At 43.3% G+C, this 144,179-nt stretch overlaps 2 protein-coding genes across 10 annotated transcripts; one reads left to right on the plus strand and one right to left on the minus strand.

The window, feature by feature from the left end:
• The first annotated feature begins 33,622 nt into the window (after window positions 1-33,622).
• LOC121585232 (ras GTPase-activating protein 1) lies at window positions 33,623-79,182 on the plus strand. 5 transcript variants are annotated; one of them, XM_041901679.2, is made up of 28 exons: window positions 33,628-34,064; window positions 34,434-34,914; window positions 53,769-53,921; window positions 55,652-55,787; window positions 57,632-57,702; window positions 59,246-59,363; window positions 59,653-59,684; window positions 60,786-60,838; window positions 64,308-64,458; window positions 64,769-64,847; window positions 64,974-65,097; window positions 65,641-65,797; window positions 66,165-66,252; window positions 66,369-66,449; window positions 66,796-66,953; window positions 67,161-67,237; window positions 67,396-67,568; window positions 67,868-68,027; window positions 68,262-68,404; window positions 69,207-69,322; window positions 69,536-69,640; window positions 70,057-70,140; window positions 70,420-70,487; window positions 73,703-73,791; window positions 74,121-74,198; window positions 74,329-74,463; window positions 76,375-76,454; window positions 78,452-79,182. In XM_041901679.2, exons 2-28 carry the CDS (start codon window positions 34,577-34,579, stop codon window positions 78,498-78,500), a joined length of 3,096 nt encoding a protein of 1,031 aa, XP_041757613.1. In that variant the 5' UTR covers window positions 33,628-34,064; window positions 34,434-34,576; the 3' UTR covers window positions 78,501-79,182. The 5 variants fall into 5 exon arrangements, with proteins under 5 accessions (XP_041757612.1, XP_041757609.1, XP_041757613.1 ...); XM_041901675.2 differs by having other exon boundaries at window positions 33,625-34,914; XM_041901680.2 differs by lacking the exons at window positions 33,628-34,064; window positions 34,434-34,914 and adding an exon at window positions 47,157-47,601.
• Window positions 77,114-88,614, minus strand: LOC121585234 (cyclin-H). Of its 5 annotated transcripts, none has more exons than XM_041901682.1 (10): window positions 88,526-88,614; window positions 87,038-87,163; window positions 86,768-86,890; window positions 86,289-86,362; window positions 85,849-86,062; window positions 85,490-85,653; window positions 85,211-85,281; window positions 84,958-85,066; window positions 77,954-78,017; window positions 77,114-77,871 (listed from the first exon to the last, which is right to left on the minus strand). In XM_041901682.1, the coding sequence occupies exons 1-10, from the start codon at window positions 88,550-88,552 to the stop codon at window positions 77,836-77,838; spliced, it is 1,008 nt and encodes a 335-aa protein (XP_041757616.1). In that variant the 5' UTR covers window positions 88,553-88,614; the 3' UTR covers window positions 77,114-77,835. The 5 variants fall into 5 exon arrangements, with proteins under 5 accessions (XP_041757616.1, XP_041757617.1, XP_041757618.1 ...); XM_041901683.2 differs by lacking the exon at window positions 88,526-88,614 and adding an exon at window positions 87,712-87,984; XM_041901684.1 differs by lacking the exon at window positions 88,526-88,614 and adding an exon at window positions 87,917-87,956.
• Between the last annotated feature and the right edge of the window lie 55,565 nt (window positions 88,615-144,179).

Genomic DNA, 144,179 nt, shown 5'->3' on the forward strand with positions numbered 1-144,179 from the left:
GCCTAGCAAACAGTTTTTTAAATTATATGAGAAAAAAAATATTCAATTTTATTTGGAGCGGCAAGCCAGACAAAATTAAAAGAGCATATTTATATAATGAATATGAATTCGGAGGACAGAAGTTATTAAATATTAAAGCATTAGACCTATCACTAAAATCTTCAGTCATCCAAAAGTTATACTTAAATCCGAACTGGTTCTCAAGCAAATTAGTAAGATTGTCTCACCCACTGTTCAAGAAAGGCCTTTTTCCCTTTATTCAGATTACAACCTCTCACTTTCAGTTATTTGAAAAGGAAATAATCTCCCAAATGTCACTATTTCTAAAACAAGCCATAGAAAGTTGGTTGCAATTTCAATTGAATCCTCCAGAAACGACAGAACAAACAATGCAACAAATATTGTTGTCACGATCGTCTAAAACAGGAGCAGACCAATACGCAGCGCGTTGAGTGAACATGATGACTTTAATGATAAAGCACGTAAATACAAAACCAAAGACGATAGTGAAGTCCAACAGTGACTATGACTGAAACGGAACAAAAACCCACAACCCACATGAGAACACAGACAGAATAAATATGGCTCCCAATCAGAGATAACGAGCCGACAGCTGACACTCGTTACCTCCGATTGGGAGTCACACGACACCACAATTAACACACCCAAAACACAACCAACCGAATACACCCTTACAACCAACCCCACAACAAATACCCAACAAAACAAACACACCCTGGTTCATTCACAACGTCCCGGAACCAGAGCGTGACAGTACCCCCCCCTAAAGGTGCGAACCCCGGACGCACCAACATAAAGACTAGGGGAGGGTCTGGGTGGGCGTCTGTCCACGGTGGCGGCTCTGGCCCCGGTCGTGATCCCCACCCCACCACAGTCACAAACTGCTTAATAGGCAGCACCGGACTAAGGGACAGCACCTGACTAAGGGGCAGCACCGGACTAAGTGGCAGCACCGGACTAAGGGGCAGCACCGGGCTGGCTGGCTCAGGCGGATCCTGGCTGGACGGCTCTGGCGGATCCTGTCTGGCAGAAGGCTCTGGCTGATCCTGTCTGGCGGAAGGCTCTGGCTGATCCTGTCTGGCGGAAGGCTCTGGCTGATCCTGTCTGGCGGAAGGCTCTGGCTGATCCTGTCTGGCGGAAGGCTCTGGCTGATCCTGTCTGGCGGAAGGCTCTGGCTGATCCTGTCTGGCGGAAGGCTCTGGCTGCTCCTGTCTGGCGGAAGGCTCTGGCTGATCCTGTCTGGCGGAAGGCTCTGGCTGCTCCTGTCTGGCGGAGAGCTCTAGCGGCTCCCGGTCTGGCGGACGGCTCTGAAGGCTCATGGCAGACGGGCGGCTTTGCAGGCTCGGTACAGACGGGCAGTTCCTGCGGCGCTTGGCAGACGGACAGTTCAGACGGCGTTGGGCAGACGGGCAGTTCAGGCGCCGTTGGGCAGACGGGCAGTTCAGACGGGCGTTGGGCAGACGGACAGTTCAGGCCCCGTTGGGCAGACGGCAGACTCTGGCCGTCTGAGGCGCATCGTAGGCCTGGTGCGTGGTGCCGGAACAGGAGGTACCGGGCTGAGGACACGCATCTCAGGGCTAGTGCGGGAAGCAGCAACAGGGCATGCTTGGCCCTGGGGACGCACCGTAGGCCTGATGCGTGGTGCCGGAACTGGAGGTACCGGCCTGAGGACACGCATCGCAGGGCTAGTGCGGGAAGCAGCAACAGGACGCACAGGACTCTGGGGACACACAGGGAGGCTTGGTGCGTGGTGTAGGCACTGGTGGTACTGGGCTGGAGCGGGGAGGTGGCGCCGGAAATACCGGACCGTGCAGGCGTACTGGCTCCCTTGAGCACTGAGCCTGCCCAACCTTACCTGGTTGTATACTCCCCGTCGCCCGACCAGTACGGGAAGGAGGAATAACCCGCACCGGGCTATGTGGGCGAACCGGGGACACCATGCGTAAGGCAGGTGCCATGTAAGCCGGCCCGAGGAGACGCACTGGTGGCTTGATGCGTAGGACCGGCTTCATGACCTCCGGCTCAATGCTCAACCTAGCCCGGCCGATACGTGGAGCTGGAATGTACCTACCGGGCTATGCCTGCGTACAGGAGACACCATGCGCTCTACTGCGTAACACGGTGTCTGCCCGTACTCTCGCTCTCCACGGTCAGTCCAGGGAGTAGGCGCAGGTCTCCTACCTGACTTCGCCACACTCCCTTTTAGCCCCCCCCCAAGAAATTTTTGGGTAGTACTCTCGGGCTTCCAGCCTCGCCTCCGTGCTGCCTCCTCATACCACCTCCTCTCTGCTTTAGCTGCCTCCAGCTCTTCACGAGGGCGGTGATATTCCTCCGGTTGTGCCCAAGGACCCTTTCCAGCCCGTATCTCCTCCCATGTCCATGAATCCTTTGGAGGCGTCCATAAATCCTGTGTAGGCAGGTCCTGTTGTCGCTTGTTACGCTGCTTGGTCCTCTTGTGGTGGGTTTTTCTGTCACGATCGTCTAAAACAGGAGCAGACCAATACGCAGCGCGTTGAGTGAACATGATGACTTTAATGATAAAGCACGTAAATACAAAACCAAAGACGATAGTGAAGTCCAACAGTGACTATGACTGAAACGGAACAAAAACCCACAACCCACATGAGAACACAGACAGAATAAATATGGCTCCCAATCAGAGATAACGAGCCGACAGCTGACACTCGTTACCTCCGATTGGGAGTCACACGACACCACAATTAACACACCCAAAACACAACCAACCGAATACACCCTTACAACCAACCCCACAACAAATACCCAACAAAACAAACACACCCTGGTTCATTCACAACGTCCCGGAACCAGAGCGTGACAATTGTGGTTAAATTCAAATATACTAATTGACAAAAAAACTTTATTTTTTGACAGAATGTTTAAAAAAGGTATAATCTTCGTAAATGATATCATCGGTAGGACTGGTGGAGTTATGTCGCACATGCAGCTAACAAAAACATATGGAAATGTCTGCTTTACCCAAAATTACAACCAAATAATTGCAGCCTTACCGCAAAAGTGGAAGAGGAAAGTTGAAGGGGGAGAAAGTAAGGAACTTGTCTGTCGGCCTTGCATTAAAGAACATAATTGGTTAAGGAAAACTGTGATAAATAAAAAGTATATCAGTTTCACTTAAGGACCAAAGGATTGACAGCCGTCCCATATAGATTGCAAAATAGTTGGGAAGAGATCTTTGACGTACCGATCCCATGGCATAGTGTTTATGAACTGACACGCAAAACGACACCGGATTCAAAAATTAGAACCTTTCAATTTAAATTATTATATAAAATTCTTGCTACCAATAGAATGTTATTTATATGGGGGATACAATCTTCCCAGCTCTGCAGATTTTGCTGTGAAGAGACAGAATCATTAGATCATTTGTTTTGGTTCTGTCCATTTGTAGCTTGTTTTTGGACACAGGTCCAGGAATGGCTAAAGGATTGCAATATTTACTTGGAACTAACCTTGCATATAGCATTACTGGGTGATCTGAAAAGTCATAGTCAATCAATCAATAATATAATAATACTTTTAGCAAAACATTTTTTTTTTTATTCACAATCTGTAGAAGCAATGAGAATAGAAAGGTTCAGAACTTTTGTAAAACATCACAGTACGGTTGAAATATATATGGCAAATAGAAATCCTATATGGATGGTGTTAAGAGATAGATGGGAGGTATTGAATAGAGTTGAAGGATGGGACTAATAACAAATAACAACAAATAATAACAAAGATAGCTAATAATGTAAGCATACTGTGTCCATAATAAGTATATAGGTTGTATGTTGGGAGCTTTTGGGAAAGAGCACAGTTAGAAAGATATGGCATTTAGAAGCAAACCGGATGGACATCATGAAAATGATCGGAGAGGTTGAGAGTAGAAGAAGTTCAGGAGCAAAAAAAAAATATATATATATATATATATATAATAGAATTATTGTAAAATTAACTCTGTCCATAAGGTGTAGATAGTAAGTATAGACCGGAAGTAGAGGCCTGGGCGTTGTTGTTCACTAATTTACTCCAAGTAGGGAAAGGATGGTGGGGTTGAAAAGTAATAAAGGGGAATATATATATAAAAAATAAAAAAAACATGGGGGATTGGAAGTGATGCAGACAATTACATTGATAGAAGATACAATCTATCTGCAATATTAAGCTGATCCATTCCCCCCAAGAAAATGAAATGAAAAAAAATAAAAAATAAATACTTGTTCTCCCCACTGTATATATATATATATATATATATATATATATATATATACACACACACACACACATACACATACATACATATAAATACATATACATATCCTTTTTAAAAAATATATTTCCCTTTATTACAGCCAAAGAAACCTTTTGGAACCCCTTTTTCTATAAGTGTACTCTATGATATTGATGTATAGAGTTTGCAGTAGCACTACACAGCTGATTCAAAAAATTTACTCATCATCAAGCTTTGATTATTTGAATCAGCTGCATAGTGCTAGGGCAAAAATGAAAGCGTGCACCCCTTGGGGTCCCCAGGACCGAGTTTGGGAAACGCTGCCCTGGAGATTTGGATACACCCTTCCTCAGAATGTACTCAGAATGTTTTACTGTCATACTGTACTCCCTGAGCAGCAAACCCTTAGAAGAGACATACCATCCTTGGTGAACGTGTATGTGAGAGGTACGGTACATCAGGCAGGAGAGGAGAGCTACACTATATATACAGCAGTATGTGGACACCCCTTCAAATTAGTGGATTCGGCTATTTCAGCCACACCCGTCGCTGACAGGTGTATAAAATCGAGCACACCGCCATGCAATCTCCATAGACAAACATTGGCAGTAGAATGGCGTTACTGAATAGCTCAGTGACTTTCAATGTAGCACCGTCATAGGATGCCACCTTTCCAACAAGTCAGTTCCTCAAATTTCTGCCCTGCTAGAGCTGCCCCGGTCAACGTAAGTGCTGTTATTGTGAAGTGGAAATGTCTAAGAGCAACAACGACTCAGCCGCGAAGTGGTAGGCCACACAAGCTCACAGAATAGGACCACTGAGTGCTGAAGGGCTTAGTCCTTGGCTGCAACACTCACTACCGAGTTCCAAACTGCTGCTGGAAGCAACGTCAGCACAAGAACTTGGTCGGGAGCTTCATGAAATGGTTTTCCATGCCCGAGCATCCGCACTCAAGCTTAAGATCACCATTTGCAATGCCAAGTGTCAGCTGGAGTGGTGTAAAGCTCGCCGCCATTGGACTCTGGAGCAGTGGAAACGCGTTCTCTGGAGTGATGAATCACGCTTCACCATCTGTCAGTCCAACGGATTAATCTGGGTTTGGCGGATGCCAGGAGAACACTACCTGCCCGAATGCATAGTGCCAACTGTAAAGTTTGGTGGAGGAGGAATAATGGTCTAGGGCTGTTTTTTATGGTTCTAGACTATGCTGTCCTTTCAACTTTGTGGCAACAGTTTGGGGAAGGGCCTTTCCTGTTTCAGCATGACAATGCCCCCGTGCACAAAGCGAGGTCCATGCAGAAATGGTTTGTTGAGATCGGTATGGAAGAACTTGACTGGCCTGCACAGAGCCCTGACCTCAATCCCATCGAACACCTTTGGGATGAATTGGAACGCAGACTGTGAGCCAGGCCTAATCGCCCAACATCAGTGCCCAACCTCACTAATGATCTTGAGGCTGAATGGAAGCAAGTCCCCGCAGCAATGTTCCAACATCTAGTGGAAAGCTTTCCCAGAAGAGTGGAGGCTGTCATAGCAGCAAAGGGGGGACCAACTCCATATTAATGCCCATGATTTTGGAATGAGATGTTCGACGAGCAGGTGTCCACATACTTTTGGTCATCTAATATATGTGTCAGGGGGCTACAGGGAATGTGTGACCCTTGAGGCAACACACACACACACACACACACACACACACACACACACACATTTTGACAACTGCTCAGATCTGCTCTACAGGGAGTCCCATTCATTAAGATTAAGGTCCAGTTGGAGTGGGGGCTGCCATACTACAGAGCCCGTGGAGCAGTTGTTGTGGGGAGTTAAGTGCCTTGCTCATGGGCACAACGGCAGGCGATGGCATCTGGGATTTGATACCAGCAACCCTCCGGGGATTTGAGCTGGCAACCCTCTGGTTGCTGGCTCGTCCCTGTAACCACTAGGCTACCTGCCACCTACAGACACAACCATTACTCTACACAGAGACTTGAGACACTGAAAACATATACACAAAGATTGCCCACAGTCGGTATATTATAGGCCCATAATCTTCTTATATAAGGGGATTTCGTTATGTCTACACATCACAGGTTAACCTTCACTCTATATATTATTGGCTAACCCGTCTGTACATTACAGCATTAGATGCATGATGTAGTCTAAACGGTATATATCATATGTCTAGCAGGCCAGAAACTTGTCTGAGCCCCTGCAAATTGACAATGGAGGATTCTTAGAGTGAGTGATGAGGATCCTGCCCCAACCTTCTTCCATACTGGATTAGTGCCCAACACAAATATCTGGAGGCACAAAACTCATCCTCCACCAAGACCAAGGGGACTAGTTCACAATGCACTACAACCACTTCATCATCAGTTTAGTGTTTGTCTCCTGCGCCACGCTGTGGGAATGGGGGGAGGGAGGTCACATCCCTGAGAGCTTTGAGGGGTAGAAGGGGGGTCACACACACACATACACAAATGCACATGCACACAAGCACACACACACACACACACACACACACACACACTCCTCAGCCCTGGCCTGATTTCTCCCTGTGTTAGATCTATGAATTTCATTAGGTGTCTTACTGTTGGATCCTATAGACCAGGGGTGTCAAAGTCAAATGGACGGAGGGCCAAATAAAAAATTTAGCTACAAGCCGAGGGCCGGACTGTTCGAATGTTCATTGAACATTTTTTAAATGACGCATATAGTCTAGTGAACCTAATTGAACCTACTGAAAACCTAACAAATATATTCCAATATGATCAGATAAATAAAGCAATATTTTCTTATGGCTCTGTCAGTAATCTTTAATTTTCAACAGACACAAAAGACAAATTTCCTTTATATAAAAATCCCCATAACATGAACATTAAATGAAAGAAACCGGTATTCAAGGCACCATCAGTAGCCTATATTTTCTATTTTAGCAAAAGTGGGCTAAATTTACTTCAAAGAAAAAAACAATAATAGCAATTTTCTATCATCCACTCAACTGAAATATTTTAAAAATATAATTGGATTGAAATACAATAAAATAAAGTGCAAAAATCTATTAATCAAAAACAACACTTTGTTTAAGGAGAAGTAACATGTAGTGAAAACAAATATTAAACTTTAACTTTTAAACTTGAACTGAGTAAAAACTCTAAATATGTGATTGCACAGTAATGTTCACTTGTTTGAGGTTGAGGGTGATACTTGGTGGTGTCCCATCTTTTCCACAAGTTCATCAATGTTCGGGGTAAGGCTCTGAGCTGAGGAAATCCTCAGAATTGAGTGGAGGTGTTCAGCAGTAAGTCGACTTCTGTGTGATGTTTTGTTCAGGTTCATCAAAGAAAACAGTTGTTCACACAGGTATGTGCTGCCAAACATAGACAACGTTTGAGCAGCCTGGATGCGCAGCTGGGGCATTGTGTCGGGAGGAAACGTTTTTGATGAAATCCCCCTCCGTAAATGGCCGGGCTGATTTAGCGATCTCTTCTGCCAAAATAAAACTGGCCTTGACAGCAGCCTGGCCTTGTGATTTGGCTTTTTTGAACAGAGCCTGTCGAGATTTGAGGCCTCGTTTTAATTCCTCTGCCTTTTGTAGCCTTTGTTCCATGTCCATATTCTTGTTTTTGTCCGCGTGTTTCGTTTCATAATGTCGTCTCAGATTATACTCTTTCAGTACCGCCACACTTTCTCCACACAGAAGACACACAGGTTTTCCAGCTACCTCCGTGAACATATACTCCGACTCCCACCTTGTTTGAAACCCCGGTTCTCAGTGTCCACCTTCCGTTTTGCCATTTTTGATGGGTATCTGAAAGTTAATTTTACTGTGATGCTGACGACTGCTGTGCCAATAAATATTGAAATGAAGCAGCCTACTGCTCGGTGCGTCACCGTTGCATTGTGGGAAATGTAGTATTGGTGCGTGTAAAAGATCTGCGGGCTGCCGGCTTGCTGCGGTCTGCGGGCCGGTTCTAATAATAAATCAAGATCATCCCAGGGGCCGTAAAAAACCTTCTCGCGGGCCGGATGTGGCCCGCGGGCCTTGACTCTGACATATGTGCTATAGACTATCATTGATGGACTGCTCCTTCACAGCACCCCTGCCACTGATCATGTCACTAGAATGCTAAAAGGTTATCTATGTTTAAGATCCTGTTGATGGCTGGATGTTACACTAATTGGATTTATTTATGGTCATTACATCAGTTGCAGCCCAGTACAGTATCAATGGTCATGTTAAGTGGTATAGAGTGGTATAAACATGATGATACCAATTTGATTTTATTACACAATCATTTTGATTCACTGATTAAGGAAGCCAACTCAGGCATGGTCACATTTTCTGAACGGTTCCAGATAAACAAATTATCTTTAAATGTTAAAGAAAATCCTACTTTACTGTATTCACTAGTAAGAATAAGAAATATTGTAAAAAAATTAAATAAAAAAAGAACAAAATAAGAGCCAGAATCTCAATTAGTGGGAATGAAAAGGAACAAGTCACATCCACTAGATTCCTCTGAGTTTTAATTTATGAAAAGTTATCCTGGAAAGATCATATTCAATTTGTCTGCAGCAAAGTGATGAAATCTGTTGGTATCATCAGAAAGATTGGTGGTTTGGTTCATCAGGCTTGCTTCCTGACTCTATACTACATACAAAGGTACCATACTCTTGAATTCTTATCATCACATTACCAAAACATCATCATCACTCAATAACTTCAAGCCAAGACTTGGGGTCAGCCTGATGAACCAAACTAATAATAATAATAATAATATGCCATTTAGCAGACGCTTTTATCCAAAGCGACTTACAGTCACGCGTGCATACATTTTTGTGTATGGGTGGTCCCGGGGATCGAACCCACTACCTTGGCGTTACAAGCGCCGTGCTCTACCAGCTGAGCTACAGAGGACCACAAACTACCCAGTAATCGTCTCATAGCCTCTCACACAGTCACATGCACACACACGTTTAAACAAAACATGATTACTGATCAATTAATGTATACAGTACATTTATAATTAGTAGGTTTTGTTGTCTGTTTTAACAAACTTTTTTTATTTTTGTACTTATGTATTGTATATTGTTTTTTTGTGGTGTAGTTTTTTATATCAGCCTTTGGGCTTCCAACCACACCTGCACATCATTTTATTTTCTTATTTATCTGTAATGTTGTCTATCACTTGTTTTCTCTGGTGCAAAAAAAATATAAATAAATACTTAAAACTAGTATAGTGAATACATTAAGCTATGTGTGTTGACAATGATAACAATAAGCTGTTTTTGTTAGTTTATGACATGGCATTACTGTATCTAATGTATGCGAGAGATAGTGTTTTATATGCTATGTTATATTTTGCATTTTCTAATGTTTGTGGTTATGTGTGTGTATTATACACGTGACATAGATGCAGAATGTGACACGAATGGATGTGTCAGTGTGTGTGTGTGTGTCAGTGTGTGTGTGTGTGTGTGTGTGTGTGTGTGTGTGTGTGTGTGTGTGTGTGTGTGGTGTGTGAATGAGTGCATGTGTGCACACAACATGTGTATCTGATGATTTAGAATGTGACACACAGTACAGTATTATCTTATGCCGAGGAGTCTGTGTCTGTTAATCTTTTCCCATATGCAGAAGTGTGTATGAGGGAGAGAGAGAGAGAGATGTTTACTGTTCATTTTTTATTGTTTATTTCACTTTTGTTTATTTATTTCACTTGCTTTGGCAATGTAAACATATGTTTCCCATGCCAATAAAGCCCCTTAAATTGAAATTGAATTGAGAGAGAGAGAGAGAGAGTGTTGCTCCTGTCCCCCTCTACAGGAGAGTGTGCCGTGGAGCTGGGACGGCCAGCGTTGAACATGTCTTTGGGGACTCTCCATTATTTACACTCTGCCTTCCTGTGGACCTGATGTGACTTGGCAGGAGCCATACGGAGGTCATGAATAAAATACAGGGGCCTAAAAGCAGGAGGGAGAGGTGGGGGAAGGAGGTAGGGGTAGTGGGGGCAGGAGGTGGGTAGGCCGCAGATTGCAACGCACATGTCACTGTGGCCGGAGGGAAAAGGAGGGAAAAGGGAGTTGAGGGGAAGAGGGGCATCTAGAGAGAAGGGGAAGGAGCGAGGGAGAGAAAGAGAGATTGAGAAAGATGTGCACAGACAAAAGGAGAGAGAGAGAGGAAAGACTGAGGGATAGTTGCTCCCTTGACCAGCGAGAAGACATTGACTCATGCTGAGATATCTGAGCACAGGGGAGATGACATCATGACATCATCGGCCTGTTGTGGGGGATGATGTCACAATTGTTGCTCACAGAGGCTCCTAACTGGCTGGGTGGTGAAGCAGGCCGGGTCCTGTTGTCAGCTGCTCCTGATGAATGGAATAGCCTCATTGAAACTGTATCGACCACAAGTCACCGTTTGCTGCATCTCAGAGGGGGTCATCATTTTCTCTGTCATGTGTTACATTTACATTTATGTCATTTAGCAGACGCTCTTATCCAGAGCGACTTACAAATTGGATAGCTACATATAAGATTATAAATTCTTGCGGAAGAATAGATAGAGAAGACACTTCCTGTTCTCTATCTACCCGTATATCTCTATGGCCCTTCCTCAAGGTCCCCTCTGACATGTGTTTCTCAGGAACAAAGACAATGTACTAGGACAGAGGATACCGAGGGGAACATGTGGATGACAGGTAGGCATTTCCCTCTACTGAGAGGAGTGTTGCTGCTGCAGTCGAGCTCTCGGCCGAACTTCTGCAGAGTGCAAAGACCCACACTCTGGGCCAGCTCTCTCTCTCTCTCTCTCTCTCTCTCTCTCTCTCTCTCTCTCTCTCTCTCTCTCTCTCTCTCTCTCTCTCTCTCCTCTCTCTCTCTCTCTCTCTCTCTCTCTCTCTCTCTCTCTCTCTCTCCTCCTCTCTCTCTCTCTCTCTCTCTCTCTCTCTCTCTCTCTCTCTCTCTGGGAATGAATCAAAACGACAGTGTTGCTGATATTTGTGCATAGTAAACATTTTACAGGAAGTGCTTTTCATAATGACCCCTGTCATTAGCCCCCAGAGTGGTGCTCTCCAGATGGGAAGAGGAACCGCCCTGACTGGCGATGCCAGGGTGATATCATCTGATAATGCCATCAACCTCAAATATGTGTGTGTGTGTGCCTTTTTGTGTGTGTGTGTGTGTGCGGCGTGTTTCTTCCACATATTGATCCTACATGAGGAATCAAATTGGGTTGTAATACAATTCAAAGATGGAAAGCCATGCACAGTACTTAACTCTGAAAGTTTGAGGGTCAAAATCATACTCAGTACCTCGAAATAATGATAATAACATGGTGGGTGCTTATATTTCTCCTATTTCACACATGTACAATGTGTATTAATAGGCATGTGTGAATTAGAAAGTGTTTTCTGCATGTCCCAACTTCCCCTGAGACACCCTCGGAGAGTGGGGTCATGGCAAAATAGTCAAATCAGTGGCTAGCTAATCCATAAAGCTTGCATCTGACTAGTTCAGTGGCTTATTGCTTTACTCCATTAGATGGGAGAGTAGTCTGTTTGGCTATGGATTGGTATCACATATCATTCTATTCATGCTTGAGTGCTCTGACTTCCCACAAGGGTCCATCTGGACAAGAGCATATTCAAACAGGGTGGGTTATAAGACATGCAGCTATGCTCAAGATCAGACAAAATACATGTATACTGTGCATACAGTACACAGACACACACACACACTCTTACAATTATAAACACCCTCAAACGTATATACTAATCATACACTCTTCTCTACTTCAGCCATCATAACCCTAACCCTAACCTTAAGTAACCTGAAGTACAGTGTAAGTACAGGGTAATAATGAATAGTTACAATACTTGTGACACTTTAATTACAGGAATATTTACACAGTAATCTAAGTGTAACCAATCAGCCATAATGCCTATGTATTTACAAAGCAAATGTACACTTGTTTCTTCCATGCAACATTCCATTTACCATCTTACAGTAAATAATATAGCCCTACATACATTGGTGTAAAGTACTTTAAAATATTTTAAAGTACTACTTAAGTAGTTTTTTGGGGTATCTGTCCTTTACTATTTATATTTTTGACAATGTATACTTTTACTTCACTACATTCCGAAAGAAAATCATGTACTTTTTACTCAGCAGGGAAGAAAAGAAACAGACACCGCATGTTGCCATAAACAGCCAGGCAGTGCAACTCTACTTTTACAATGACCTGATTGATGATTACATGCAGGGCTGTTTTCAAGGGAAACTGAACTCCTCAACACAATGATTGATTCTGCATATACATGAAAAAAGTATTCATTTTGTGTTATTGCAGCTATAGAACAGGCCTTGTTATGCCCAGTGTGGCTCTGTCTGACTGTAAAACACCCTCTGTCTGACTGTAAAACACCCTCTGTCTGACTGTAAAACACCCCTCTGTCTGACTGTGAAACACCCTCTGTCTGACTGTAAAACACCCTCTGTCTGACTGTAAAACACCCCTCTGTCTGACTGTAAAACAGCCTCTGTCTGACTGTAAAACACCCCTCTGTCTGACTGTAAAACAGCCTCTGTCTGACTGTAAAACAGTCTCTGTCTGACTGTGAAACACCCTCTGTCTGACTGTAAAACAGCCTCTGTCTGACTGTAAATCAGCCTCTGTCTGACTGTAAAACAGCCTCTGTTGCTGTCACACTCTCTGTATGACTGTAAAACAGTGTCTGCTGCTGTAACACCCTCTCTCTCTTTGTCTTTTTGTCTTTCTCTCTGTATTTGGACAGTGTCCTCTTTCGTACCACACACTGAAGCAGATGCCTAGTGGACCTCAGCCCAGTTCCTCCAATCAGTCGTCCCTCCCATAGGGGTGACTGACTGAGGGAGCCATGTGCCTCCCCCTCTACCCGGTCCCACCACCCTGCTGCCCATATGTGCCATCGAGTGGCAGCTGCAATCCTCCAGCCAACCCCCTTCCCAAAAACAGTGAAACAGCCGTCCAGTCTGCCCAGTGAAAGTGGGTCTACTTTACAGGGAGATTCCTTCTGCTCAAACTCACTGAAGCTTACAATGTCAATGTCAGGAGAAGACAAAATGGCTGAACAGAGGTTTGCAGTGCACATCAGAAAAAGCACCATGATATTAGAGACTTTCTACCTAATCGCTTGGACTGGATTACATTCCAAAGTTTTTCGCACAACAGAAACGTCTATACATCTGATGCAAACTAGAAAGCACAGTTTGTTGAGAGGTAAAGTATTAATGTGCATTCTGTGTTGTCCACACACACACACAGCCTCCGGTGAGGCACTAATAACGCACCACAGAAGTATCCCCATCTGCTTCCCCCATCCCCTCAGGGGATTGTGGGAGCTGCGGCTCAGCAGCCTGCGCCATAAGTTCTCCGACACGTTCATATCTGTATGACACAAGGAGGGAAGGGCCTCTGTGAGAGAGCAGCAGGAAAGGGCTTCCACCGACCCAATTAGGAGAGTGGGGACCAGGCAGGCAAGCCAGCACACTCACACAGTAAAACACTCATAGATTAATGAACTTACATGTACATTAAACAATATACATTTACAGGCACATACATGTGTCAGAAACACCCTTATTTCTAATTTCTCTCTTTCACACACTTTTTTTTATTTCTCTCTCTCTCTCACACACACACACACACACACACACACACACACACACACACACACACACACACACACACACACACACACACACACACACACACACACACACACACAGGTCTTGCTGCTGAGGCATGTGAGGGACAGAAGGAACTGTTCCCACCCCCTGGTGAGAGAAGTGAGGCCCATCTAGATTTACTGCACGTACCCTGGGAAGTTGTTAGTGAAGAGAGTACCGTAGTAGAGAGTACAGTAGTAGGGTACAGTAGTAGAGAGTACAGTAGTAGAGAGTACAGTAGTAGAGAGTACAGTGGTAGAGAGTACAGTAGTAGAGTACAGTAGTACAGAGTATAGTAGTAGGGTGTAGTTGTAGAGTACAGTAGTAGTGAGTACAGTAGTAGGGTTCAGTAGTAGAGAGTACAGTAGTAGAGAGTACAGTAGTAGAGTACAGTAGTAGAGAGTACAGTAGTAGTGTGTAGTAAAGAGTACAGTACTAGAGTACATTATTCGAGTACAGTAGTAGAGTACAGTAGTGTAAAGTACAGTAGTAGAGTACAGTAGTAGTGAGTACAGTAGTAGAGAGTACAGTATTAGAGAGTACAGTATTAGAGTACAGTAGTAGTAGGTACAGTAGTAGAGAGTACAGCAGTAGGGTGTAGTAGAGAGTACAGTAGTAGAGTGCAGTAGTAGAGTACAGTAGTAGGGTGTAGTAGAGAGTACAGTAGTAGAGAGTAGAGTTGTAGAGTACAGTAGTAGAGAGTACAGTAGTAGAATACAGTAGTAGAGTACTGTAGTAGAGAGTACAGTAGTAGAGTACAGTAGTAGAGTACAGTAGTACGGTGTAGTAAAGAGTACAGTACTAGAGTACATTATTCGAGTACAGTAGTAGAGAGTACAGTAGTATAAAGTACAGTAGTATAAAGTACAGTAGAAAAGTACAGTAGTAGTGAGTACAGTAGTAGTGAGTACAGTAGTAGAGAGTACAGGAGTAGAGTAGTATAGTACAGTAGTAGAGAGTACAGTAGAAGTAGGTACAGTAGTAGAGAGTACAGTAGTAGAGAGTACAGTAGTAGAGAGTACAGTAGTAGAGTACAGTAGTAGAGAGTACAGTAGTAGAGTACATTGGTAGAGAGTACAGTAGTAGAGTACAGTAGTACAGAGTACAGTAGTAGGGTGTAGTTGTAGAGTACAGTAGTAGTGAGTACAGTAGTAGGGTTCAGTAGTAGAGAGTACAGTAGTAGAGAGTACAGTAGTAGAGAGTACAGTAGTAGGGTGTAGTAAAGAGTACAGTACTAGAGTACATTATTCGAGTACAGTAGTAGAGAGTACAGTAGTGTAAAGTACAGTAGTAGTGAGTACAGTAGTAGTGAGTACAGTAGTAGAGAGTACAGTAGTAGAGAGTACAGTATTAGGGTACAGTAGTAGAGAGTACAGTAGTAGTAGGTACAGTAGTAGAGATTACAGCAGTAGGGTGTAGTAGAGAGTACAGTAGTAGAGTGCAGTAGTAGAGTACAGTAGTAGGGTGTAGTAGAGAGTACAGTAGTAGAGAGTAGAGTTGTAGAGTACAGTAGTAGAGAGTACAGTAGTAGAATACAGTAGTAGAGTACAGTAGTAGAGTACAGTAGTAGAGTACAGTAGTAGAGTACAGTAGTAGAGAGTACAGTAGTAGAGTACAGTAGTAGAGAGTACAGTAGTAGAGAGTACAGTAGTAGAGTAAAGTAGTAGAGTACAGTAGTAGAGTACAGTTGTAGGGTGTAGTAGAGAGTACAGTAGTAGAGAGTACAGTTGTAGAGTACAGTAGTAGAGAGTACAGTAGTAGAGTACAGTAGTAGAGAGTACAGTAGTAGGGTGTAGTAGAGAGTACAGTACTAGAGTACATTATTCGAGTACAGTAGTAGAGAGTACAGTAATAGAGCGTACAGTAGTAGAAGTACAGTAGTAGGGTACAGTAGTAGTGAGTACAGTAGTAGAGAGTACAGTAGTAGAGAGTACAGTAGTAGAGTACAGTAGTATAGTACAGTAGTAGAGAGTACAGTAGAAGTAGGTACAGTAGTAGAGAGTACAACAGTAGAGAGTACAGTAGTAGAGAGTACAGTAGTAGAGAGTACAGTAGTAGAGAGTACAGTAGTAGAGTACAGTAGTATAGTACAGTAGTAGAGAGTACAGTAGAAGTAGGTACAGTAGTAGAGAGTACAACAGTAGAGAGTACAGTAGTAGAGAGTACAGTAGTAGAGTACAGTAGTAGAGAGTACAGTAGTAGAGTACATTGGTAGAGAGTACAGTAGTAGAGTACAGTAGTACAGAGTACAGTAGTAGGGTGTAGTTGTAGAGTACAGTAGTAGTGAGTACAGTAGTAGGGTTCAGTAGTAGAGAGTACAGTAGTAGAGAGTACAGTAGTAGAGTACAGTATTAGAGAGTACAGTAGTAGGGTGTAGTAAAGAGTACAGTAGTAGAGTGCATTAGTAGAGTACAGTAGTAGGGTGTAGTAGAGAGTACAGTAGTAGAGAGTAGAGTTGTAGAGTACAGTAGTAGAGAGTACAGTAGTAGAATACAGTAGTAGAGTACTGTAGTAGAGAGTACAGTAGTAGAGAGTACAGTAGTGTAAAGTACAGTAGTAGAGTACAGTAGTAGTGAGTACAGTAGTAGAGAGTACAGTAGTAGAGAGTACAGTATTAGGGTACAGTAGTAGAGAGTACAGTAGTAGTAGGTACAGTAGTAGAGAGTACAGCAGTAGGGTGTAGTAGAGAGTACAGTAGTAGAGTGCATTAGTAGAGTACAGTAGTAGGGTGTAGTAGAGAGTACAGTAGTAGAGAGTAGAGTTGTAGAGTACAGTAGTAGAGAGTACAGTAGTAGAATACAGTAGTAGAGTACTGTAGTAGAGAGTACAGTAGTAGAGAGTACAGTAGTAGAGTACAGTAGTAGAGTACAGTAGTAGAGTACATTAGTAGAGTACAGTTGTAGGGTGTAGTAGAGAGTACAGTAGTAGAGAGTACAGTTGTAGAGTACAGTAGTAGAGAGTACAGTAGTAGAGTACAGTAGTAGAGCGTACAGTAGTAGGGTAAAGTAGTAGAGTACAGTAGTAGAGAGTACAGTAGTAGGGTGTAGTAGAGAGTACAGTACTAGAGTACATTATTCGAGTACAGTAGTAGAGAGTACAGTAATAGAAAGTACAGTAGTAGAGTACAGTAGTAGAGTACAGTAGTAGAGAGTACAGTAGTAGAGTACAGTAGTAGAGTACAGTAGTAGTGAGTACAGTAGTAGTAAGTACAGCAGTAAAGTAAAAGACAGTACAGTAGTATAGTACAGTAGTAGAGAGTACAGTAGTAGAGAGTACTGTAGTAGAGAGTACAGTAGTAGAGTATACAGTAGTAGAGAGTACAGTAGTAGAGTATACAGTAGTAGAGAGTACAGTAGTAGAGTACAGTAGTAGAGTACAGTAGTAGTGAGTACAGTAGTAGTAAGTACAGCAGTAAAGTACAGTAGTAGAGAGTACAGTAGTAGTTCATACAGTAGTAGAGATTACAGTAGTAGGGGGTATAGTAGTAGAGAGTACAGTAGTAGGGTGTAGTAGAGATTGCAGTCATAGAGAGTACAGTAGTAGGGTGTAGTAGAGTGTACAGTAGTAGAGTACAGTAGTAGAGTTCAGTAGTAGAGAGTACAGTAGTAGAGTACAGTAGTAGAGAGTACAGTAGTACGGTGTAGTAAAGAGTACAGTACTAGAGTACATTATTTGAGTACAGTAGTAGAGAGTACAGTAGTATAAAGTACAGTAGTATAAAGTACAGTAGTAGAGTACAGTAGTAGTGAGTACAGTAGTAGAGAGTACAGTAGTACAGTACAGTAGTATAGTACAGTAATAGAGTGTACAGTAGAAATAGGTACAGTAGTACGGAGTACAACAGTAGAGAGTACAGTAGTAGAGATTACAGTAGTAGAGTACAGTAGTAGAGAGTACAGTAGTAGAGTACATTGGTAGAGAGTACAGTAGTAGAGTACAGTCGTACAGAGTACAGTAGTAGGTTGTAGTTGTAGAGTACAGTAGTAGTGAGTACAGTAGTAGGATTCAGTAGTAGAGAGTACAGTAGTAGAGAGTACAGTAGTAGAGTACAGTAGTAGAGAGTACAGTAGTAGGGTGTAGAAAGAGTATAATACTAGAGTACATTATTCGAGTACAGTAGTAGAGAGTACAGTAGTGTAAGTACAGTAGTAGAGTACAGTAGTAGTGAGTACAGTAGTAGAGAGTACAGTAGTAGAGAGTACAGTAGTAGAGAGTACAGTATTAGGGTACAGTAGTAGAGAGTACAGTAGTAGTAGGTACAGTAGTAGAGAGTACAGCAGTAGGGTGTAGTAGAGAGTACAGTAGTAGAGTGCAGTAGTAGAGTACAGTAGTAGGGTGTAGTAGAGAGTACAGTAGTAGAGAGTAGAGTTGTAGAGTACAGTAGTAGAGAGTACAGTAGTAGAATACAGTAGTAGAGTACTGTAGTAGAGAGTACAGTAGTAGAGAGTACAGTAGTAGAGTACAGTAGTAGAGAGTACAGTAGTAGAGAGTACAGTAGTAGAGTAAAGTAGTAGAGTACAGTAGTAGAGTACAGTTGTAGGGTGTAGTAGAGAGTACAGTAGTAGAGAGTACAGTTGTAGAGTACAGTAGTAGAGAGTACAGTAGTAGAGTACAGTAGTAGAGAGTACAGTAGTAGGGTGTAGTAGAGAGTACAGTACTAGAGTACATTATTCGAGTACAGTAGTAGAGAGTACAGTAATAGAGCGTACAGTAGTAGAAGTACAGTAGTAGGGTACAGTAGTAGTGAGAACAGTAGTAGAGAGTACAGTAGTAGAGTACAGTAGTAGAGTACAGTAGTAGAGAGTACAGTAGTAGGGTGTAGTAGAGAGTACAGTAGTAGAGAGTACAGTAGTACAGTACAGTAGTATAGTACAGTAATAGAGTGTACAGTAGAAATAGGTACAGTAGTACGGAGTACAACAGTAGAGAGTACAGTAGTAGAGATTACAGTAGTAGAGTACAGTAGTAGAGAGTACAGTAGTAGAGTACATTGGTAGAGAGTACAGTAGTAGAGTACAGTCGTACAGAGTACAGTAGTAGGTTGTAGTTGTAGAGTACAGTAGTAGTGAGTACAGTAGTAGGATTCAGTAGTAGAGAGTACAGTAGTAGAGAGTACAGTAGTAGAGTACAGTAGTAGAGAGTACAGTAGTAGGGTGTAGAAAGAGTATAATACTAGAGTACATTATTCGAGTACAGTAGTAGAGAGTACAGTAGTGTAAGTACAGTAGTAGAGTACAGTAGTAGTGAGTACAGTAGTAGAGAGTACAGTAGTAGAGAGTACAGTAGTAGAGAGTACAGTATTAGGTACAGTAGTAGAGAGTACAGTAGTAGTAGGTACAGTAGTAGAGAGTACAGCAGTAGGGTGTAGTAGAGAGTACAGTAGTAGAGTGCAGTAGTAGAGTACAGTAGTAGGGTGTAGTAGAGAGTACAGTAGTAGAGAGTAGAGTTGTAGAGTACAGTAGTAGAGAGTACAGTAGTAGAATACAGTAGTAGAGTACTGTAGTAGAGAGTACAGTAGTAGAGAGTACAGTAGTAGAGTACAGTAGTAGAGAGTACAGTAGTAGAGAGTACAGTAGTAGAGTAAAGTAGTAGAGTACAGTAGTAGAGTACAGTTGTAGGGTGTAGTAGAGAGTACAGTAGTAGAGAGTACAGTTGTAGAGTACAGTAGTAGAGAGTACAGTAGTAGAGTACAGTAGTAGAGAGTACAGTAGTAGGGTGTAGTAGAGAGTACAGTACTAGAGTACATTATTCGAGTACAGTAGTAGAGAGTACAGTAATAGAGCGTACAGTAGTAGAAGTACAGTAGTAGGGTACAGTAGTAGTGAGAACAGTAGTAGAGAGTACAGTAGTAGAGTACAGTAGTAGAGTACAGTAGTAGAGAGTACAGTAGTAGGGTGTAGTAGAGAGTACAGTAGTAGAGAGTACAGTAGTAGAGTACAGTAGTAGAGAGTACTGTAGTAGAGTGTACAGTAGTAGGGTGTAGTAGTAGAGTACAGTAGTAGAGAGTACAGTAGTAGAGTACATTATTTGAGTACAGTAGTAGAGAGTACAGTAATAGAGCGTACAGTAGTAGAAGTACAGTAGTAGAGAGTACAGTAGTAGGGTGTTGTAGAGAGTACAGTAGTAGAGAGTACAGTTGTAGAGTACAGTTGTAGAGAGTACAGTAGTAGAGAGAACAGTAGTAGAGAGTACAGTAGTAGGGTGTAGTAGTAGAGTACATTAGTAGGGTACAGTAGTAGAGAGTACAGTAGTAGAGTGTACAGTAGTAGGGTGTAGTAGTAGAGAGTACAGTAGTAGAGCATACAGTAGTAGAGCATACAGTAGTAGAGTACAGTAGTTGAGTACAGTAGTAATGAGTACAGCAGTAAAGTACAGTAGTAGAGAGTACAGTAGTAGTTCATACAGTAGTAGAGATTACAGTAGTAGGGAGTACAGTAGTAGGGTGTAGTAGAGAGTACAGTAGTAGTAGTTACAGTAGTAGAGAGTACAGCAGTAGAGAGTAACATAGTAGGGTGTAGTAGAGAGTACAGTTGTAGAGTACAGTAGTAGAGAGTACAGTAGTAGGGTGTAGTTGTAGAGTACAGTAGTAGAGAGTACAGTAGTAGAGTACAGTAGTAGAGAGTACAGTAGTAGAGAGTACATTAGTAGAGTACAGTAGTAGAGTACAGTAGTAGGGTGTAGTAGAGAGTACAGTAGTAGAGAGTAGAGTTGTAGAGTACAGTAGTAGAATACAGTAGTAGTATACAGTAGTAGAGTACTGTAGTAGAGAGTACAGTAGTAGAGAGTACAGTAGTAGGGTAAAGTAGTAGAGTACAGTAGTAGAGTACAGTAGTAGTGAGTTCAGTAGTAGTAAGTACAGCAGTAAAGTAAAAGACAGTACAGTAGTATAGTACAGTAGTAGAGAGTACAGTAGTAGAGAGTACAGTAGTAGTGTATACAGTAGTAGCGAGTACAGTAGTAGGGTGTAGTAGAGAGTACAGTACTAGAGTACATTATTTGAGTACAGTAGTAGAGAGTACAGTAATAGAGCGTAGAGTAGTAGAAAGTACAGTAGTAGAGAGTACAGTAGTAGGGTGTAATAGAGAGTACAGAAGTAGAGAGTACAGTTGTAGAGTACAGTTGTAGAGAGTACAGTAGTAGAGAGAACAGTAGTAGAGAGTACAGTAGTAGGATGTAGTAGTAGAGTACAGTAGTAGAGAGTACAGTAGTAGAGAGTACAGTAGTAGGGTGTAGTAGTAGAGTATAGTAGTAGAGAGTACAGTAGTAGAGCATACAGTAGTAGAGTACAGTAGTTGAGTACAGTAGTAGTGAGTACCGCAGTAAAGTACAGTAGTAGAGAGTACAGTAGTAGATTATACAGTTGTAGAGATTACAGTAGTAGAGAGTACAGTAGTAGTAGGTACAGTAGTAGAAAGTACAGCAGTTGAGAGTAACGTAGTAGGGTGTAGTTGAGAGTACAGTTGTAGAGTACAGTAGTAGAGAGTACAGTAGTAGAGTACAGTAGTAGAGAGTACAGTAGTAGGGTGTAGTTGTAGAGTACAGTAGTAGAGAGTACAGTAGTAGAGTACAGTAGTAGAGAATACAGTAGTAGAGAGTACATTAGTAGAGTACAGTAGTAGGGTGTAGTAGAGAGTACAGTAGTAGAGAGTAGAGTTGTAGAGTACAGTAGTAGAGTACAGTAGTAGAGAGTACAGTAGTAGGGTGTAGTATAGAGAACAGTACTAGAGTACATTATTTGAGTACAGTAGTAGAGGGTACAGTAATAGAAAGTACAGTAGTAGAGTACAGTAGTAGAGTACAGTAGTAGAGAGTACAGCAGTAGAGTACAGTAGTAGAGTACAGTAGTAGTGAGTACAGTAGTAGTAAGTACAGCAGTAAAGTAAAAGACAGTACAGTAGTATAGTACAGTAGTAGAGAGTACTGTAGTAGAGAGTACAGTAGTAGAGTATACAGTAGTAGAGAGTACAGTAGTAGAGTATACAGTAGTAGAGAGTACAGTAGTAGAGTACAGTAGTAGAGTACAGTAGTAGTGAGTACAGTAGTAAAGTATAGTAGTAGAGAGTACAGTAGTAGTTCATACAGTAGTAGTTCATACAGTAGTAGGGAGTATAGTAGTAGAGAGTACAGTAGTAGGGTGTAGTAGAGATTGCAGTCATAGAGAGTACAGTAGTAGGGTGTAGTAGAGAGTACAGTAGTAGAGAGTACAGTAGTAGTAGAGTACATTAGTGGAGTACAGTAGTAGGGTAAAGTAGTAGAGTACAGTAGTAGAGAGTACAGTAGTAGAGAGTACAGTAGTATGGTAAAGTAGTAGAGTACAGTAGTAGAGAGTACAGTAGTAGGGTGTAGTAGAGAGAACAGTACTAGAGTACATTATTTGAGTACAGTAGTAGAGGGTACAGTAATAGAAAGTACAGTAGTAGAGTACAGTAGTAGAGTACAGTAGTAGAGAGTACAGTAGTATAGTACAGTAGTAGAGTACAGTAGTAGTGAGTACAGTAGTAGTAAGTACAGCAGTAAAGTAAAAGACAGTACAGTAGTATAGTACAGTAGTAGAGAGTACTGTAGTAGAGAGTACAGTAGTAGAGTATACAGTAGTAGAGAGTACAGTAGTAGAGTACAGTAGTAGAGTACAGTAGTAGTGAGTACAATAGTAGTAAGTACAGTAGTAGAGAGTACAGTAGTAGTTCATACAGTAGTAGAGATTACAGTAGTAGGGAGTATAGTAGTAGAGAGTACAGTAGTAGGGTGTAGTAGAGATTGCAGTCATAGAGAGTACAGTAGTAGGGTGTAGTAGAGAGTACAGTAGTAGAGAGTACAGTAGTAGTAGAGTACATTAGTGGAGTACAGTAGTAGGGTAAAGTAGTAGAGTACAGTAGTAGGGTGTAGTAGAGAGTACAGCACTAGAGTACATTATTCGAGTACAGTAGTAGAGAGTACAGTAATAGAAAGTACAGTAGTAGAGTACAGTAGTAGAGAGTACAGTAGTAGGGTAAAGTAGTAGAGTACAGTAGTAGAGTGTACAGTAGTTGGGTGTAGTAGAGAGTACAGTACTAGAGTACATTATTCGAGTACAGTAGTAGAGAGTACAGTAATAGAAAGTACAGTAGTAGAGTACAGTAGTAGAGAGTACAGTTGTAGGGTGTAGTAGAGAGTACAGTAGTAGAGAGTACAGTTGTAGAGTACAGTAGTAGAGAGTACAGTAGTAGAGAGTACAGTAGTAGGGTGTAGTAGTAGAGTACAGTAGTAGAGTACAGTAGTAGAGAGTACAGTAGTAGAGTACAGTAGTAAAGTACAGTAGTAGAGATTACAGCAGTAAAGTACAGCAGTAAAGTACAGTAGTAGAGAGTACAGTAGTAGAGATTACAGTAGTAGGGAGTACAGTAGTAGGGAGTACAGTAGTAGGGTGTAGTAGAGAGTACAGTAGTAGAGAGTACAGTAGTAGTTTACATTATTAGAGTACAGTAGTAGAGTACAGTAGTAGAGAGTACAGTAGTAGGGTGTAGTAGTGAGTACAGTAGTAGAGAGTACAGTAGTGGAGTAGAGTACAGTAGTAGAGAGTACAGTAGTAGAGTACAGTAGTAGAGAGAACAGTAGTAGAGAGTACAGTAGTAGAGAGTACAGTAGTAGAGTACAGTAGTAGATAGTACAGTAGTAGGGTGTAGTAGAGAGTACAGTACTAGAGTACATTATTCGAGTACAGTAGTAGAGAGTACAGTAGTATAAAGTACAGTAGTAGAGTACAGTAGTAGAGTACAGTAGTAGAGTACAGTAGTAGAGAGTACAGTAGTAGAGAGTACAGTAGTAGGGTGTAGTTGTAGAGTACAGTAGTAGAGAGTACAGTAGTAGAGAGTACAGTAGTAGAGTACAGTAGTAGGGTGTAGTAGAGAGTACAGTTGTAGAGTACAGTAGTTGAGAGTACAGTAGTAGTGTACAGTAGTAGAGAGTACAGTAGTAGAGTACAGTAGTATAGGGTACAGTAGTAGGGTATAGTAGTAGAGTACAGTAGTTGAGAGTACAGTAGTAGTGTGTAGTAGAGTACAGTAGTAGAGAGTACAGTAGTAGAGAGTACAGTAGTAGAGTGTAGTAGAGTACAGTAGTAGAGAGTATGTACTGAGTAGACCTTTCTTATTTAGGTAGGTAACAGAAGCAGTCTTGTCAATGAACAATGAAGATACAATGTGATGGTAAGATGTAATGCTATGGGAGCCATTGTGTATGTGTGTGTGTGTGTGTTTGTTTGTTTGCATGTGCGTGCCTATATGTCCTTGCACGCCTATATATCCTTGCACAATCTTCTTCAGCACACACATCTAAGGAAGTCATTCATATGAGTTTGTCGTTGGAGGACTAGCCTACTTATTAAAGTTTCATAGCACTCCTTCATTCTGTTATCGAAAGTGCACATAGCATTCATTTTTAAGCAGGCGGTTAACATTGGACATGGCACATTTTTATAGGTCCCTGGACAGTAATGTTGAAGAACCAAGTCGTTTCCTCCCTAAAAACACTCACTCACACCAACCCTCATGCGTCACTCAGTCTCTGTTAAAGTGTTATGCTAATGTAATTAATTATTCAGAGTCCTGCTGCCAGTGGCCCTTATTCATTTGGAGAAGAAAAGGCAACTTGGGAAAGGGCAGCGGTCCAGAGGCTTGGAGACGATGTGTCAATGTGTGTATAGAAGATTCCCCTTCAGTTGTTCACCACTTACCAAGGCACTTAAAAATTTTCAAAAATGACTTAAAACAGACATGAAGGGCATCACAGACACACCAGAGAGTGTCTGATGAATGAGGTAGCTGGGGGGAAGAAGTCAGAATGTTGCCAGTCTTAACTGAGTTCTGCCATGCACAAGCTGGACCAACCCAGAGATGTTTTGCTTGGTAGTAGCTACCATTGAGACCATTCTATGGAAATCAACCTTGAATGGTGCTTTGAAGTGTCTTTGATTGAGAGGTCTGCCGAATGAAGCCTTATGATGATACAGTGTTGAATATGAATGAGAACATCTTTGCACTCAGTCACGCTATTCTCTATTCTCAAATCAGTGCCCATTCACATCTGACAACCCAGTTCCTGTGAAACAGAGCAGAACGGTGACTCTGTCTGCCCTCACGCTCCTTCACATACCCTCTGGCTGTCTGTCAGAATCCCCCCACCCTGCTCTCTCAGTCTCTCCTAACCCCTTCCAGGTTAACTCATGAGTTCCTCCATCCATCAGTGAGAATGAGTGTGGAGTTCTCCACTTCTCAGCAGGTGTTGGTCCTCTTCCACCCAGTCTGTCTTCCAGGGAAAGGCGATTAGCCAGATCCTGCCTGGAATCTAATTATCTTCAACCTGGGAGGCTCTATGGGACACAGCCACACAGGCAGAGGTACAGGGGATCCTGATCCTGCTACCCCAGATTACACCACCAAACCAGGCCAAACTACACAGGATGGCCTGGGGGCTGCCAGGTCTCACCATGCTTGCTGGAGTATTAGCCAAAGCGCTAGACACAAATACATGGGGCTTTGTCGTCCATTCAAGCATCTATTTGTTGTGCGCGTTGATGCATTGAATTTGTTTGTGTCTGTGTCTCTGTGTCTCTGTGTGTGTGTGTGCGTGCGTGTGTGTGTATGTGTCTGTGTGTCTGTGTGTACGTGTGTGTGTGTGTGTGTGTGTGTGCGTGCATCAGAAAATGGTCTGGCTTCTACATGGGGGATTGTCAAATCAAGCTGTCTGGTTTACAGTTCACTGGCCTTCTGTGTCACGGAGAGAAAACCAAACCGATGCTTTCTTTACTCATGAACACATTCAGGGCTCCCTAGTTGGCCCATGGGAGGAGAAGGTGGCCGGGGCCTCCTCCTGAGTGGTGGTTTATCTTTTCACAACGTCCTGTGAACATCTAAACCCTGTCAGTGGCCGTGTCTGGAGCCATTTCCCATCATAGCAGTCTTTCAGATGGGAGTAGAAGAATAGAAGTGGATGGTAGCAGCATTAGATCAGCAAGCAGGGAGCAGAGGGAGGCTCTCCAGAGGGTGGTGCGGTCTGCCGAACGTATTACCGGGGACAGCAGGTGGCTAGACAACAGGTGGCTAGACAGAGGGGGGCTAGACAGCAGGGGGCTAAACAGCAGGGGGCTAGACAGCGGGGGGCGAGACAGCGGGGGGCTAGACAGCAGGGGGCTAGACAGCAGGGGGCGAGACAGCAGGGGGCTAGACAGCAGGGGGCTAGACAGCAAGGGGCTAGACAGCAGGGGGCTAGACAGCAGGGGGCTAGACAGCAGGGGGCTAGACAGCGGGGGGCTAGACTGCAGGGGGCTGGACAGCAGGGGGCTGGACAGCAGGGGGCTAGACAGCAGGGGGCGAGATAGCAGGTGGGTAGACAGCGGGGGGCTAGACAGCGGGGGGCTAGACAGCGGGGGGCGAGACAGCAGGGGGTGAGACAGCAGGGGCTAGACAGCAGGGGACGAGACAGCAGGGGGCGAGACAGCAGGAGGCTAGACTGCAGGGGGCTAGACTGCAGGGGGCTAGACTGCAGGGGGCTAGACAACAGGGGGCTAGACAGCAGGGGGCTAGACAGCAGGGGGCTAGTCAGCAGGGGGCTAGACAGCGGGTGGTAGACAGCAGGGGGCTAGACAGCGGGGGGCGAGACAGCGGGGGGCTAGACAGCGGGGGGCTAGACAGTGGGGGGCTAGACAGCGGGGGGCTAGACAGCAGGTGGGTAGACAGCAGGGGGCTAGACAGCAGGGGGCTAGACAGCAGGGGGCTAGCACTGGGAGACAGTGCGTGGAAACTTAGATAGGGATCGACAGCAGATGTCACCCAGTACTCACTCTCTCTCTCTCTCTCTCTCTAAAAGGGTGAATCAGAGATGAGAGAAAGAGGGATACAGAGGAATGGAGAGTCGGTGAGAGAGAGCGAGAGAGAGAGTTGGAACTTTTAGCAATGAAAAGAGAGAGGTAGTGACACCCAGACATGCTTAATGCTGTGTGGGTGTCAGTATCTCTCAGACAGAGCAGGAACATTGTGGTGGTGGGAGGGAAGGTAATGGTAGACAGAAGCCCAGAGGGCACAACAAGAAGAGGTGGGAGGAGCACCACAGGAGGCCACCGCCCACCTCTGAAGTCTGTCACTCCAGGTAGAAGTTGCAGATAAATGAACAGCTTACCTACTCAAATCGTATTCTTAATCATTCGGGAGAAATACACAAAACTGCCCTAAGATCAATGTTTTGAGGCAACTTTCTCCAACTCAACAGGTGGCTGTCGCACAGTGTATGCCACTAGGCCAAACACATCCCGCTGAGCGGGTGAGAAAGGTATTCGATGTCACCTCACACCTGACCTTTTAGCTCCTCTCTGCTTCTACAGATCTACGGCACTTTAAAGTTAAATTGATAAAACAGCCTAGTGTCTGAGAAAGTATGGTGGACTAGCCTAGATGCTGCTGAGGGGTTATTTGAAACAAAGCATTGTCCAGATGATGACAGTGAACACAATCATGTCAGACATTGAGGACTGATAATGTGGTGTCTTAACCTCAACAGCAGGATTTGTCATATACAATTTTTAGATAGGGCATGTTTTTGACACCTACTGTACAGGCCTACGTAATTAAGTGCATGGCCATGGCCTAAACTACATGGTACTCAGACATTTAGCTATTGCGTATTGACATGGTCATTAGGAGGATGACTAGAGGGGGAGTTTGCAGTGCTATTAGATCAAAGCACGGGTGAAATGAGATGACACACAGATGCAGAGGCAGCAGCTCCCCGGTTCCCATGACTACATTAGATTTATGCTTTATTAGTCAAATCGGGAAACATCCGCTCAGGCATGGTCAAAGAGAATGGGGAAGCTCAAATTGTCAAAAACAAACAAAGAAAAACTCACTAAGATGGCTGTTTTTCTTTAGGAAAGACGAGGAACACAATTTCAATGCACAATCCAAAAATAATACGAGAGCAAAACGGATATTTATGGTCTACTATCTGTAACACCTGATCAACACCTGCCATAAAGCATGATAGCAATGTTATAGGTTTTTGTAAAGACCATCATCACTCATATCACATGAACCATACCCAGCTAGCACATAATGTTCTGAGAACCATATGTTTCTTAGAGCTTGATGAGAGTGTGGTTGTCCTATGGTTATTTTGCATACAAACGTAAAGAAACGTTCTTCTGTGGGAATTTCAGTACTTCAGCAAAACCTTTTCTACAGGTTTCCTCGTGATTCAATATAAAGTCATGCTCTCAGAACGTTCAGAGAACATTCTTCTGTGGAAATTTCAGAAAACTTTAGTAACGTTCAGAGAACATTCTAAGAATGATATTTAAAAACATATTCATTATGTTCTCAGCGTCAACAAAACTCTCTATCCTCTATCTAGTTAAAGATGCAATATGCAGAAGTCGCCCCGCTATTTCCAGGTTGCTAAAATTAGAATAGTTTGCCTAATTTCAGTTTATGTGACAAAACAAGCAGTGATTGTGTAGAGGATCATTGTACCATCTAAATATATTTTCCATAACCAAAAATATTGTATTTTCAGCTGTTTGAAGCTGGTGTACAAAACCGAAAGTAAAAAGACCCAAAAACGAAATTTAAGCTTACATAGAACAGATATCACTTCTTAGACTTGCTTTCAATGAGAATGACAGATCACACATTTCTAATACACATTTCTATGTGAATTTGGTCAGGTCGCCCAAAAGGTGATATATTGTAGCTTTAAGTGTGAACACACTTAACTTTGCCACATCTAATGGGCCACATCGGATATTAATGAGTGCTTGTTTCCTTTGAAATGGGGTCTGTTTGAATAGACTAATGAACAGCTTTCTATGCGTATGCTAGCTCCATCCTGGTGGCGCAGTGGACTAATTCCATGGATAGACAACAGAAGATCATAGCTTTGAATCTCACTGACGCTGTGTCACAATAAAAAATTAATGTGTTTGCATGATTAATGCCTAAGCAAATTAATTTCCATGTGTCTTATCTGTGCTTTGAGTTCAAAACAGTTAACCTAAAATCAGCTAGCAGTGTTATTAAAAGTCTTATTGAAACGTTCAGTAAAAGTTTTAAGGAAGTTATTCAAAAACCTCAAAATAACCTTTACATTTCTCTCAAAACATTCACGAACTCCTGTCACAAACTCGGATACCTCCTGCACCTTGACCTGTTGTTTCGGCCTGTTGTTTCCGAAGTTTTATTTTTATTTTGTTCATAAATGTTTGTGTCAACACCTGCTACCAACTAGCCAGCTAGCTAGCTAGCTAGCTAGCAAGGTTGCAATGGAGCCCGCTTCACCTGGAATAGCTAACAAACGTTTCCAGCGGTATAGAAGCTGTGTTTATTATGCTCTTGCCCGGGACAATATTGACAATCCTGAGTTCCAATGCGGCAATTGTTTGCTTGCGGAGGATTACAGGCATGAGGTGGCTATCCGTAGCAAGAAAATTTCAATTCTGCGAAAACTTATGGGGAAAACGCAAATTGGAACTTTCTCATTCTCAACTCCTGTGGCTGGTCGCCGCTCGGGCCTGATGGATGTATCCCTGCCTTGTCATCTGTCCCTATCCGAATGGCCTGTGCTACCTGGAACTTGCCTGCCAAGGAAGTTGTCTCCATCTGCTTCTCCTCCTCCATCTTGTAGTGTAGTAGATGGAGAACAGCAAGAGGATTGTTCCAATCAGCGCTGGTCCCATGTCAGAAGTCGTGAAAACCGAAGGCAGCGGCATGCTGTTAAGCGGACTGGAGTGTCTGCGAGAGGTTCGGAGCAGATTGACATAAGGAATAGCTTCGCTGCGCTGGTGCCTGATCTACTGTACCTGCGTCTTCATCGCTGGGACTGCCTGTGTCTGCGACGGCTGTGCTAATTCCAATTAAGCTGACTCCAGCAGTGGCTTCATCGTCGAGTTCGGCTCCTTTCCCTCTCTCTAGATCTGACGGGGCACTGCCTGCTGTGGGAGGTCTGTACCTATCGCCGGGAGCAGAGGGCGTATGCTATCCTGCTTCTCGTGGGCCCGTGAAAGATTCAACTAATTGTGTGAGGGGTAGGAATGGGCGGATTTATCCATCCCATTCACTGGCCGTTGTATTGGGCAGTTCAATGGTGAGAAATGTCTCAGTCCCTGAAGAAAATGTGTTGTGCTATTCAGGAGCACGAGTACAGGACATCAGTAAGCTACTCCCAAACATTTTAAACCTGCATCAGGACATTGAGTCTATCGTAGTTCATGTGGGATTCAATTACATTATGAAGGGCATTTAAAGAACTGATTGGGTCTCTGCTTGACACCAACAAACTCCCCATAATACCTGGCCCTGTGCCCTCCCTAAATCGTGGCATTGAACGTTTCAGCAGACTTTTAGCCCTCCATATCTGGCTACGAGACTGTTGCAGCTCTGAGTGTGTAACGATTGGAAACATACTGCAAATTGAGAAATCATGTGACTAAACAGAAAAAAAAGAAGAAGAAACTATACTATGAAACAAAGATAAATGACATAAAGAATGATTGTAAAAAGATTTGGAGCACCTTAAATGAAATGTTGGGCAAAAAGGCAAACTCAGCTCCATCATTCATTGAATCAGATTCATCACAAAACCCACTGATATTGCCAATTACTTTAATGATTTTTTCATTGGCAAGATTAACAAATTTAGGCATTACATGCTAGCAACAAAGGCTGACACTACACATCCAAGTATACCTGATCAAATTATGAAAGACAAGCAGTGCCATTTTTTATTCTGTAAAGTGAGTGTGGAAGAAGTGAAAACTTGGATGGAAAATTACTGAGGATAATAGCGGACGATATTGCCACTCCTATTTGCCATATCTTCAATCTAAGCCTACTAGAAAGTGTGAGCCCACAGGCCTGGAGGAAAGCAAAAGTAATTCTGCTACCCAAGAATAGTAAACACCCCCTTTACTGGCTCAAGTAGCCGACCAATCAGCCTGTTACCAACCCGTCGTAAACTTTTTTTAAAAATGTTGTTTGACCAGATACAATGCTATTTTACTGTAAACAAATTGACAACAGACTTTCAGCACGCTTGTAGGGAAGGACATTCAACAAGCATGGCACTTACACAAATGACTGATGATTGGCTGAGAGAAATTGATGATACAAAGATTGTGGGGGCTGTTTTGTTAGACTTCAGTGTGGCTTTTGACATTATCGATCATAGTCTGCTGCTGGAAAAACATATGTGTTATGGCTATATTGTGGATAAAGAGTTGCCAATCTAACAGAAATCAGAGGGTGTACTTTAATGGAAGCCTCTCCAACATAATACAGGTAGAATAAGGAATTCCCCAGGGCAGCTGTCTAGGTCCCTTACTTTTTTCAATCTTTACTAATGACATGCCACTGGCCTTGAGTAAAGCCAGTGTGTTTATGTATGCAGATGACTCAACACTATACACGTCAGCTACTACACTTAACAAAGAACTGCAGTTAGTTTCAGAATGGGTGGCAAGGAATAACTTAGTCCTAAATATATATATTTTTTAAACTAAAAGCATTGTATTTGGGACAAATCATTCAATAAACCATAAACCTCAACTAAATCTTGTAATCAATAATGTGGAAATTGAGCAAGTTGAAGTGACTAAACTGCTTGGAGTAACCCTGGATTGTAAACTGTCATGGTCAAAACATGTTGATACAACAGTAGCTAAGATGGGGAGAAGTCTGTCCATAATAAAGCGCTGCTCTGCCTTTTTAACACTATCAACAAGGCAGGTCATACAGGCTCTAGTTTTGTCACACCTGGATTCCTGTTCAGTCGTGTGGTCAGGTGCCACAAGAGGGATGGCGGGCCCTTAAATGTACACGGAAAGCTAACGTTAATAATATGCATGTAAATCTCTCATGGCTCAAAGTGGAGGAGAGATTGACTTCATCACTACTTGTTTTTGTAAGAAGTGTTGACATGTTGAATGCACCAAGATGTCTGTTTAAACTACTAGCACACAGCTCGGACACCCATGCATACCCCACAAGACATGCCACCAAAGTCTCTTCACAATCCTCCAGTCAAGAACAGACTATGGGAGGCACACAGTACTACATCAAGCCATGGCTACATTGAACTCTATTTCGCATCAGGTAACTGATGCAAGCAGTAGAATCAGATTTTAAAAACAGATAAAAATACACCTTATGGAACAGCGGGGACTGTGAAGAGACACACACACAGGCACAGACACACATACACATGATAAGACACACTCTACACACACATACACATGGATGTTGTAAATATGTGATAGTGGAGTAGTGGCCTGAGGGAACACACTAAATGTATTGGGTAAAGTGTTATGAAATGTAATGTCATGTAATAATTTAAATTGTGTATATAATTGCCTTAATGTTGCTGCACCCCAGGAAGAGTATCTGCTGCCTTGACAGCAGCTAATGGGGATAGTTAATAAATAAATAAATACAAATACAACATTTAGAGAATGTTCTCAGAATGCTATTTAATTACCTTCAAATAATCTACAGTATAAAAACAATTCTCAGAACGTTTATAAATGGTTTAGGGAACCATAGTAAAACGTTCTCAGAACCTCCCTGCAACCTAAAAATGAACGTTCCCAGAAGAGGCTACATTTTAACTTCCGTTCTCAGAACGTTTAAAAAACATTCTGTGTTATCGATCAGGAAACGTATGGCTCCGTTCCCAGAACCAATGGGAAACCAAAAACGTATGTTCCCACAACTTCCAAGGAACTAAATGTGCTAGCTGGGTTGTGTTTCAAATCAGCAGGTAATAAGAACAATAATAATAATAATAATAATAATAATAATAATAATAATATTATATATATTTATAGATTTGGAGATATTAATAATTTATAGATTTGGAGGGATACTTCAGACAAAATATGTCTTATTGAAGCTAGTACCAGTGGGCCTACATTTAATTCATAAATGTATTAGTATGAAAATGTATGCACTCGCTCTGGATAAGAGCGTCTGCTAAATGACTAAAATGTAAATGTAAATAAACTGGGTGGTTTGAGCCCTGAATGCTGATTGGCTGAAAGCCGTAGTATATCAGACCGTATACCACGTGTATGACAAAACATTTATTTTTACTGCTCTAACTACGCAGTTTATAATAGCAATAAGGCACCTCGGGGGTTTGTGGTATATCGCCAATATACTACCGCTAAGGGCTGTATCCAGGCACTCCGTGTTACAATGTGCATTAGAACAGCCCTTAGCCGTGGTCCTCTATAGCTCAATGTGGTCCTCTGTAGCTCAATTGGTAGAGCATGGCGCTTGTAACGCCAGGTTAGTGGGTTCGATTCCCTGGACCACCCATACATAAAAATGTATGCACACATGACTGTAAATCGCTTTGGATAAAAGCGTCTGCTAAATGGCATATTATATTATTATATTATATACCACACCCCCTCGGGCTTTATTGCTTAATTATAGCCTAGGCCTCTATGTTGGTTTGTTTGTTTGATATAAGCATGTGGAAAGTAATTTCCTCCATAAAACAATAATAGACTATTCTATTCTAGATGATTAAAAACGGAATATAATATAATAGAGTAGAATTGAATAGCACAACTACCTCTTTCAGATTTCTTGACCACCGATAGGAGATATTGCCAGATATCATGGATGAAGCTTGTGTCGTGGTTTTACTCGGTACTCGCTTGGCTGGGCCTGCGCTCGAGCGAGCCCAGAGAGAAGTGGGAGAGGGAGGGAGTGAACGAACAGCGGCGGCAGCAAGCCACCAGCCCCGTAATCGAGAAAGAAAAGAGAATTTACGCAATAAATAATTGCTGTAATTTTCTCACCTGCTGGACTACATTGGGTAAATTAAGTCCACCAGAGGTTCAGGTGACAGAGGAGACGGTTTGTGATGGCAACGTGAGACATTTTGGGAACTTCGTAGGAACAAAACAACATCAGCAAAAATACGGGATTTATCACAGGCAGTGACAATAAAAAACACTCCCCGACAAGTGGACTGCTGGCTGCCGAAGGAGCAGGCAGGACAAGGAAAAAAAGGAAATAAATACGTTATCTGCCTCTCCCTTAAGGTATTTAAACGTTATTTTCAAAACATAAATTCTCACTGAACTTTAAACTCATGAAACAATGAAGACTTAGCCAGAATTCATCAAGTGTCTCCGTAGTAGCTAACGTTAGTTAGCTAGCGAGTGTGCGGTGTTCGCTAGCTACTGTAGCGTTTTGCTAGCGACTAACGTTAGCTTAGCTAGCTAACTGGTTAAACGTGTTGTTTTCCAAGAAACTTTTGGTGTTGTTTTTAATAACCAGAACAGTGAGGGAGTGCTTCAAGACTAGAGGGGGAGGGCAGGTTCCCTTCTTGACATATTCCCCTCTACACAATTTCCTTAAAATGATGGCTGCGGAGGTCAGTAGTGAGGACACAGGCTCTGTCTCGACAGGGGTGGCAGGCGGCGGAGGCCTCGAGACCGCCCATTTTCCGTTTTATCCCAAGCCGACCAGAGTACGGGTCACTGATTTGGGCCAAGGAGCAGCACCAAACTTCCGCCATCAGTCGAACACCTCCCCGGACTCCATCCCTGATATGAGTATGATTTACCCCGTGGCTGGAGGAGATATTACCGGACCAGTCTTGTCCGCTACAGGGAATGGTGGTAGCGGACACTCAATTAGTCTAGGAACAAACTCAGGGACCATTGGCGGTGTGTGCTACTCTCCCACCTCAGAGGGAGCCGGCAGCCGGATGTCGCCCACCTCTGCGGGTCCGGACGGGCCCAGTGTCTTCCCCCCACTACCACCACCACCTCCACTGCCCCCAGGCTACGGGGGACTCGGCACTGTGGATGAAAGCGACATGCAGGATGGACCGGAATACGAGGAAGAGGAGGTGGTCTTCCCGCTCTCAGCGCCGCCCACTAACCAGTAAGGACTTTTTTATATTAACTCAAATTATTCTATCGTTCATTGACACGTAGCTAACTATCTAAAAGAGGGTTTTATTAAAACGTCCTGGGTATATTTCCTTCCTGCTGCCTCTATCACCAGTGCTCAAGTATCTATTCAACTTGTTGACTACTGCAGCTCAGTTGGTAGAGCATGGCGTTTGCAACGGCAGGGTTGTGGGTTCGATTCCCACGGGGGGCCAGTATGAAAATGTATGCACTCACTAAAAAACTGTAAGTCGCTCTGGATAAGAGTGTCTGCTAAATGACTAAAATGTAAAATGTATAGTATGTCCCAAATGGCAGTCAAATTGAAAGGGGGGGGGGGTGTTGTTGATCATCAATCTAGCCAAGTAATGAATAATGCATGCACCTGTTCTGAAAACAATTTCCATATCTCATAATGTAGAGATATTTGCATACCTACAGGTTAGCATATTTTCCCAACTCAGCCAATTTGTTTGTATACAATGATGAATGCAATTTAAATCTATCTAGCACCTGTCAATAAATGGATTTGCTTCAACATTCTGGCCACAAATGAGGGGTTTCTTCTTTTTAACCACATAATAATTTGGCCATATTAAACATTTCCATTGACTATGGTTTTCTAATTGGTGTACTCATGGAATAATAATTCATCTCAAGTCCCTCTCCTGAATAAGGCTAGCCAATGGCTGCTACTGCAGGCTTTTGTGTTAGTGTTGCTGCAGTAGGACTATCCATTGTGGGAGATGAAACATATTGGGTTTCCCTACACAATCATATAGGCCTATGTATCTATCTTTGTAGTGTGTGGCACTCGCGTTTGTCACAATCTCATTAGTGAAGTGCTGAGCTTTATCCTTTCTGGCCTCACGCTGTGAGATATGGAAATAACTGGGGCTGGAGTGTGTGCTACATATCTCCCTGTCAGATTGCAGATTGGGCACCAGGCATAAGCACAGATATAATGAAGGGGACTGATTCCCCCCACAATGGCTAAGTTTCCATCCAGTTGGTGACATAGTTTCATGTACATAATCTAAATTTGGCATAAAGAAAACATGCACTTTCCCACCAGTGGTGTGTTTCCACCAAACTGACTTGTTTGCGGATAAAAAGCAGTGCGCAATGATTTAGTGCACATAAAAGGTACTTTTTCGCTTAAGTTTTCAAGTTAACGTTTTTATCTACCGACTAAATATCTAAAGTTCAATGTTTTTCCATGACATTTTCAACCGATTTTAGTTTTGTCACAAACTGTTGCGTTAAATAGCAAATATGCCCACTCTGGTCTCGGCACATACGTTCTAGCCAACAGCTCTCAAATAGTGCCGGTAGGCTAGCCTACACCAGAGATTATTATGAATATAATTATTTTTATTTGTCAAATGGCAGCCAAGCATCGATCATCATGTCACCAGAATAAGTTCCTCAATATTTATTGGAAAGGAGCCTCATGCTCATCACCGTGCACTTTCACCACACTGTGAAGTTCCTCATAACTTATTTCATCTTTAGTGGGAGGACCTGACAACGCATCATCACGTGACTCCAAGTTCACTTCAATATGATGGTTATTATATCAATATTTGCGCATAAAGGCATTTCCGACGCCATTTCACGCCTAATTAATTAACAAAAAGATCCCACCATGTCGAACGAACACATTCTGTAGACATTTATGAAATTGTACTGACGTTTCCATCAGCCCGGTCTTTACTTTTTTTAATGCGTCATATATAGGGCTCTAAAGTGCGACCAATTTGCAACTAAATATTTTGCTGTGCGACCAGGAGTTTTATTTTGGGAGCACTGTGCGTCTAGGAAGAAAATCTCTCAGATTATAATTGTTGTAATGATAAGGCTTCGTGGTACCATTTGTTTCCGAGTGCACTAGAGAAAAAAGCGAGTGCAGATTCGATAGCGTCAAAAGATCTGACCCATATTACTGGTGCAACATTTTAATCTTCCTATAGCGGATCGCCGGGACCGCATTTTACATTCATAAACCATGTTGTGTGATGTTCTAAAACTACTCGCGCATCGTTAATTGTTTGTTTGTTTACACTTTGTTCAGTCATGTTACCTCATTGGCTAGCTAGCTAACAACCTGGTAACTTTACCATTATATGCAAACATTTGGGGGCACAGAAAGAAAGGAAAAGGGATAGCATCTTCTTCAGGAGATCAATGAATGAATGATGGCATGTCTTCATCACAAACCTGACGTTTTTAAAGAAACTGTGTACAATTTTCAATGTAATGCATCTGAATAGGAAAATAGTGCTTTTATATAATGTAGAAACCTAATATTCCACAAATGACTTAGTAATTTCCATGACAGGTATTCATATTGACATTTTACCTTTTTATAATAAACTAATGTATTTACAGTTACATATTAGTTTCTAGGGCACAACATGCTTCAAAAGTAACTATAATTCATATAGGCCCAATAAAGGCTTTATCTCAATCAATTAACCTCTGCGGGATCAGTGTCCCATATACGGGACGGTTGAGCTAACGAGCGCTAATGTGATTAGCATGACTGTTGTAAGTAACAGCAAACTTTCCAGGACATAGACATCTTATATGGGCTGAAAGCTTAAATTCTTGTTAATATAACTGCACTGTTCAATTTACAGTAGCAATTACAGTGAAAACATACCATGCTATTGTTTGAGGAGAGTGCACAACAACAAAAAACTGATCACGGCAACTGGTTTGATACATTCACCTCTGAAGATAAATAATGTACTTACATTCAGTAATCTTGCTCTGATTTGTCATCCTAAGGGTCCCAGAGATAAAATGTAATAATATAATATGCCATTTAGCAGACGCTTTTATCCAAAGCGACTTACAGTCATGTGTGCATACATTTTTACGTATGGGTGGTCCCGGGGATCGAACTCACTACCCTGGCGGTACAAGCGCCATGCTCTACCAATTGAGCTACAGAGGACCACATGAATGTAGCATAGTTTTGTTTGATAAAATCCATTTTTATATTCGAATGTAGGAACTGGGTTCTACAGTTTGAACTACTGCTGTTTCTGGCTCCACACCCACCCCGCCCGGCCATCTAGATGTGTGAAAGTTAGTGTATAAGCTAATGATCCATCATGTATGACATTCCTGGGAGTGTGTAAACCTACATTTTGTATTACCATATCATTTTTGTATGTTCTCTATAGTTATGTACTTGAAAATGTATCAATTGACCAATTCGGCACATTTGGGCAGACTTGATACAAAATAGTCCAGTATTGCAATGCTTCACTGGATCAATCTGAAACTTTGCACACACACTGCTATCTAAATTGCGCCTAAACTGCAATATTATATTGTGGCCTTTCTCTATAACATGTTTTTTAATTTTTTACCAGATCTAATGTGTTATTCTCCTACATTAATTTCACCTTTCCACAAACTTCAAAGTGTTTCCTTTCAAATGGTATCAATAATATGCATATCCTTGCTTCAGGTCCTGAGCTACAGGCAGTTAGATTTGTGTATGTAATTTTAGGCGAAAATTGAAAAAAAGGGTTAGATCCTTAACAGGTTAAAAAAATATTATTTTCTGGTGCTCCTAAATTTCATGTGGTGCTCCTAACTTTTTGAAGTTGGGAGCACCAGTGCTACCAATTAAAAAAAAAACATTTCTTTGGATCCCTGGTCAGGTTGGATGGAAACCTGGTTAGTGAGAGATTTTTACCAGCCACTCATCGGACCACTAAACTCACTCAATGTGAGACATTTCACACGACTGGAGTCTGCTGCAACAGAAGTTCCTCTTCTTTTCTGGTGTCATGTATTTTTATATGGTGTGTGGGTTGAGTTGCAGTGACCTGGCCACTGCAAACTAGAATGTGAGGTGCTGTGCCAGTGGTTACAAATTACCCTACCTCTTCTTGTCACGTATAACAAAGTGTGTTGCAATTCAATATCAAATCCCAGAGCAAAACAGTTTCGTATCAAGTCCTTTTGCTTCTTGAGTGATTTTATATTTATTATTTCCAATGTAGCCTAACACTACAGATCCACTACAGCGCGACAGATGGCAATGTTTCATCATCACTTATCATTGACACGTTACAGTTGAGGCCCCAACACATTTTAGCTAATGCTTTAATTCGCTAATTGAAATGCACACACCATCTACACACGAAGTCCATAGGCGACTCCTTACAATGTCACTCTCAGAGCTGCACTCCCTGGTAGCCTAATGGACCCCTCTTGAGGACAATGTAGTTGAGAGGACCCCGCCCTTGCCATGAAATGATGACCCAATTTAAGATGCGGGTCTCCTCCGCTTGTGGCAGTGATCCACTGTCGACTGGAGCTTTGGCAGGGTGACTGTCTGAAGCAGTGGTGCCGTCCCACGGATGATACATAGTATGATATAAAGGCAGTCAAGTACACGGTGCATAGCCTGCCCTGTGCAAGGTAGCCCAATAATCAGTAAGTATATGGTGCATAACCTGCCCTGTGCAAGATAGCCCAATAATCAGTTAACTAAACACTGTTTTGGTGAGGTTAAGTCAACCCGTTGTGTGATGTCTTAATAACCACATTTGCAAACTCATGTAGGCTAGGCCTAATAGCCTACATTTTTTTTTACCAGTATTGGTAGTGATAGGTAGATATAAGGCCTGGCGTACTTCATTGGAGAATGTCTTGCTACAAGGTTATCATAGAAGGCCACTTATGAGGTGACCTGGTATTTGCAGCATAGGTTAATCATCCCTCGAGACTGTCAGAAGCTATAGAGTCTCTAATTCTCTCATGTTCATTTAGAGGAGGAAATAATTGGCCTCTGTCACATTCTGGACGTGTAGGCTATTCCTCTGTGTCGTGTTAGCAGTCACCAACGTGCAGGCCGGGAGTGAGGTGGAAAACATTCTCAGAGTTGGACATGGTCCCGTACTCTTTCTTCCGGAGTGTGAGTACGGGCTAAACTTAGCACTTTGTAGAATGCCATGGAGAGGGAGAGCGACGCAGCCAGCAGCAGACTCATTCACGCCTCTGTACAACAGAGGCTCATTCATAAACAATGGCGGCAGCGGTGGGATCAGTGTTTCACACTAATGACTGCTTAACGAAGACTGCAGGGAAGACATCAGGAGGCCTAATGGAGAACGCCAGCCCAGTGCCTGAGCTAAAACAAACAGGGTACTGGGAAACAAGCCATTGATTTTGAGTTTCCACAAAGATTAGAGAGGATTTTGAGTCATTAACCCCCCCCCAGTGGCTGTGTGAATAAGTTTGCTGGATAAGCAGTTGGTCATGAAACTGTCTCTTGCTGAAGTGCTAATTGAGCGCCCACGCTCCCTAATTGCCTTTTTGAAACTTGGCACTGGTGGAATTCCTAATGGCACGAGGATCAAGTCACACCTGTCCCCTTGCTGAGATGCAGCCGCTTATCTCTAGAGCCAAATACTACAGTCCTTTTAGAACAATACACTTTTTTTATTAAAGTCTCAGTAATTACCCAGATTTGCTGACTGGTGAACCCAACAATTAGAATTAGCTTGGGCCTCGGAGAACCTTATTAATGTAGCCTAATTTCCTTGGCCTAAGCTTGTGAAATTGCTGCAATGCGCAAAGCTGAAAAGCCACAAGACGCCACTCTGAAACCAAATGCCGCCATGATGGTTAACAGTCCTCTCGGTTGTGGCTACATTCTTATGTTTTTGTCATCTTACAAACTAAACGCATACATCAGTGCAGTAATGGTCATGTTCATATTTGGTCAAATGCTCTGTACTGTGCATTGATAAGGCATATGGTTTCCATGCATTTTCTGCATGTTATGCAATGTCCTGTCATGCCCCTCCATACCATACCCTTTTTTCTCCTGCATCCTGTTTTCAAGACTCCTGAGCCGCTCATTGTGGCCTCCACAGGATCTTCAGAGGCGTTCTACAATAGTTTGGGATTTTATTTATTTTTGATCACACACTTTCAGAACTTCTACTCTACATTGTCACAGAACAAACACATTTAGCTACTGAATAGTTGACCTAACTATGACTAACCAAAAGTAAGACTACACTGAAACACTTCCTCTGTTTGAGAGAGAGAACAACCCTCAGGGTGTTCTTCCCTCATTATCCCATTATCAATTAAATCAGATGGGACATGATTGTTAGTCATTTTGGAGGAGGAGCAAAGATGTCAGAACTCTAATGGCCCACTGATTTTAAATGGGTCAAAAGCTCTGGGTAGGTTTGAGTTATTCCAGGGAACCTGATTGGCAACCATAAGGTTGTATATTTGTTCCCTGTGTGGGCACTGTGATGGAGATGGGGCAACATTCAGACTGGGATCTAAAGACTTGGATGAACCCCTTCGCCCTGAATCTTTGTCAATTAATAACAATTATGCCAATGTATGTTGTGTGGATTAATGAGAGAGTAAAAAATAAATGTCCCTTGCTGGAAATTAAAAGTTGATAGTTGACTATGAGCGGTATGTTCGAGAACGGACTATACTGCTTGATATGTTCCGGACGACTGTGTGATCACGCTCTCCGTAGCCAATGTGAGCAAGACCTTTACACAGGTCAACATACACAAGGCCGCAGGGCCAGACGGATTACCAGGACGTGTACTCGGTGCATGCGCGGACCAACTGGCAAGTGTCTTCACTGACGTTTTCAACCTCTCCCTGACTGAGTCTGTAATACCTACATGTTTCAAGCAGACCACCATTGTCCCTGTGCCCAAGAAAGGTAAATTGCCTAAATGACTACCAACCCGTAGCACTCACATCAGTAGCCGTGAAGTGCTTTGAAAGGCTGGTCATGACTCACCTCAACACTATCATCCTGGAAACCCTAGACCCAATCCAATCTGCGTACCACCCCAACAGATCCACAGGTGACAAAATCGCAATCGCACTCCACACTGCCCGTTCCCACCTGGACAAAAGGAACACCTATGTGAGAATGCTGTTCATTGACTACAGCTCAGCGTTCAACACCATAGTGCCCTCAAAGCTCATCACTAAGCTAAGGACCCTGGGACTAAACACCTCCCTCTGCAACTGGATCCTGGACTTCCTGACGGGCCGCCCCCAGGTGGTAAGGGTAGGCAACAACACATCTGCCACACTGATCCTCAACACTGGGGCCCCTCAGCGGTGCGTGCATAGTCCCCTCCTGTACTCCCTGTTCACCAACGACTGCATGGCCAAGCACGACTCCAACACCATCATTACGTTTGCTGACGACACAACAGTGGTAGGCCTGATCACCGACAACGATGAGGCAGCCTATATAGAGGAGGTCAGAGACCTGGCAGTGTGGTGCCTGGACAACAACCTCTCCCTCAATGTGATTAAGACAAAGGTGCTGATCGTGGACTACAGGAAAATGAGGTCCAAACAGGCCCCCATTTAACATTGATGGGGCTGTAGTGGAGCGGGTCGAGAGTTTCAAGTTCCTTGGTGTCTACATGGTCTTCTGTAGCTCAATTGGTAGAGCATGGCGCTTGTAACGCTAGGGTAGTGGGTTCGATCCCCGGGACCACCCATACGTAAAAATGTATGCACACATGACTGTAAGTCTCTTTGGATAAAAGCGTCTGCTAAATGGCTTATTATTATATTATTTACATCACCAACAAACTATCATGATCCAAACACACTGACAGTCGTGAAAAGGGCACGACAACACCTTTTCCCCCTCAGGAGACTGAAAAGATTTGGCATGGGTCCCCAGATCCTCAAAGTTATACAGCTGCACTATCGAGAGCATTCTGACCGGTTGCATCACCGCCTGGTGTGGGAACTGCTCGGCATCCGACCGGAAGACTCAACAGAGGGTAGTGCGTACGGCCCAGTACATCACTGGGGCCAAGCTTACTTTTAGTTTATTTAGTAAATATTTAAAACTCTATTTCTTAAACTGCATTGTTGGTTAAGGGCTTGTAAGTAAGCATTTCACGGTAAGGTCTACACCTGTTGTATTCGGCGCATGTGGCAAATACAATTTGATTTGGATTTGATTTCATAGGGAGATGCATTGATATGAAACAGAATTTGTTTTTATGGGCCGATGAGGGATATTTACTGATAGCAGTCTTGCCGGACTATACTGATAGTAGTGGTTGATGTCAGTTAATTGACTGTGAAAGTTTGGAATTTCAGTTGATTACTATAGCACCCCCCTTGGGCCAATCAGTGTACTTGTGTTAATGCCGGATCTCTATGGCAAGACTCATCATTCAACCAAGTTTCGTCAAAATTGGGCCAGTGCTGTTGGAGATATTGCGTGTGACGAACAAACGTATCGACGTATTAACGGACGTCAGACAGATCCTTAGTCCGCTCCCCGATTTTCATCGTGGGGGATGATTATCTATATGACATTGCTACGTAGCCTACAAGGATAGACCATTACATTTGAAACATTTTCCTATAAGTTTTATGACAGTTTTTATGAGTGTGGACTAGGCTCGGGCAGTATTTGGAAAAAGCCACGGGAATGGTTTTTCAATACCGTCAACTATTTCTTTGAAGTTTTTCAATAAATGTGAATATTTGTAGCTACTTTTTAAGTTAATACTTGCAGTCAACTAGTGCAATACGTTAGATGAAGCAGATTCACCTGTCACATTATTTTACATTATTAAGCGCAACATAGTTCTCCAGAACAGTTGAGCCAGTCACGCGTTTGTTTGTGAATAGCACAGTGGGAGAAGCAGTAGCTGGTGAGTCCATAGTGTTCTATAGCTATCGGCAAGTCTCTGTTGTGCGGCGCACTTGAGGTGACAACGTTACACTTGTATGCAATTCACTACTAAATGTTTGCCATAAGATATCTTATAATGGCTTTCTGCCAGAAGTCAAAGAGCTCTGAGTGAGTTATCTGTACAGTTGCCATTTTTTTCCTGTGCTTCCTACTAGCGTTTTTTTCCCTCCTCCGTGTACACATGCTGCTCTTCCTTTAGAAATCTTGCATCACAACTTTGGTCATTTGCATTATTGCTCTCATTCGCTTGTAAATGTCCACACACACCGAAAATGACATTTGTTAGCAACTAGCTATGCTTGTATAACTTTATGAGCAGGATTTACCTGTCTTTGCAATTACACTGAACAAAAATATAAATGCATTATGCAACAATTTGAAAGATTTTACTGATTTACAGTTCATATAAGGAAATCACTCAATTGAAATTTATTCATTAGGCCCTAATCTATGGATTTCACATGACTGGGAATACAGATATGCATCTGTTGGTCACAGATAATTTGATAATGTAGTGTATATGGACACCTGCTCGTCGAACATCTCATTCCAAAATCATGGGCATTAATATAAACCCAGATTTGTCCGTTGGACTGCCAGATGGTGAAGCATGATTCATCACTCCAGAGAACATGTTTCCACTTCTCCAGAGTCCAATTGCAGCGAGCTTTACACCACTCCAGCTACGCTTGGCATTGCGCATGGTGATTTTAGACTTGTGTGCTCCGTCATGGAAACACATTTCATGAAGCTCCCAATGAACAGTTCTTGTGCTGACACTACTCGGTAGTGAGTGTTGCAACCGAGGACAGACAATTTTTACGCGCTTCAGCACTCTGCTGTCCCGTTCTGTGAGCTTGTGTGGCCTACCACTTCGCGGTTGAGCCGTTGTTGCTCCTAGACGTTTCCACATCAAAATAACAGCACTTAGTTGCCCGGGGCAGCTCTAGTGGGGCAGAAATTTGACGAACTGACTTGTTGGACAGGTGGCATCCTATGATGGTGCCACATTGAAAGTCACTGAGCTCTTCAGTGCGGGCCATTCTACTGCCAATGTTTGTCTATGGAGATTGCATGGCTGTGTGCTCGATTTTATACACCTTTCAGCAACGGGTGTGGCTGAAATAACCGAATTCACCCCATTGAATGGGGTGTCCACCTTCTTTTGGTGATGTAGTGTACCTTAAAAAAAGGTAGGGGTGTGGATCAGAACCAGTCAGTATCTGGTGTGATCACCATTTGCCTCATGCAGCACAACACATATCCTTCGCATAGAGTTGATCAGGCTGTTGATTGTGGCATGTGGAATGTTGTCCCACTCCTTTTCAATGGCTGTGCGAAGTTGCTGGATATTGGCGGAACTGGAACACGCTATCGTACACGTTGATCCAGAGCATCCCAAACATGCTCAATTGGTGACATGTCTGAGTATTGCCATCGATAAAATGCAATTATGTTTGTTGTACGAAGCTTATGCCTGCCCATACCATAAACCCACCGTCATCATGGGGCACTCTGTTCACAACCTTGACATCAGCAAACCGCTCGCCCACATGACACCATACACACTGTCTGCCATCTGCCCGGTACAGTTGAAACTGGGATTCATCCGTGAAGAGCACACTTCTTCAGCGTGCCAGTGGCTATCGAAGGTGAGCATTTGCCCACTGAAGTCCGTTACGATGCCAAACTGCAGTCAGGTCAAGACCCTGGTGAGGACGACGAGCACGCAATTGAGATTCCCTGAGACGCTTTCTGACAGTTTATGCAGAAATTATTCGGTTGTGCAAACCCACAGTTTCATCAGCTGTCCGGGTGGCTGGCCTCAGACGATCCAGCAGGTGAAGAAGCCGGATGTGGAGGTCCTGGGCTGGCGTGGTTACATGTGGTCTGCGGTTGTGAGGCCGGTTGGACTTGCTGCCAAATTCTCTAAAACAATGTTGAAGGTGGCTTATGGTAGAGAAATTAACATTAAATTCTCTGGCAACAGCTCTGATGGACATTCCAGCAGTCAGCATGTTAACTCCTCACTCCCTCAACTTGAGACATCTGTGGCATTGTGTTGTCACAAAACTGCACATTTTAGTGGCCTTTTATTGTCCCCAGGACAGGGTGCACCGGTATAATGATCATGCTGTTTAATCAGCTTCTTGATATGCCTCACCTGTCTTTTATCAATTATCTTGGCAAAAGGTAAATGCTCACTAACAGGGATGTAAACACATTTGTGCACGAAATTTGAGAGAAATAAGCTTTTTGTGCATATGGAAAATTGCCTGTATCTTTTATTTCAGTAAGCTATAAAAACAAAGAGTTGCTCACTCCATATGTATAACCTCCCAGTAATTTATTGGGTAAAACATCTAAATGTATTTTAACCCAATAAATGACTGGGAGGTTAAACATACGACTCTCTTTTATTTTTTATAACTTCCAGTTTATTCACAGTTAGTCAGCACCTCTACACTAAATCTTCTCTGGGTGTGTGCGCCAGCTCATGCTTTTTATTAGACTACCTTTATTTCAGCTCATGAAACATGGGAGCAACACTTTACATGTTGCGTTTATATTTTTGTTCGTTTTCGCTCGTTAGCATTTAGCTAACTGCGTCTGTGATTTCGCTATTAGTTTGTGCCAATTTTGTTACCATTCTGGTAATAGAGGCCCAATGGGCTTTTCTTGCGTTTTTAGCGCCCCGTGTGTGCTATGCCGGTAATACCGTAAATCCCGGGATGAGAGGACGGTATGACGTTATGAAAATCTGGATACCGCCCAAGCCTAGTGTGCCCCATTTAAAAAAAATAAAAATAAAAAAAGACCCATTGGTAGCCTACATACGTTTCACACGTGAGGCTTTGTTATTGTCGGTCAGTCAAAGCAGTGCTATAGTCAGAACCTCCATGTGTAGCAAGTGAAGTTGGAGATTTCGAATAAATGCAAAATATAATTAAAATTATGGAATTAAGTTGGCTAAATGAGGAGTAGGCTACAATGATCAACCAACAGGTAGGCTGTTTCATATGAATGGAGTTGTTGTAGACATTGGATGGGGAGTGCAGCAAAATAGCCTTGCTACTTTAGCTAGCTAGCTGGCTAACTTACCTGGCTACTGTAGCTAACTAGCTTCTTTACAATGATTTGATGCAGTCAAGACCGGCACTACCAGATGGTATGATAACCTATGGCAGCAAGAAGTTTGTCTAACTAGTGCTAGTCGGTTTGGCTACTTTCTCGCTCTATCGCACTCTAGAGAGAGAGAGAGCTCTCTACCTGAGTGTTTTGAACCATGCACACAGCTAGCTTCAGGTGTGGTTGTATGTAAGCCGTTCACATAAGCCCCCAGAGGTCATGGCATTATGTGTGTTGCCATGCAAGCTCACTCGTGTGACACCACTCCTTACCCCAACTGTCCCACCTCTCCTAAAGCCTATAGGCTGCGTACTCACGCTGTGTGGCTTTATTTTAGGCTCCAGAGAAAGAGGGAAATAGAGAGGGACTCATCGTTTCTGCTTGGCTTGAAGATGCAGATGGACTCAGCCTCCTCATCCTGTAAGAAATACCTCTTCCCTCAAAGTGTCTGGACGATAATAAAACTGGACAACTGATCAGAATATATTTTTTAAAATCACTTAGCAAAGCTTCCAACATATTATTTTAGGTCCAGTCCAGTAGCCCTCTTCCTCCTTTGGTTGCTGCTCACTGACCCTAGAGTGCGGAGATTACTTTATCAGGGCAGCAGATTCATAGCATGGCACAAATGGATTTAGAGTTGTGTTTGCATTGCTTTCCGCACCGGAGCACTCAGACCCTAGTCACTCCAACTCAACGTTCTCCTCGGCAGCAGAACAAGCAGCATCAGTGGAGCGGGAACACCTTGTGAGAGAGCGGGACAGACCAGGAGATGCAGCAGAGAGCGAACTCCGCGTAAGTGTGGCACCTAGCCAGCCAACCCTCCTTACTCTCTTAACAGGCTGGTAGGACAGGAGACAGAGGAGGTGGATGATGCCCAATCTCTTTTTCTATCTCTTTGTTATTCATCTCTACCAGACAGAGTAGGGTTCTTGGAATTACCCATACCCCTAAATATATTTTTGTAAGGCTTTGTTTTTATTTGGAGCTGTGTTTGGGTGAGTTAATGCAGTGATTCTATATTTCATTGATCAATTGTTGTTGATGGAGTCCACATTAATTGTATCCATTGATATAGATAAAAAAATAACACTCTATATAATGATGTAGAAAATGTTCCCTAGGTTTTCCTCCTGCAGTTACAGCTTGATGCTCCTTTGAGGAGTTTTTATAGTATTCATTAATATTATGGCAAGCTACATTATCCCCATCTTATTGGAATATGGCTCCAAATATCACGTCTTTTTAGGAAATTGCACATGGAAACTTATTTTACTTAGGAATAAAGCAAACTCCTAACTCTCAAATTGATGACCACTAAGGAAAACCGTTGATTGATGAAGTTGAATATAAGGTGAAATATGCTATATTATAGATGGGACGATAAACCAAAGATTATTGACACTGACCATACTGATCACTTATCACAGGCATTTTGCTGATATGGTTCATTACGATAAGTAGCCTATACTAGAGAAATGTGAAGTCTGAAATTAAATAAGTTTGCTTATATGGGGGATTGTTAATGAGACAATTAATGGCTACAACCGTTAAACTAGTAGTAGTAGTTTGTAAAGGATTAAAAAAAAAAACCTGTGGTGCAGATTAATGTGTTAAACTTATCGTTCTATTTACCGTTATCACATCAATTCAGGCAATTTATTGCGATGTTTGTTTGTGTCCATATCGCCCAGCTCTAGGCTATATGTTTGCTAGACTTTGTTGGCACCAGTGAAGGAGGACAATCCCGCCATGCGGGGAAAGCGTGATGGGCTCCGTTTCCCCTCATGACCGCTGGCAGCTCATCTAAGGTGCATCGCTAATGTAAAGTGGTGCAGTTTCATTACTTGTTGACGCTGATGAGGAGTGACTTGACGTCTTCTGAGATGTTTTAGCATGGCGGCATCCATCGTGAGAGGAAGGAAGGAGAGGGAGGGTAAAAACAGGAGAGGGAAATGCACAAGAGAAAACTAGAGAGCAAGAGAGAGGAAAAATAGTCATTCCTCAATCGAGCGTCAACAAGCTGAGTCTGCCCTCTCAGCCCTAGAGACGTAGCCCTTGTAAATCGAGAGGTCTCGTCCCTGTCGCTCTCCCTCCTGCCATCCATGCCAGCCGTCCAGGGCTAACCAGAGTTCACGTCCTGAATGTTCAAACACAGATGCATTTCTGATTCATCTCGGGAGGAGCCCGGCGAAAGGGAGAAAACAGTACATGGTATATAGCTAGGCTATTGGCTTGTTTCCCTTGATACAATTTCAGTGTTCAAGCTGCGAAATGCTTTCCCCAAAATAATTTAGAAACCTGTTCCTTCATAGTGGCTATTTTGAACTACAAATGATAACATTGTGTAAGTCCATCTGTAGAGAAATCACACATTGGTCTTGCCAAATAATGTTTTCAGTGAGTAGTCTAGCCTAATGAAATCCGGTAGCTTAAATGCTACAGTGTTTTTACATGGCCACATTTGATGTGAAAATATAGGCTAGGTTGATTTACACCTAAAACATTTAACCAGAGGTGAAAATTGATTTTCCTCACTGAAGCTGCATGCGACTAGACACCATCTCATCTCCTGATGGAGGTAGTTTTATGAGCTTGCCATCTTTTATTTCTAAGAAAATGACAATGTTCTCAGCCTGTAGCCTCCTGTGGCAGAAACCCTTCCACAGGTTGTCAGTCCAAATGAAGCATTCAATGGTTTGAAAATTGCTATTGTAACTGTGAACGTCAGCACCCTGGGAATCCAATGCAATAGTCTGTATTTGTTCTATATAGTCTTCAGAAATACTTTTGAGAAAATTGCAGGGTTTCAGCTTGTTCATATTGCCCTGAATACTCTTGCACATTGGTTTCATAGGTGAAAACTGTTATATTGTCATATTATTTAAGCACTGCCACCTATCTTTCCCACCACTTACCCACTTAGCTAATTGAGAATTGGTTAATCCTCTCAGGATTCAATGTAGCGTACCGGCTATGTGCAAAACACCTGATACACACTGATGACTCAAACAGAGGTTTTAAATAATATGATAGTTATGCTTCCTTCCGAAACTGTCATGACACATCATTACAGCAGCCACCACCTCTGTCTGCCCACACTATGCTCTGTGTGAAAGTCTGTCAGCATGGAGCCATCTAGTCCTCAACACTACATCTACCTGACTCTTTTTCTCATGAGTGGTGTGAATTTCCGACTTTGCATTAAATTAGTCTTGCTTTTTCACTTCGTGCCAGCGGCATGTGTCACATGCTGGAAATGGAGGCCCTCTTCTATCATGTTGTTGAAGTGAAGGACCCTCTATTGCCTGCTGTCATGTGGTGATGTAACTCACTGTACCTGGGCTTCCTGTGAGAGAGGGGTACCAAGACTCTGAGAGGAGAGTGCCTGCTTCCACTGTGTGGGTGGAAGGGTGCAGGCTGTGTGGGTGGAAGGGTGCAGGCTGTGTGGGTGGAAGGGTGCAGGCTGTGTGGGTGGAAGGGTGCAGGCTGTGTGGGTGGAAGGGTGCAGGCTGTGTGGGTGGAAGGGTGCAGGCTTTGCAGACAGTGCTCTCTCCTACTATGTCAGGGGACAGATCTGCATGTTTTCGCAGAAGTTTGTTTTGCTTTTTACCTAGCCTATTGGGTGAAGGACATTCATGTTTGCATGACCAGTCAGTTTTATTGTTGACAAGTTCAGGTTGTTCTTTTAGTGCACACTGCACAGGATGCAGGAGACAGAGCAGCCTTATTTTAGGCTTTTTTAAGGGTATTGCTGTGGTTTCCAGTAGAAACAGCCAGAGCAGAGAGTCACTGTGCTGCTCTTGATTCATGCACCAACACGACGAGGCATTCCTCAGGCTGATAAAACCAGCGCGTCCTATCGCTGCTGTCGTGGGTTATGTTCATACCCCATTTATTGCAACACCCTGGCTAACCCCGGCCTCTGCCCATCCCCCAAAACGTGCTAACGTACACCTATAAAAAATAAGCTTGTACTATAGTGAGGACTGCATTGTTCATAGCCTGTAACAACTTCTTAATGTTGATAAAACATATTGCTTAGTTTCCATGCTTTTGTTGCTTTGAAAGTTACTGTGTGCAGTAGCTTGAGTAACTTGTGGCTGGTTATTGCACAGGTCGGTGGAATATTTATAGACGTTTGAATTTTAAGTATTGGAAATGGAAAGTTTTTCTACGCACTCACCTCTCTGCAATTAATTAACTTGCACACACAAAAGCGTTTTCAGACGTGGTGGGGGTGGAACACTTATGACGGGTGGTGCAATTAAAAATATGACAAGCATCGAAGTCTAACACTAAAAAGGAACACTCAAATTATTCAATAACAATCAAACATCTGCAAGAGTTAAACTTTTAGAATGTATGCAAGAAATTGACCACAGAAAACGTTCACACCTTGGACCCTAGGCTAATCATCAGCCATCTCTTTCTAGACATCCACCATCAGACACCATAATGACTAACCGCTAGACAGACAGACAGTTCTGATCTAAGACAATTCAATTCTCTCCAGTGCAGCTACAGTGTAGTTTAGCAAACCTGGACATCTGTCCAAGCCACGGCTGGCCAGTACAGCTCAGCTCAGGAAGGCAGACAGACACAGCCTGGGGGAGTTTCACTGTAGGAACCGACCTGCCTTAGCATTTCCACTCTACTCACTGTGAATCTGCACAGCAGCACTGAGTTTACTGTGGACCTTTTATAGAGCAGTCCTTTGACCCTAGCCTCACTGGAAGGTTTCATAAGGAAGCCCATCAATGCACAGCTCTCCCTCTGCTTCCTCAGGATGGAACCCCCACTGTCTTCTGGCCTGTAAAGTATGATGATGAGAGGATGCTCTGTGCACACATCTCATGATGCAGGTAATGCGTGTGTTGGCAAGCCGTGTGTTGTGTTCCCTGTACAGGCTGAGGGGATAATAGTTGCAGGAGAAATAAATAATGAAAGAAACAGCCGTGAGCTAAAATAGTGGAGATGTAGAGAAAAAACCCAGCAAAAATGAATCCTCTTAACCTGGAGCTGCTGCATCTTTAGTGGAATCACGGCCCCGATATCTGTGTAGGTTTGTGCTTTAGTGTTTGCAGGAGGGGCCGGTTGTGCTGATGTTCTTTGACCCAAGCTATAAAGCAGACAGTGTGCGTAGGCAAACACCAAATGACTCAGACTCCTTCCTCTGCTGTTATTGCCCCTATATACAATGCCCCTATATACATGACGGGGTACCAGTACGAGGTAATTGAGGTAGATACGCAGATATAGGTAGGGGTAAAGTGACTAGGCAACAGGATAGATAATAAACGGTAGCAGCAGCGAATGTGATGAGTCAAAGGAGTTAGTGCAAAAAGGGTCAATGCAGATAGTCTGGGCAGCTATTAGGTTAACTATTTAGCAGTCTCTCAATCACACACTCACTTCTCACGTCTGTCTTCCTCAATAATCTCTCCATCACACAAAACCTTCAGCCTGCCAGTCTCCTAACCCCCTCCCAGGAGCTCCACTGGCCCCTTTCCCCCTCCACAGCACGCCTACCTCCACACCACAGACTTCATCACTCTCATTCTTTTTTTACAGGAGCATACCCCTGCTCCTCTAAGCCAGATGGGAGCCCTTAAAGTTCTGTGTGAAAATAACTACTGTAGCAACTCATTCATCTCACCTCCCCAGGTCCCCTGTTCTGAGGCGCTAGCCCAAAATCTGGGCCAGCGTGTAAATGTTTCCCCCATCTGGCGGGAGCGTTAAGTCGGTGACCTGCTGAAACTTTTACCAGTGTTATAAAAGCTTCTGTTTAATTCAAAAAGCAGTCTGCTTTTAATGGTGCGGCGGAAGCTTAAAAAGCTTTTATCGTTTACGCTCCGTTCCACTTTGCTCTCGCCTGTTTTAGTGGCTCCTCTATAGGTAGACTAGAGACTAAAATCTTAGAGTGCAGTTTCTTTCTAGCTTAATATTTCAGAAGATGTCAATGTAATGTTATGCTCACACTCGCTGTTGACTTGAGAATTGACCCTAGAGTCCTAGACACGCTTTCTCAAACTCAGTGTCTTTTTAAACACGTAACCTGATTATTGGTGATCCCTACTTGTTTTGGCTAGCATAGTTTGCTGGCATTTTAGTCTTATCTAGTTTTGTGTAGACTAGACAAGGGCATTCTATCAAGTCCAACAGCAAGGCCGTAGACTATCTCTGAGGGACCAAGAACCCCAAAACAAAGCCTAGTCCCAAGTCAAGACTAGAACATAACAGACCCAGCCTAATGCAGGGTTCTTTTGAGCAGCAGGCTAGGCCTATTTGTTTGCCATGAATCAGTCACAAAGAATCCCTGTGTTGTTGTTCTTCTTCTTCTTATGATTATGAATGGGTGTTAGTAAAGAAGAAATGGTCTAATATCAAACTCTTGATTCAGACCTTTAGGAGACATGGTGGACAAAATTAATGAGTGTTAACCACTGAATGATAACTAATGAATGGACCAACAAGTTAAATGTTCATTGAATATGTGACTCCATTGAGTCTATGCGTGTGGGAGTGGATGACTGTAACAAACTGAGAATGGTTTGAGATGTAGTGAAAAGTCAGCTACCGAAAGAGTTAATGTGACTGAATGGAATAGCCTAGCCTAAGCTAATGATAGATGGGGTGAACAAGGGAGTGGGTGTTTGGGTGTATGTGGTAAGAAGGCAATTTCTGAATGACACTGCAGCACATTTGATCATAAATTCAGTGATTTTTAATTATTCATATTGTTTACAACGTGAACCCAATTTGAACTTGCGTGGCTATTCTCTGAGGTGTTATGCTTCATAGAACACAGCCTTAGTGTTGACAATGTCTCCCAGAGAGAGAAAAAAATGATAAAATTGCAAGCTGAATACAGAGGCCAAACTAGTGTAAATGTAGGCCTAGGCATCCAAGGTTGACTATGTCCCTCCCTCCCTCCCTCCTTGTGTTTGTGTGTGTTTTAGGTGGTACCATGGGAAGCTGGACCGGACCATTGCTGAGGAGCGGTTGCGGCAGGCCAGGACCCCTGGCAGCTACCTCATCAGGGAGAGTGACCGCCGGCCCGGCTCCTTTGTCCTGTCCTTCCTCAGCATGACCAGCGTGGTCAACCACTTCAGGTCAGTCAAAGCATGCACTCGCGCACACACACACTGAGCACACACACACTGAGCACACACACACACACTGAGCACACACACACACTGAGCACACACACACTGAGCACACACACACTGAGCACACACACACTGAGCACACACACACTGAGTTAATTCATTCACAATGCAATAGTCATGATGCAGGCTACTGCAGGTCGATCGCACAGACACAAAAGTAGGTCTTCATGACCTGCATAACGTCGGCTACAATCCTTTTTGTAGACCGATGGTTCTTCAACTTTTTCAGCTCGAAACCCAAATAAGAAATGAGCCGTTATCCCATGACCTAAATCGTCCCCCGTTGGTTACAGATACAGAAGCTATGAATACTGCATAGTCTATAGCCTTAGCCACCATGTCTCCAACAGCCTGCATCACAGAGTAGAACAGAAAGTGAGCTAATGCAGATGTTAAAGACATAACATTCAGGATCCTATTGCTGGCTTTTTTGGGGCATGTGTGTGGTTGGAAGCAAGAGACTTGTCTTTGACAGAGGGGTGCGTGGGTGGACGGCCCGGCAACCATGTCTCAGTTTCCGATTACCAGCAGACAGGACATTACCTCCACCCCCTCACCTTTTGTATTGGATCTCCATCAGACATTAGCCCCTAACGACACTCTACCCACTCCCATCTACTGAAATGTGGAGAAGTAATGACCTTCTTTTCACCGCACTCCTGGTGTGTGAAAAGTTTTCCTGGTTTCTTAAGTGCTTTGGGTGGCTTTCTGAGGCTGTGAGAGTGGATGTTAGTCAGAACCTGCATGCATACATCCATCCTCAAATAGCAGTTCTGCCTGCCCTACCTAGGCTCTATGTCCACAAGACTGTGGTCCTTTGTAGCTCAGTTGGTAGAGCATGGCGCTTGCAACGCCAGGGTAGTGGGTTAAATTCCCGGGACCACCCATACGTAAAATGTATGTATGCATGTAAGTCGCTTTGATAAAATGGCATATATTATTTATTAATACCTTTGTGCATTGTGTATTCAACTGTATTCATTCCAATGAGTTCGATAGACCTGTCGATAAGGCCTGCATTCATGACATCAGCCCCTCTTAGACCAGATCAACACCAAGCATTTCAATAGATGATTGATTAACGTACAGGGAAAAGATGACATCATCTCATTCACAGCATTGCTTTACAGAGACATGATAGCATTGATGCTGGAAACCCTTGTGGAATGGTATTAGGAAGGAAGGGTTAAACAATAGTCTAACCATGGGAAGATGTCCTTGAATGCTGTCTAATCTACAGTACAATACAGTCAAGACAGAGATTTGCTCAACAGATGAGCTGAGACTGAAGGATTATTCTGGGCTCCCCACTGTTAGCTGGCTCGCCAAGACTTTAATCATGTCATTGTCATCATTACTGGAGTAATTTCACACCAGACTATAATCAGTTGAGTCATGATAGTGTAATGCATGTCTTCTCCTTTTGTTTCATAGATCCCAGGGCAACTGGGCCTAATTTTAGCACTGTGCTGTTCTGCTCTTGTACTTTTTGATGGTTTGAGTAGTTATGTGGAAAGTGTAGCCTAGTTATGTCTGCTGATTTTGAATTGTTCAAACTGTCAATTTAGTTTAGGCCTATTTGTATTTTCATACTTCATATTTTCTGCACGCTGCACGTTTTGCTTAACAAATCATTTTGACAGTGTGCTCTGTGTATCTGTGCATGTTTACAGGATAATCGCCATGTGTGGAGACTATTACATTGGCGGGCGTCGGTTCTCGTCCCTGTCGGACCTGATTGGTTATTACAGCTACGTGTCTTGCCTGCTGAAAGGTGAAAAGCTGCTATCGCCCGTGGCGCCCCCAGAGGTAAGATTCCATTACACTCGAGTAGAAACGGAGGTTAGACTTTTTTTCCCCCACATATTCGATGTACAGTGTATTCACACCCCTTGACCTTTTTCACATTTAGTTGTGTTACAGGCTGGATTTAAAATGGATTACATTGAGATTGTTGGTCACTGGCCTACACATAATACACCATAATGTCAAAGTAGAATTATGTTTTTAGAAATGTTTACGTATTAATAACAAATGAAAAGCTGAAGTGTCTTGAGTCAATAAGTATTCAACCTCTTTGTTATGGCAAGCCTAAATAAGTTCAGGAGTAAAAATCTGCTTAACAACTTACATAAGTTGCATTGACTCACTCTGTGGGCAGTAGTGTTTAACATGATTTTTGAATGACTACCTCATCTCTGTACCCCACACATACAATTATCTGTAAGGTCCCTCAGTCAAGCAGTGAATTTCAAACAGATTCAACCACAAAGACCAGAGAGGTTTTCCAATGCCTCGCAAAGAAGGGCACCTATTGGTAAATGGGTAAACATTTAAAAAGCAGACATTGAATATCCCTTTTGAGCATGGTGAAGTTATTAATTACACTTTGGATGGTGTATCAATACACCCAGTCACTACAAAGATACAGGTGTCCTTCCTAACTCAGTTGCCGGAGAGGAAGGAAACCGCTCAGAGATTTCACCATGAGGCCAATGTTGACTTTAAAATGGTTAGAGTTTAATGGCTGTGATAGGAGAAAACTGAGGATGGACCAACAACATTGTAGTTACTCATTTACATTACATTTACGTCATTTAGCAGACGCTCTTATCCAGAGCGACTTACAGTTAGTGCATACATTTTTAAATATATATATATTTTTTTATACTGGCCCCCCGTGGGAATTGAACCCACAACCCTGGCGTTGCAAACGCCATGCTCTAACAACTGAGCTACCTCCCTGCCGGCCATTCCCTCCCCTACCCTAGACGACGCTGGGCCAATTGTGCGCCGCCCCATTGGTCTCCCGGTTGCGGCCGGCTACAACAGAGCCTGGATTCGAACCACCAGGATCTCTAGTGGCACAGCTAGCACTGCGATGCAGTGCCTTAGACCACTGCGCCACTCGGGAGTATTAGTATTTACTCCACAATACTAACCTAATTGATGGAGTGAAAAGAAGGAAGCCTGTCCAAAAAATATTCCAAAACATGCATCCTGTTTGCAACAAGGCACTAAAGTAATACTGCAAAAAAAAAAAAAAGTTTCACTCTGGTAGGCTATATTTATATGTGGAACCGATTTTAATACGAAATACCTTTCCATACAAACATTTTCCTACCGAACTGGGCATGAACTACAAACAGTAGCTTACTGCTAACAAAGGAGCTAAATAATAATATAGTAGTGCAGTATAATGCAGCTAGAGAGAAAAGGCTAAATGCATAAGAGAAATAGAACGTGCTATTTTAAAATACAGCCTAATGGCCAGATTAGACAATGTGCATGTTTGTGGCAAGTGGGCAAAAATCCACATCGTCACAGTGAGAATAAAAATAATATTTAATCAATTTTGAATTCGGGCTATAACACAACAAAATGTTGGAAGGAAAGTATGAATACTTTCTGAAGGCACTGTGTCTGGGGAGATATCTGTCCAACTTCCCGTACGCCCCAGGCCATATTTCATAACCACTTTCAGGAGAGAAGCCAGGCAAAATACTAATGAGGGGATGTCCTGGAGGGTGTCTAGTCAAATACTTTAATTTGGAACGCTGAGGGGGGGTTGAAGATTTTAGTGGAAGCATTGGTTAATATTGCAGTTCAGTGTTTAATAGTGTGCTTGTGTCTGTCTGTGCTCGTGTGTGTAGCCTGTAGAGGACAGGAGGAGAGTGAGAGCCATTCTTCCATACACCAAAGTGCCAGAGACCGATGAGATCAGGTAAGCCCTACAAGAAACGTACAAAGACACATTTGTGGAATCTGAGTGCATGTTTGCCCTGTTGAAGGAGAGCACTGGAGAGCACATAATCTGAATAATACAAAAACAGACCTCTCCCTGTGATTTAGTAAGACCCAGCACACTAACAGGTGAGTGTGGCTATTCTTCGTCAGATTTGAGAAACATCTGTCTGAATCCAAGCCTTAACACAGAGACACTGCTAGTTCAGACTTAGCTGGCTGGATAGAACCATGCAATCTTTCTTTACAATGGTGTTGTGTAGTTTACAGGATACACCTTGTGAATCATTGGTGGTACTACACCCAAACATTGCTGCGGGGACTTGCTTCCATTCAGCCACAAGAGCATTAGTGAGGTTGGGCGCTGATGTTGGGTGATTAGGCCTGGCTCGCAGTCTGTGTTCCAATTCATCCCTAAGGCGTTCAATGGGGTTGAGGTCAGGGCTCTGTGCAGGCCAGTCAAGTTCTTCCTCACCGATCTTGACAAACCATTTCTGTATGGACCTCGCTGTGTGCACATTGTCATGCTGAAACAGGAAAGGGCTTTCCCCAAACTGTTGCCACAAAGTTGGAAGCACAGAATCATCTAGAATGCCATTGTATGCTGTAGCGTTAAGATTTCCCTTCACTGGAACTGAGGGGCCTAGCCCGAACCATGAAAAACAGTTTCAGACCATTATTCCTCCACCAAACTCTATAGTTGGCACTATGCAGTCAGGCAAGTAGCGTTGTCCTGGCATCCGCCAAACCCAGATTCCTCTGTCGGACTGCGAGATGGTGGAGCGTGAGTCATCACTCCAGAGAACACGTTTCCACTGCTCCAGAGTCCAATTGCGGCGAGCTGTACACCACTCCAGCCGACGCTTGGCATTACGCATAGTGATCTTAGCCTTGTGTGCAGCTGCTCGGCCATGGAAACCCATTTCATGAAGCTCCCGACGAACAGTTCTTGTGCTGACGTTACTTCCAGAGGCAGAGGCTTCAGCACTCGGCGGTCCAGCTCTGTGCGCTTGTGTGGCCTACCACTTCGCGGCTGAGCCGTTGTTGCTCCTAGATGTTTCCACTTCACAATAACAGTACTTACAGTTTACCGGGGCAGCTCTAGCAGTGCAGAAATTTGATGAGCTGACTTGTTGGAAAGGTGGGATCTTATGACGGTGCCACGTTAAAAGTCACTGAGTTCTTCAGTAAGGGTCATTCTATAGCCAGTGTTTGTCAATGGAGATTGCGTGGCTGTGTGCTCAATTTTATACACCTGTCAGCAACGGGTGTGGCTGAAATCGCCAAATACACTCATTTGAAGGGCTGTCCACATACTTTTGGCCATGTAGTGTAGTTCAGTCGCCGATTAGCTGTCAAGCCTCAAGGAACCTCACAGCCTTTAGATCTCTTAACTACATAGACAATCATTATTGAAAAGAACAGTGTTGTTTTTTGTGCACAGTTTTTTTTGTGTAACAGGAGATGCAAGTGTAAGTACATGTGTAGCAAAACATTGAGCTGTTGTTCCTCCTCTCTGTCAGCTTCCTGAAAGGGGACATGTTTATCGTTCACAATGAACTGGATGACGGCTGGATGTGGGTGACCAACGTGAGGACGGAGGAGCAGGGCCTCATCGTAGAGGACCTAGTGAAGGAGGTGGTGAGTCGAAGGACAGCACTCTGCCTGCTCTGCACAGGTTTAGGATCAGCCCTAACCTGACATCATTCACTTGGTTTGTGCCCCAAACGGTACACTATGTAGGGAATAGGGTACCATTTGGGACACAACTGTGGTTTGCCATTTGAAAACGTCTTCTCTCAACTTTTTATTTAATTTTTTACCCAAGTGGCAATGGTAGCCATTTATAAGTATTTTTAGACTTTGTCTTTTTACATTTGTCATTACTTCTCCACTGATTTGTTGAACTGAACATTGTTCTTGTTTTCAGGGACGGGAGGAGGACCCACATGAGGGCAAAGTGTAAGTTCGGATTCCGTTTTTTCTCCTAGGTGGCCATACTATCCAAACCCCCCGCAGAACATCAACCAATAGGAGAGCTTCATTTGTGAAAATGGCTGTTTAGCTCATATTTTTAGACAGCCTACCATTGGGTTCATTATGTCCCTGCCTTCTGGCTGCCTCTATGCATGCAACCCATGGTTACCATATCTTCTATCCAAAGGATGTTTTCCTGTTGTGCAGGAATGGGAAGGGTAGTGTGGTGTATACGGTAAACATCCTTAGTGACGTTAACATAATCCATGTTTGCATCCATGTGGCTCAGCGAATCTCTAACAATGACCTAGTTAGGGACTACGACACAAACACAATCAATCAGGCTGTATATCTAGGTGTGTTTTTTTGTTTGCCAGCCTCCCAAAGACGGACTGTAAAATGTGAAAAATAGATTTCACAAATCAAACATCCATTAAAATATTTTTTTTTTTCAGTTAATTAATTCACAGACTAAGGTTGTCTTGTGATGTTAAGCAGTAATTTAGGATTTGGGATGATGTCCATAGAATAACTAACATTGGCCCATGTCTGAGCAGTGACTTGCTGTTCACCTGATGGGAGTTCACAATTGCCAAGTCTAACAGGATCTATCAAGTTGTGATTCATCATTACAGACTGACCTGACCATTCTAAAACCCCTCACTGCCCCTTTAAACCCAGCACATATTGATCTGTCGGTTTTCTCTCTCTCTCTCTCTCTCTCTCTCTCTTCTCTCTCTCTCTCTCTCTCTCTCTCTCTCTCTCTCTCTTTTTTTTTTTTTTTTTTTCTCTCTCTCTCTCTCTCTCTCTCTCTCTCTCTCTCTCTCTCTCTCTCTCTCTCTCTCTCTCTCTCTCTCTCTCTCTCTCTCTCTCTCTCTCTCTCTCTCTCTCTCTCTCTCTCTCTCTCTCTCTCTCTCTCTCTTCTCTCTCTCTCTCTCTCTCTCTCTCTCTCTCTCTCTCTCTCTCTCTCTCTCTCTCTCTCTCTCTCTCTCTCTCTCTCTCTCTCTCTCTCTCTCTCTCTCTCTCTCTCTCTCTCTCTCTCTCTCTCTCTTTATATCCAATGGTCCATCCTCATCCTGTCTGTAGCTGGTATCACGGCAAGATCAGCAAACAGGAGGCCTATAACCTTCTGATGACAGGTAACACTATACTCTACATTATCCTCACTATAACCTTCTGATGACAGGTACCACTATACTCTACATTATCCTCACTATAACCTTCTGATGACAGGTACCACTATACTCTACATATTACATTACCCTCACTATAACCTTCCAACCTGGATCGATATTTGTTTTTAATGCAGACGAAAGCACTGAATCAGCGTACCATGAGTTTTAATGCTCGGATGGAGACGGCACAGTATTCCCTTTGAGTCAGTAACTCCTCCATAGTGACCCGTGAATGCGTTGTCTGCAGCATTCGGTCACGACACAGCTCGATCAGCTGTTTTGATTTCACTTACCGGCATGTTAACTGAGCCAAGATCACAATCAAACGGATTTAGCTGATTCAGTCACTCATCTGTAGAATTGCTTTTTATTTCCCCTGCATGTTTGCGTTCAGTTTCCCAAATACAGTGCTGTGATAAAGTAATTGCCCCCTTTCTGATTTTCTCTATTTATGCATATTTTTTATACTGAATGTTATCAGATCTTCAACCAAAACCTAATTTTAGATAAAGGGAACCTGAGAACAAATAACACAACAATTACACACTTATTTCATTTATTTTGTAAGTAAAGTTATGCAACACCCAATCCCCCTGTGAGAAAAAGTAAATGCCCCCTTACACTCAATAACTGGTTGTGCCACCTTTAGCGGCAATGACTCCAACCAAACGCTTCCTGTAGTTTTGGCCCACTCTTGCATGCAGAACTGCTTTAACTCAGCGACATTTGTGGGTTTTTAAGCATGAACTGCTCGTTTCAAGTCCTGCCACAACATCTCAATTGGGATTAGGTCTGGACTTTGACTAGGCCATTCCAAAACTTCAAATGTGTTGCTTTTTAGCCATTTTCATGTACATTTAAATTTTAGTCATTTAGCAGACGCTCTTATCCAGAGCGACTTACAGTTAGTGAGTACATACATTTTTCATACTGTAGACTTGATTGTGTGTTTTGGATCATTGTCTTGCTGCATGACCCATCTGCGCTCACAGACAGATGGCCTGACATTCTCCTGTAGAACTCTGATACAGAGCAGAATTCATGGTTCCTTCTATTAAGGCAAGTCATCCAGTTCCTGAGACATGGGTCCCATTGTGCCTGGCGAAAACCAAACACTGCATTCCACAGTAAGAACCTCATAGCAACGGTCAAACATGGTGATGGTGGTAGTGTGATGGTTTGGGGATGCTTTGCTGCCTCAGGACCTGGATAACTTGCCTTAATAGAAGGAACCATGAATTCTGCTCTGTATCAGCGAGTTCTACAGGAGAATGTCAGGCCATCCATCTGTGAGCTAAAGCTGAAGCACAGCTGGGTCATGCAGCAAGACAATGATCCAAAACACACAATCAAATCTACATGAAAATGGCTAACAAGCAACACATTTGACATTTTGGAATGGCCAAGTCAAAGTCCAGACCTAATCCCAATTGAGATGTTGTGGCAGGACTTGAAACGAGCAGTTCATGCTGGAAAACCCACAAATGTCGCTGAGTTACAGCAGTTCTGCATGGAAGAGTGGTTCAAAATTCCTCCACAGCGACGTGAGAGACTGATCATCAACTACAGGAAGTGTTTGGTTGGAGTCATTGCCGCTAAAGGTGGCACAACCAGTTATTGAGTGTAAGGGGGCATTTACTTTTTCTCACAGGGGGATTGGGTGTTGCATAACTTTACTTATAAAATAAATGAAATAAGTGTGTAATTGTTGTGTTATTTGTTCTCAGGTTCCCTTTATCTAATAGTAGGTTTTGGTTGAAGATCTGATAACACTCAGTATCAAAAATATGCAAAATTAGAAAGGGGGCGAATACATTTCTACGGCACTGTATGTCTGTTACACAGGCAAGGAGACAAATGTTATTTTCATTACACAGAAAGTCAACAAAGTCCGTTTTTTACATCCATTACGAATGACAACAGTTCCTCTCTCAATTCAAAACATCTTTCTAACACTCCCACCAAGCCTCGGTGTGAAATAGAACATTGTCATGCTCTGATAGTTTTGCGAACAGGCGTGCGCGATGTAGTTTACATTAGAAGTTACCTGCTGTATATCTGAGTTTTTTTGCCGCCAGTTGCGCTCTGTGTATCCATTATAGCTCAGTGGGTGTATCATACAATGCTTCCATATGGCAGAGGGAGACACATTCATATCTAGAGTGCAGAGACCTGCCTGTCGTCCCGTGATAGATGGAGCCCCATCTTTGAAAAAACCCATGATTCGATCCCATGGAATCTGTTTTTCATCAATATAGGCACATAGCACACTGAACATCCCCTGTGCAGTTTCATGCTCGGGAATCGTGAAACGAAACAATATGTCCTGACATGTAGCTAATAAAAGTAAATGCATGGGCATCTCGGCACTCACAGCTAACGATCATTTGGAGAGCATAAGGTGGGGAGTTTGTCGTTCAATCAGCGTTTCCTCTTTATTGCTAGCTATAGCATCAATTATTAGTTTCAGTGTTATCTGACAAAGGTATTGATGTGAGTTTCTGTGCCTCTGCCTCCCCACACATTGTTTTCACCATATCAATTGCTGCCGGTTATATCAACGTCTCTGCAATAGTGTGTGGTTTCATAGCATAGTGGGCCTAGCCATTCACCGTGGGAATGATTCAAGTGCAACGGTCAAGTGTGGCCTTTTCCCACGACCTAAGGGTGTTCTCTAGTTGAATTGTAACTTTTAGATTTGAATACTTTTTAATTTAGATTAAGGTTAACCACATCACAATGATTTTGAGAGACAAAGACGATATTACATGTTTTTAAAATGTATTTTTACCAGGATTTTGGAAATTCTCCCCGCGACCCCATTTTCATATCAGGCTACCCCACGTGGGGTTGTGACCCCTAGTTTGGGAACTGCTGCACTACTTTACATATTACATATACTTTACTTTACATATTACATTATCCTCACTATAACCTTCTGATGACGGGTACCACTATACTCTACATATTACATTGTCCTCATTATAACCTTCTGATGAGGGGTACCACTATACTCTACATGTTACATTGTCCTCATTATAACCTTCTGATGAGGGGTACCACTATACTCTACATATTACATTGTCCTCATTATAACCTTCTGATGAGGGGTACCACTATACTCTACATGTTACATTATCCTCACTATAACCTTCTGATGAGGGGTACCACTATACTCTACATATTACATTATCCTCATTATAACCTTCTGATGACGGGTACCACTACACTCTCGCTGTCTCTACGTATTACATTCTACTCACTGAGGAACATAACACAGTGGGATTATGTTCCCATTTCTATGTGATCTTGATAACAACAAATATTTTCTGTTGCTGAAATATATGTTCCAATAATGTATTGGTAGTAAAACGTCAATACTAAACATGTTAATGCCAACAATAACAGTGTTGAATTTCTCTCTCTCAATCAGTTGGTCAAGTGTGCAGCTTCCTGGTGCGGCCGTCAGACAACACACCCGGGGACTACTCCCTGTTTTTTCGCACCAATGAGAACATCCAAAGGTTTAAGATATGCCCCACCCCCAACAATCAGTACATGATGGGGGGGAGGTACTACAACAGGTACGTGTGACGGGGCCTCATAATGTCTCCCAGTGCAATAATCATGAACCATGAGGGAGGCGTTCAATAGAATCAGAAAATAACTTCACTTATAATAGGGACTGGAGTTTTTTCTGGTCAGGAAAACCCTGTGGCCTTACCTGTAATCTTATAAAGATTTTGTGATATCCAGGTTTACAGTCCCACATAGAAATATAGCTTATACAGAAAGTACTAAATACTATAAGTCTGAAGCGTTATGACAGAGTATGATGGTCATTGCTGGTCAGTAGAAATAACTGCTATGCTCCGTCTCTTCTCTCTCTGACAGTGTTGATGACATTATTGACCATTATAAGAAAGAGCAGATCGTGGAGGGCTACAACCTGAAAGATGCTGTGTCAGTGCAGGTAAGCCTGAGTCCAGACACCTCCATAGTGGTGCGACTCCTGTCATATCAGTTTGAGAAGGCTATAGATTTACAGGTATTTCATTAATTGTGTTGTTTTATTGACATTCATGTTCATATATTTCAGCACCAGGAACAAGTGCTCTCAGACTTGGTGGACGGCAAGGAGATATATAACACTATCAGACGGAAAACGAAAGACGCGTTCTACAAAAACATTGTCAAGAAAGGCTACCTCCAATTCAACAAAGGTAAGTAAGCAGCCCGGAACGGCTCATACAGTAGGACAGGAGCCTATATCCTCTTTCTATAGCGTGAGGCAGCTTGATATACAAGTACACCCCCTGGACAGGACACTAGTCTATGGCAGGGCCTTACCCCCAGTCTATCTCCTTAATGCTGAGTGCCAAGGAGAGACTCTTCAGGTCCCATTTATTTTTACAGTCTTTGGTGTGACTCGGCTCACAACCTTCCAATCTCAGGGCAGACACTCTAACCACAAGGCCACTGAGTTACCCATATGTTTTTTACGCTTAGATGATTTCTCCGCGGGGAATGTAATCTCAAATGTCTGTAAATGTAATCTAGACCTTAGCCCATTTCATCACTCCTACTTCTCCCTGAAGTGGTCACTGATATACTACCCCTCTAGGATTTAAAAGGAAAGGACTGGTGTATTAAATATGGTGTAAACTCTCCCCTAAACTTGAGAGGGAGTGAACAAGTGCAGGCAGATGAGAGAGAATTGGGGAATTGGCCTGATGTCTTCTCCCCTCTCCTCTCCCCTCCTCCAGGCAAAGGCAAGCGGTGGAAGAACCTCTACTTCATCCTGGAGGGGAACGACGCCCAGCTCATCTACTTTGAGAGTGAGAAGAGAGCCACCAAACCCAAAGGCCTGATTGACCTGAGTGTGTGCTCTGTGTACGGTGTGCACGACAGTCTGTTTGGCAGGTGAGACACTCCACCTACATCTGTGTGGACATGGACTGTGATAAGAACGAATCATTGCAAAATAACATAATAATAACTACTTTATTGAGGGAAAATGTACTTACTACGACTGTGATATGTGGTTGTCTCAGCTAGCTATCTTAAGATGAATGCATTAATTGTAATTCACTCTGGATAAGAGCATCTGTAAAATGACTAAAATGTCAAATGTCATTAAAAAACAACAATTGTAGCCATGTTGGGCAGAGTTTTGTCCTTAGTTCTCCCCAGTCTGAATTTGATACATTCTGAGTTTGATCAGTTGGAGACATTCGATTGGGTACGTACTTGTTCGGTAATACCTGGCTGCTCCTGTTCTTGTTTGCAGGCCAAACTGTTTCCAAGTTGTGGTCCAGCACTTTAGTGAGGAACAGTACATATTCTACTTCGCTGGCGAGACTCCTGAACAGGCACAGGTTTGTACTGATCGCTCTGTCTATCTGTCTGTCTCCCTCGCTCTATGACTGATTGTGGATGTTCTGTCCCAGTCACACCATTCTTAAGTCTTAACAGTGTTCTTTCCTCTCTGTAGGACTGGATGAAATGTCTGCAGACGTTCTGCAGTAACCTTAGGAAACCCACCCAGCCCACTCCCAACAAGAGGCTCCGACAGGTACAAACACTGGCAATTCCAGTCAAATGCTGTTTTGTATTGTGCATTTCAGAAAATGCATTTGCCACAAATGTATGTTTAATAAATCAAATTCCTAACAAATGTGTTTGATATGGCAATACAGTATTGAATCTTGAAATGCAAGTTGGGCCTCAACTCCCCAAAGAATAACACCCAATGCATCACTCATCTCATCTCTTTTAAAAGAAAGATTGTTTACCGATATGGTCATTTGATATTATTCAAACCCACTACTATGGTGTTCCATGCACTTTACTCCAGCCAACTGAGGCATCAGATGCCCTGAGTAATTGTCTGTTGTCCTGATGTGTTTGTGTCCCGTCAGGTGAGCAGCCTGGTCCTGTACGTGGAGGAGGCCCACAAGCTGCCTGTGAAGCACTTCACCAACCCCTACTGCAACATCTACCTGAACAATGTGCAGGTGGCCAAGACCCACCCCAGAGAGGGTCAGAACCCCGTCTTCACAGAGGAGTTCATCTTTGAGTCAGTTCCTTTTACAACTCCATTCATTGGCAATTTAGGGTGAAATTGACATTTGTATTTGGCTTCCGTATACTATAACTTATACCATAACTCCTCACTGCACTTAGTAATAATATGGCCGTACTATTGCATTGATACAATGATTAGCTGTCGAATCATGTTTGGGTTCCTTACATTGACAGACAATATTTATTTTTTTCCCCTCAGTGACTTGTCGAGTGAAATCAACAGGTTTGAAATCAGCCTGAGCAACAAGACAAAGAAGAGCAAAGAAAGTGACATCTGTGAGTCTCCGTTCTACTTGGACTAGATCGCAATCTATCTCAAACACTCTCTCCTTTTATAATCCCATTCCATATCGATATGAGAGAAATTATTTGCTGCATTGTGTTAGTGCCTCTGTGTTCCACTCAATCTCCATCTCTGTCTCCCTGTGCATCAGTGTTCATGCGTTGCCAGCTGAGCCGCCTGCAGAAGGGCCAGATGATAGACGAGTGGTTCCCTCTGAGCTCCCACGTGCCTCTGAAGGGCATCGAGCCGGGCTCCCTGAGGGTGCGAGCCCGCTACTCCATGGAGAAGATCATGCCTGAGGAGGAGTACAGCGAGTTCAAAGAGGTCAGACACACCCTATTAATGAAGATGATGAATTAATTCATTAATGAACTATTAACATTAGTCAAATCAAAGTTTATTGGTCGCGCACACAGATTTGCAGATGTTATCGCAGGTGCAGCGAAATGACCAGCACATACTCAGTGAGACACCAAAACAAGGAATAATACACAATATATTGTGACGTGCAGAGTACGTGTCCTGGAAAAAGAGAAGTGTAAATGATCGGCCACTTGTTTTTACAATACATCACTGACATTGACCCCCGTCTGTCCTTCCGTCCATCTGTCCGTGTCCCACAGCTGATCCTGCTGAAGGAGTTCCATGTGATCTATGCTCTGGCCCATGTGTGTGGGCAGGACCGCACCCTGCTGGCCAGCATCCTGCTGCGTATCTTCAGACACGAGAAGACAGAGGCCCCGCTACTCAGGACACTCAACGACCGAGAGATCAACATGGAGGGTAAGACAAACATATTGAGATGAATATTTACAGATAATCTATTGTTGTAGTGGCATCATGTTATTTTAGTGACATAGAGCATTTCCCTTTGGGTGGCTCTTTGTCATCCTGAAGTATCTCTATTTGTAGATGCTTGGAGGCAGATTGTGTATAATGTGATTTCAACGTGAAAGCTATGATCGAGACACACACACCGTTGGCTGATGAGAAGTCCCCTCTCTCTCTGTTTCCCAGACGAGGCAACGACCCTGTTCCGAGCGACCACACTGGCCAGCACACTGATGGAGCAGTACATGAAGGCCACGGCCACACCCTTCGTCCACCACGCCCTCAAAGACACCATCCTCAAGATCATGGAGAGCAAGCAGTCCTGCGAGGTAAACGCACACACACACTTGCTATATATGCAGAAAGGCTTTTCATACTTGGAGGTAGCCTTATTTAGTTTTTGTTTAGCCCATCTCTACCTACTGTATCTGTTTTGGCTTGTAAAATAGTTTCAGCAATATCTGTAAAGTTACCTTAGTCACAACTCTTTCAGCAGAGAAGTGTGTCGGCTACAATCCAGCTATTTCTTCGTTATCTCCTGAGTAGAATGGAGCACTTGGCGTTTGTAACATCATATCAGTACTTTGGCTACCCAGAAGATAAAACAGTAACTCATGACACAGATTCAACTTCGGTGCCTGCTTGGCATTCCCCAGTCTCTGTTGTGATCTCACAGGACTTCTAGTGGGACAGAGGGCATTATACACACTGTTGCATTGAACATTGATCTTGTACAGTTGCTTTCAACATCAAATCCTACTCTAGTGATAGAAGACACGTCTCATGTAGCCATCATGTTGTTCACTAGCACAAGTACACTGAGTGTACAAAATATTAGGAACACCTTCCTAATATTGAGTTGCACCCCCTTTTGTCCTCAGAACAGCCTCAAACCGTCTGAATGGCACACATACAATCTATGTCTCAATTGTCTCAAATCATTTTTTAACCTCTGTCCTCCCCTTCATCTACACTGATTGAAGTGGATTTAACAAGTGACGTCAGTAAGGGATCATAGCTTTCACCTGGATTCACCTGGTCAGTCTGTCATAGAAAGAGCAGGTGTTCATAATGTTTTGTACACTCAGTGTATGTCTATGATGAAACATCTCTTTCCCCCCCTCCCTCTAGCTGAACCCCTCCAAACTGGAGAAGAACGAGGATGTGCATCTGAACCTGGCCCACCTCCTCCTCATCCTGTCTGAGCTGGTGGAGAAGATCTTCATGGCTGCTGAGATCCTGCCCCCGTAAGAACACACAGCACATCCACACACACCACTCCACGGTGCATATACCAACAAACTAACACGGGAACCATCCACATGTGATATTAGGGTTGGGTGATGTATAAACTTTTGTCATATCGTCGATCGGGACTCGTTGATTTGGACTAACAAAAAGACTACTCAATCCCAGTTGATAATTTGACTATACTGTCTGTACTGTTCTGCTTTGTCAAGTGTAAATAGGCTTTCGTCTGTCATCGACGATGACGTCCTCATCGACGATGGCTGTCAATCATTGTCGACACCCGATGACATCGTTCATCGGCCCAACCCTAATAAGTAAGGAAGTGTATATTCGACCGGCAGAACGTAAACTTAAGTTTAGGCATAGGGGTCGAAATCACTTAAGGTTAGGTTTAGGAACGAGGGTCAGGTTAAGGTTTTGCTATAGTTTGGGAAAAGTAACATTGGGTTAGAGTACCGCCTCCCACCGACATTAATTTTCTGCCGGTAAAATATACACTGCCAATAAGAAACCATCTCCATAGTTTGAACCTCATATCATGACGTTCTTCTGTTGTACAATCAATCTATTATGTCATCAGACAAACCAACAAATGAACTGAACACATGAAAGTAGATCCATAGGATAGTTTGACATGTATACAGTATATTTATGCCATATTCCAGTACATGCACTCACTCACTCGCGCTCTCTCTCTCTCTCTCTCTCTCTCTCTCATTGACCCTTCCAGAACTCTAAGATATATCTATGGGTGTCTACAGAAGTCAGTGCAGCAGAAATGGCCCAACACCACCATGAGAACCCGGGTGGTCAGGTAACTAACTATACACACCATAGATCTACTTTATCTGCAAGCCTCATGTATGGGCAAACCGTAGAATTAGAATGGTGCAGCCCTTGGTCAACATTTACATTACATTTTAGTCATTTAGCAGACGCTCTTATCCAGAGCGACTTACACAAGGGGGAGCTATATTGGAAACGTTTGGGAATGTTTAACTGTAAGGTCTACATCTGTTGTATTCGGCACATGTGATGAATACAATTTGATTTGAAGTACTGATTTAACCGATTTCTTGTTTGACTCTTCCAGTGGCTTTGTGTTCCTGAGACTGATCTGTCCTGCCATCCTCAACCCAAGAATGTTCAACATCATCGCTGGTGAGCTTTAACCCTTCTACAGTGAGGGAAAAAGTATTTGATCCCCTGCTGATTTTGTACGTTTGCCCACTGACAAAGACATGATCAGTCTATAATTTTAATGGTAGGTTTATTTGAACAGTGAGAGACAGAATAACAACAAAAAAATCCAGAAAACGCATGTCAAAAATGTTATAAATTGATTTGCATTTTAATGAGGGAAATAAGTATTTGACCCCTCTGCAAAACATGACTTAGTACTTGGTGGCAAAACCCTTGTTGGCAATCACAGAGGTCAGACGTTTCTTGTAGTTGGCCACCAGGTTTGCACACATCTCAGGAGGGATTTTGTCCCACTCCTCTTTGCAGATCTTCTCCAAGTCATTAAGGTTTCGAGCCTGACGTTTGGCAACTCGAACCTTCAGCTCCCTCCACAGATTTTCTATAGGATTAAGGTCTGGAGACTGGCTAGGCCACTCCAGGACCTTAATGGGCTTCTTCTTGAGCCACTCCTTTGTTGCCTTGGCTGTGTGTTTTGGGTCATTGTCATGCTGGAATACCCATCCACAACCCATTTTCAATGCCTTGGCTGAGGGAAGGAGGTTCTCACCTAAGATTTGACGGTACATGGCCCCGTCCATCGTCCCTTTGATGCGGTGAAGATGTCCTGTCCCCTTAGCAGAAAAACACCCCCAAAGCATAATGTTTCCACCTCCATGTTTGACGGTGGGGATGGTGTTCTTGGGGTCATAGGCAGCATTCCTCCTCCTCCAAACACGGCGAGTTGAGTTGATGCCAAAGAGCTCGATTTTGGTCTTATCTGACCACAACACTTTCACCCAGTTCTCCTCTGAATCATTCAGATGTTCATTGGCAAACTTCAGACGGGTCTGTATATGTGCTTTCTTGAGCAGGGGGATCTTGCGGGTGCTGCAGGATTTCAGTCCTTCACGGCGTAGTGTGTTACCAATTGTTTTCTTGGTGACTATGGTCCCAGCTGCCTTGAGATCATTGACAAGATCCTCCCGTGTAGTTCTGGGCTGATTCCTCACCGTTCTCATGATCATTGCAACTCCACGAGGTGAGATCTTGCATGGAGCCCCAGGCCGAGGGAGATTGACAGGTCTTTTGTGTTTCTTCCATTTGCGAATAATCGAACCAACTGTTGTCACCTTCTCACCAAGCTGCTTGGCGATGGTCTTGTAGCCCATTCCAGCCGTGTGTAGGTCTACAATCTTGTCCCTGACATCCTTGGAGAGCTCTTTGGTCTTGGCCATGGTGGAGAGTTTGGAATCTGATTGATTGATTGCTTCTGTGGACAGGTGTCTTTTATACAGGTAACAAGCTGAGTTTAGGAGCACTCCCTTTAAGAGTGTCCTCCTAATCTCAGCTCGTTACCTGTATAAAAGACACCTGGGAGACAGAAATCTTTCTGATTGAGAAATTTCAAATACTTATTTCCCTCATTAAAATGCAAATCAATTTATAACATTTTTGACATGCGTTTTTTCTGGATTTTTTTGATGTTATTCTGTCTCTCACTGTTCAGATAAACCTACCATTAAAATTATAGACTGATCATTTCTTTGTCAGTGGGCAAACGTACAAAATCAGCAGGGGATCAAATACTTTTTTCCCTCACGGTATGTACAGTTGAAGTCAGAAGTTTACATACACTTAGGTTGGAGTCATTAAAACTTGTTTTTCAACCACTCCACACATTTCTTGTTAACAAACTAGTTTTGGCAAGTCAGTTAGGACATCTACTTTGTGCATGACACAAGTCATTTTTCCAACAATTGTTTATAGACAGATTATTTCACTTATAATTCACTGTATCACAATTCCAGTGGGTCAGAAGTTTATATACACTAAGTTGACTGTGCCTTTAAACAGCTTGGAAAATTCCCGAAAATGATGTAATGGCTTTTGAAGCTTCTGATAGACTAATTGACATAATTTGAGTCAATTGGAGGTGTACCTGTGGATGTATTTCAAGGCCTACTTTCAAACGCAGTGCCTCTTTGCTTGAAATCAAAATAAATAAGCCAAGACCTCAGGAAAAAAATGGTAGACCTCCACAAGTTCATCCTTGGGAGCGAAAAGTGCAGATCAATCCCAGAACAACAGCAAAGGACCTTGTGAAGATGCTGGAGGATACAGGTACAAAAGTATCTATATCCAAAGTAGAACGAGTCCTATATCGACATAACCTGAAAGGCCGCTCAACAAGGAAGAAGCCACTGCTCCAAACCGCCATAAAAAAGCCAGACTATGGTTTGCAACTGCACATGGGGACAAAGATCGTACTTTTTGGAGAAACGTCCTCTGGTCTGATGAAACAAAAATAGAACTGTTTGGCCATAATGACCATCATTATGTTTGGAGGAAAAAGGGGGTTGCTTGCAAGCCGAAGAACACCATCCCAACCGTGAAGCACGGAGGTGGCAGCGTCATGCTGTGGGGGTGCATTGCTGCAGGAGGGACTGGTGCACTTCACAAAATAGATGGCATCATGAGGAAGGAAAATGATGTGGATATATTGAAGCAACATCTCAAGACATCAGTCAGGAAGTTAAAGCTTGGTCGCAAATGGGTCTTCCAAGTGGACAATGACCCCAAGCATACTTCCAAAGTTGTGGCAAAATGGCTTAAGGACAACAAAGTCAAGGTATTGGAGTGGCCATCACAAAGCCTTGACCTCAATCCTATAGAAAATGTGTGGGCAGAACTGAAAAAGCGTGTGCGAGCAAGGAGGCCTACAAACCTGACTCAGTTACACCAGCTCTGTCAGGAGGAATGGGCCAAAATTCACCCAACTTATTGTGGGAAGCTTGTGGAAGGCTACCCAAAACGTTTAACCCAAGTTAAACAATTTAAAGGCAATGCTACCAAATACTCATTGAGCGTATGTAAACTTCTGACCCACTGGGAATGTGATGAAAGAACTAAAAGCTGAAATATATAATTATCTCTGCTATTATTCTGTCATTTCACATTCTTAAAATAAAGTGGTGATCCTAACTGACCTAACACAGGGAATTTTTACTAGGATTTAATGTCAGGAACTGTGAAAAACAACTGAGTTTAAATGTATTTGGCTAAGGTGTATGTAAACTTCCGACTTCAACTGTATTTGGTATTGCAGAAATTGATTATTGCTTAGCTTGGAATGAACAGTATGATCAAGTCAATACATTTCTTAATTTCCGTGTGTGTTCGTCTTTTTTGTGTAGACCCTCCCTCTGCAACAGCGGGACGTACCCTCACTCTGGTTGCCAAGTCTGTCCAGAACCTGGCTAACCTGGTGGAGTTTGGTGCTAAGGTAAGACCACCTTAAAGCTCCCTACAGAGTTCAGTGTGGGGACGTTTGTATCCCTGTGTCATCTAAGCGCAGGCAAACCAAAGTGTAATCCTCCACAGCTTTGAGTTGTACCTGGTTCAGGGAACAGTAGTTATTATATTGGGTGAGTTCGTTTTGCATGGCCCGGTACCCCTGGTGGGCAGAGTTTGTACATTGTAGACCATTCCATTGATCGTTAAGTGAAATCTCCACCTACTCAGGGCACGGGGCCATGCAAAACAAAATCACCCATTCATAACTTTACCGTCTATATGTCAGAAAGTAATGGAGTGTTCCTCTTTTCAATCCAGGAGCCCTACATGGAGGGAGTGAACCCCTTCATCAAAAACAACAAACATAGAATGATCATGTTTCTGGATGAGTTGGGTGTAGGTTACCTGTTGTCATTTCCTTTAGACATCATTGGAACTCTTATTAGGTACATGTAGACGTCATAGAAACTCTGTCCCAATGTCTAGGGAAGACATTAATGTGTATGTGCGTTTGGGTCCTTTCTAGAATGTCCCTGACCTCCCTGAAGCTACAGAGCACTTTAGGACAGACCTGTCCCGCGACCTCGCTGCCCTGCATGAGATCTGTGTCTCACACTCAGACGACCTCCGCACCCTGAGCAACGAGAGGGGAGCACAGCAGGTGTGTGTTAAAAGTTAATGTCAAGTACAGTGAAATGCTTTTCTTGCAAGCTCCAAACCCAACAATGCAGTAATCAATATCAATGTAGTAGTAAACATAACAGGGTAGAATAAAAACATGTGAAATAGAAATAAGAACATGAGAAAGTAAGAAGCTATTCACAGGGTCAGTTCCAATACTAGATTTACAATGTGCAGGGATACTGGAGTGATAGAGGTAGATATGTACACTATATATACAAAAGTATGTGGACCCCTTCAAATTAGTGGATTTGGCCATTTCAGCACACACCCGTTGCTGACAGGTGTATAAAATCGAGCACACAGCCATGCAATCTCCATAGACAAACATTGACAGTGACAGGCCTTACTCACGAGCTCAGTGATTTTCAATGTGGCACCACCATAGGATGCCACCTTTCCAACAAGTCAGTTAGTCCAGTTTCTGCCCTGCTAGAGCTTCCCCAGTCAACTGTAAGTGCTGTTATTGTCAAGTGGAGACGTCTAGGAGCAACAACTGCTTAGCCACGAAGTGGTAGGCCACACAAGCTCACAGAACGGGACCGCCGAGTGCTGAAGCGCATAAAGATTGTCTCTCCTCGTTTGCAACACTCACCACTCAAACTGCCTCTGGAAGCAACTTCAGCACAAAAACTGTTAGTCATGAGCGTCATGAAATGGGTTTCCTTGGCTGAGCTGCTGCATACAAGCCTAAGATCACCATGCGCAATGCCAAGCGTCGGCTGGAGTGGTGTAAAGTTTGCCACCATTAGACTCTGGAGCAGTGGAAACACATTCTCTGGAGTGATGAATAACGCTTCACCATCTGGCAGTCCAATGGACGAATCTGGGTTTGAAGGATGCCAGGAGAACGCTACCTGCCCTAATGCATAGTGCCAACTGTAAAGTTCGGTGGAGGAGAAATAATGGTCTGGGGCTGTTTTTCATGGTTCAGGCCCCTTAGTTCCAGTGAAGGGAAATCTTAACACTACAGCATACAATGACATTCTAGACGATTCTGTGCATTCACATTTGTGGCAACAGTTTGGGGAAGGCCCTTTCCTGTTTCAGCATGACAATGCCCCCGTGTACAAAAGTGACAGAAATGGTTTGTCGAGATGGGTGTGGAAGAACTTGACTGGCCTGCACAGAGCCCTGACCTCAACCCCATCGAACACCTTTGGGATGAAATGGAACGCCGACTGCGAGCCAGGCCTAATCTCCCAACATCAGTGGCCAACCTCACTAATGTTCTTGTGGCTGAATGGAAGCAAGTCCCCGCAGGAATGTTCCAACATCAAGTGGAGGCTGTTATAGCTGCAAAGGGGGGACCAACTCCATATTAATGCCCATGATTTTGGAATGAGATGTTCGATGAGCAGGTGTCCACATACTTTTGGTCATGTAGTGTGTGGCAAGTGCATTCAAGCAGTGATTGAAAGGCTAGAAAGGCTTTTTGATTCTGATAAAAGGGCAGTCTGCTGTTGCTTCATCCAGTTTTGGATTTCTGAATTAATTAAATTGATTCTTGAAGAATATAACTTATAAATTCCTCATGAGCTTAGTTCAACTGTCGTACCCCATCAGAACCCAAAACATTTAAGCTTGTTTCACTCCAATCTGTGTGAACAAAGTAATTGTAAACAAACACTATATAGCCTCAAAACATGGTTAAAACTATAATGTTGATATCATGGATGGTCAGTCCTTGCATCCATAGCTCTGTCTATTAATTTTAGTGGTTATATTTCTCCAGGCAATCCCTCTTCTTTTTACCAATACAGGGGCAGGGTGCACACTTTATTGTTAGAACTGCGGATTTCCCCTTTAATATGACAATCGGTACCAGAAACATGCCATGTCATCATGATTGTAAACCATGGCTCTGTCTCGCTTGTCTCTCTCTTTGTAGCACGTTCTGAAAAAGCTGCTGGCCATCACTGAGCTCCTTCAGCAGAAACAGGTTCACTATGCCATGTCCAACAGCAACAGGTAGTACAGCACTCCTCCTCTCTCGTTCTCTCCCTCAGTCTCCTTGCACAGAGATGCACACAGGACCTGACCCAGCATGCTCCAATTATCACCATGGCACCCCCACCCCCACCCATCTCCTCCTCCGACAGTCCCGCCCACCACATTGCCCATGCCAGGAGAGCTATGCAACGAAAGCAACAGCAAGCTGAACAACCAACGCAAAAAAAAAAACTAAACTTGCACCAGTGACTGACTGCTGTATGCGCAGGAAATGTTTTTTTCTTATTCTGAAAAGTGTTCATGATTCTGTGACTTGGGTACATGTATGGGTATCATTCCCCTTCATCAAGAGGGTCAAAGATTTTATTTCAAAGTATGCCCAAGACATGTTCGTCCACACAGCACAGGTTGCCAAAGTATATCTCCCTGCTCAATATGAGGAAAGTCAACTGACATGAAGAAGCTACAGTCAACCCTGTTTTTCTTAACTGGATTATGAGCGGTAATGCTTTTTATACTGTATTTTATGGTTGTGACAATGTCCACAAAGTGCTGAAACTAGCTTTTCTATTTGTCTCCAGTATTTTGGGGTTCATTCTCTGTATTTTAGTTTGGAGATTCTTGCAGAAAGTGTTTTTTATCCACAAACAAAAAAAATATTGCTGGAATCATGAGTATATAGTTCAGACAAACTTTTTTTATTTTCTTCCAATTGTATGACATTGATTGTTTTTTGGTTCATTCTTCCTTAACTTCTCAATGCCAGACAAGATAGAAGTTTTTAACTAGTTAATGAAAATGTTTACAGCAGTAAATCTTTAAATAGTACAGATTGTATCAGACATGCATGCACTTATTAAACAGTTGTTTTGTAAAGTAGATAATGGAGTCTTTCTTCCCCAGGTCATTTGTGATTAAGTGCCTTCGGGACTGTCTTTGCTCTGTGTTATGGCCTAGAAACCCAGGTTTGAGATTTAAGAGCAGCCTTGTATCATAACTGTTCAAAAATGTATTGAATGTTAGTCCCTTAATGCTCTAGGCAAGTGCACTGTGCTCACAGAGCCTATTGATGTTATGCCCATGGAATATACACATTTTTACTACATCATAAGAGATGAAGTCATTCAAACAAATTTTGTATTTCAAACCTGACACAATAAAACATGTAGATTTTTTTTTTTTTTTTTACAGAAAACATGACAAGACCTTTGAAAAAGCATAATGTACGGCCTCAAAAATATCAAAGATAATACAATATCTAAATCCTCTCTAATGGTGGAGTCTTGCACACATTGGGTAGACCTTCTGTGAGGCCATAGGCCATGAGAGGGCCAGTATTACTGACAGTCCTTCAGTGACAAAAGTGGTTGGGTGAAAAAAACAATGTTTGTGTCATCATTCATAGGTCATCCAGATCTTCATCAGTCCACTCCTCCTAGAAAGCACAGCAAGCTATTTAATGACCTGAAAATCAGAGGCACTGGTAGCAACAATGTGTTGAAGTGGTTTTGACTCACCTCTTCTGTCATCCGAGGCTCTTTCGCTACATGCTCATCATCCTCAGATCCTCTTTTTCTTTTCCTGTAAAAGAGATTGAGAATATATTTGTACTTTTTCTGATGTTAAGAGTACACAATCGGGTGGTATATGTAGTATTGGTGACCTGTGTAACCTGTAGGCTTTAACTGATTGGACTGAAGCAAGGTAAATCATCACCGAGATCGTTCTGCTGGAAGATGTTTTAGCAGACCAAAAACCTCAATGTTTTCCTCGTGTTTGCCCCTCATGATCATCCCTTCATGTCATGCACATCTCCAGTCCCCTCCCCCGTTGTCTAGTGTACAATCTGTGTCATGACACCAACAGTAAACACCATGTGAAGTTACCATCCGGAGTTCATCAGTATGTATGGATGTGGAAGGGGTTATGGTGGCATGGTCAATAAATGGCATTAAGATGTAACTGATGTACAGTCAATGTAAGGCCTTCTCAACAGTGTACACTTTGTCTTGCAGGACTGAGTGCACCATCATGGCATTGGCTGCCACCATCCAGGTAATGTGAATTTTACCAATGGGACGAGGTCAGTCAGTCAAACAAACAAGCAGCCCGCCCATGTACTGGCATTGAGCGCTGGACCGGAAAGCTAGGTGGATTTGTATTGAGCGTGTAGCTTTCTGGACATTGATACATTATGGCAGACTGAGCCCCGCAATGGGAAAGTGACGGACTGGATCTGGGAAAGGGACTGACTGGACCAGTCCCAAAGCCCTTGAACAGACACTGGTGAAATGAGTAACTCCTTACCCAACGCTAACCTGAACTATTTTCAAGCTTGAGGGCCAAATCAGACAGACATGAAGAGGACACTTTGAAGACTGTTTGCCTACATGGCAGAGTTATATAGCTTACAGACAGCCACAGACAACTATAAACTGGCCCATCTCCTGTATGTTGATTGGCTTGGCCTTCGTCCTGAATTTGGGCTGAATTGAATCTTTGAGGTCCCTACACATTTAGCCTCCTTGTCAACAGTGAAACCTTCCCAGAGGGCCTTGGTTCAGAGGCGAGCCAAAACACCGTAACGATAACAATGACCTTCAGGGAAATCTAATGTAGCACCTCTCCAAGAAAGACAAGCCTTAACTCACATTCTACACACCACTACTTTACTTGATTTTACAACCCAACCTCTTCCTATCACCAAAATGGCATTTCACACTGGCTTTATATATATATATATATATATATACACACACACACACACACACACACAGTGGGGGAAAAAGTATTTAGTCAGCCACCAATTGTGCAAGTTCTCCCACTTAAAAAGATGAGGCCTGTAATTTTCATCATAGGTACACGTCAACTATGACAGACAAAATGAGAAAAAAGAATCCAGAAAATCACATTTAATGAATTTATTTGCAAATTATGGTGGAAAATAAGTATTTGGTCACCTACAAACAAGCAAGATTTCAGTCTTCCCAGCCTGGTGCAGGTCTACAATTTTGTTTCTGGTGTCCTTTGACAGCTCTTTGGTCTTGGCCATAGTGGAGTTTGGAGTGTGACTGTTTGAGGTTGTGGACAGGTGTCTTTTATACTGATAAGTTCAAACAGGTGCCATTAATACAGGTAACGAGTGGAGGACAGAGGAGCCTCTTAAAGAAGAAGTTACAGGTCTGTGAGAGCCAGAAATCTTGCTTGTTTGTAGGTGACCAAATACTTATTTTCCACCATAATTTGCAAATAAATTCATTAAAAATCCTACAATGTGATTTTCTGGATTTTTTTTTCTCATTTTGTCTGTCATAGTTGACGTGTACCTATGATGAAAATTACAGGCCTCTCATTTTTTTAAGTGGGAGAACTTGCACAATTGGTGGCTGACTAAATACTTTTCCCCCCCCTATGTATGTATGTGTAATATTATATATATATATATATAATATTATGTATATATATATAATATTATGTATATATATATAATATTATATATTAATATATATTAATATAATATATTAATATATAATATATAATATTAATATATAATATTAATATATATTAATATATATATAATATTATATATATATACATAATATTATATATATATATAATATATATTAATATATTATATTAATATATATAATATTAATATAAATATATATAATATATTAATATATTAATATAAATATAAAATATATATATACACATATACATACTTACTATATATATTATTTATATATATATATATATATATATATATATATATATACACACACACACACACACAGTCAAAAGTTTGGACACCTACTCATTCAACGGTTTTTATTTTTACATTGTAGAATAATAGTGAAGACATCAAAACTATGAAATAACATATGGAATCATGTAACCAAAAAAGTGTTAAACAAATCAAAATATGTTATATTTGAGATTCTTCAAATAGCCACCCTTTGCCTTGACAGCTTTGCACACTCTTGGCATTCTCTCAACCATCTTCATCAGGTAGTCACCTGGAATGCATTTCAATTAACAGGTGTGCCTTGTTAAGTTCGTTTGTGGGATTTTTTTCCTTCTTAATGCGTTTGAGCCAATCAGTTGTGACAAGGTAGGGGGGGTATACAGAAGATAGCCCTATTTGGTAAAAGACCAAGTCCATATTATGGCAAGAACAGCTCAAATAAGCAAAGAGAAACAACAGTTCATCATTACATGAAGGTCAGTCAGTACAGAACATTAAGAACTTTGAACGTTTCTTCAAGTGCAGTCGCAAAAAACATCAAGCGCTATGATGAAACTGGCTCTCATGAGGACCACCACAGAATTGGAAGATCCAGAGTTACCTCTGCTGCAGAGGATAAGTTCATTAGAGTTACCAGCCTCAGAAATTGCAGCCCAAATAAATGCTTTACAGAGTTCAAGTAACAGATGCATCTCAACATCAACTGTTCAGAGGGGACTGTGTGAACCAGGCCTTCATGATCGATTGCTGCAAAGAAACCACTACTAAAGGACACCAATTATAAGAAGAGACTTGCTTGGGCCAAGAAACACGAGCAATGGACATTAGACCGTGGAAATTTGGTCTGGAGTCCAAATTGGAGATTTTTGGTTCCAACCGTTGTCTTTGTGAGACGCAGTGTGGGTGAACGGATGATCTCTGCATGTGTATTCCCCACCGTAAAGCATGGAGGAGTTGGTGTTATGGTGTGGGGGTGCTTTGTTGGTGACACTGTGATTTATTTAGAATTCAAGGCACACTTAACCAGGATGGCTACCACAGCATTCTGCAGTGATACGCCATCCCATCTGGTTTGGGCTTAGTATCATTTGTTTTTCAACAGGACAATGACCCAACACACCTCCAGGCTGTGTAAGGGCTATTTTCCCAAGAAGGAGAGTGATGGAGTTCTGCATCAGATGACCTGGCCTCCACAATCCCCCGACCTACACCCAATTGAGATGGTTTGGGATGAGTTGGACCGCAGAGTGAAGGAAAAGCAGCCAACAAGTGCTCAGCATATGTGGGAACTCCTTCAAGACTGTTGAAAAAGCATTCCAGGTGAAGCTGGTTGAGAGAATGCCAAGAGTGTGCAAAGCTGTCATCAAGGCAAAGGGTGGTTATTTGAAGAATCAAATATATATTTTGATTTAACACTTTTTGCTTACTAATTCATTCCATATGTGTTATTTCATAGTTTTGATGTCTTCACTATTATTCTACAAAGTCCAAACTTTTGTCTGGTACTAATTATATATATATATATATATATATATATATATATATATACACACACACACACACATACAGTGGGGAGAACAAGTATTTGATACACTGCCGATTTTGCAGGTTTTCCTACTTACAAAGCATGTAGAGGTCTGTAATTTTTATCATAGGTACACTTCAACTGTGAGAGACAGAATCTAAAACAAAAATCCAGAAAATCACATTGTATGATTTTTAAGTAATTAATTTGCATTTTATTGCATGACATAAGTATTTGATACATCAGAAAAGCAGAACTTAATATTTGGTACAGAAACCTTTGTTTGCAATTACAGAGATCATACGTTTCCTGTAGGTCTTGACCAGGTTTGCACACACTGCAGCAGGGATTTTGGCCCACTCCTCCATACGGACCTTCTCCAGATCCTTCAGGTTTCGGGGCTGTCGCTGGGTAATACGGACTTTCAGCTCCCTCCAAAGATTTTCTATTGGGTTCAGGTCTGGAGACTGACTAGGCCACTCCAGGACCTTGAGCTGCTTCTTACAGAGCCACTCCTTAGTTGCCCTGGCTGTGTGTTTCGGGTCATTGTCATGCTGGAAGACCCAGCCACGACCCATCTTCAATGCTCTTACTGAGGGAAGGAGGTTGTTGGCCAAGATCTCGCGATACATGGCCCCATCCATCCTCCCCTCAATACGGTGCAGTCGTCCTGTCCCCTTTGCAGGAAGCATCCCCAAAGAATGATGTTTCCACCTCCATGCTTCACGGTTGGGATGGTGTTCTTGGGGTTGTACTCATCCTTCTTCTTCCTCCAAACACGGCGAGTGGAGTTTAGACCAAAAAGCTCTATTTTTGTCTCATCAGACCACATTACCTTCTCCCATTCCTCCTCTGGATCATCCAGATGGTCATTGGCAAACTTCAGACGGGTCTGGACATGTGCTGGCTTGAACAGGGGGACCTTGCGTGCGCTGCAGGATTTTAATCCAAGACGGCGTAGTGTGTTACTAATGGTTTTCTTTGAGACTGTGGTCCCAGCTCTCTTCAGGTCATTGACCAGGTCCTGCCGTGTAGTTCTGGGCTGATCCCTCACCTTCCTCATGATCATTGATGCCCCACGAGGTGAGATCTTGCATGGAGCCCCAGACCGAGGGTGATTGACCGTCATCTTGAACTTCTTCCATTTTCTAATAATTGCGCCAACAGTTGTTGCCTTCTCACCAAGCTGCTTGCCTATTGTCCTGTAGCCCATCCCAGCCTTGTGCAGGTCTACAATTTTATCCCTGATGTCCTTACACAGCTCTCTGGTCTTGGCCATTGTGGAGAGGTTGGAGTCTGTTTGATTGAGTGTGTGGACAGGTGTCTTTTATACAGGTAACGAGTTCAGGTGCAGTTAATACAGGTCATGAGTGGAAAACAGGAGGGCTTCTTAAAAGAAAAACTAACAGGTCTGTGAGAGCCGGAATTCTTACTGGTTGGTAGGAAATCAAATACTTATGTCATGCAATAAAATGCAAATGAATTACTTAAAAATCATACAATGTGATTTTCTGGATTTTTGTTTTAGATTCTGTCTCTCACAGTTGAAATGTACCTATGAAAAAAATTACAGACCTCTACATGCTTTGTAAGTAGGAAAACCTTCAAAATCGGCAGTGTATCAAATACTTGTTCTCCCCACTGTATATATACACACACACACTGATGCTACTAGCTATATATTTTATATGCTGCTTTACCTGTTGATAGGATACACTTAGGCTTGAATGACAAAACCAGTGTTTTTGTATGACGGCTAAATGGAGTTGTATGATAGGTTAACATTTGTATCATAGCTTAACATAGTTTGTAGGACCCATTTGTAACCTGTGAATGTGTAACCCTATGGAAACGAACCTGAAGTCTGGACCTGAGAAACTAAAGGAACTGAGAAATCCTCCCTTTAAGCCTGGGCTCATCAACAGAAGCTTTCATAGATTTGCAACTTCAATGTAACCCTCACTAGCCCACCTTCCTTGGCAATACAAGCCAACACCACACTAACCAAGATCATTCAAATTTCTTCTGTGCAGGCCAAGCACAGATTCACCAACCTCTGTCATTTGGATGAGAACTGGTTGATTTTGTACAACCACCGTCTGCTCATCCAAACAGCTCAAAGTCAGAGACTAGGAACCGATAGCCAATAACCTGTAGTTTCTCAGTTTAGATGCACTGAAGATTACAGACCTCACCCAAGTCTTCATAGACTATTGAGATATGGGTGAGACAACTCCTTTCTTCAAAATGTACAAATGTAACTGTTGTGCTTCCTCCATTTCATATAGCGGATGTGTTTATTTTAGAATTTTCTACCTGATAGACAGATCCGTGAATCTTTTGCATCTTAGATACACTTGATTGACCTGGCAAAATAAAACTGTTAGTATGTATGGCGAAAGGTATTGCTTCATTTGTGCAAGACTATTTACTCTGAAGTGGTCTTAAACAGAATATCCTCTCCTTACCTGACAGCCATTCCTATCACACAAAATTAATTAATTACTCAAGTCAGCTGATAATTTCTACCTTAACTCCCTCCCCAGTTGTGTGGTAGTGCACCAATGGAACTACAAACTCTCTTTTTGCGCAATGTAATAATTGCATGTGTTTGTAACCGACAGATTAATTCAAGGAAGCTACACTGAGTATACCAAACATTAGGAACACATTCCTAATACTGAGTTGCCCCCCAACCCCCACCCCCACCCCCCACCCACCCTCAGAACAGCCTCAATCGTCAGGGCATGGACTCTACAAGGTGTCGAAAGCGTTCCACAGGGATGCTGGCCCATGTTGGCTCCAATGCTTCCCACAGTTGGCTGGATGTCCTTTGGTTGGTGGACCATTCTTGATACACACAGGAAACTGTTGAGTGTGAAAAACCCAGCAGCGTTGCCGTTCTTGACACAAAACGGCACGCCTGGCACCTACTACCATACCCCCGTTCAAAGGCACTTAAATCTTTTGTCTTGCCAATTCACCCTCAATGGCACACATACACAATCCATGTGTAGGTGTAGGCTGTCATTGTAAATAAGAATTTGTTCTTAACTGGCTTGCCTAGTTAAAGGTAAAATAAAAAATTAATGTCTCAAGGCTTAAAAATCCTTCTTTAACCTGTCTCTTCCCCTTCATCTACACTGATTGAAGTGGATTTAACAAGTGACATCAATAAGAGATCATAGCTTTCACTTGGATTCACCTGGTCAGTCTGTCATGGAAAGAGCATGTTTTGTATACGTACGTACATGTTGGAGTTTGTGCCAAAGTCAGCATGGACCCTCTCCAGCTTCATTTTGTAAGCGTTAACCTCATCTTGTTTCGGAAGTTCATACTTTTTCATGAGAGTTTTTATCCCTGTGTGAAAAAGAAAATGATTGTCCATGAAACAACACCATGAACAGCATTTGTAGAATTTTGATGTGCAGTCACAACTTTGATCAAGCTTGCCACCTTGTGGTTGGAATTGGTAAATGCAACGATGCAGGCAAAAATACTCACGTCTCATCGCGTCGTACATCTTTGAGAGGGTCTCTTTGTCCTCCTTCAGTCCCAAACATTCTGTCAGATAGCTATAAGAAAGGGGAAAACAAACTTAATTGATTACTGCATTTAATGAAAACATGAGAATACTACCCTGCTCTACAATACACTATGAAAGTATGTTAGTTGTCACTTCTCTAGGCCATGTTGGTTAGGGCCTCGTTCCATTTCAGCCCATATCCCCTGAAACGGGGCCTTGCTCTTGTCTAGAACACAAGAGCCCTGGTGCTGGCCTACCTCTCCATGCTGAGGCCGGCCCGCGACGCACTGTTCAGGATGGCCGTCATGGCGATCTGAGACGGGGGAAACTGCAGGCCAGTGTCTGTCAGGGTGGCCCGAGTCAGGAAGTCATCAGCACTCTTCCTCAGAGACTCTGGGTTGTCCAGAAGAGGATACCTTGTCTGAGGTAAAGGTCACCAATAGACAGGGCTGTTATCTGAAGCCTAACCTGCTTGGTTTTCTATTCTTACAGAATTAACAGCTACAAGTCTTCAAAATGTCTCTTTAAATCTCAGCAGCACACTCCATTGGGTTATGTTCATCTGCTGTAGCTCTACTGAGCGTCATTGACCTGGTAAGTATCTCCATCCACCCACCTTGAGGTCTATAAGCAGGCCCTCCATTGGTCTGTAAGGGGTGTGTACCACCAGGTGGAAGTTGAGCTGCTGAATGAGAAGGAGCTCATACTCCAAGATCTGCTCCAGAGCCCTCTCCTGTCCGGCCGCACTCTCTTGCACAAGATTCCCCACAAACTGGGTGCTGGACACGTTAAACTCATCCACCTTACAGGACAGGTATGCACAGGTCAGCCTGAAAGCGAGGGGAAAAAAGAGGTAAGCCAGGGAAGAGGTGGGAAGGAAAGAGCAGAGGAAGGAAAAGATGTGAGGAGAGGAGGAGAAACATGGAGGTTATGTACAGTGAGTTCAGAAATCAAGTGTAGCTACCTGAAAAGGAGTACTCAGAGGAGCCTATATACTGTATTTCTCAATATAAGAGACTGGGAGGACTAGTCAAAAACAAGCCCTTGACTACTCACATGATTGTTCTGGGGTGGTATTCCATTAGTGAGTTGTTCAGGTAAAATCTCCGGAAATACATGATGGCTGTACCCTGTTGAGATAATTGCACTGTTAAGCACTTACATAAAACCGGTTAGGTCTGATTTACGGTGTACCCTAATCTCCGTTAAACCAGAACTAAAGTCTCACATAATTGGTCAGCTGCTCGATTAAGTTCTGGTCCATACATGTTAAGAGAAGAGATGGAGCTCCACCCTCTCTCTTTGCAAGTTATGGGCAGAATGTCCCCTCCCCTTCTGAAATTCTTAAGATGCCAACACCTGCGAAATCGTGATTTGTCCAAATAACCAGTCCAAACAACCAGTGACGAAAAACCCAAACACCATAACAACTGCTGCCTTATCCTATGCAACCCATTCAGTCCTGCCCAGATTCTCTCGGTTTACACCCAGAATATTTCCATGAGAGATTAGGTGTACCCTTACAAAATACATACCACAACAGACTTGGGCATCACAGGCTTGAAAGCATTACAGAAGTCAAGCAGTCTCTTCTCATAGTGCCTGAAGAGGACATCCTCCTCGTGAGCCTCCAGGAACAAGGAGTCACTAACCCCAGGCTTTTTTTAAGGAAGGGATAAAATAAAGGATGGGAGACGACAACAACGTTGGAAGCAGGTAGCAACTATAATCACAAAGTTGTAGTGGAAAAGACGAAACACTGGCTCATTATCACATGTAATGTAACATGCTACAAATCATTTTACCTTCCCACTGGTAAGCATTTTGTTGCAATATTTCTGGTTGGCTTCATATCTCAGTTGTTTCAGACTTTCTTCATTGTCGAATGTCCAGAACTTTTTCTGTGAGCTATTGTGAAACATGGTAAAGCTCTGCACATAACAGAACACGTAGGTTGTCAGAATTGTCATTGAATCTCAGATAGTGACACTTGAACAACAGCTAAACATGACATGTGCAAGGTAAATTACCTAGCAAGCTAGCAATCTCTTTAGCTACCTACAATAGCATTGGACAGTGCGTTGCCTGTTAAATGGAAAACGGAGTCACTCACCACCTTCCGGAGACATTTGAAACCCCACCTCTTTAAGGAATACCTGTGATAGGATAAAGTAATCCTTCTACCCCCCCTTACCCCAACCCAAAAAAAAAAAAAAAAAGTCTAAAGTGGTGATCCCACTGGATCTAAGGTGAATGCACCTATTTGTAAATCGCTCTGGATCATTTTTTTTTTTACAGTGGTAAATGACGTAAATGTTAATGTTATTAGCTAGTTCAAGGAAGCAAACTGGGCTGGGTTTCCCAAAAGCATCGTAGCACTAAAATATTCATAATTCCATTGAAACGAAATGGACAAAACGTGATCTTAGTGCTACGATAACATTGTAAATTGAAGAAATATGCTCCAACCTTAACTTACATTTTAACTTGGTAAATGTGGCTAGATGGTAGCTAGCAAAGGCAACAGGCTAGCACGAGCAGTCGTTAGCGGGTCGACTTGCTAACAAAGCTCCTGCTAGCTATCTAATCAAACTCCAGATGATCCGTATACACGTTATGATAGAACTAACTTGCTAGCTAACTCGATAGCTAAACTATACATTTGTGCAGGATGTCTTCCTTACGTAGTCCCGTGTAGCTCAGTTGGTAGAGCATGGCGTTTGCAACGCCAGGGTTGTGGATTCGATTCCCACCGGGGGCCAGTATGAAAAAAATAAAAATACAAAATGTACACACTCACTAACTGTATGTCGCTCTGGATAAGAGCGTCTGCTAAATGACTAAAATGTAAATGTATCTATAACTATCATAGCAAGTAGCTTTCTCATTCTTTGTCAACATGTCCATTAATGATGACGTTTTATACCGTAATATATGGTAAAGTGCGCAAAGAGAAATTTATGCGTGATCTGTACCATCCAGGACAAATGGGATTAATTGGTTTAAATCAAGATCACCTCGGTCCTAGGGGAAACAAAGGTTGCGTGTTCGAATTTTATCACGGATTATTTGTTTTGCCAATTAGCAAGTTATCAACTACTTAGCATGTTAGCTAACCCTGACCCTTAACCCTAACACCTAGCCTAGCTAACGTTAGCTGCCTATATAACGTTAGCCACCTAGCTAACGCTAGTGTTAGCCACGTTTTTTTAAATTCGTAACATATTGTACGAATTTCAATTCGTAACATATCATACAAAATGGATGATGGACGTCCACAAATTAATACATACCATACCAAACGTAACATACAGTATCATACGATTTGGTGTACACCTGATTTACTATGGTATGTCTACTCCTGAGTCCAGGTTGATCAAAGGCAAACAGTCCTCTTAACCCTTACCCTGTCTCCTCTCTCTCTCACACACACGCCTTACGAAAAAATATTGCAGTCAGAGTGCAGTAAAATTGCTGTACACTGTAGTGTAACTGCCGTTACAGTGCAGTATAACTAAAGTTCAACTTGAGTACACTGCAGTTATTCTGCAATAACTGCGTCCAAAATACCACAGTCGACTGCACTTTTACTGCAGTTTCAAGACGGCAATCTTTTTTTGTAAAGGACACAGAGAGAGAGAGAGAAGCCAAGAAGAATGGTAAAAATGGAAAGATCGGTAGGTGTGGATACATACAAAAACTGGCCTCTTGGCTAAAGGAGAACATAACATACCCAGTGGTAGGCTATTCAATTGGGCAAAAACTGAGCATCAGCTGAGAGGATTGGTTAGTTGTTGCTAGGCACTGTCTGTCAGCACATAGTGATTCGTTTTTATTATTCCAATAAATGTTCCATTTGACTTCAATTTTCTCTTGAGGATGCTGAGTCTTGGCCTCTTGGAGAACAATTGTATTAGCCTATTTCTCAGATCCATCCCATCTGAAATGATAGGCTATAGACTAAACATAAAAGGGATATTAATTAGCCTATATCCAATCAAGGCAATATATACAAAATTGGTTCATTTGACTGTATCTGAGAAAGAAGGTTAGCCTACTCATGCTGGTATGCATTGAAATAGGAAAATCAGCAATTTAATCAAATGTTTACTGTAATAGAAAGACAGATTTACCCAACCCCCACTCTACCCAGTCATTCCGTATACCCTCATTTGCATAAACATGAGTAATTTATGAATAATAAATATCCTGGCGTTCAGCGGGAGCCATTCATTTGCATATCACCATGGCACTACAGTTGTATTTCCTGTGTGCCGTGTTATCATGAAGCCCTTAAAGCCTGCATAAACCACAATCAAAGGAAATGCTATAACAGGTAGGCCTATGTGAGGCTCACTTTTCTATCTTTATCTCTCTTGCATGCGCTCTCAATCGGCGGTAAATATTCAAACTTTAACGTTTGAGCGTTTTATTTACAGATATGGTTTTAATATGGCGTGATATGTAGGGAGCTTGTATCTACAATACCCACCGCTCGTTTTCCCCCCCTGTGTATTGCATAAACATGAAGTGCCAATGCATTATTAATTAGCCCGTAGCAACGTTTTATAGTATATTGTGTGTGCGCGTATGTCCGTGCATGTGTGTGCGCGTGTCCGTGTTCACTTCTAGGTGGTTATTCTGCCTTTGATAACATGCAGCTATGTGCTTAGGTTGCACGATTCAGCAGTGAGGAATGAGAGGACAATTGTGATTTAATTCTGAGAGACATTTTAGTAGCCTAAACAGCAATGATGAGCTTACTCTTTGTTTTGTGTAAAGTCATATAGCATAAATCTATACAGTTTCATATTGCCAACATCATGATGTAGCCTAGTTTCCCTATTTGTATTATAAATGTGTGTAATATATTTTTGTGTGAAATTTATGATAAAAAGCAACAAAATCATTAATACATACATTGACTGACAGGAGGGTGTGTGTGTGCTGTCAGAGTGATTGATTGACATATTTTTACTAGCGTTATTCCATAATACTGTGTGTGTGTGTGAGGGAGTGAGCGAGAGTCTTGATACATATTACTGTCTGTGTGACTAAAGGCAGTGTCTATGCGTTCTGACAGACTGTGCGGTGGGAAATCACGCAGGGTTGCTTTGGGCTCACCACATCAACCAAATGATCTGAGCAATACCCTGATTGAGTTACTCTCATTTAGTCTGAAATGAACTGCGTTTGCTCTAGCCTGTGCTGCATGATGTAAAAATATTGCTTCATATAAAAAGCTTCAGGCAGTGACAGTGCTAGTTCCAGAGTCTTAAATAGAGAATAGAGCACACATTTGAATATTAACTGATGACATAGCAATGATGTTGGAGAATGGGTAATGCCTTGTTGGCTGTACTTTAGTGGGATTCTGCTTTTTGTGACGTTGTCATCATGATTTGATTGTAGTGTATATTGCTATCCGAGTGATTGATTGACACATATTTTACTAGCATTATATATACCACAATACTGAATACCAGAGCCTAAATGATATCTATTTAAATGGAATATATGTTTTATATGATTTAAATGAGCACGTCAACTACTAGCCTACTGTTTATGCTCTTTATGCATCGAGAAGCTCTAAGTGTTCTCTAAACAAGCTACATGTCCTCTGTAAGGTGGTTACCATGATCAAAGGGTTGACTAGCTACCTATACTTGACCAATCAGCCTCATGTTGTGGACCCAGTCAGTTTGATTAGGGTTATGATGAGGATTAAAGATTACAGCAATGATGGTTGTGGTGATGATTGTAGTAGTGATGGTGATGGTGATGGTGGTGGTGGTGATGATGGTGGTGATGATGGTGGTGATGATGGTGGTGAAGGTGGTGGTGATGATGGTGGTGAAGGTGGTCTCTTGAGTGGCGCAGTGGTCTAAGGCACTGCATCGCAGTGCTAACTGTGCCACTAGAGATCCTGGTTCGAATCCAGGCTCTGTCGCAGCTGGCCGCGACCGGGAGACTCATGGGCGGCGCACAAGTCGTCCAGGGTAGGGGAGGGAATGGCCGGCAGGGATGTAGCTCAGTTGATAGAGCATGGCGTTTGCAATGCCAGGGTTGTGGGTTCGTTTCCCACGGGGGGCCAGTAATAAAAAATATTTATATATATATATATGTATTCACTAACTGTAAGACGCTCTGGATAAGAGTGTCTGCTAAATGACTAAAATGTAAAGGTGGTGATGGTGGTAGTGATGAAGACTGCACTGATGATGACCAGGATTTGACCAGGTTGATGATGATAATGATGATGTCAGTGCAGCTGGAAAGGATGAGTTCTTATCTTCGGGTTTGTTTTTGTAGTTTACATGGTTGTCCTTCATTTTCCTCAGAACTATTGGATGCCATTCATGTATCGGCAGTGGTCATTGAGGCAGAATATGATATACCATTTTGTTTGAGATTGGTATGAAATTATGCTTTTTGTATAGTGTGTATCAATTCCTAAACCTTAGACACACTCAGTGAATTCCTTATTTTCCTTATTTAAATTCCCTTAATGCGAATATTAATTATTGCTCCCCATGATACCCACCCCTTTTTAATTTCCATACCCACCCTTGATGCAGTAGTTGCCATGGTGACCATGAGTGGCTGTGGTGATGTCAGAAACAGGCGTTGTGTCAGGCGACTATTGGCATACAGCAACCCAAGAGCACAACTGACCACCACTAGAGTGTGTGTATGGAATTACACTGCTACAGTGTAAGCGCCTGTGCTTGATCAATCATGAAACCCATTTGCAGTAGTTTGTGTGTGAGTGAAATGTTTAATTTACCCCTGTTTTGGTAAACATGGATTTATCTCACATACATTATGTCTCCAATCTCATTGGTCTGAGAATGTACACACTATGTTGAATATCAGATTAACTTTGAGTTATTGTCAACATAGTGAGTATGCCTGTGTGTGTACCTCCATGTGTGTGTCTGTGTGTCTGTGTGTTTGTGCGCAATGCATATGTGCATATGTGTATCTCTGTGTCTGAGTGTGTATGTGGTTTCTCCAGCCGCCAGGTTGGCATTAAACCCCCTCTCTACCCTCCCCCTCTCCCTCAGACAGCCACCGCTCCCCCTCCACCCCTCTCCCTAATTGAGCTTTGTGTCTACCTCCTCTCCATTCAAATCCAGAGGCATTTGCATACGCTGTGCGGCAGCTCCCCAGCTGTACAGTACCACACTAAATGAGGAACACAGACCCACTTTATGTGAGGTGCATAGTAAACAGGCAAGGAGACCAGCCCTGCTCCTCTCCCCTGGAAACACATCCATCCATCCATCTATCTATCCATCCATCTATCCATCTATCCATCCATCTATCCATCCATCCATCTATCCATCCATCCATCTATCCATCCATCCATCTATCCATCCACACGGCTAGGAGAGAAAAAAAAGAGCAGGAAAATGGCAGAAATAAATTGCTGTTTATTTCTTTAAATGTATTGCGATATAGAACACGCTGCACACACACACACACACACACACACAGAGAGAGAGAGAGTGAAGTCAGAGTCAGGAATTCTGGCTGCAGTAAGTGTTTCTACTAGTACATTATTACTTTATTACAGAACTGGTCCTGAATGAAATTACAACCTCAATGCACTCTCTAACTATACATTAAATATGCATGCACATCCTTAAAGGGAGTGTTAAGAACCCCAAGGCCAGTCTTTTATTTTCACATCCTAAAGGGAATGTTAAGAACCCCAAGGCCAGTCTTTTCTTGTCCACCTATTGGCAGGATATTTCTCACATTTCAACTCATTTCAGGATTCAATCAAAAGACTGACTTGAGGGTTTGCTGAAATCGCATTGTCCACAGTCTAATAGAAGTCTAATAGAGCCGTCCTTGGTTGACAATGGTTTGGTCTGTCCTCGAGAATCCCCTCTCAGATATACAAATGGAGAATTTATTGGATGGAATTTGTCAACACATTCACCCAGAAGACTAATCCGCTATGGCAATGTTTCTGCTTTTGTTCTTGAATGGCGCTCTGAGGATGGCGCCGGAGAAGATGGCTGCCGTTTTACAGCCCTCTAACCAATTGTACTATTATGTGTGTTTTTTCACGTTATTTGTAATTGATTCTGTACATAATGTTTCTGCCTCCGTCTCTTATGACCAAAAAGAGCTTCTGGATATCAGGACAGCGATTACTCACCTCGTATTGGACAAAGATTTTTTCTTCAACGAGTCGGACGCGAAGGATATTCTACAAACACCCGACAAGGCTCAAATCCATGTCATTCGCATTCGAAAGAGACAGAGATATCTTGGACGTAGGTCGGGGTGCCTTGTAAGGATCCGACGGCGAGCTAGTAAACTGCTTCTTCCATCAAGCCTATTAGCCAATGTTCAATCATTTGAAAATAAATTGGACGACCTAAGATTAAGGTTATCCCACCAACGGGACATTAAAAACTGTAATATCTTATGTTTCACCGAGTCGTGGTTGAACGACGACATGGATAACATACAGCTAGCGGGCTATACGCTACATCGGCAGGATAGAACGGCTGACTCCGGTAAGAGAAGGGGTGGCGGTCTGTGTATATTTGTAAACAACAGCTGGTGCATAAAATCTAATACTAAGGAAGTCTCGAGGTTTTGCTCGCCTGGGGTAGAGTATCTCATGATAAACTGTAGACCACACTATTTACCAAGAGAGTTTTCATCTATATTTTTCGTAGCTGTCTATTTACCACCACAAACCAATGCTGGCACTAAAATTGCACTCAATGAGCTGTATAAGGCCATAAGTAAACAGGAAAACGCTCATCCAGAAGCAGCGCTCCTAGTGGCCGGGGACTTTAATGCAGGGAAACTTAAATCCGTTCTACCTACAGTGAGGGAAAAAAGTATTTGAACCCCTGCTGATTTTGGACGTTTGCCCACTGACAAAGAAATGATCAGTCTATAATTTTAATGGTAGGTTTATTTGAACAGTGAGAGACAGAATAACAACAAAAAAATCCAGAAAAACGCATGTCAAAAATGTTATAAATTGATTTGCATTTTAATGAGGGAAATAAGTATTTGACCCCCTCTCAATCAGAAAGATTTCTGGCTCCCAGGTGTCTTTTATACAGGTAATGAGCTGAGATCAGGAGCACACTCTTAATCAGATTCCAAACTCTCCACCATGGCCAAGACAAAAGAGCTTTCCAAGGATGTCAGGGACAAGATTGTAGACCTACACAAGGCTGGAATGGGCTACAAGACCATCGCCAAGCAGCTTGGTGAGAAGGTGACAACAGTTGGTGCGATTATTCGCAAATGGAAGAAACACAAAATAACTGTCAATCTCCCTCGGCCTGGGGCTCCATGCAAGATCTCACCTCGTGGAGTTGCAATGATCATGAGAACGGTGAGGAATCAGCCCAGAACTACACGGGAGGATCTTGTCAATGATCTCAAGGCAGCTGGGACCATAGTCACCAAGAAAACAATTGGTAACACACTACGCCATGAAGGACTGAAATCCTGCAGCGCCCGCAAGGTCCCCCTGCTCAAGTAAGCACATATACAGGCCTGTCTGAAGTTTGCCAATGAACATCTGAATGATTCAGAGGGGATGAAATACTTTTTTCCCTCACTGTAATTTCTACCAGCATGTTAAATGTGCAACCAGAGGAGAAAAAAAAAACTCTAGACCACCTTTACTCCACACACAGAGACGCGAACAAAGCTCTCCCTCGCCCTCCATTTGGCAAATCTGACCATAACTCCTGTAGACCACCATAGTAGACCACCATAGTCCCTGTGCCCAAGAACACTAAGATAACCTGCCTAAATGACTACCGACCCGTAGCACTCACGTCTGTAGCCTGAAGTGCTTTGAAAGGCTGGTCATGGCTCACATCAACACCATTATCCCAGAAACCCTAGACCCTCTCCAATTTGCACACCGCCCAACAGATCCACATATGATGCAATCTCTATTGCACTCCACACTGCCCTTTCCCACCTGGACAAGAGGAACACCTACGTGAGAATGCTATTCATTGACTACAGCTCAGCGTTCAACACCATAGTGCCCTCAAAGCTCATCACTAAGCTAAGGACCCTGGGACTAAACACCTCCCTCTGCAACTGGATCCTGGACTTCCTGACGGGCCGCCCCCAGGTGGTAAGGGTAGGTAACAACACATCTGCCACGCTGATCCTTAACACAGGGGCCCCTCAGGGGTGCGTGCTCAGTCCCCTCCTGTACTCCCTGTTCACCCATGACTGCATGGCCAGGCATGACTCCAACACCATCATTAAGTTTGCCGACAACACAACAGTGGTAGGCCTGATCACCGACAACGGTAAGACAGACTATAGGGAGGAGGTCAGAGACCTGGCCATGTGCGCCAGGATAACAACCTCTCCCTCAAAGTGATCAAGACAACGGAGATGATTGTGGACTACAGGGAAAAAAAAAGAGGACTGAGCACGCCCCCATTCTCATCGACGGGGCTGTAGTGGAACAGGTTGAGAGCTTCAAATTCCTTGGTGTCCACATCACCAACAAACTATCATGGTCCAAACATACCAAGACAGGCGTGAAGAGGGCATGACAAAGCCTATTCCCCCTCAGGAGACTGAAAAGATTTGGCATGGGTCCTCAGATCCTCAAAAAGTTCTACAGCTGCACCATCGAGAGCATCTTGACTGGTTGCATCAACGCCTGATATGGCAACTCCTCGGCCTCCGACTGCAAGGCACTACAGAGGGTAGTGCGTATGGCCCAGTACATCACTGGGGCCAAGCTTCCTGCCATCCAGGACCTCTATACCAGGCGGTGTCAGAGGAAGGCCCTAAAAATTATCAAAGGCTCCAGCCACCCTAGTCATAGACTGTTCTCTCTGCTACCGCACCGCAAGCGGTACCGGAGCGCCAAGTCTAGGTCCAAAAGGCTTCTGAACAGCCTCTACCCCCAAGCCATAAGAGTCCTGAACAGCTAATAATGGTTACCTGGACTATTTGCATTGCCCCCCCCCCCACCCCAACCCCCTCTTTTACGCTGCTGCTACTTTGTTTATTAGTTATGCATAGTCACTTTAACTCTACCCACATGTACATATTACCTCAATTACCTTGACTAACCGGTGCCCCCGCACATTGACTCTGTACCGGTACCCCCTGTATATAGCCTCCCTACTGTTATTTTATTTTACTGCTGCTCTTTAATTATTTGCTATTATTTACTTAACACGTTTTTTTTTTTTTTTTTACTGCATTGTTGGTTAAGGGCTTGTAAGTAAGCATTTCACTATAAGGTGTCACGGATTCCGCCGAGGCTGCTCCTCCTCCTTGTTCGGGCAGGCTTCGGCGTTCGTCGTCCCCGGAGTACTAGCTGCTACCGTTTGATGTTATCTATGTTTGTTTGGTTTTGTCTGATTAGTGCACCTGTTCTATATCACGTATTGATTATGTCACCTATAAGTTTCCTTTGGTTTTGTTTGTAGTTGTGTGTTGTTGTCCGCCTGTCCGTTGGTGCTGTGTATTTGCTCTCGTAATTTTTAGAGTATTGACACACTATTTGCGCAATCTCTTGTATTTTGTGTATTTACGCACAGTATGCGTAATCGCTCGCCTCCGTTGTTGTTGAGGCCCGTTATTTTGTATTGTCGTGTTTCTGACAAGTAAAGTCTGTTGGACTAAGCTTCTGTGTCCTGCGCCTGACTCCAACACCACATCCACATCAGCCCTTGTATTCGGCGCATGTGGCAAATAAAATTTGATTTGATTTGAATGGAGCCATAAGCGTGTGAATGTTAGCTGTAGACCTACTAGAAAAGTTTGCGTAAGAGGCCGTGGTTCAAGGTTGTACATCTTTGTAAACGTTGGTGTGTGTGTGTGTGTACACAGGCTGAAGACCAATATTGTGCTCTGTCACTCAGACTGTCTCCATCCCGAGTGAAAAGCGGAGAAAGATGTGTAAGTGCAATCCAATCCTTCACAGTACACAGCCCCTGCAGTCTCCCAAATTACCCTTCATATCAATGTGCCATGTCTGCACCTTTCCAAATGGCCAGCCCATTTCACAACATGGATGCATGTAGGCTGCTGCTTGATAGGGTTGGGCGGTATCCGCAAGTTAGCAAACCAAATGCATAGCTGGAGCTCTGAGCTGGAGCAAATGTATTTGGCACATCTTAGATGGTTACAGTGAGGGAAAAAATTATTTGATCCCCTGCTGATTTTGTACGTTTGCCCACTGACAAAGAAATGATCAGTCTATAATTTTAATGGTAGGTTTATTTGAATAGTGAGAGACAGAATAACAACAAAAAATGTTGTTATAAATTGATTTGCATTTTAATGAGGGAAATAAGTATTTGACCCCCTCAATCAGAAAGAGTTCTGGCTCCCAGGTGACTTTTATACAGGTAAAGAGCTGAGATTAGGAGCACACTCTTAAAGGGAGTGCTCCTAATCTAAGCTTGTTACCTGTATAAAAGACACCTGTCCACAGAAGCAATCAATCAATCAGATTCCAAACTCTCCACCATGGACAAGACCAAAGAGCTCTCCAAGGATGTCAGGGACAAGATTGTAGACCTACACAAGGCTGGAATGGGCTACAAGACCATCGCCAAGCAGCTTGGTGAGAAGGTGACAACAGTTGGTGCGATTATTCGCAAATGGAAGAAACACAAAATAACTGTCAATCTCCCTCAGCCTGGGGCTCCATGCAAGATCTCACCTCGTGGAGTTGCAATGATCATGAGAACGGTGAGGAATCAGCCCAGAACTACACGGGAGGATCTTGTCAATGATCTCAAGGCAGCTGGGACCATAGTCACCAAGAAAACAATTGGTACCACACTACGCCGTGAAGGACTGAAATCCTACAGCGCCCGCAAGGTCCCCCTGCTCAAGAAAGCACATATACAGGCCCGTCTGAAGTTTGCCAATGAACATCTGAATGATTCAGAGGAGAACTGGCTAAAAGTGTTGTGGTCAGATGAGACCAAAATCGAGCTCTTTGGCATCAACTCAACTCGCCGTGTTTGGAGGAGGAGGAATGCTGCCTATGACCCCAAGAACACCATCCCCACCGTCAAACATGGAGGTGGAAACATTATGCTTTGGGGGTGTTTTTCTGCTAAGGGGACAGGACAACTTCACCGCATCAAAGGGACGATGGACGGGGCCATGTACCGTCAAATCTTGGGTGAGAACCTCCTTCCCTCAGCCAGGGCATTGAAAATGGGTCGTGGATGGGTATTCCAGCATGACAATGACCCAAAACACACGGCCAAGGCAACAAAGGAGTGGCTCAAGAAGAAGCACATTAAGGTCCTGGAGTGGCCTAGCCAGTCTCCAGACCTTAATCCCATAGAAAATCTGTGGAGGGAGCTGAAGTTTCGAGTTGCCAAACGTCAGGCTCGAAACCTTAATGACTTGGAGAAGATCTGCAAAGAGGAGTGGGACAAAATTCCTCCTGAGATGTGTGCAAACCTGGTGGCCAACTAAAAGAAACGTCTGACCTCTGTGATTGCCAACAAGGGTTTTGCAACCAAGTACTGTCATGTTTTGCAGTGGGGTCAAATACTTATTTCTCTAATTAAAATGCAAATCAATTTATAACATTTTTGACATGCGTTTTTCTGGATTTCTTTGTTGTTATTCTGTGTCTCACTGTTCAAATAAACCTACCATTAAAAGTATAGAATGATCATGTCTTTGTCAGTGGGCAAATGTACAAAATCAGCAGGGGATCAAATACTTTTTTCCCTCACTGTAACTTATAGTTATAAGATATTTTGCTGGCAAACATTAGTTGTGAATTTCAAGCGTAACTTCAAATCAAATCAAATCACATTTTATTTGCCCCATGCGCCGAATACAACAGGTGTAGACATTACAGTGAAATGCTTACTTACAAGCCCTTAACCAACAATGCAAAGTAAAACAAATAAAAAAAGTGTCAAGCAAAAAATATATAAGCAAATGACTAAAGAGCAGCAGTAAAATAAAATAACAGTAGGGAGGCTATATACAGGGGGGTACCGGTGCAGAGTCAATGTGCGGGGGCTAACTTGATCACCTCTCTTGTGCTTCTCAACAGTGGATCGCCACATCATGTTTGCGCCATGTGGTCTTTGTAAACATACTTAATAGAATTTTTGTGAAAAATAAAAAGGTTTTTGACTGTATATACGGTAGACCGCCCAAGCCTACTGCTTGAGTAATTTATGACCTGCTTGTGCAATGTTCTCTGTGTGTGTGTGTGTGTGTGTGTGTGTGTGTGTGTGTGTGTGAGAGAGAGAGATAGCGATAGAGAGACGGAGAGGATCCATTGGGAAGAGCCGCAAGGTTGACTGAATGAAGATAGGTTGCATAGCCTACCTCTACAGTATGTCCAATTCCTTGTGGTTTTGAGTGGAGGTTTTCCTACAAATTTTGATTTAAAACAAATATAGGTATCTTGATTAGGATCCTCTTGTAGGTGAGGAGCTACTACTGGAATGGGGATGGAGACGGGATATAGGCTATAGGCTACTTGGCTTGCGCCATGAAGACAACAGGAATAGCCAAATCGTGATGGCATATCCCAGTGCAGAGAGAATGTATTCATAAATCTATTATTTGAAAACCTCACAGTATGCAAGTGTTCGAATAGAGCAATTTCTGTGTTAAGAGATTGTTTGGTTGATTAATTACAGTACCTGATCAGCCTATTAATAACGCATAGCCAGGTAGAGTAGAGTAGGCCTGCTGCTGGCCTATCCTGACATAATCCTCCCTCCAATAGACCTTATCTGCATATCTACAGCATATTGATATAAAGCAAAACCTTTTGTTAGGGCTACATTTTGTTATCCTTGTTTGAATTGTCATGAGAATAATTTGTATAGCCTTATTGCTATGACATATCAATGCTTCAAATACCGGTGATAAACAAGCCATATGTGTTCCATGTGTCTGTAGCAGTGGAGGCTGGTGAGAGGAGCTATAGGAGGACGGCCTCATTGTAATGACTGGAATGGAATTAATGTAACGGAGTCAAACATGTGGTTTCCGTATGTTTGATCTGTTTGATTCTGTTCCATTAATTCCATTCCAGCTATTACAAAGAGCCCGTCCTCCTATAGCTCCTCCCAGTAGTGTAGGCTACTTCTGTCTGATATTGTAATTGTTGTATTCCATGTGGTGAAGCTTAGATTTATTTTAGCAAAAAATAAAAAACAAGACTAGTATTAGTATTTAAATAGTTAGGCTAATCTAAGACATTACATACATGCATTTTCTTCTTCAATATTTAGGTTACAGTATTTTCTAATATTGTATATGGAGGCTATAGGCCACTCCGAGTCTCTATTCACGTTTTTTTCTCTTCTAGGTTTAGAAGCTGGGTGTTGATTGTTTTTCCTCACATCTGAAAATAACCTCTCCCTCACATCTGAAAGCATGAAATGGCCAGTGACGATTCCCCGCTGAACACGTATGAAGGCTTCCAGGGACTTCAACAAAAAGGATCAGCCATCAAGGTCACCAGTTCCCCCTGACAAATGCCACGTTTAAATAACACTCGAATCGTTTTAAAAACACTTTAGTAGTTTGGCAATTACATGCGTTTTATTCCATAAATGTTGCAATTGCAAGTCCTAACCTTTTAGTGAACACCTAAAAAGATCGGAGTTTGACATGACTTAGAGGAGTTAAACAACAGCATATACTGGGACCAGGTTAAGCATATGGCCTATTAAACTGGCATATAATAAAATGCATATTTTATTAGATCCGTTTTTAATTGAATGCTTTCTATCTGAGGTCTGTTGCTCATGCAGGGATTTCATATTTCGAATGATATTAATTTCCAAAAAGAGCACTCTGCTCATCATTTTTGTTCCGATCATCTGGGAACGAAAGAATAAATGAATTAATTAATTATTTAAAAGAAAGAGAGAAAGAAAATAAGTTATGTGCATATTCCATTTTATTGTAGGCTATGCATGTAGGCCAATCCCTTTCACTAACTACAAAGACAATTTGATTTAACCTATGATACTAATGGGTCCATGAATTCTCTAGAATGTCTTCTTATAGTTCAATTCAACAACGCTCTGCTTAATTGCTTGATTTGGTTCAAACAATTCCAAGGTATCACAGATGTCTTGATTTGACCACATTTGAGACAATTCAATTGTCCTGACTGGCCTACTACTACATTTAAAAATGAATTTTACAAATTATTTCTGCATTTTGTAGGCTAAATTGATAGATGAAGTTGGGCAGTACTCATTCTCACACACGTACAATAGCAAAGTCTTTCTGCATATGGAGGAGTCATTTAGCAGACGCTCTTATCCAGAGCGACTTACAGGAGCAATTAGGGTTAAGTGCCTTGCTCAAGGGCACATCAACAGATTTTTCACCTAGTCGGCTCGGGGATTAGAACCAGTGACCTTTCGGTTACTGGCACAACGCTCTTAACCACTAAGCTACCTGCCGCCCAAATATGCTATTTGATTCTGTCAGCTGTGCCCCCACATTGGGGCGGCGCCCCACTTGTGATTGGTGAATTGTTTTAAGACGGTCATACCAAAGACCATTTAGCTATTTGATTTAGAATTTTAGGACCCCTTTATATATCAAAAAAATATACTAAATTATTTGATGAAATATTGAATTTGGCCTTACTGCTATTAGCCTGTAGAAACGGATTGAATAACAGATTCATACATGTGAAAAACACATAGTAAAAAAAAGTGTCTATCGTTATATCTGAGAGATATTAGGAAATTATTATTATTATTTTTACACATATTGAACCCCTTTTTTCACACTAAAATACTTCCATATATACTTACATTTTTTTTAAAAACTGGTACCGGCTACCTTCAGACGAGTCTTGTGAGGCTTGAACGGCCTAGAGCAAAACAACCGACATGTAGGTGTTTGTGAGAGTCTCATCATACATAGCTTCTAGGCCAAACCGTTCGGACACTACAGACGTTTTCATGAGACCGATTTTCGGGATGTCTCACGGTCTGACAAACACTGCTGTAGCTCTGCCACCTTTCACTGCAGATGCGGAAGTACGACACTGGCGGATGGAGTGGATTGAGCAGGCAGAGATTGACCCCATGCAAAAAAAAACAGATACAGTATTTCTATTTTAAACAGACGATTTCAATGGGGATTTTCTATTATGCTGGGAATACAGACATGCATCTTTTGGTCACAGATACCTTAAACAAAAGGTAGGGGCATGGATCAGAAAACCAGTCAGTATATGGAGTGACCACCATTTGCCTCATACAGTGGCTTGCGAAGGATTCACCCCTGTTGGCATTTTTCCTATTTTGTTGCCTTACAACCTGGAATTAAAATTGATTTGGGGGGGGTTTGTATCATTTGATTTACACAACATTCCTACCACTTTGAAGATGCAAAATATTTGTTTCTTGTGAAACAAACAAGAAAAAATACAAAAAAACTGAACTTGAGCATGCATTCACCCCCCCAAAGTCAATAATTTGTAGCGCCACCTTTTGCAGCAATTACAGCTGCAAGTCTCTTGGGGTATGTCTCTATAAGCTTGACACATCTAGCCACTGGGATTTTTGCCCATTCTTCAAGGCAAAACTGCTCCAGCTCCTTCAAGTTGGATGGGTTCCGCTGGTGTACATCAATCTTTAAGTCATACCACAGATTCTCAATTGGATTGAGGTCTGGACTTTAACTTGGCCATTCCAAGACATTTAAATGTTTCCCCTTAAACCACTCGAGTGTTGCTTTAGCAGTATGCTTAGGGTCATTGTCCTGCTGGAAGGTGAACCTCTGTCCCAGTCTCAAATCTCTGGAAGACTGAAACAGGTTTCCCTCAAGAATTTCCCTGTATTTAGGGCCACCCATCATTCCTTTAATTCTGACCAGCTTCCCAGTCCCTGCCGATGAAAAACATCCCCACAGCATGATGCTGTTCTCGGGGTGATGAGAGGTGTTGGGTTTGCGCCAGACATAACGTTTTCCTTTATGGCCAAAAAGCTCAAATTTAGTCTCTTCTGACCAGAGTACCTTCTTCCATATGTTTGGGGAGTCTCCCACATGCCTTTTGGCGAACACCTAATGTGTTTGCTTAATTTTTTCTTTAAGCAATGGCTTTTTTCTGGCCACTCTTCCGTAAAGCCCAGCTCTGTGGAGTGTACGGCTTAAAGTGGTCCTATGGACAGATACTCCAATCTCCGCTGTGGAGCTTTGCAGCTCCTTCAGGGTTATCTTTGGTCTCTTTGTTGCCTCTCTGATTAATGCCGTCCTTGCCTGGTCCGTGAGTTTTGGTGGGCGGCCCTCTCTTGGCAGGTTTGTTGTGGTGCCATATTCTTTCAGTTTCTTAATAATGGATTTAATGGTGCTCCGTGGGATGTTCAAAGTTTCGGTATTTTTTTATAACCCATTCCTGACCTGTACTTCTCCACAACTTTGTCCCTGACCTGTTTGGAGAGCTCCTTGGTCTTAATGGTGCCGCTTGCTTGGTGGTGCCCCTTGCTTAGTGGTGTTGCAGACTCTGGGGCCTTTCAGAACAGGTGTATATATACTGAGATCATGTGACAGATCATGTGACACTTAGATTGCACACAGGTGGACTTTATTAAACTAATTATGTGACTTCTGAAGGTAATTGGTTGCACCAGACCTTATTTAGGGTCTTCATAGCAACAGGGGTGAATACATATGCACGCACCAATTTTCCGTTATTTATTTTGTAGAATTTTTTGAAACAAGTACTTTTTTTCATTTCACTTCACCAATTTGGACTATTTTGTGTATGTCCATTACATGAAATCCAAATAAAAATCAATTTAAATTACAGGTTGTAATGCAACAAAATAGGAAAAACGTCAAGGGAGATGAATACTTTTGCAAGGCACTGTATAACGCGACACATCTCCTTCGCATAGAGTTGATCAGGCTGTTGATTGTGGCCTGTGGAATTTTGTCCCACTCCTCTTTAATGGCTGTGCGAAGTTGCTGGATATTGGCGGAAACTGGAACAAGCTGTCGAAGACATCAATCCAGAGCATCCCAAACATGCTCAATGGGTGACATGTCTGGTGAGTATGCAGGCCAAGGAAGAACTGGGACATTTTCAGCTTCCAGGAATTGTTTACAGATCCTTGCGACATTGGGCCGTGCATTATCATGCTGAAACATGAGGTGATGACGGCGGATGAATGGCACGACAGTGGGCCTCAGGATCTCGTCACGGTATCTCTGTGCATTCAAATTGCCATCGATAAAATGCAATTGTGTTCGTTGTCCGTAGCTTATGCCTGCCCATACCATAACCCCACCGCTACCAAGGGGCACTCTGTTCACAACGTTGACATCAGCAATCCGCTTGCCCACACAATGCCATACACGCTGTCTGCCATCTGCCTGGTACATTTGAAACCGGGATTCATCCGTGAAGAGCACACTTCTCCAGCGTGCCAGTGGCCATCAAAGGTGAGCATTTGCCCACTGAAGTCGGTTACAACGCCGAACTGCAGTCAGGTAAAGACCCTGAGATGATTTTCCCTGAGATGGTTTCTGACAGTTTGTGGAGAAATTATTCGGTTGTGCAAACCCACAGTTTCATTAGCTGTCCGGGTGGCTGGTCTCAGACGATCCCGCAGGTGAAGAAGCCGGATGTGGAAGTCCTGGGCTGGCGTGGTTACACGTGATCTGTGGTTGTGAGGCCGGTTGAACGTATTGCCAAATTCTCTAAAACGACGTTGGAGGTGGCTTATGGTAGAGAAATTAGCATTAAATTATCAGGCAACACCTCTGGTGGACAGCAACATTCCTGCAGTCAGCATGCCAATTGAACGCTCCCTCAAAACGCGAGACATCAGTGGCATTGTGTTGTGTGACAAAACTGCACATTTTAGAGTGGCCTTTTATTGTCCCCAGCACAAGGTGCACCTGTGTAATGATCATGCTTTTTAATTAGCTTCTTGATATGCCACACCTGTCAGGTGGATGGATAGATTAAGTTGGAAAAGGAGAAATGTCCACTAACAGGGTTGTAAACAAATGTGTGTGTAAATGTGAGACAAATAAGCTTTTTGTGCATATTGAACATTTCTGGGATTTTTATTTCAGCTCATGAAACATGGGACCAACACTTTACATGTTGCGTTTATATTTTTGTTCAGTATACACCCAACAGGAGTCAAAGGACAGAAGGATACACTAGCTAGAACCTTCTCATCGCGGCTCTGGTAGGACAAAAGAGCGTGGCCAATTTTATCGTTTCCCCACATGTTGTTCATCATGTTCTATGGAGGTGACATGTTGTGTGGACTTAAACAGCATACAACCTGGTGTATCACAAAGCATCATCAAATTAGCTAGCCAGCTACAGGAATTTTGAGAAACATTGAGAAATAGTTTGGTAGATTTTTTGGCCAAATTAATCAGTTATCTACCTTTGTTAAGCAGCTAGGTATAGCTAGCTAGTAGCTTGCTAGCTAGTTAGCTCCCATGCCAATTTCAAGTATTTCTAAACTATTATCTGACTAAACTATTATCTGACATTTTATATCTTCTCAAAGAAACTGCCCGTAGTTAGAAAACTTGGCATCATATTTCTGTCATGCTGCTTTGTTGACAACTCCTACCACCTCGTGCCACAGGTATTCAGCCAATCAGCGACCGCCACTGGATTCTGCGTGTGTGTGTGTGTGTGTTTGTGTGTGTGTGTGTGTCAGTGGAGGCTGCTGAGGGGAGGACGGCTCATAATAATGGCTGGAACTGAGCAAATGGAATGACATCAAACACATGGAAACCATGTGTCTGATGTATTTGATACCATTCCACTGATTCCGCTGCAGGCATTACCACGAGCCCGTCCTCCCCAATTAAGGTGCCACCAACCTCCTGTTGTGTGTGTGTGTGTGTGCATGTATGATAATGCACCTCCACAAAGGCCAATGTCACCCAGTGTTGGTGATAACTACATTACATTTAATAACCACTAGATGGTGTCACAGTACTATTGTGTGGGTGCCTGATCCTTTGGACAAGACTCTTTGTAAAGGAATGCAAGGACGCATTTGTCAACTTTTACTGGAACATTTCTCCAGTGGTGTATATATGGTTATGGATCACATAGAAGCTAATAATGACGTCCAGAAAAGTCATGTTCGTACTGTTTAAATTAGGAGGCTTATAGCTTACATCGATCCATATGTCTGCTATGAATGTCATGAAATCCTAAAAATATTTATGTTAAAGAATCACAGTATGATAAGAATAGGTTTTACGCTTTGGATCAGAAATATGTCTTTCTATTTGTCAATTCACCATTGCTCTCTCTCTCTCTCTCCCTCCACTCTCTCTACTCTCTCTCTCTGCCACACAAATTAGAGCAGCATATCATTAGCTCATAGTTATGTTATGGGCCGCCCTGTTGGTCTTGTCTCAGGTCCTCTGTGGGTCTGAATAGCCATGGGAAAGAGAGGGGGAAGCTTTCATAGATGTACAAACAGCCAGCACTGTGAGCCACTATGGAGATTACAAGTAGCCCTTCATTAAACCATAGTCCCGTCTAACGGACCCTTTTGCCTGTGGTCTTTATTCATTTCCCCTGTTCCTTTCTCTCCGAATAGCGTCCAGCAGGTGAATGTAAAGAAACGCCAAAGGACTCCCCTCCGACCAGCCTTTCACATGTGGACAATACCCCGGCCCACCTCTTGTACCGCCACATTAAAAACCTAATTAATGCTCTTCCTGTTAGGTATTGATTGAGGGTGAAAAACTAAAACCAACAAAGACCCTGTGCCAGAACCCCCCAAACGAACCCCTCCATCCCTCCAAATGTTGGGATTGAAATTCTTTGCAAGGTTTTTGTTTTATCTCTCTCTCTCTGTGTGTGTGTCTGTGTGTGTCTATGCCAGGGGTGTATAGCAGAGAAGGCTATCATTCATTTGGAGGCTGCTCAGGAAAAGAGGAATTAAAGATCTCACTTTTAGATATATTTTATTATTATGTAGATTATTTCTCACAATTCAATGTCGCACACAATGATTCTAAAGACAACCGGGTGTATAAAGCCTGATGTAATAATCCCCATGCCCTGTTCAGTTACCTTTTTTTGGATTCCATTAAAAGTCAAAATAACAAATTCACAGGAAGTCCTTAATTTGTCTGTTTCAAAAAATAAAATAAAAAATCTGTCAGCTCAGTTAGTATTTTTGTAATCCTGTGTTTTTATGCAACACACGCAAATGCACACTTTCATTGTTTACTGAATACCAAGAGAAAGTGCAAGTTGTCACTGTTGTCTTGACATGATTTGCATTGAGGAAATGGCGATTAATAAGTGAAGCCAAGGGTAAAAGAATACTGAGCTTTAATTTGATAAAGTTTACCTTAGGGGTTGTCATTGGTTGCCATATATAGGCATATATCTAAAAAGTATTTCACATTTAGTTTATACATTTTAATCCGCTTCTGTAATTAATGATTTATGAAAGCGAGCGGCTCTCCAGAGTTTGGCTGGTCCTGTAAAATTAGCAACATTTGAAAATTGTCATTCATCTAACTCAACTGAAGACTGTTCAGGTTCTGGTGTGTTGTTCTTTCTTTGCCTCTAAAGATAATTATTCAGTCGCTGCATCCTTTCAATATAATTTCTGTGAAATGTGTGATATTTAGTATTTGCCTCCTATTAGTAACAGAATTAGGGTGATCTTCCACACCATATGGTGTTGCTTTGTTGAAACTTTCCCATATTCATCAAAATCACGTTTTGAGGAGATGATTTTAGAGGACTCTTGTCATTGTTATGTAAACAAGCATTTTTGTATGTTAAGATATTTATGAAGGAATGCTGTGGGTAAAAGAGGAAACAGCGGGAAAATTAGTGTTTAGCATATTTGTGAATATGTGAATCAAAATCAAATCAAATTGTATTTGTCACATGCGCTGAATACAACAGTAAAATGCTTACTTACATGCCCTTAACCAACAAAGAAATATTTGCTAAATAAACTAAAGGAAAAATAGTAACACAATAAAATAACAATAACGAGGCTATATACAAGGATGCGTGTGTGTGTGTTTCTGTCTGTGTAGAGATTCCTCAAAAAGCCATAAATATTGTATTTCTTTGTTTGATGGATATTTGACACATTACTGTTTCCCCAACAAATACCAGTGTCATATTTTTCCTTTTGTCAGTCATCTTCCAAACAGTGAATCCTGACAATTATACCGGGGAAATTCCTGATCAAAACCAGCGTATTCTGTCTGCTGATCACTTCCATCCCATTCTGTGCTATAGCAGACCTCTCCCTATATTGCACACAATCTTTGTTTCTGCATTTTCTGTTGCATCACTCATCAATTTAAATGCTAAAATAGCTTTTACAAAACTAATAAATCATACAATCTATTTCATCCATTACTACAATGTGTATCTGTGTTGATAATATACAGAGTTAAAATGCTATTATGAAAACCTGGTAATTTGTGCTGTAGCCTACCAGTGAACATTTTCAATAATTAAATAGCTAATTCCCTATTCCAGCAACAGAGGGCGATGTGCATTGGGCTAACATTGGCCTACATCCCAATTGCTGGACCAATATGAATAATGTGAATTATAATTGTAAAGGGACTATCATTTGTCTGTGTATGCTTTTGTAATAGTTTGATGATCACATTATTACTAATTATTAAACAACATCTTAATAATGCTGGTAGGAACTACATTAAAGTTGGTTTCATTTCACTAGACATTATTTGGATGGGCATATAAATAATTGGAAATTAACTAGCTTTACCTTCGGCGTGATAATATTGTAAATAATAGACAATCCCACTAGAGAATATTTCTTGATTTAGTGGATTCATGTATTTTTCACAATGACACTAAGCTGCAAAGGAATGCAACACACTGTAAGAAAGGCTAGGCATCCTCCTTCAGAGGAAATGTACATGTTTGAAAATGAGGTGATGGAGGGAGAGATATGGGGGGAGAGTCAGAGAAAGAGGCCCCTCAGGCTAAATCTTCTATGGTAAAGTGACTCTGGGCTGTGGCTGAAGTGTATTTAACACAACCTACGCAGTTATCAGAGAAGGGTTAGGGTACCACGCCTACACCCAGACCCTGCAGCTCCCTTGATTCAAAACACACACACACACACACACCCACACACACACACGCTCAGAGACGTACACCTACACCGAGGCCTTGGAGGCTCCCTGACACCGTAACTATCTACCCTCTGCTCCTCTTCCTTCCACTCATGTTGTTGAGACTCACAGGCCACCTGACGCTGGCTCTCTGCGTGCATGACTCACACCTGCAGCTTCAGTAGCCTCAAGTTATTTTAAAGAATTGATTGTGGTATTTGCATTGATTCAGGTTGGGGCTACTTCTGTTAACGCAATGAATAGGATGTAAAATAATGTGTGTTAGCATTAGGGTTGCAAAATTCCGGGAACTTTCAATAAATACCCTGGTTTTTCAAGAAATTCTGTTAATCCTTCAACCGGGATTTCGGGAAAACCAGGGAATTTTTGAATGTCCCTGAATTCTGCAACCCTAGTTACAATTATTTGTGGTGGTATGCTTGTATTAATCACCATTGATCGCATATACGTGCATGTACACATTTACACGTCTTTACACATAGGTAATACACAAATATCCACCCACCCACAATGTATTTATAAAGAGTAGAGCGATACTACATTAAGAGACAGATACACATCCAACTAGCTTTCACACTCACTTCAAAATTAGACGTTCATCCATGTTTCTCAAACGTCAAATTTCAAAGTTCTTCCAAATGTCACATTTAGAAGTGTTTTAGGCTAAGTTTAGGTATTAACCAGAGGCAAATGCTTACACCCATCCGCCATCCCCGTCCACAACACCCTAGCAAAACAGAAACCTACTTGAAGGTAACAGCGCTCACTGTTGCCGCTAGTGAACGGTTTCAAAGTCATCTCCCGACATCCTCAGACATGGATGGACGTCGAATACTGACTTATATCACGGGTGACCTGGCTGACACCTTTGTGCCTGTGTCTTTATCACAGTAATTAGCATAATATGGAACAGGAAATTCCAGATGAATCAGAAATACATGAATTTCCCTCTCACTAATTCAGTGTAAATAAAGCTCCAATGTGTGCACGTGCTTTAACAATTATCAGCCAAATCAGCTCAGGTTTAGTGTTGCGAGTGACTTTTGCATCGGTCATGTCTCAAATGAATTTACAGAAGGAAGAGGCAAGATATTCTTCTTAATTCTAAAGACATTGTGGTGGATGAGACAGCCTATAGGGAGGAGGTCAGAGACCTGGCCGTGTGGTGCCAGGACAACAACCTCTCCCTCAACGTGACCAAGACAAAGGAGATGATTGTGGACTACAGGAAAAAAAAGAGGACTGAGCACGCCCCCATTCTCATCGACGGGGCTGTAGTGGAACAGGTTGAGAGCTTCAAGTTCCTTGGTGTCCACATCACCAACGAACTATCATGGTCCAAACACACCAAGACAGTCGTGAAGAGGGCACGACAAAGCCTATTTCCCCTCAGGAGACTGAAAAGATTTGGCATGGGTCCTCAGATCCTCAAAAAATTATACAGCTGCACCATTGAGAGCATCCTGACTGGTTGCATCACCGCCTGGTATGGCAACTGCTTGGCCTCCGACCGCAAGCCACTACAGAGGGTAGTGCGTACGGCCCAGTACATCACTGGGGCCAAGCTTCCTGCCATCCAGGACCTCTATACCAGGCGGTGTCAGAGGAATGCCCTCAAAACACCCTAGTCATAGACTGTTCTCCCTGCTACCGCACGGCAAGCGGTACCGGAGTGTCAAGTCTAGGTCCAAAAGACTTCTCAACAGCTTCTACCCCCAAGCCATAAGACTCCTGAACAGCTAATCATGGCTACCCGGACTATTTGCACTGCCCCCCCACCCCATCCTTTTTACGCTGCTGCTACTCTGTTAATTATTTATGCATAGTCACTTTAACTCTACCCACATGTACATATTACTTCAACTATCTCAACTAGCCGGTGCCCCCGCACATTGACTCTGCACCGGTACCCCCCTGTATATATAAGGGCTGTAAGTAAGCATTTCACTGTAATGTCTGCACCTGTTGTATTCGGCGCATGTGACCAATACAATTTGATTTGATTTGATTTGATTTGATAGAGCCTCCCTACTGTTATTTTATTTTACTTCTGCTCTTTTTTTCTCAACACTTTTTTAGTTGTTGTTTTATTGTAACTTTTTTTGTTAAAAATAAATGCACTGTTGGTTAAGGGCTGTAAGTAAGCATTTCACTGTAATGTCTGCACCTGTTGTATTCCGCGCATGTGACCAATAAAATTTGATTTGATTTGATTTGATTTGATGTGCAGTTAATTTGTAAACATATACATACTGTATGTCCATCCTTGTTGTCTTTGGGCACGTGTCTGGTCATGCACATATTTGGTCACCAACTGAGGTGGACTTTGAGTAAAGGGAGAGCCAGAGAGTAGGTCTATCCCTGAGTGACTGGGGGCAGGAGGGGAGGTGGTGAAGAGAGGATGATATGGTGTGTGTGTTTCCACCAGGCCCAACCCTGTATGGAGTGACTGGCAGCCAGGACATGGCCCCTGGCAGCCAGGACATGGCCCCTGCCACCCCACTCCATGGGAGCACAAACAGGGACATACTGTCACACACTCGACCCCCAGTGACAGCCGACGTGACACAGAGGGGGACTTCAGGGTGTGGGGACCTCTGAACACACATATCACAGTGAAGGAGTGTCAGGAGTGTCAGTAAGTCCTCTCCTCATCACATACCCGCATCCTATGGCCCAAAAACTGGGCCTGTATCCTGATCCGGGCTGGCCCTGCCAGATACGGATCAGCGCCGCGGTCAGGGACGTCGGTGTTGGCATGCCGACATGTCTGGGTATGGTGCTGATGAAGTGAGGCCCTGAATTAAAAGTGTGGTCGACCCTAAAGAGGGGCTAACCTGATTTGACTAGCTAACTCAATTTTACTGGGCTCTGATAGTTAGCAAGAGAGAGAGGGAGAGAGCTATGACGAGAGAGATGGACTCCTGCCAGGTTTCAGCCATTAATGGCAGCAAATGCATCCAAATGAGCCAAAGGTTTAGCATTAAACTAATCTGAAATGTTAACGTCTGTGCATGTATTCAAGGGTTATCATTATGATCATCTAATACAAGTCCATTAAGCTAAATGCACTACAGTGTGCCAAAGATTTAGCATTGCAATCATTGTAAGCATATCCAAGGCCATTTTCAGTCATGTCTTATTAGGCCTACTGCTGACCATCAATGCCAAAGAGGAATCAAATATTTAGCCTAGATTTTATATTTAAAGATACTAACTTTTAAGATATGAGTTGAATGCATTTGCCGTGCCATATTTATTAATTTTTTATTAATTATTGAAATAGCTAGCATAACCCATATCGTGGCAAATTTTGTCATGAGAAATGTTTTTAATTATACTGGATTCCCGAAGTATTTGGAAAGGTGAAGTAGTGTCAAGAAAGCCGGTGGTGAGATGCAAAACACACAAGCAGCTGATTGAGCCCAGGTGGTTGGCGACGGGTCGGGAGAGAAAATACTTCACCATTAGGCGGCCATTTACGCCCATTAATATGAACTGTCAGCATTACTGTTTGTGTAGAAAACAGGGTCTCTTTGCTTTGTATGTAAAGTGTTGTTGCCTCTCTCCTGTCCTCAAAGAGCATTAATCAATAGTGCTCAAGGACACCAGCCTCTCTAAAGAGCTGTTGCTCATCTCGCAACGATGAGACACATGAAAGCCAGCGAGGGGTTTTAAAGATAAGATATAGAGAGAGAGCCTGTTGAGCAAAAGGGGGCAGGGGAAGAGAAATTCCCCACTCATTAAAGATCAACCGCTCAGTGCTCGACTAACGAGCCCTTTTCCTTGGAAGTAAACAAACACGCGGAGGTAACCAACCATAAGACACAGGCACATGATTCTAGACATTAGCAGACGGCCCCAAAATGGACGATTTGAAAAAGGTGTGACTGGCTGTAAGTCTTGTGGGGCTGTGGCTGTGGGGCTTCTTAAGGTCCTCTCTGTAGTCTTCGGTATGGTCTATCTGTGGTCTCCGGCATGAGTCCTGGCTCCTGAAGACCCACCCCTGCTGGGCCTGTAATCCTGTTTTAAGAACCAGGAGGATGGCATTCTCTGCTCTGTCTTGACCTCTGGGTCTGCTCAGTGTGTGAGGGGATTAGCAGAGTAGGTCCCAAGAATCCCCACCGTCACAGTGTGGAGCTGACCCAGTGACCCTGTACCCTGTGAGGATGGGTGTAGCTCCACTATGGGTGGGCAACGAAGGCTGTATTAGCCCCTCTGTTCCCCACTTAATGAGGTGTGCTGACAGGCACCAGGTAAGGGAGGTCGCCAGGGTCAAGGACCCCCGCGGTGCCACACAAAAAGAGCCAGAGGATCACCTGCCACTCTCCAGATCAAATGAGGGCTTAGAGAGGAGGCTCCCCTCTCGCCAAATCTCCCCATGAATGCTCAGACAGGCCAGGCAGGGGATACTGGGTGACCTTCCTCAGCTAAGCTCCTGTCAGAGACCCTACACCTCTACACAGACCCACACTCCAGCTCCAAGCCCCTCCCTGCTCCCATCAAGTTCTTAATTCCTACTCTCAGCCAGTCACCAAATACAATGGTGCATAATGGACCTATAATCAACCCCACGGCCACTAGGCCTTTTCTCTACTTGCAGTCCCCATGTTGAGCAGGCCCGGTGAGCAGCAATGAGATGTTAATTAGCCCTCAAATCCACAGGGATAATCTGCGGGCACATTCAGGTGCACTTAGTCCACTCAGCATAAAATCTCTATGTACAACACGTTTTTTAGAAAAAGGTTGAAATACAGTAGAAACTCTAGGTTTTGGATTAATAAATGAGACATTCAGAACACAAAACAAAGTGCTCAGACATGATGGATGTAGCCTTGCTTTCCTATTCTTTTTTATTGGTCTGGCGCTGTTGGCGGTAGGTGCACCTGGTTCAGCTGCCCTGTGTGCCGGGTAGGTGAAGTGTTCCCATTTTGAACCATTTCATGTGTCTGAAGGTACAAACTTTGCCTTCCCGGCAGGCCCGGGGAGCAAATCAAGTGCACTATAGGCCTACCGCTGGCCAATCAGATGGCTCAGATTACCATGTCTGCAGTAACATAGCAGGCGTACAAGAAAGCAAAGTTGATACTGTGAGATTTCAAAACGTTTAAAACCATGACTAGAGAGACTGTCAACGAATACAGCAAAGAGCTGCTGTTTTTATGAGTGAATTCATGTTTAAGTTCTTACTCAGCACTGTCAACACTTTGTATTCAACCCTTTTATAAGCCATAACATTTGCGTTCTTCCTATTTCCACTCAGCGCTACAACAAGCACTGCAGCAGTAATGAATGGGTAGGAAAGTGAATCTATAACGGCTTGTTTTTTTTATGTGGAGGAATATTTCACTTTCTCTGTTCATATGAATTTGTGCATGAGGCAGAAATAATGCAGTGCGACTCGAGTATCGCTATCATCTGGAAGACGGTGTCCCTTTTTGGTCAGTGTCAGTGGAGGAAAGGGAGAGCGGAGGGATGTTGAGAGGCGGACCCTCAGTCTGCTGCTCTCTCCCTCCGCTGACACTGACCATCAGATGCAGGCACCATCAGCCCAATAAAATAAAAATAAAAAGTGAATTATTTAAAATGTATGCTCACTCAGCTGTGCCTTACAAGTAATACAACAACTGATCTATTACCGGTGTGATCATATAGCCTATCTCAAATTTTGAAATATATATATATATTTTTAATTGGTCCGAACAACAATGCATTGGCAAGGGAATTCAAGCAAAGCCAATATCCGGTGATAATGTATTGGACCTATAGCCTACTGCACAAACCTAATTGCGACAGTACTCCTCCAAATAACCTAATCAAAGAGGAGCGTGTGACAGGGTAAGTAAGGGGTGGGACAAGCTGAGTACCTCACACAATATCCCCTGTCAGTCAACCCTACTGAGGGGGGCGGCCAGTGGCCCTTAGGGCTCTGCAATTGCCCTTAATCCGCCAGCTAATAAGTTCAGAGCAGGGCCATATGCTCCTATGCCGTGTGTGAGGAGGGGAGTGTTGCCCCATGCTACTTACACCAGGCCGGTGCTTTCTCAGGTACCCCCCCCCCGCACGGCCAGACCCTTTGTATTGCAGGATCAGCCCTCTCCACACTGTGAATGGGCCCAATTGATTAAACCCCACCGTATAATTGTCAGCAAATCTCACCAAATCATTTACCATCCATTTGAAAAGCACAATGCACGCTTCTCCTTTTCTCTCTTTTCTCTCTCCTTCTCCTCCCCTGATTCTCCTCCTCCTTCTCTTTTCACGGCGCCAGGTTTGTCCCCGCGCGCCTCAGCTCTCCATCCCCCCTGTGTGAGCAGAGGTAGAGGGAGGAGGAGGATGGGGAGAGGGAAAATATAGAAAGCTGATCTGTCTCCTGTCTGTGCTCTGCTGGGGAGCTGGCCGTAGATGAAAGCTGGCTGCGGGGGGACGTGTTCTAATCTGCCTGGTGAGAGAGCGGCGCGCTGCGCTAACCTGACCTGGCCTGAGCCACTACCTGCCTGGGCACAGCCAGGGCCTTGCAATAGCACCAGCACCATGTAGCACCAACACCAGTCTGGGCTGACAACACTTAGGTAGGGGAGTGGATTATTCTGTTTTTAATATTGCTTGCTTATATTACCACATCTAAATTATATTGTGTTCAATTCTGAAAACAAACATATTGTTGGGGTGTCCTGGATTGATCAGTTCAAAATAACCACTCAATAATTAGGACTTCCAACAAATTCAGGTTTGATTAGCACTGCGATTGTCCACGCTTACAGCTCACCCGATGGCCAAACTCCCCCCGAAAAAAACATACACTTGTCTCTATCTCAATTCATCTTCCATTCTGAGTACACATATTCAACTCTCTCTCTCCCAGTAATCTAAGGGTTACCCAAACAGGGGGCCATGACCCTCTGACCTCAGGATCCCCGCTCTTCCTCAAAGGTTGCGTTATGTCTTTCTCCTCCTCCTCTTTCATATGGGATAGATGCTACCTAAAGTCCATTCTATAGTTGTGTGCAAGGCCTCTCTACATTGTTTGCTAGTTCAAGTTCAAGTTTTATGGTCACATGCACAAGTACAGTGAAGTGCTCTACCCAACAGTGCGGTGATCAATATCAAAATAGTATAACTAATAAAAAATATATAATAAAGAAAACATGAGAAATAAGAAATAAGAGAGGACGCTATATACAGGGTCAGTGGTCAGTACCACATTTTAATGTGGAGGGATACTGGAGTAATTTGAGGTAGATATCTACATGTAGGCAGGGGATTAGGAGAAAGTGACTGGTAGCAGGATAAATAATTATAATAGTAAACAGTATGGCAGCAGCACAAGTGGTGGGTGGGTGTGTGCGAGGTGGTGTGTGTGTGTGTGCGCGCGCGCGTGCGTGCATGCGTGCGTGTGTGTGTGTGTGTGTGTGAGTGAGTGAGTGAGAGTGTCAGTGTTGGCGTGATAGGCGGATATTATGTAAACAGGGCTGAAAAGTGACTTGTAGTAGGAATATATGAATACTTATGGTAGCTAATATACTAGTGGTAATATATAAATGTGAACAGTAGTAATAGTGACCAGTAACAAGATAAATAGATACTAATGGTAATGGCAATCAATAATCAATGAACAGCAGCGTAGTGGTAATAATACATCTAATTGTCTTGTATCAAAGATAAAGGTGTAGTATAGAGAAAAACTATCGAGGTTAGCTAGCCAGCTACATTCGTTCGCAGCGATGCCGTTTTTCAAACAAAGTCAACACCGCAGCTATTGCTAGCTAGCCAACACTACCAGCTAGCAGTACTGTAGCAACTAAATACAATATCATTTTAGTCAATGAGAATTTTTTAACATAAAGCTTCACTTTCTGAACATTCGAGATGTGTAGTCCACTTGTGTAGCTAGCATGACTGACTTTGTGCTAGCTAGCCAACGTTTAATTATTTATGCGTTATGAAAGGAACTAGACACGGACAGCATGACCTGTTTAGTGTGTTAACACACTATTGGTAGTTTGTTTTAACCAAGTATTGGTGCTAAACCGTGTGTTATTGGATGCTAGCATGCTAGTTAGCTATGGCGTCATAGGATACGGTGCCCTGGGCGGTTTTCACGGAAGAATACTGTACCAAGTTAGCTAGCTGAATAAACTAAGTTAGAGTCTATTCCTAGAAAACATTGAACCACTGTAGTTTACAACAATTATAATTTCTAAAGTGGAAGTTGGGAGAGTTATATTTGTGTTTCAGTGAAAGGTCTCCTCCAACACTACTCACTCTGCCCCTACTCAGATGGTAATGTGCCGTCGCAACCTTCGCTCTCTCTCTCCCGCTACTCTCTCCTCTTCCATCCTATCATCTCTTCCCTCTGCTAAATCCTTCTCCCTCCGATCTCCTGATTCTGCCTCCTCAACCCTCCTCTCCTCCCTTTCTGCATCTTTTGACTCTCTATGTCCCCTATCCTCCCGGCCGGCTCGGGTCCTCCCCCTCCTGCTCCGTGGCTTGACGACTCATTGCGAGCTCACAGAACAGGGCTCCGGGCAGCCGAGCGGAAATGGAAGAAAACTAGACTCCCTGCGGACCTGTCATCTTTTCACTCCCTCCTCTCTACATTTTCTTCCTCTGTTTCTGCTGCTAAAGCCACTTTCTACCACTCTAAATTTCAAGCCTCTGCCTCTAACCCTAGGAAGCTCTTTGCCACCTTCTCCTCCCTGCTGAATCCTCCTCCTCCTCCCCCTCCCTCCTCCCTCTCTGTGGATTACTTCGTCAACCATTTTGAAAAGAAGGTTGACGACATCCGATCCTCATTTATTAAGTCAAATGACACCGCTGGTCCTGCTCACACTGCCCTACCCTATGCTTTGACTTCTTTCTCCCCTCTCTCCAGATGAAATCTTGCGACTTGTGACGGCCGGCCGCCCAACAACCTGCCCGCTTGACCCTATCCCCTCCTCTCTTCTCCAGACCATTTCCGGAGACCTTCTCCCTTACCTCACCTCGCTCATCAACTCATCCTTGACCGCTGGCTATGTCCCTTCTGTCTTCAAGAGAGCGAGAGTTGCAGCCCTCCTCAAAAAACCTACACTCGATCCCTCCGATGTCAACAACTACAGACCAGTATCCCTTCTTTCTTTTCTCTCCAAAACTCTTGAGCGTGCTGTCTCTAGCCAACTGTCCTGCTATCTCTCTCAGAATGACCTTCTTGATCCAAACCAGTCAGGTTTCAAGACTGGTCATTCAACTGAGACTGCTCTTCTCTGTGTCACGGAGGCTCTCCGCACTGCTAAAGCTAACTCTCTCTCCTCTGCTCTTATCCTTCTAGACCTATATGCTGCCTTTGATACTGTGAACCATCAGATCCTCCTCTCCACCCTCTCCGAGTTGGGCATCTCCGGCGCGGCTCACTCTTGGATTGCGTCCTACCTGACAGGTCGCTCCTACCAGGTGGCGTGGCGAGAATCTGTCTCTGCACCACGTGCTCTCACCACTTGTGTCCCCCAGGGCTCAGTTCTAGGCCCTCTCCTATTCTCTCTATACACCAAGTCACTTGGCTCTGTCAAATCGTCCTTGGTCTTGTTGATGTTGAGGTAGAGGTTGTTGTCCTGGCACCACACTGCCAAGTCTCTGACCTCTTTCCTGTAGGCTGTCTCTTCACCGTTGGTGATCATGCCGAGTCCCGGAACATATTCCAGTCAGCGCTAGCAAAGCAGTCCTGTAGCATAGCCTCTGCTTTGTCCAACCATTTTTCTACGGAGCGCATCACGGGTACTTCCTATTTGAGCTTTTGTTTGCAGACAAGAAGCAGGAGTATAGAGTTATGATCTGATTTGCAGAAAGGGGGACGAGGGAGGGCCTTGTATGCTTGCTTGTGGGTTGAGTAACAGTGATCCAGGACTTTATTGGCCCTAGTGGCGAAGGAGATGTGTTGATAGAAGTTGGGCATCACGTGTCTTAGTGACACAGAATTAAAATCACTGCAACAAGAAAAACAGCCTCCGGGTGCATGGCTTATAGCTTCGTACAGTTTGTCAAGTGCCAGCTCGTTCTTTTACATTTACATTTTAGCAGACACTCTTATCTAGAGCGACTTACAGTTAGTGAGTGCATACATTTTTATACTGGTCCCCCGTGGGAAACGAACCTACAACCCTGGCATTGCAAGCGCCATGCTCTACCAACTGAGCTACACGGGACTGTTCTTGTTGTTGTCCTGAGGTGGAATGTATACAGCAGTCATAATCACCTCTCTCCGGAGGTAGAAGGGTCGGCATTTGACCATCAGGTATTCCAAGACTGGTGAACAATAGGTTGAGACTACCACTGTGCTAGAGTCAGCCCACCAATTGTTGTTGATGAAGAGCCATACCCCTCCTCCTTTGGATTTCCCTGAATCCAATGTCCTGTCCTCTCTGTGAATAGAGAATCCATCCATTGTGCTATTGACATGTCATTAAGACACTGGGCTCCCATCCCATCCTATTCTATAAATATAATTATTTGTTGCTAATTTACTGCCCATAAACCTGCTTGATGTCTCATACTTTTCAAGATGTGGACACCACATAGTTTGTAACATGCACAGCAACCCTACAGCAGCTCCCAATGCCAGCAAATAGCAAATTTGACTTTGTCCCTGCTGTCGTCATATACTTCTATAAGCCAAACTCTGACATCACACATCTCACTATCTGACATTGGTCTTTAACCTGAACACTTAGGTTTGGTGACTGGATGAAGGGCGTTGTTTGCGAGATGAATCTTCATGTGAAGTTCTTATAAAGTACCATAGATATAGATTTATGTCCATGGAGGTTCTAAGGAGACATGAGACGACAAACCGTCTGTGCTCGAGTCACTTCAACTGGGCACATCATAGGATGGTTTGGGGCATGTGATGATGATAATGGTGATGATGATCTCCACAGTTGGATTATTATTGGACCAGATTTTGTTCAACATGATGCTGTGAGAGGGTTCTCCTCTTAATTCAACTAATATAAAATATTCCCATATCCAATCTTGTACTATAGGGTTCCTAACATATAACATGGTCTGAAATGTAGTGCCTTCAGCCCCTATTTACACCTGGCATCTTTAACCTTAACCTTCTTTGAGATTAAAGTTTATTATCATTCCCAAACAACACACTGTATTTGTAATGACTGTCCATCCATACCCTCTTCATTCCCCTCTACACAGTGTTTTTAATATTAATGTTATGGTGAAATCATACAACCAGCCATCATCAATGCCTGGTGAGGATTTCTCCTCATCCTTGTCCGGGCTGAGTTGTTTAATGATGTCCACTAACTGACCACAAGGAGTCCATAGCCATGACCCCCTGGGAACCAGGTCATGACCTCTGACCCCCAGCTACCCCAGTGACCTGACCCAGACATGTGCTGATGTCCAGATGAGGTTACCGATGGGATGTTGTCAGGGGCCGTGTGCAAACAGGCAAGGCCATTGTGTGTGAATGTGACAGCCAACCGTCACACTGTCCAACACCATAATGGGCTGACCTCTGAACCTGGGTAGCTGACACGCGGCCTGCTTTATTGGGGGCTCAGGCCACACTACTGGTGATAATACCACCATTAAGGTTAAATGGTTAAGATGCCTGTCTGTCAAATGCTCAACAAGAGGTGGGATACGGTTGACTCATTTAATGACCATAACCACAGTTTTCTTCATTCAAGTTTTTTCATACATTTGAGTACACAAAAAATGTGTATTGAAAGATTCCGATAAAAAGCACTGACCGTACAAGTAATCGGTTAAACATTGCTAGATTTATTTTCCATTGAGTTATAATGAATTATTTACAAAAACGTTTTGTAATATTTTAAATAAAGTATGATGTTTCTAGCCAAACAGCCCTGTAGTATGATGGCTCCAACGACACGTCACTAAAACCACTATGACATCATACAAATGACCCGACATGAAGCTCTCACTTGAGCTTACCCCATCAACAAGACACAAGGTCAGAGGTCAATGTGGGAAGTGACCACCGTGCTTTCCATTGACTGGTCAACCGTCCCACACCACAGATGCATGTCTATCGGTGTTACATCCTCCTCCTCCTCCCCAACCCAACGGACTGTCCGGCCATCCCCATTTGACCTGCATCTCTATCTCCCATATGGAAAGGGCAGCGGTCTGAATTAGTGGGGACATCCCCAAAGGTCAAAGGTTAAATGAGCAGGACTGTTTAGAAGGAAATGAGATTGTAAACACCACACTGCTTTTGAGCTGTTCTCCCTCTTTGTTGATGACTATTAAATAGTTGTTTCTTCAATATTGTCATTTGAATCCCAGCTGTTGACTGAAGCCTTGTTTTATCCAAATGAAGACTTCTCAGTTTTGATTACTTTTGATAGCAAATTAATGCGTATAACTTTTCTGTGTCAATAGGAAACATATTTGGCTCAGGGTTGCCAAGATCACTATCTTATCGATAAATGATCTGCAATTAGTGGAGTCTTCCACAGACAGGTATAAGGACATTCTGTGTCACATTCAGAACAGCTCCATCTCTGAGCAGGTAGGTGGTCCATACACAGCCTCACTCACCTCCTCAGCTCTACAGCTCCTCACAAGGGATATGAATCTAATTAACACAGAGGCATGCTTTTGTTTGGCCAACCACTGTTTACATAAAGGACCCACATGGGACCAGGCCTGGGGGTGAGGGGGTCGCACCGTCGCTGTCAGAGAGCCCTATGACATTTCTTTCCCACGTTCCCCAGCCCTCATTGTCCTGGGTGGAGAGCCCGCTGTAGCATTTGGCCCTGGGAGGTGGTGTGGAGGGCCTGGGGGGCGCTGGCCCCTTTGCAGATCCCTGGGAAACAGGCGTAACCAGGCGGGGCCCAGCAGGGACAGCATGGGGTCATTTTACGGCTTGCTGCCCCTCTAAAGGGGTCTGGAGCACGGGATAGGCCCCCAGAGGAGTGCTGATGTGGAAAAGAGCACAAAGGGCTTTGTGTGTGTGTGTGTGTGTGTGTGTGTGTGTGTGTGTGTGTGTGTGTGTGTGTGTGTGTGTGTGTGTGTGTGCGCACGTGTGTTTGTGGAGTGGGGGGACTATGAGTTTGTATGAGTAAGAGTATTTGTGTGTGGTCAGATGTTTATTTTATGTATGTGGGTGTTTGTGTCTCTACAGACGTATGAGTGAAAATAAATACGTTTTGTGTTGGAGAGAGAGAGAGAGAGAGAGAGAGAGAGAGAGAGAGAGAGAGAGAGAGAGAGAGAGAGAGAGAGAGAGAGAGAGAGAGACGGGGAGAAGCCAATGTAGAAACGTGGAATAACTGCCAAGGCCCTAGAGATGTATGCTAATGACACTGCTGTGGTGATGTCATTGCTGGTGTGAGGCTTGGATCAGGATTAGTCTGGCACATTTCCAAGTAACCAATGGGAAACTGAGGGTCATGTTCATAGGATAATCCATTTTGAAGAGGAGTCTTGGATTCAAGAATCTTGCCAATTTGCTAATATTACAACAGAAACCAAGTGAAGGTTTTACAATCTTGGTATTATTTTATATTTGGATAATTACTTGTGACATAAGGTATGCTGTAGATTAAAATACAACTTTCGGTAACACTTTACTTGACACCCAGCGTCATAACACATTATGACACGGTCATAACCATGTCATAATATGTCATAGCAGCTGACATAACTTGTCATAACCTGTTATAATATGGTCATAACACTGTCATGACACATATATTTAGACCTGTTGTGACATATATTGCATTCTTTTATGGCTGGTTATGATACCTACAGTTGAAGTCGGAAGTTTACATACACCTTAGCCAAATACATTTAAACTCAGTTTTTCAAAATTCCTGACATTTAATCCTAGTAAAAATTCCCTGTCTTAGGTCAGTTAGGATCACCATTTTATTTTAATAATGTGAAATGTCAGAATAATAGTAGAGAGAATGATTTATTTCAGCTTTTATTTCTTTCATCACATTCCCAGTGGGTCAGAAATTTACATACACTCAATTAGTATTTGGTAGCATTGCCTTTAAATTGTTTAACTTGGGTCAAACATTTCGGGTAGCCTTCCACAAGCTTCCCACAATAAATTAGGTGAATTTTGGCCCATTCATCCTGACAGAACTGGTGTAACTGAGTCAGGTTTGTAGGCGTCCTTGCTCGCACACGCTTTTTCAGTTCTGCCCACACATTTTCTATAGGATTGAGGTCAGGGCTTTGTTGTGTCCACTCCAATACCTTGACTTTGCTGTCCTTAAGCCATTTTGCCACAACTTTGGAAGTATGCTTGGGGTCATTGTCCATTTGGAAGACGCATTTGCGACCAAGCTTTAACTTCCTGACGGATGTCTTGAGATGTTGCCTCAATATATCCACATAATTTTCCTTCCTCATGATGCCATCTATTTTGTGAAGTGCACCAGTCCCTCCTGCAGCAAAGCACCCCCACAGCATGATGCTGCCACCCCCGTGCTTCACGGTTGGGATGGTGTTGATGGGGCGGCAGGTAGCTTAGTGGGTAAGAGCGTTGTGCCAGTAACCGAAAGGTCGCTGGTTCTAATCACCGAGCCGACTAGGTGAAAGATCTGTCGATGTGCCCTTGAGCAAGGCACTTAACCCTAATTGCTCTTGTAAGTCGCTCTGGATAAGAGCGTCTGCTAAATGACTAAAATGTAAATGTGTTCTTCGGCTTGCAAGCGTTCCCCTTTTTCCTCCAAACATAACAATAATCATTATGGCCAAACAGTTCTATTTTTGTTTCAGCAGACCAGAGGACATTTCTCAGAAAAGTACGATCTTTGTCTCCATGTGCAGTTGCAAACCGTAGTCTGGCTTTTTTATGGTGGTTTTGGAGCAGTGGCTTCTTCCTTGCTGAGCGGCCTTTCATGTTATGTCGATATAGGACTCCTTTTACTGTGGATATAGATACTTTTGTACCTGTTTCCTCCAGCAACTTCACAAGGTCCTTTGCTGTTGTTCTGGGATTGATTTGCACTTTTCGCACCAAAGTACGTTCATCTCTAGGAGACAGAATGTGTCTCATTCCTGAGCGGTATGACGGCTGCGTAGTCCCATGGTGTTTATACTTGCATACTATTGTTTGTACAGATGAACGTGCTACCTTCAGGCATTTAGAAATTGCTCCCAAGGATGAACCAGACTTGTGGAGGTCTACAATATGTTTCTGAGGTCTTGGCTGATTTCTTTTGATTTTCCAATGATGTCAAGCAAAGAGGCACTGAGTTTGAAGGTAGGCCTTGACATACATCCACAGGTACACCTCCAATAGACTCAAATGATGTCAATTATCCTATCAGAAGCTTCTAAAGCCATGACATCATTTTCTGGAATTTTCTAAACTGTTTAAAAGCACATTCAACTTAGTGTATGTAAACTTCTGACACACTGGAATTGTGATACCGTGAATTATAAGTGAAATAATCTGTCTGTAAACAATTGTTGGAAAATTACTTGTGTCATGCACAAAGTAGATATCCTAACCGACTTGCCAAAACTATAGTTTGTTAACAAGAAATGTGTGGAGTGGTTGAAAAACAAGTTTTAATGTCTCCAACCTAAGTGTATGTAAACTTCCGACTTCAACTGTACATAAGAGTGTCAAAGCACACAAAACCTACCACACAAGGCAAAACATTCCATTACACCATATCCTACATGTCAACAGTATGTTTATGTTGTATATTTTTTTGTGAAATTGACCATATTAAATGATCATTGTAATTACGTGCACATTGATGTCATACATGCACCTACCCCGATGCTCTGTTGCTGATGACTGGGATGAATGCAGGAGCAGATTTCAGGAGCAGGACAAGACACCCTCTTTGTGACTGATGACTGACATAAGGGCATGTACGTGATAGGCCTATCTGGCTTATATGATTCTGATGGTCATAATGCTTCTTGACAGTGTCATAAAGTGTATTTTCTTAGTCCAAGTAAAGTGACACATGATGGTTAAAATGCGTCATGACAGTGTCATAAGATGTATTTTCTACAAGTTATTTAAAATATGATGAAAAAAACATGACTGTAAAGAATTCATTACTACAACAACAACAAAGGATTTAAGAAACAAACTTTCAAACAAAAGGACACTAATTTGAATAAATGTGGGTTTTGACACTCTTATGTAGGTGTCATAACCAGGTGTAAAATAGTGCAATATACAGCATGTCACAACAGGTATTATGACCATATTATGACAGGTTATAATAAGTTATGTCAGCTGTTATGACATATTATGACATGGTTATGACCATGTCATAATGTGTTATGACACTGGGTGTCAAGTGAAGTGTTACCCAACTTTCAGTTTGGTGAAAGTAATGCAATATTCTATGACTGAGACACATTGCCTTTTTCAATCTTATACTGTTTAGGTGTTTTGTCTGACATGTTGTTTACAAGGCTCAGGTCATAGCTCTATGACTCTGGTGAAACCACAAACTAAAAGAGTACATTGTTCGATTATTCGCACAATAATGTTTTATGCTATTATTTTTGCTATGGAGTTATATTTATGTAAATATTATGCAATATGTCGATCGCTACTATACAGGAGAACATGATCTTGAACTATTAATATCGTGAGAAGCTTCTTGTTTTATTTAACCTTGACAAGTAGATGGGTATTTGCATTATGCCGCTTGTAGTCTTAGGACGTCATTTGAAGCTAACACTGTGAGATATTGAATTATGAATAGACATCAGCAAATGAATAAATAAAACATTTTATCCTGCCATTACCACCTTTACTCTGTCTACACAGCAGAAAAATATAACCGTTTTTTTTCTACCTCATAATAAGGTCATCCTTTTTTAATGTACTTGCATCTTTAGGGTCTCTGACAGGTTTGCGGAGCCGCGTAGAGCCGACACATAATACAGTATGTGACTGGGGCTTTGTTGATCTGAGAGCAGAGCACACTCACTAGCATTGAGAGATGACGGGAGAAAACCTTCCTGCCTTCCTTACACCCTCCCTCGCATTCCCATGGAGAGGAAAAATGAGTACATTGCTTGAGGGTGAGACACATTCCCATGGAGAGGAAAAAGGAGTACAGTGCTTGAGGGTGAGACACATTCCCATGTGTGTAAGGAGAGGTTCCTTGCCACTCCATCAGCCGTTTCCCTTTAGAGCAGTAGTGCTTATTTCTACTGAAGAATGGAAGCCATTTTGTTTTTATGCATTAAAGATCCCAGTATCTCACTACTCCCTCCAGTAAAAAGAGTCATCAGAATTTTCCCTGGAATATTACAAGTAAGCATCGCTCTGTATCCCAGGGCGTTCATGTTTTCTAACTTTTTGCTGTCCTATTTCATTGGTAACGTATTACATAATGTATCAGGCTACTGTATTAGTGAATCATAGGAAGTTGGAGGGTTGGGGAAATTGGGAATCTTTATTTGGATGACTGGACTATGACGTATCAGACTGAAGTTTGATGAAAGTCTACAGTTTGTTTATCTCCAAGACCATACTGACATCTGAGTTTATAACCCCCTAAAATGTGTTTTACTCTACAATAGGCCCAGTGACACAAGCCTACCAGACGAGCTAAACCACTTCTATGCTCGCTTCGAGGCAAGCAACACTGAAGCATGCATGAGAGCACCAGCTGTTCCGGATGACTATGTGATCACGCTCTCCGTAGCCGATGTGAGTAAGACTTTTAAGCAGGTCAACATTCACAAGGCCGCAGGGCCAGACGGATTACCAGGACATGTACTCTGAGCATGTGCTGACCAACTGGCAAGTGTTTTCACCGACATTTTCAACATGTCCCTGACTGAGTCTGTAATACCAACATGTTTCAAGCAGACCACCATAGTCCCCGTGCCCAAGGACACTAAGATAACCTGCCTAAATGACTACTGACCCGTAGCACTGACGTCTGTAGCCATGAAGTGCTTTGAAAGGCTGGTCATGGCTCACATCAACACCATTATCCCAGAAACCCTAGACCCACTCCAATTTGCATACCGCCCCAACAGATCCACAGATGATGCAATCTCTATTGCATTCCACACTGCCCTTTCCCACCTGGACAAGAGGAACACCTACGTGAGAATGCTATTCATTGACTACAGCTCAGCGTTCAACACCATAGTGCCCTCAAAGCTCATCACTAAGCTAAGGATCCTGGGACTAAACACCTCCCTCTGTAACTGGATCCTGGACTTCCTGACGGGCCGCCCCCAGGTGGTAAGGGTAGGTAACAACACATCTGCCACGCTGATCCTCAACACGGGGGCCCCTCAGGGGTGCGTGCTCAGTCCCCTCCTGTACTCCCTGTTCACCCATGACTGCATGGCCAGGCACGACTCCAACACCATCATTAAGTTTGCCGACGACACAACAGTGGTAGGCCTGATCACCGACAACGATGAGACAGCCTAAAGGGAGGAGGTCAGGGACCTGGCCGTGTGGTGCCAGGATAACAACCTCTCCCTCAACCTGATCAAGACAAAGGAGATGATTGTGGACTACAGGAAAAAAAAAGAGGACTGAGCACGCCCCCATTCTCATCGACGAGGCTGTAGTGGAACAGGTTGAGAGCTTCAAGTTCCTTGGTGTCCACATCACCAACGAACTATCATGGTCCAAACACACCAAGACAGTCGTGAAGAGGGCATGACAAAGCCTATTCCCCCTCAGGAGACTGAAAAGATTTGGCATGGGTCCTCAGATCCTCAAAAAGTTATACAGCTGCACCATCGAGAGCATCCTGACTGGTTGCATCACCGCCTGGTATGGCAACTGCTCGGCCTCCGACCGCAAGGCACTACAGAGGGTAGTGTGTACGGCCCAGTACATCACTGGGGCCAAGCTTCCTGCCATCCAGGACCTCTATACCAGGCGGTGTCAGAGGAAGGCCCTCAAAATTGTCAAAGACTCCAGCCACCCTAGTCATAGACTGTTCTCTCTGCTACCGCACGGCAAGCGGTACCGGAGTGCCAAGTCTAGGTCCAAAAGGCTTCTCAACAGCTTCTACCCCCAAGCCATAAGATTCCTGAACAGCTAATCATGGCTACCCGGACTGTTTGCACCCCCACCCCATATTTTTACGCTGCTGTTACTCTGTTAATTATTTATGCATAGCCACTTTAACTCTACCCACATGTACATATTACCTCAACTACCACAACTAGCCGGTGCCCCCGCACATTGACTCTGCACCGGTACCCCCCCTGTATAATGCCTCCCTACTGTTATTTTATTTTACTTCTGCTCTTTTTTCTCAACACTTTTTTGTTGTTGTTGTTTTATTTTACCTTTTTATTAAGAAATAAATGCATTGTTGGTTAAGGGCTGTAAGTAAGCATTTCACGGTAATGTCTACACCTGTTGTATTCGGCGCACGTGGCAAATACAAATTGATTTGATTTGACCTATGCCGAACATTACCAATGTATCAGGCAACAAAGAACTGACTTGATATAATTTTCCCACTCTTCCAAATCACAGACAAAACATAAAATCTACTGATTTATTGCAGCTATTTACTTGGCTCTCTCTTTAGCTGAATTGTGGTCTGACCTTAAGAATTGAGATTATCAGGTGTTGACTAAAGTAAAACGATTGGACTTAAGGTCACAATTTTAACAAAATTCAAAACAAAACTTTGAGGATTCAAACCGTTGCTTCCTGTTCAAATCCTGGGTGTTTCCCAGGCACCATATGAGTTTATGTACTGTAACCCCCCCGCCCCACCCTTAAGAGCTCTGTTGCGCAGCTGCACCTAAACCCCGCTTGAAACTCTGGTTGTAAAACTGCCCCGCCCTGTGTAGCTCAGTTGGTAGAGCATGGTGTTTGCAACGCCAGGGTTGTGGGTTCGATTCCCACAGGGGGCCAGTATGAAAATGTATGCACTCACTAACTGTAAGTTGCTCTGGATAAGAGCATTCGCTAAATGACTAAAATGTAAAAGGATGCCACAATTGAAGGAGTAGATAAATAAACGTGGTAGTAATGTAAAACTGGGATCCCCCCTCTTTTTTTAACAAAGTCCAAAAAAGCTTTCAAAATACATTTGCCAAAACTGCTTTCGAAAGTGTTTTCCCGCGATTGCATTAAGAATGGTTGTGCATTGACTGCTAGTCAGAATACATGTTTCCTCCTATGGCTCTCGCAACTTGAATACGCCTAGAGAGGAATATTTATCTTGCATAGAACACACAACAACAAGCCGACTAGGTAAATAGGTCAACTATTCTACTATGGGGTTGTCTGATTTTGTTTTATTAACAACATTACTTGGCAAAAATAGTAGCACTGGAAAGTTCCATCCTGAGTGATAAAGTATAGGCTTTGAATGACTTTACCAGCAGCTTGAGTCGGCCACACACCGCTGTCTGAGTTGAGTGCTGCTGTGGTGCACACTACTGACGAATAAATTCCCTTCATCTGAACATCGGAGTGTCATCAACAGTCATGCACGTCAGTTCAGTGCACACAGCACAACAGAGATTTGTTTACATTTTAGATTACATTTATTTGAGAATATAATGTATTTCATAGAACATACATGTCATCTCCACACCAGGGTCCTGTTGGTTCCAGACTTAGTGTATCGGTACCGCTTGCCTTGCAGTAGCAGAGAGAACAGTATGACTTAGGTGGCTGGAGTCTTTGACAATTTTTAGGACCTTCCTCTGACACCGCCTGGTATAGAGGTGGCAGGGAGCTCGGCCGCAGTGATGTACTGGGCCATATGCACTGCCCACTGTGGCACCTTGCAGTCGGATGCCAAGCAGTTACCATACCAAGCGGTGATGCAGCCAGTCAAGATGCTCTCAATGGTGCAGCTGTACAACTTTTTGAGGATCTGAGGGCCCATGCCGAATATTTTCAGCCTCCTGAGGGGGAAGAGACATTGTCGTGCCCTCTTCACGACTGTGTTGGTTTGTGTGGACCATAATTCTGTGTCGGACCACTTCCGTATTGAGCGTGTCACTGGTACTTCCTGTTTGAGTTTTTGCTTGTAAGCTGGAATCAGGAGGATAGAGTTATAGCCAGATTTGCCAAATGGAGGGCAAGGGAGAGCTTTGTATGAGTCTCTGTGTGGAGTAAAAGTGATCTAGAGTTTTTTCGCCTCTAGTTGCACAGGTGACATGCTGGTAGAAATTAGGTAAAACGGATTTCAGTTTTCCTGCATTAAAGTCACGTCTGGGTGAGCATTTTCTTGTTTGCTTATGGCCCTATACAGCTAATTGAGCGTGATCTTAGTGCCAGCATCGGTTTGTGGTGGTAAATAGACAGCACAAATCTATCAGCACAATCATATCATTGTGTTTCCCCCAATTACAAGATGACAAGATGATGACAAGATGGCGCCGAAAGACAGTTTCTATCTTTTAGCCAAATTTGCTGTATTTTGTTGTTGTTATGTTATTTCTTACAATAATTTTGCTTCACCTGCGTTAACATCTGCAAATCTGTGTACGTGACCAATAAACTTTGATTTGATTGGTGCGCCCTCCTACATCCATCTAGCTGGCTGTGCTTCTCTGAGTAATCTCTCCTCCATAGATGGCCATTGCCAGTTCATCCTTTCCCCCATCCTCCCTCCTCTCCTCTCCCTTCCTAAAGCCTTATCCTGAGCCTCCAAACCCGGGTGGAGATTTATATGCAAGCTCCTCCTTTGATGACAGGTAAATATTCATACAGACAGCCAAGGTTCCCCCGCCATTACTGGAGCGCTCGGTGTTTGCCCACCAGCTAAATTCTTAGGGGGATTGTTTAGTGAAATGAATGGCGTCTGAGTGCTGAAGGACATCTCCAAGTTCGGCAAACAAAACTTACCCTGATTGGCTCAGCAATAGCTCGATCCAATGAATAGTTGTGCTGGAGTTTTGCCTGTCAATTAAGGCAGTTGTGAAAGCCAGACAGGTGGAGAGTGTCAGGCTGTGCTTACCACCTCTCTGCCCACTTTGGATCTGCCGAGATAGCTGAGCTACCGCTCGCCTCGAATAGGAGAGATCCTGTCAATATTCATATATTTAATAACCCTGAATGTGCTTCTTAGTGTGCCTTTTGAAGACTGTGGGGTCTGCATCCCCCTTTGATGTATATTCATAGTCCGCCTCTGTCTGAGAAGTTTGGATATGAAATTGGTGACATTTTCTTTTTTCATTCATTCAATCCAACCTCAAAGCTTCCCAGCTGTATTTCTCTGGCCCACGATGCTTTGTTGTAAGCTAGAAGGGGCTGTTGAAGTTGGATGTAGCTACCCAGTAGGATATCTATCACACAGTAATGGAACACCAGGAGAATTGAGTAAGGATCTAACCCTAAAAAGCATATACTTTTTACCTCCATCTTTGCGCAGTATAACCAGATATCTACAGTGTACATATACACACACACACACACACACACAAGCACACACACACACACACACATGCACGCACACACAAGCACACACATGCACACGCACATTTATCTCCTTTGTGGAAAAAGTATTGGAAGTCCTAGGCTTTATTTACGAGGGCACATAAAGTTGTTCAGGTGGCTGTTTAATTTCCACTCTGAATATAAACGAATGACTGAGGGCCTTAAAAGTCTCACAAAGGACCCAGTGGTGTACCTGACTTCCACCAAAGGTCACCACAATGTTGTTCACTCAAACCCTTTTTTCATAACGTTATCAAGCGAATTAAGAAGGAATGTTAACATAATTTGCAGATAAAACCACCTCTTCCGAGCAAATGTATCTAGTGCGCCTAAAGTCTGTTTGAACCGTTTTCCAGTGCACTTGTCGTCGTTATTTTTTGACGCGCCAAAAACGCCATCTTATCAATTAATCAAATGTATTTCTAAAGCCATTTTTACATCAGCAGATGTCACAAAGTGCTTATACAGAAACCCAGCCTAAAACCCCAAAGAGCAAGCAATGCAGAATCACGGTGGATAGGAAAACCTAGAGAGGAACCAGGCTCTTCTGGCTGTGCCAATGGAGATTATAAGAGTGAGAGTGAGAGAGTGAGAGAGAGAATGAGAATGAGGAGAGAGAGAGAGAGAGAGAGAGAGAGAGAGAGAGAGAGACCAAGCATATAATTAAATCTAACATTGAACAGATACTGTTCAGACTGCAACTGAAATGACCTGGTTCCACCACAGTACAATAACATTATAAAGTGTCTCTCCGGGTCTGTCTGAAGAAGGAGGGACATGGACAGAGACAGGTAGAACTGAACGCTCTGACTCGCCAAGCACGGAGCTGTGATGTAGGCCTCTAACAACTCCCTGGAAATCTCCTACCTCATATTCAGCTTCCCCTGTATCCTCGGGGACGTGCAATACATCCTCCCCCATCATTCATTTACACCTTCCCTGTGCTCTCTCTTACTCTGGAGGACCTATACAGTGGTAGATAAGAGGAGATGGAGTCTCGTTGGCTTGATTTGAAGCATTGCTTTGAAGCTGAATGTGGAATAGTAGTGGCACTGCTCTGACTGCTGGAATAGGGGCCCTCTCATAAAAAGCACTTTACCTGTGCTCTCTCTGTCGATCATTGCAATCATTAAAAGTGATTCCGGGTTACTTTCAAATCACAACTACTCTGAGCCCCTCACTGTTAATGGGCAGAACTGTTGAAAGAGAGAGAGAGAGAGAAATGTTTCTGTCGTTTATTTTATCTCTTTTTGAATAAGAGTGACGACACATAGGAAGGTGTAAAGCAAGGCATACACAAGGTAAAAGTTAAGTACAATTAAGACTTGAAATGTATTCACAGTATTGAAAAAACAATGCACTATACTGTAAATTGTAAGGTCAATCAGTTTAGGTCCCTCTTCGAGTCTTAACTCCTACTCTACCATAACGATGTCATAACCGGATACATTGCCCAAGGAGGGAATTTCATAGGTATTACAGGGCTACCTGAAAACTGCAGATGTTTTTGAGCCAGTCTCCTACAGCAGGAAAATAATCCTGCAGCAACAGGACATGTAAATTATTATGTGGATTATAATTAATTGACATTTTTGTAGGGGTTGATAAATGTTTTGTAAGGCAAAATCAAGTCTGATATTTCAAAGTGGAAATTAGAAACATCGTCTTTTAAAACCTCAAATACACTCCGTTTTAAATGTCCTGCATTGCAGTACATTTCCTGCGTTGCAGCTGGCCTGATTTCACGTCCTCAGACATGCCACAGGGAGCGTGCAGAGTGTGTGTGTGTCTACTGTGTGTGTGTGTGTATATACTGTATATTTGGTTGGTTAGGAGGAGCTCACTGAGTTGTTTTTCCTGAACCATATAAACAACTACTGTACATACAGTGGGGGGAAAAAGTTTTTAGTCAGCCACCAATTGTGCAAGTTCTCCCACTTAAAAAGATGAGAGAGGCCTGTAATTTTCATCATAGGTACACGTCAACTATGACAACTATGACAGACAAATTGAGAAAAATAATTCCAGAAAATCACATTGTAGGATTTTTAATGAATTTATTTGCAAATTATGGTGGAAAATAAGTATTTGGTCACCTACAAACAAGCAAGATTTCTGGCTCTCACAGACCTGTAACTTCTTCTTTAAGAGGCTCCTCTGTCCTCCACTCGTTACCTGTATTAATGGCACCTGTTTGAACTTGTTATCAGTATAAAAGACACCTGTCCACAACCTCAAACAGTCACACTCCAAACTCCACTATGGCCAAGACCAAAGAGCTGTCAAAGACCTGCACCAGGCTGGGAAGACTGAATCTGCAATAGGTAAGCAGCTTGGTTTGAAGAAATCAACTGTGGGAGCAATTATTTGGAAATGGAAGACATACAAGACCACTGATAATCTCCCTCGATCTGGGGCTCCACGCAAGATCTCACCCCGTGGGGTCAAAATGATCACAAGAACGGTGAGCAAAAATCCCAGAACCACACGGGGGGACCTAGTGAATGACCTGCAGAGAGCTGGGACCAAAGTAACAAAACCTACCATCAGTAACACACTACGCCGCCAGGGACTCAAATCCTGCAGTGCCAGACGTGTCCCCCTGCTTAAGCCAGTACATGTCCAGGCCCGTCTGAAGTTTGCTAGAGTGCATTTGGATGTCCAGAAGAGGATTGGGAGAATGTCATATTGTCAGATTAAACCAAAATATAACTTTTTGGTAAAAACTCAACTCGTCGTGTTTGGAGGACAAAGAATGCTGAGTTGCATCCAAAGAACACCATACCTACTGTGAAGCATGGGGGTGGAAACATCATGCTTTGGGGCTGTTTTTTCTGCAAAGGGACCAGGACGACTGATCCGTGTAAAGGAAAAAATGAATGGGGCCATGTATCGTGAGATTTTGAGTGAAAACCTCCTTCCATCAGCAAGGGCATTGAAGATGAAACGTGGCTGGGTCTTTCAGCATGACAATGATCCCAAACACACCGCCCGGGCAACAAAGGAGTGGCTTCGTAAGAAGCATTTCAAGGTCCTGGAGTGGCCTAGCCAGTCTCCAGATCTCAACCCCATAGAAAATCTTTGGAGGGAGTTGAAAGTCCGTGTTGCCCAGCGACAGCCCCAAAACATCACTGCTCTAGAGGAGATCTGCATGGAGGAATGGGCCAAAATACCAGCAACAGTGTGTGAAAACCTTGTGAAGACTTACAGAAAACGTTTGACCTGTGTCATTGCCAATAAAGGGTATATAACAAAGTATTGAGAAACTTTTGTTATTGACCAAATACTTATTTTCCACCATAATTTGCAAATAAATTCATAAAAAATCCTACAATTGTTATGATTTAACTGGATAGAACCCAAATGCAGACAAGTACACCAAGCCAGAGAAGTTTTAACAGGTTTATTATAATGTTCAATAGTCCAGGTTTCCAATAAATGGGGAAGAGCAAGTCCAGGTTACAGGGAGGGTACAGATCCAGGTCAGGGCAGGTGTGGTACCGTAATGTCCTAGTGTCCGTGGTGAGTCCAAAGGAGAGGCCCGATAGTGAAGAGCAGGATGGTGGTGGCAGGAGTGAAGCGGAGGCAGGAGTCAGGTTCCAAATATCTGTGGCACAGGAGAAAAAGTAAATAAACAGTCCAAAAAACACAAGAGCGAAAACAGACAGGTTGAGTCGGCAGCGAGACTAACATGGTTGTCTTGACTATGATCTGACGATGAGTGGAAAGTTTGACCGGGTCTTAAAGGCTGAGGTGATTATGGTGAATGAGCTGCAGCTGGAACCCTGACTCCCGCACACCAGACTTCACTCCTGCAATCAAGGACAGACAGAGGGGAGGGGGAGAGCAGAGAGAGAGCTACCTAGCAGCAGTAGGCCTAACAGTACCCCCCTCTCACGGACGCCACCTGGCGGCCGACAGGGTTTATCAGGATGTAACCTATGAAACTCACGAACCAGAGCAGGATCCACAATGAAGCTCCTGGGCACCCAGGAACGTTCCTCAGGACCATAACCCTCCCAATCCACCAGGTACTGGAAACCACGACCCCGGCGGCGAACATCCAGAAGTCGCCGGACAGTGTAGACCGGACCCCCACCCACGATCTTGGGCGGAGGAGGGGACGAGAGGGCGGGCACAAAGGGCTAACCGACACAGGCTTAATCTGGGAAACATGAAAGGTGGAATGAACCCGTAGGGAGGCAGGAAGCTGTAGCTTAACCGCGCAGGGGTTAACAATAGACAGTATCTTGAACGGTCCTATAAAACGAGGCGCCATCTTCTTCGACTCCACCTTCAATGGAAGGTCCCGTGACTTCAGCCATACCTCTTGACCAGGAGAGTAACCGGGAGCCTGGGACCGGTGACGGTTGGCTTGCCTCTGCATGTACGCCGAAGCTCGGGACAGAGCTACCCTGGCCTTCCTCCAGACCTTGCAGCAGCGGCGCATGTGGGACTGCACCGAGGGTACCGCAAGTTCCCTCTCTTGGGAAGGGAACAGGGAGGTTGATAACCCAGAGCACACAGAAAAGGAGACAAACCAGAGGAAGCGTTAGTCAAGGTGTTATGAGCATATTCCACCCAGGGGAGCATGGAGCTCCATGACCCAGGGTTAGACCCAGTGACACAGCGAAGTGCGGTCTCCATCTCCTGGTTCGCTCTCTCGGCTTGCCCGTTGGTCTGGGGGTGATATCCAGAGGACAGGCTGGATGTAATGCCCAAAGCTTTACAGAAAGCTTTCCACACCTGGGAGACAAACTGGGGACCCCTGTCAGAGACAATATCCGTGGGTAGACCATGAGAGCGGAACACATGTTCAACCAAAATATCAGCCGTCTCTCTGGCAGTGGGCAGTTTAGGTAGGGCCAAAAAATGAGCGAACTTAGAAAAACGATCAATCACCGTAAGAATGACAGTCTTACCAGATGAGGGGGAAGTCCAGTGACAAAATCCATAGCGATATGCGACCAGGGCCGGCTGGGTATAGGTAGAGGTCGTAGATGACCAGCGCTGGCCTGGGTGGAGTTTTTACTTCGTGCACATACCGTACAAGCAGCAATGAAGGCTCGAGTGTCCGCCTCCATCGTGGCCCACCAGAACTTCCGTCGCACAAAGTCAAGGGTCCGCGAAACTCCAGGGTGACAGGTAAGGGGAGACGAGTGAGCCCACTGAAGTACCTGGGAGCGAGCAGACTCAGGGACAAACATCCGGTTAGGAGGACCCCTCCCAGGGTCAGCTTGATGATGTTGAGCCTGTCTAACAATCCCCTCGATGTCACATGTGATGACTGCAATACTGCAGGTAGGAGGCAAAATGGGTTCAGGGTTACTACCAGTATCAACAGCCGAATGAACACGAGACAGGGCGTCAGGCTTGACGTTGCGTGACCCAGGACGGTAAGACAGAGAAAAATTGAATCTCCCAAAAAATAGTGCCCACCTGGCTTGACGGGGTTGAGCTGCTTCGCTGACTGGAGGTAAGCCAGATTCTTATGATCCGTCCAAACGATGAAGGGTTGTTCCGCCCCTCCAACCAATGTCGCCACTCCTCGAGAGCCAGCTTAACGGCGAGCAGTTCACGATTTCCAACATCATAATTCCTCTCTGCCTGAGAAAGTTTCCTTGAGAGAAAAGCACAGGGATGCAGTTTGTTATCTTCAGGAGAACGTTGTGACAACACTGCACCTACCCCAGTGTCGGATGCATCCACCTCCACGACAAACTGGCGGTCGGGGTCCGGCTGCATCAGAATGGGAGCCGAGGCGAAGCGATGTTTCAGTTCTTCGAACGCTGATTCGGCCCCTTCATTCCAAGCGAACGGTCGTGAGATGGAGGTGAGAGCGGTGAGTGGCGCCGCAATGCGGCTGTAGTCCTTGATGAACCTCCTATAGAAGTTCGCAAACCCCAGGAATCGTTGAAGTTGTTTTGCGGGTAGAGGGAGCTGGCCAGTCCGTGACAGCAGAGATCTTAGCTGGGTCCATCCGCAGCTCCCCCTGAGCTATGATGTAACCCAAAAAGAGGTCTCAGACACATGAAATTCACATTTCTCCATCTTCACAAACAGTTTGTTCTCCAACAACCTTTGCAACACCTGGCGCACATGCAGTTCATGTTCCTGGGAGGACTCTGAGAAAATCAAGATATCATCCAGATAGACAAAAACAAACCGATTCAACATGTCCCGAAGGACATCATTGACTAGTGCCTGAAAAACAGCAGGGGCATTAGACAACCCAAAAGGCATAACCCGATACTCAAAATGTCCCAAGGGTGTGTTGAAGGCAGTCTTCCATTCATCACCCTTACGAATGCGCACCAGGTGATACGCATTTCGTAGATCCAGTTTCGTAAAGATGGTAGCACCATGAAGGAGGGGAAAAGCAGAATTAATCAAAGGCAGAGAATACTTGTTCTTAATGGTGATGTTGTTAAGTCCACGGTAATCAATACAGGGTCTGAGGGTCTTATCCTTCTTAGCAACAAAAAGAATCCCGCTCCTACAGGTGACGAGGAAGGACGCATAATACCTGCCGCCAAGGAGTCCCGAATGTAGTTCTCCATAGCCTCCGTCTCCGGCCGGGAGAGATTGTACAGGCGACTGCTGGGGGAGCGGGGCTCCTGGCTGGAGGTCAATGGCGCAGTCGTAAGGCCGGTGAGGAGGAAGAGAAGTAGCTCTGTGTTTGCAGAAAACGGATGCCAGGTCATGATACACGCCAGGAACAGCAGAAAGATCCATGGACTCCAGTGGAGGTTGAGGCACAGTACTGGCAGGAGTCTGAGCAGAACACAAACAATTCACATGACAAAATGTGCTCCATGAAACAATGCTACCTGTCACCCAATCAATGTGTGGATTGTGTTTTATGAGCCAGGGGATACCAAGGACCAGGGGAGTCTGTGGGCAGTCGATAATATGGAATTGAATGTTCTCCTGATGATTTCCCGACACTCTAAGACAAACAGGAACAGTCTGATGGGTAATGCGGGTCAACAATTGTCCATTTAGACCCTTAGCCTGCAGCGGACAGTCCATAGGAACAGTCTCCAAATCCATTTGTTGAGCCCACTCTCTATCCAAAAGCTTTCGTCGGCACCAGAGTCAATCAGCGCACTAACAGAGAAATTCTGGGACTGCCACTGGAGGGATGCCTGGAGCAGAATGCGGGGAGAAGAGGAAGAATCCGCTGCTCGGCTCACCAAAACTTCTCCCATAAATGATGAGCCGGCCCTTTTCCCCGGACGAACTGGGCAGGAAGGAACGAAATGACCAGCTTCTCCACAATACAGGCAGACCCGAGCCTGAATACGGCGTGCACGCTCCTCTGAGGACAACCGTGCACGACCCACCTCCATGGCTTCGGGTTCAGTGCTCCTCGTATCGACTCGGGAAGACACGGCTCTCTCCGTAGGGACGATGCAGGGAGGAGTTTGTTGATGACAGACAGGTTGCTTGGAACTAACACTCCTCTCCCGGCGGCGCTCCCGAATCCGATTATCCAACCTGATAGTGAGTGAAATAAGATTATCCAGCGTAGGCGATTCATCATATGACACCAATTCATCTTTTAAAATCTCAGACAAAGCATTGATGAACACTCCTTGTAATGCCTCGTCATTCCAACCACTCACTGCTGCTAAAGTCCGAAACTCCACTGCCATCTCCGCCACACTACGAGCCCCCCTGCCGAAGAGAAAACAACCGTTTCGCAGCCTCCTTGCCTCGTACGGGGTGGTCAAAAACCTTCCTCATCTCCGTGGTGAAGGCCACGTAAGCGTTGCAAATGTCCGACTGACTCTCCCAGACCGCGGATCCCCAGGCACGAGCGGAACCGCTAGTAGAGTTGATAAGGTAGGCAATACGGGCTCTTTCTGAGGCGTAGGTGAGGGGCTGTTGTTCAAACACTAACGAGCATTGAGTCAAAAAATCGCCACAGGTTCCCATGTTCCCGTCATAGCGCTCTGGAGCAGGAACAAAAGGCTCTCTGATCTGGGCTGAAGGGGTAGTAAGGGCAGACACTTGATTGGTGAGTAATTGAACCTGATTAAGCAGCACCTGACTGTCCTCAGCAATCGTCTTAAACAGGGTATCATGTTGGCCAAGTAGAATGCCCTGATTGGCTATGGCAGTCCAAATTTGAGTGCACTCTGGGGTGGTATCCGAGCTACTGTCTGCTGGGTTCATGTTAGGTCAGATCATACTGTTATGATTTAACTGGATAGAACCCAAATGCAGACAAGTACACCAAGCCAGAGAAGTTTTAACAGGTTTATTATAATGTTCAATAGTCCAGGTTTCCAATAAATGGGGAAGAGCAAGTCCAGGTTACAGGGAGGGTACAGATCCAGGTCAGGGCAGGTGTGGTACCGTAATGTCCTAGTGTCCGTGGTGAGTCCAAAGGAGAGGCCCGATAGTGAAGAGCAGGATGGTGGTGGCAGGAGTGAAGCGGAGGCAGGAGTCAGGTTCCAAATATCTGTGGCACAGGAGAAAAAGTAAATAAACAGTCCAAAAAACACAAGAGCGAAAACAGACAGGTTGAGTCGGCAGCGAGACTAACATGGTTGTCTTGACTATGATCTGACGATGAGTGGAAAGTTTGACCGGGTCTTAAAGGCTGAGGTGATTATGGTGAATGAGCTGCAGCTGGAACCCTGACTCCCGCACACCAGACTTCACTCCTGCAATCAAGGACAGACAGAGGGGAGGGGGAGAGCAGAGAGAGAGCTACCTAGCAGCAGTAGGCCTAACAACAATGTGATTTTCTGGAAAGAAAATTCTCATTTTGTATGTCATAGTTGACGTGTACCTATGATGAAAATTACAGGCCTCTCTCATCTATTTAAGTGGGAGAACTTGCACAATTGGTGGCTGACTAAATACTTTTTCCTCCCACTGTACATATACAGTACATATAATGACATAGTAGGCCACTAGGCCTATATATCAATACCTTTAAATCATCAGGTAAAGTAGGCCTATATCATAATATATCTAAATCATTAGTACCTGGAATAAAGCTGATTCCAACCATTATTACCCCACAGAGCTTCAACATATCCTCCCAGAATCACCACCAGAAATCTGCTGACAAACTCAGTCCAAACCTGACACAGAGGAAAGACTCAATGAGTTCTGTGTGGGCTTTCCCTGCTAATTTGTGTTTGTGTGTGTGTGTGTATGTGTGTGTGTGTGTGTGTGTGTGTGTGTGTGTGTGTGTGTGTGTGTGTGTGTGTGTGTGTGTGTGTGTGTGTGTGTGTGTGTGTGTGTGTGTGTGTGTGTGTGTGAGAGCAGCTGTGCGCCTCTGGTAGCGACTGCCTACGGCGAGAGCACGGGATGCTAATCCTGTATCTGCCTCCCGGTGTCTTGGCAGATGTGGGGGAACCTTTTAGCCCTTGCAGTGTGCCGTAGGGCACAAACACTTGCCCACCCGCAACGCTACCTCCACCATCTTCTACAGTTCCTCCATACTGTAATCTATTAGCTTTCATCTGTGTCAGTCTTTCTGTAGAGAGTGTCCATGAGGTAGCTTTCAACTGGCAGACATGAGAGGTTGCTTAAGGGGAGGAAATAGGCTGTGACTGCCATTAGGTTTGAGTCTGCACACTACTACAAATATATGTCAATGTCTAGGGTAAAGAGAAGTCTTTCTCTGGATAATCCAATCATCTACTTTATGTATGCCCTCATCATGATTGGCACTTGGTTACAGAATGGATTAAGAATATAGTTACTAAAACATACACTACATGGCCAAAGGTATGTGGACACCCCTTCAAATTAGTGGATTTGGCTATTTCAGCCACACCCGTTGCTGACAGGTGTATAAAATCGAGCACACAGCTGTGCAATCTCCATAGACAAACATGATTGGCACTTAGTTTTAGAATGGATTAAGTATATAGTTACACACAGTGGGGAGAACAAGAATTTGATACACTGCCGATTTTGCAGGTTTTCCTACTTACAAAGCATGTAGAGGTCTGTAATTTTTATCATAGGTACACTTCAACTGTGAGAGACGGAATCTAAAACAAAAATCCAGAAAATCACATTGTATGATTTTTAAGTAATTAATTTGCATTTTATTGCATGACATAAGTATTTGCTGTCAGACCAATAACTTTTTGGTCTAAACTCCACTCGCCGTGTTTGGAGGAAGAAGAAGGATGACTACAACCCCAAGAACACCATCCCAACCGTGAAGCATGGAGGTGGAAACATCATTCTTTGGGGATGCTTTTCTGCAAAGGGGACAGGACGACTGCACCGTATTGAGGGGAGGATGGATGGGGCCATGTATCGCGAGATCTTGGCCAACAACCTCCTTCCCTCAGTAAGAGCATTGAAGATGGGTCGTGGCTGGGTCTTTCAGCATGACAACGACCCGAAACACACAGCCAGGGCAACTAAGGAGTGGCTCTGTAAGAAGCATCTCAAGGTCCCAAAATAAAATCTTTGGAGGGAGCTGAAAGTCCGTATTGCCCAGCGACAGCCCCGAAACCTGAAGGATCTGGAGAAGTTCTGTATGGAGGAGTGGGCCAAAATCCCTGCTGCAGTGTGTGCAAACCTGGTCAAGACCTACAGGAAACATATGATCTCTGTAATTGCAAACAAAGGTTTCTGTACCAAATATTAAGTTCTGCTTTTCTGATGGATCAAATACTTATGTCATGCAATAAAATGCAAATGAATTACTTAAAAATCATACAATGTGATTTTCTGGATTTTTGTTTTAGATTCCGTCTCTCACAGTTGAAGTGTACCTATGATAAAAATTACAGACCTCTACATGCTTTGTAAGTAGGAAAACCTGCAAAATCGGCAGTGTATCAAATACTTGTTCTCCCCACTGTATACTGACATCGGAAATAGTCCATTGATTGAAAAGGAGAGCTTTTTGATTGAAAAGGAGAGAGTTTCTACATACCGAAATCAAGCTCCATGACGGGCAATCAAAATTCATTCAATTAATGAATTTAAGAACTGGCAATACTTGCGTACATCTATTCAGTGAGAGGATATAAATCAAATCACATCGAAGTATGTCAGGAACATTTTCAAGGCTGTTACCTGTTAAAATGACTGATTCGCCACAGGTAAAGTGAGAGAGCTACCCCTCTCCAACAAACTGTTACACAATGTATGGGAAGACTGAACATTTTGAATGGATTTGCCTAAATGGATTATGAAAAAAATACAAAACGCATGTCAGATAGAAAAGTGAAATCCAAAACCAAGACTGTCCACCACCTTAAACATTTCAGTTCAACAATCTGGGCCCATTCATCTGTGGTCGGTGTCTGGCAAAGGCAAGGTCTTAATCCTTTGGTCTCATGACCACCAGCCCCTGGCCCCCTGAAGTGTTTATTAAGAGGTCTGCTGAGGGGGAGTGGTGAGGTGACAGGTGGTCAATAAATACTCCTATCCACCTCAACAACAGAGGGGTGGCCATATAGCAAACAGCAGGCCAGTCACTACCACAATCCATCTGTGAGTACAGGAGTTCTTTACACTATAAGGTCTGTACCAATTGACTGGTATACCATTTGGACTTATCAATTCTCCTGGCTTCAGCTAATCACAGTTATTAGCTCATTTGGAGGGCTGAAATGAGGAACGTCTCTCTTGCTGTGGTGTTGTTTGACCTCCCTGGCCCTCCCACCTCTGACTGCCCTCTCTCTGAGAAAGTCCTTGTTAGGAGAGACCCAGTTCCCCCCTGCTGTATTCCAGCACAGTCATCCGCATCATTAGAGACAGAGGTAAAGGACTGCCATGGCTACCATGCCACTGCTCATGGCTAGGAGATGTGCTGGAGAGTTTCAGACCAGCAGTCTTGAAGACAATTATGAACCGGAACGGGTCCAAACCTACCCACCCGCCCATAGACTGGAGGTTGTTCCAAAGCGAACCCCACTCAGCTCAGAGCTATGGTGCCACTATGACACTGAGCAGGTATTAAGTATGTCTGGGCACAGTGCTCTGTAGGGGCTGGGGGTAGGTTGACTGGGTAAAGGCAATTCCACCTTCCTGCTTGTGAAAACAGGGCAGAGAGGTGAATGGCTGTGATGGTGTCTTGACTAGCTAGAGAGCGGGGCAGTACTATGGGTCACAGACACAGTCCTCGTACATTGATCAATGAGTCATTGATCTGCTGCTTCTCTGCTTCACAGTGCTCTATACTGGAAGGGTAAATAGAACAAGGAGGGATTATTATACTATCAGACCAATAACTGTTTGTTCATAGTCTTCTGCTTTGCTCTTTGAGCGTAGAGACAATGATCTAAAGTTTAGCTGAAATGTCACCCTTCCAATTCACACACAATTAACACCATTAACAGACAATTGCTTAAAATTATAGTGGATTCAATGCACTCAGTCCA

Source organism: Coregonus clupeaformis, chromosome 16, assembly GCF_020615455.1.
Source record: "Coregonus clupeaformis isolate EN_2021a chromosome 16, ASM2061545v1, whole genome shotgun sequence".
Lineage (NCBI taxonomy): Eukaryota > Metazoa > Chordata > Actinopteri > Salmoniformes > Salmonidae > Coregonus > Coregonus clupeaformis.

Excerpts from the sequence above, each read along its gene's own strand:
- LOC121585232 (XM_041901675.2), top strand. The coding sequence starts at position 34,385 with ATGATGGCTGCGGAGGTCAGTAGTGAGGACACAGGCTCTGTCTCGACA. Across the intron at positions 66,954-67,160 it reads ACAGAGGAGTTCATCTTTGA|TGACTTGTCGAGTGAAATCA; the intron begins GTCAGTTCCTTT and ends TTTTCCCCTCAG. Across the intron at positions 74,199-74,328 it reads TGTTTCTGGATGAGTTGGGT|AATGTCCCTGACCTCCCTGA; the intron begins GTAGGTTACCTG and ends GGTCCTTTCTAG.
- LOC121585234 (XM_041901681.2), bottom strand. The coding sequence starts at position 87,202 with ATGACAATTCTGACAACCTACGTGTTCTGTTATGTGCAGAGCTTTACC. Across the intron at positions 78,018-84,957 it reads TTTGGCACAAACTCCAACAT|GAAAAGAAAAAGAGGATCTG; the intron begins GTACGTACGTAT and ends TCTCTTTTACAG. Across the intron at positions 77,872-77,953 it reads AGCCTCGGATGACAGAAGAG|GAGGAGTGGACTGATGAAGA; the intron begins GTGAGTCAAAAC and ends TGTGCTTTCTAG.